This window comes from Arvicanthis niloticus, chromosome 1, assembly GCF_011762505.2.
Source record: "Arvicanthis niloticus isolate mArvNil1 chromosome 1, mArvNil1.pat.X, whole genome shotgun sequence".
NCBI classification, from domain to species: domain Eukaryota; kingdom Metazoa; phylum Chordata; class Mammalia; order Rodentia; family Muridae; genus Arvicanthis; species Arvicanthis niloticus.
The window spans coordinates 10,119,581-10,229,017 of record NC_047658.1 but is presented as its reverse complement, the minus strand read 5'-3'; the positions used below and the strand labels follow the sequence as shown (position 1 = coordinate 10,229,017).

Genomic DNA, 109,437 nt, shown 5'->3' with positions numbered 1-109,437 from the left:
TTTTGAAGTAAATAAAATTGGAAAAGAACACACATAAACCCAAAATATTTTAAAAGATCAATGTAATACATCTAGCTAAACTGAAATGAAGGGAAACCATGGTAACGGATGGTAAAGAGTGAAGAAATGAAGACAGAGATTACATGGACTCTGGGGCATAAGCAAAGGATCATGGCTAGAAATTGTATATATATCAAATAATTAGGGGGCTGGAGAGATGGGTTAGCAATTAAGAGCACTGATACTCTTCCAGAAAACCTGGGTTCAATTCCCAGCACTCCAAGAGCAGCTCACCTCTGTCTGTAACTCCAGTTCTGGGTGACCGGATGACCTCTCATGGACGTACATGTAAGCAAAATACCAATGCACATAAAACAAAACAAAGAAATCATTTTTTAACATTAAGGAATTAGAAAGTTAAAGAGTGGAGTTAAGTTTCTACTGAAGACAAAGGGTCATCCTTCTACAGCCGTGATCCCTTTAGCCAGTGACATTTGAAGAGCTCTGATACCTGGGGTTTGGAGGGGAGCTCCCACTTCTCAGATGAGAAGGAGAGGGGGAAATAGGAGTTCGAAGCTGTGTGAGGGTGGTGGCCTGGGAAGAGAGAGGGGGCTGATATTGCGATGTAAATAAATACATTTTAGGAGAAGTATTCTGATCTTTTGTAAACATCACATTTACAAAATGACACTCTAGATTTTCCCCTTTCCCTTTGGACTCTATTAGCCCATATATGAAAGTATTATCTTCATTTTTTCCTACTCAGGGTTCCTAGTTTGATAATCATTTGGATGAAATTTTCATAATATCAGAAAGTTTCCAGACTATATTGCCTTATTTAATTTTTCTATTTTCCTCTGCACTCATTTTTTTATTTTAATTTTGTGTGTTTGTGCACACACAAGTGCATATGTTTGTGTGTGTGTGTGTGTCTTAAGTGCACAATTTTATAATGGGTCACATTCACAGCTGTCCCTAAATCCAAGTGGTCTTCAGGCCACAGGCTAGACACACCTCCATGGCCACAGAATAAAAGAGAACACTGTCACACCTGTGCATTTCTGAACTAGACTGGGCACCTCAGGAGGTTTTCACATCATCTCCTGATTGAGAAATGGTCCACACCAGCTGATAATATCAGAACTCTTGGGGCATCAGGCAAGAACCTCACAGCAAGAGATCCAGAGGACACAATCTCAATTTCATATAGCTAGAGATGTCATAAACTACATTAAGGAATAAGCTATGTCATCACCTGACGAAGTTCCATGTAAATCTGAGAGATGTCACAAATGCTGTGGAAGGCCAGTGACACACCAAAAATCCTGATGACCTGAATTCAATTCCTGGGACCAACACATGGAAGAAGAGCACTGACTCCTGAAAATTACTCTCACTGATGCTCTGAATAAAGAAATAAATAAAAGTTTTCTTAAAGTAAATAAATATTTGTGGAATGTGTGGGATCATAGTGGCGGAGATGTAGTCATATTTCCTGTGTTAACCTGTGGGTCTTGACCCCTATGGGAGGTTGAATGACCTATTTACAGAGGTCAAATATCAAATATCCAGCCCATTAAATATTTACATGATAATTAATAACAGTAGCAAAATTGTAGTTATGAAGTAGGAAGGAAGATCATCTTATGGTTGGGGTCAGCACAACATGGAGAACTGCATGAGAGGACAGCAGCATCAGTAAGAACTTGAGAACACTGATCTAGATCCTTAACCCAGGATTCAGCATTCTAGAATCACCTTGCATCTGGAACCATCACCGAGGACCTGCTCCCAACTGCAGCTGTCTGCTGAAGTCAGCCAAGTGTTTTGAGTACCCTTGGCGACTGTGACTCCTCCCATCATGCACCACGAAGGGAAAATGATGATCCTCTCAGTAGACTCAAAGGAGGGAAATACAAAAGATGTAATATTTCTCTGTACTCCCAGATTTTTGCACTCCTAAGTCTTTGTAAACTAGAAAATAACCCAATAAAGAGGTCCAAAAGCAAAGCACCAAAAATCTCATGCTGAAAGAAGAGATCATTTAAAATGACAACTTTTCTGTTTGGTGTGCGTGCGTGCATCCCCATGTCTATGTGTGGTGGTCAGACAGCTTAGGAGAGTCAGCTCTTTCCTTCCACCAAGTGAGTCCCCAGGATCAGACTCAGGCTCTCAGGCTTTGTAGCAATTTTTTGGGGGGGGTTCCATAACAATAACAACATTGGACCAGACTGGACAGGAGACAGGGTGATGGAGCAGTTGTGTGACATGCTCAAGGACCGTACTTGTGTTCCACACCCAGCCAGCTGTGCTTTAAAAAAATTTTAAAAACGAAATATATATATATATATATATATATATATATATATATATATATATATAGCAGCTTTGATCAATATAAAGTTGATATAAGCTGGGCGGTGGTGGCGCACGGCTTTAATCCCAGCACTTGGGAGGCAGAGGCAGGTGGATTTCTGAGTTCCAGGCCAGCCTGGTCTACAGAGTGAGTTCCAGGACAGCCAGGGCTACACAGAGAAACCCTGTCTCGAAAAACAAAAACAAACAAAAAAACAAACAACAACAACAACAAATAAAGTTGATATAAAAACTTGACCATCTTCCATATATATATATATATATACACATATATATACTTATATAAGTATATATACACACACATATATATATACATGTATGTATATATATATGTGTGTGTGTGTTTACATTGATCTTCCATGTTCATTTGAAGCTGTCCAGTGGATGGGTGAGACTCAGATAAGATGGAACCCTATATAGTTTTTCCATATATACACCTACAGAAGTTTAATCTACACATTAGGCATAAAATTATTAATAATAATAACTTATCATAAATTAGAGCAACATTAACTATACACATAAAGGTCAATTAATACTAGCAAGTTCCTTATTTCTTGGATTTACCACTTAATTTTTTAAATTTATTACATTTATTTTATTCATCTATAAATTGTGTTTAAGTGAGTGGATCAGAGAACGACTTGCAGGATTAAGTTTTCTCCTTCCACCATGTGGGTCTTAGGAACTGAACTCAGGTCTTCAAGGCTTGACGTCAAGTACAACCAGCTGAGCCTTCTCACTGCTGGCCCCTCCCCCACGTAGTATTTTCAAATATTGCCAAATTTTGACAGTTGGCAGCCTAAGTCAGGAAAAAGAAGAGCCTTGGTAATTAGAGTTAGAATTTGAAATTTTGCCACAAGTGTTGTACATGCCTGTAGTCCTAGCGCTCAGAAGGCTGAGGCAGGAAGAGCCCGAGTTCAAGGCCAGCCTGGACTTCATCGTGGGGCCCGACAGAGACAGCTAGACTGCCTACCCTCATTTATACGCTCCTCTTAAATACTCGATAGTGATGGAACAAATAAAGTAACAACACGCAAAGAGGATGAAAGGATCCATCTTAGCTTCCCATCCATCTCATCAGGAAGATGCTGGAGGGATAGCGTACAGTCAGAAACCTCGGAGATCCCGTATCCGGAATTCATCCGGACCCTTACACCAAGATTCACTGCAATATCCGCTATCGGTAGAATACCAGGAACTGAGAGCTCAAAGCCATACCCAACCCAACATCTATCACATCCTTCTTCCTTTCCCCAAAAGCCCCCGCTGGCCCAATGAGAGGAAGTGACGCATTGGCCAATCACATGGCACCATGGTTTTTTTTTTTTTTTTTTTCTGCCCAGTTCCAGCTGCCTTGTATTAAGGACTAACCTGGAAGCCCCAGGGCGGTGAGTCAGCAAATCTTCGGCTTTTTTTTACCCCTCTCTTGTATGCATTTATTTTTCTTTGTTATTTGAGGAGGATGTATGTGCGCTTCATTTTTCTTCCCCTTTTCCTCCCTCATGCCCTGACACACCAGAACCAGTTTGCATCCTGTGTCATGGGCTGTTTGGACCTACTTTTTAGCAGGGTAGCCAAGACACTTTGCGGTTCTTATATTTAACTATTTAATTTTTTTTTTTTAAAGAAAAACGAAAATTACTACTTAGACTGAATCCTCTAACGGTTGCTGCAGCTGGATCCACAGACAATCCTGCTGACTTTATCCGGCTTTTTCCGACTTCGAAGTAAGTAGAGGGACCACAGAGATTGTGAGCTGGAGATCTCGGAGGAGCGGGTGCTCGTGAGGCCTCCCAGATACAAAGAGAAATTAACGTGTAGGCACCGTCAGGGTTGGATACCTGGGAATGTAAAGGGTAGAGATATAGTTATATATTTATATTCATGTTTGTGAGGCCGAGAATCAGGAGAACCCACAGAGAAACAGGCAGGTATGGACACACCGAGTATTTATTTGTGTCTAAGCCCATCCGTGTGAGTTCACCACCTAGAGCAGAGAGATCTTTAATGTTTCATTTCCGGGGTATAATCCTTTGAAGACTCGACTTTTTTTTTTTTTTTTTTTTTTTCTTGGCTGTTTGGTAAATGCATGGACAAAGACTGTCCTTGCATAACAATAAAAGAGGTCTTTACAGTCGGCTGGAGTGTTGATATGTGACTCCCGGGCTAAACAAATGTATCAGAGTCCTGACCTCGAATACCTCAAAAGGTGACAAGAAGAGATTGATAATAGATTTAATTTAGTCGTTCTAAGGCTAACCCCGTGGCGACCAGAACAAGGGGAGAATAAGATAATCAAGGCAGATATTGGAACTACAAGGGAAAGACAAGAATTTTCAGCAAATCAGGGGCTTCAAAGGGACAGGCCAGGGGTTCCTTGATGGAGAAAGTGTGAAGCTGCCGACCTCCACCTCAAAAAGTGTGAGGCAATACAATTCTTAGAGGTTTTGGTGTGTTACTGGAGTTGGTTTTTTGAGACAGTGTCTCAAGGACTGAGAGCTAGCTGAGAAATCACTGTGTAGCCAAGGATGACCTTGAACTTCTAATGCCCCTTCTTTCTGCTCCCATGTTCTGGTATTACACGTGTGCTTCACCACACCAGATTTTCTGTGTTGCTAGGGATGGACTGCAGGGCTCTGTACATGCTAAGCAAGCATGTTACCAGTAAACCCACAACCCTAGCAGAATTGCTATAGTTTTAAACCACTTAGTTTATTCCATTTTGTAACAGAGACCCCCCCCCCTGCAAATTTATCTGTAATATTTTACCACAAATAACTCAGGGTTTATGTTCTGAAAATAAAAATGCTGTTTTTCAGAACCACAGTATATCAAAGCCAGGAAATTAACAGTAATAGGGTTCTGTTAGCCAACATAAAAAAACTTTAATATTTACCCTGGCGTGATGTCACATGCCCTTGATGCCAGCACCAAAACCAAGGAAAATAATTAATGAATGAAAAACAGAGAGTCAAAGTCAGTAACTTCTTTGAGAGGCCCCAAAAGGTCTAATTAAAAAATATATAAATAAGCAAACAGATAAATAAGAAAGTAGTGATGGTGTCGCAGAATGAACATTATTTCCGCACTCAGGAGGCAGAGGTAGGTTCTGTGAGTTCAAGGCCAGCCAGGTTAACACAGCAAGTTTCAGGACAGCCAGGGCTACACAGAGGAAACAAAACAAACAAACAAACAAACAAACAAACAAAAAACCCCCCAAAACCAAAAGAAAACAAAAGCTAAAGCAACCTGGGAGTGGTAGAACACGCCTTTAGTCCAGTGCTCCCCGCAGGCGGATTTCTGAGTTTGAGGCCAGCCTGGTCTCTACAGAGTGAGTTACTAAACAGTCAGGGCTACACAGAAAAACCCTGTCTCACAAAACCAAAAACAACAATGAAAACTGCTTAATGCTTCTAGTGTATTGTTTTAAAATGATTGGATATGTTTTCACAAGAGTTTTTATATTAAACATTTGTTACACTTCCAGCCTGCAGCCTGTGCCTCAGACAGTTGAGGTTCTGGCACAAATTTGAGAGCACTTGCTCATCCTCCCAACGCCGGACCGATGTGAAAGGGAGGTGTGTGTGTTTGTAAGTGCGTAAATAATTTCTGGAGGGACAAAATAACTTTGTTTTGACCCAACTTACTGATGACGATGTTGGCATCTAAAGTCTTGGGGAAGAATTTGTTTCACTTGGTAAAATTAGCCTTCAACCTTTCCCTTAGGGGTTGAAGGTTTAGTGGAATGCACACTTGCCTAACCCTGGGTTTGCTCAAAGCCCTGGGTTTGATCTCCGAAACTGGAACCAACCTGGGTTGAGAGCTGTGACTGTCCCTGCTTTTATTACCTGCAGGGTATGTGGTGAGGTTTCTGGATGCTAACTAATGAATGCTTCTTATTCATTTGTTATTCTTTTTTCTGTGTTTTGCTTTTTGTTTAGTTGGTTGGTTAGTTAGTTGAGGTTTGGTTTGGTTGATTTTTTTTTTGAGACAAGGTCTCACTTTGTAGCCCTGGCCTGCTTCAAATTCACAGAGATACACCCACCTCTGCCTCCTCTGAGTGCTAAGATTAAAGGCTTGCACCACTTGCTGACTTTTCTATTATTGTTTTTTCGAGACAGGGATTCTCTGTGTAGCCCTGGCTGTCCTGTAACTTACTCTGTAGACCAGGCTGGCCTTGAATTCAGAAATCCGCCTGCCTCCACCCCCCTTCTGAGTGCTGGGATCAAAGGTGTGTGTCACAACCTCCTGGCTTATTTTATTTTTTTAATTAGACCCATTAGGGGTTCTCAAAGAATCTACTGACTTTGAGTGTCTCTGTCTCTATCTGTCTCTCTCTTTTTCTCTCTTTGATTGATTATCATTTTCTTCTGATTTGGGTTCCTCTCTTTGTTGTTTCTCATGTAAAATATATAATTTGCTCAAGAAACTTTAAACTAAATATAGTCCAGTTAGTATATATGCACAGTTGTGGGGTCATTCACTTGAACGCTGGCAACTACCCGGGGTGTCCCCTCCTCATGGAAGAATGGTTTTTCATCTCAGCAGCTATCAAGCCATTAGCTCCTCAGATAGGTGTGAGGCCTTATCACCCGCTCTTCCATCCATGCCAGAATGTTGACTAGCTTGATCTTGTTCAGGCATCCCCAGCCACTGTGAGTTTGTGTGAGCAACAACTGTGCCATGTCCCAGAGACAGCTTTTCACAGTTCTCCTTCCCGTATTCTGGCATTGAAATTCTTTCCCAAAGTCCCCATCAGATTATTTCAGGAAGCAAAGCCTCATCTTTTCTGTTTGCAGCTTCAGTCACAAGGAAGACTGCCTGTAACTTTGCAACTCTGCAAACTGCCAGCCACCTGTTAGAGGAGAGGGGCCTAGGGCTTCCTGGCTTCAATCTGTGATTCTTCGATCTCTGAGTTCAGAGCACACTGAAAATGGAGCACAGCAATTTATTTTTTACAGTGACCATGAGAGAGGAGGGGCTGCTGCAGCTACGGTGGCCTGAGCAGAAGTCTGGTCTGGGTTCTAACAGTTTCCCACTTCCTATAGTGTTTGATCTAGTTGGGTTGTCACTAATGCTAGGAACACAGCCTCACTCCACACTGGCAGCAGCCTGGGGAATTCTTTTCAGACCCCCTGCCCCCACCCCCCACACACCCAGGCAAAACCAGGATTTGTGGCTTCAACAAAGAAATTAATTTCAGAGCAAGCCAGATGTGAGGCCGAGTTGGATTCTTTAAAAAAAAAAAAAAGAAAAAAGAAAAAAGAAAGAAAAGTGCTTCAGAAGAGAGGGAGAGTAGAACGCACAGATAGGAAATGGGCATTCCAAGGGAGACTTGCATTTATTTTCTTGTCAGTGGGAATACGTAGGATCTTAATGGCTCTCAAGTTACACTTCTAAGTTGCTAAGAAATACCCACCCCCCCCACCACACACACACACACCTCTCTCTAACATTGCACAAAGAGTGTGCTTTGTGGTGCTGCAGAGACAGCTCAGTGATTAAGAGTGTTTGCTGCTTCTTCCAGAGAACCCATGTTTGGTTCCCACCTGAGTGGCTTACAGCTGCCTGTAAACTCCAGCTCCAGACCTTCTTCTGGTCTCTGCACACACAAAACATACACGCATAGGTACATGTATACACAGAGAGGATTTAAAAATACTTCTAAAAGAATGTTGTTTTGTAATGTTAAAAATTACAGGCTTTGGGGCCTGGACGAGCACAGCAGGAGGCCTGGGGAGTGGAGGCAGAGCAAGTGAGAGCCATAGCCTTCCCTGGCTTCAGGCCCGTGGCCCCTTTTCGGAGCACCAGTCGCTAGGTCTCTGTGTCAGGGGCACACAGTGGAGAAGGACCAGGTGGTGCCATGGAGCTAGTGCCCTCTGACGGTGTGGAGCAGTAGGCCCAGCTCCTAGCCAATGTCTCAGAGGCCTTCCCCCCCCCCCACCCCCCAGCTCCTTCCCCAGGCTGTTGGCCGGATGCAGGAAGTATATCGTCCTGGCCTTCGACGTCACCATCACCATCACCATCACCATCACCATCACCATCACCATCACCATCACCATCACCGTGCTCTACTTGGCTGTGCACACCCTGGGGCTGTTGGGCAGCGTGCTTGTTTAGCGTCGTCCAGCTGAAGCCACCGTGTTGAGTTTGCATCCTAAGGTCCCACAAGCGATTGGACTGTCGCAGCAGCAGCAGATTTTAGGTCTCACGCCCCTGTTTTGGAGAAAAACATCATTACTCCCTCTGCTCAGTTAAAATCAAATTAGCTCTTGATAAATGAGTGAAGATTTCTTTCCACCTGCAAGGCTGACTTACCTCAGGCTCAGAGCAAAGAGGAGTCGGCCCAGGCAACCTTCTGGGGACCTGGGTAGGGGGAAGATGAGGAAGGAGGAGGAAGGAAAGATAAGAGATGCCCTGATTTGAGCCTTTGTGCCTCTGGCTCCTTGTTTCTGAAGATTAGGGCACCTTAATACCTTCCTCAGGTTTCCATCAATAAATCCCAAGTGTCCCCTCTAGAAAAATAATTTTAAAGGCTTTTTCTCAACACACAAAGTTTAAGGTGGCTTTATGAGGGGTATCTTCTAGGACAGGAAAAAAGTGTGCTAGAGAACTAAGTTATACGTTACTTTAGCCCAGTGATTCTCAACCTTCCTAATGCTGTGACCATTTCATACAGTTCCTCATGTTGTGGTGACCCTCAACCATAAGATTATTTTTTGTTGCTACTTCATAGCTGTAATTTTACTACTATTATGAATCATAATGTAAATATCTGATATGTGACCCCAGTGAAAGAGTCACTCGATCCTTAAGGGGTCACGACCACAGACAGAGAACCTCTGTTTTAGCCAGAAGTAAACACAGCCTTATTCCTTACATATTTTGTTATACTTGGTGGAAATGTCTTCAGGAAGGCATCACCTGGCCCTAAGTGATGACATTTCACTTGGCCTCTTAGATAAGATGTCCTATGAAGAACATAGTGTCAGTGAGCCTTTAGGTCCTTATCAGTGAGGTCTGACTTCTGACTTTCTCATCAGTCAGAACAGGAGACCAGGTCTCTAGAGCATAGCATCCTTCCTCCACAAGCCCCTCTATCCCCATCTCACCACAATTCAGTATCTTCCTATCCTGCCTCAGGCTGTCTGACAGAAATGTTTGCCATCCATGTGCACCTACCTAGAACTCTGGAATTGTCTCCATATTTTTTTGTCCCAGTTTTTTTAGTTTCCCTATAAAAAGAGTCAAGATGTTGGGTAATGTCTCCGCTTGGGCTTCTTCATATAGTAGATTGGTGATCTCATTCAGTTGTTTTCAGATAGATGGATTTCCCAACTTATGCTGAAGTTATATCTCAGTAAACCAAGTGGGGATTGAAAGTATTATAAATTGAATGTCTATGAATACTTTTACTTTTTATTATATTTATTTTAGTTCTGTGTCATATACACACAGAGGTGCACACATGCCTAGGAACAGCTGTAGCACCAGAGGTCTGCTTATAAGAGTTGGTTTTCTCTTTCCACCGTGTACTCACATCTGAATCCTAAGGTCACCCAGGAGTAGGCTATTCATTCATTCATTCATTCATTCATTCATTCAGATGTGATGCCAGAACAGAAGCAGAGCTGCCTGCTTGCTAGGCAAGCATTCTTCCATCTGAGCCACATCCACAATTCCTCGTTCAGTTCCTTAGATAGATGAGGATATTTCATTGTTTTTATTTTCATATTAATGATGAATAATGTATAGCACATTTTCAGGAGTATGAATGCACAGGGGTATGTGGGGACCAGAAGACAACCTACAGTGTCATTCCTTGGGAGCCGGTTCTGTTTATTTGCACGTGGACTGTGTATTGTTTTAGGACCATTTGTTAAAAGATGCTCCTTCATGTTCATTCCTACCACCTATGAATAAGTCTATTTCCTTTAGATTGTAGATGTGCTAGGTTAAGATTTTCATATTTTCTGGAGGATTTCTATTGTTTCTGCATCTAATATCTGGTGAGGGGCCTCCTTTCTTTGTTTTTATCTTAGAGTTAAAATTCTTGGACATCATAATTATGTTAAGCCTTCCTTTGGATAAGTTTTGGCATATCCATTTTCTTGGTGGGGTTTTTTTTTTTTAGTACTGAAGACTAAATCTGGTTCAGTGGAGAAGCTACCCAAGCACTAATCCATACAACAGCTCTCTTTTTATTTTTTATTCTTATATATTTCAAGAATTACATCTTATTTATTGATTGATTATTATAGTTTTAAATTTTTAGTTAATATTATATTATTTATTATGTATTTTGTCTGTGCATCGCATGCATGCCTGGTGCCCAGGGAGGCCAGAGAGGGTTTCAGGTGCCCTTGAACAAGAGTTACAGGTGATTGTGAGGCATCTGATATAAACACTGGTGACTAAACTCAGTCACTGGTTGGCCACTCGCACAAGTTCTACATCACCATTACCCCAGCGCATCTTGCAGACCAGACATACAGTAGGTTGAAGGTTCTGTGGCTACACACCCTGCTTCTTACATGAATGCTGAGGACGGAGCTTATGTCCCTACACTCGTGCAGCACACGCTTTATGACATCTACCATCTCCCCAGCCCTGTGACCCCTCCCCTTTTTTTGCTTTGTGTTTAATAACTCGGCTGCTTGCTTGATTTTCCCACAGATCCTGTCTGTTTCTTCCTCCTGGTACTCATCTCTCTGAAGACAAATCTATCTTCCTTAAGACACAATGGCATCTTTTTTTTCTGAGTTTGGCCTTATGTGGTACTTGGAAGAGCTCAACAAGAAGGAATTCATTAAGTTTAAGGAATTCCTCAGACAGGAGATTTTGCAGTTGAAGCTGAAACAGATTTCTTGGACCGAAGTGAAGAAGGCATCTCGAGAAGACCTTGCCAACTTACTGTTGAAACATTATGAGGAGAAGCAAGCCTGGGATACGACCTTCAGAATCTTCCAGAAGATGAACAGGAAGGATCTCATTGAGAGAGCAGGAAGAGAGATTGCTGGTGAGTCGGTCAAAGCTGGTTTACAGTGATTGAGGATCATGTCATAGTTTTGATAACTGTTCTTCGTGTCCATCTACTCAAGGGCCATCGGGTATCATGGGATATTTTTCTCCTTGAGAAAGGAGCAGCTTTATGCAGACATGTTAGATCTAGTGTGTGTATCAAATGTATGAGGGTAGCATATCTTAACCTAGAAGGTTAAATAACTACAAAGGATATTTTTAATGTTTCCCTTAATCTGAACTGGAGACTTAACTCTAGAGTGGAATGGAAGCACTGAGGATTTAGGGCAAGAGCAAGACAAGACACCTGTAAGAAATCATATTTATGGAATCTAGGAGAATGACTTTGTCTGCTAGGTGCTTGCTATGTAAACTTGACAATCTGACTTTGGATCTCAGCAACCATATAAAAGCAAGGCATAGTAGCAATCTGGTCAGGTAGCTTTGCAAGTTCTGAGCTAGCTGAAAAAAATCTGTTTCAAAAAATGAGGTGGTTGGGGGGGGTGGGGGCTGAAGAGATGGCTCGGCGAACCCCCTGACTGCTCTTCCAGAGGTCCTGAGTTCAAATACCAGCAACAACGTAGTGGCTCACAACCATCTGTAATAAGATCTGATGCCCTCTTATGGGGTGTCTGAAGACAGCTACAGTGTGTGTGTGTGTGTGTGTGTGTGTATACATATATGTATATACTTTGGGCCTGAGTGAGAGGGAATAGAGAAGGGGGAAAAATGAGATGAAGGACCTGGAGAGATAACTCAGTTATTAAGAACACCTGCTCTTATGGAAGACCTAGTCTCTATTTCCAGAACCTACCTGGTGGGTCACAACCATCTGTAACTCCAGGTTCAGGGGATCCAATGCCTTCTTCTATCCTCTGAGGACACTGCACACATCTGGTGCACATGCATGCATGCATGCAGACAAAAGCACCTATTCACCCAAATTAAAAACAAATGAATCTTTTACAAATCAGAGGGCATTTGAACAAGACACCAATGTCAACCTATACCCCTCCCCCACTCACCCTTCCACATACATATCACGTGTGTATTTGAAACAGCTATGTAATATAGTGTGAAACAAGATTTCTCAGTCTTTGTTGTGACTGTGGCTGTTTTGATTTTAACAAGCAAAAACTGATACCCCACCCCCAATCCATGTTTCGTGAACACTGTGATCTTTTTTTTTTTTTTAATTTTTTTTTTTTTAATTTTTTTTGGTTTTTCGAGACAGGGTTTCTCTGTGTAGCCCTGGCTGTCCTGGAACTCACTCTGTAGACCAGGCTGGCCTCGAACTCAGAAATCCGCCTGCCTCTGCCTCCCAAGTGCTGGGATTAAAGGCGTGCGCCACCACTGCCCGGCGAACACTGTGATCTTAAGAGTCACACAATCTTTATCCTGGTATAAGATATTATGGATGCTTTAAGGTTCCATTCATTTCTTTGTCCTTGAGGCTCTATGGTAAGCCTGGATGTAGGTTTTTCCTAAGCCCACTCCTCTTCTTGGGATTCACTAACTATCTTAGATCTGCGGCTGTATAATATTTTTTACTCTTCAGTCTATATTTGCTTTAAGATGGTCTCTGTGCTGTTCTTTCTAGTCCACCTTCTGGGATTCTAGTTGCACAGTTTTAAATCTTTAATTCATGATCAAAATACTTAAGAGCAGTTAGAAACTGTATTATGTATGTATGAGAGTGGTCACCCCATGTGTGTGCCCCCTGTGTGGACAGTGCCCTTGAGGGCCAGAAGAGGACATCAGATATTCTGTCACTGGACCTACAGAAGGTAGATGCTTGGGATTGAACCCAGGTCCTCTTGGTGCTTTGAACTACTTAACCACTTAGCTCTCTTGAATTCCATGTATGCATTTCTTCATACAGTGACTTGTATATATCTCTTTTTGTTTTCAAAAAGTCTGTGCTTTAGTCTGGCTTTTGTCTCAAACTGTCCTTAGCCCCTTCATTCCCTGTCCAGCTATTTCTTTATTATTTTATTTTTACTAACTTTATATCCTGTTCATGCCCCCTCATGGTCACCCCCTCCCACAATCATTCCCCCTACCCCCTTTCCCCTTCTCTGGGTGGGACCCCCCCCCCCATATCCTCCCTATTCTGGCACTTCAAGTCTGTGAGGCTGGGTGTTTCCTCTCCCATTGAGGCCAGACAAGGCAGCCTAGCTAGAAGAACATATCCCACAAACAGGCAACAGATATGTCAATGGCCCTCCACTCCAGTTGTTCAGGACCCACATGAAGGTCATGCTGCATGTCTGCTACATATGAGCAGGGAGGCCTAGGTCCAGCCTGTATGTGCTCTTTGGTTGTTGGTTTAGACTCTTGAGAGCCCCAAGGGTTCAGGTTACTTGACTCTTTTGGTCTTCCCATGGCATTCCTATCCCCTTCGGGACCCACAATCCTTCTTCCTCTTCTCCTGTAAGAATCCCCACGCTCCATCCACTGTTTGGCTGTGGGTGTCTGTATTTGTCTGAGTCAGCTGCTGGGTGGAGCCTCTCAGAGGACATCTCCTGTCTGCAAACATAATATAGTATCATTAATAGTGTCAGGGATTGGTGCTTGCCCATGGAATGGGTCTCAAGTTTGGCCAGTTATTGGTTGGCCATTCCCTCAGTCTCTGCTCCCTCCCCTATGCCTGCATTACCTGCTGTATTAGTTTGGGTTTTACTGCTGTGATCAGAAACCATGACCAAGACAACTCATATAAGGATGACATTTAATTGGGACTGGCTTACAGGTTCAGAGGTTCAGTCCATTATCATCAAGGCAGGAGCATGGCAGCCACCAGGCAGATGTGGGGCTGGAGGAACTGAGAGTTCCATCTCTTGTTCCAAAGGCAGCTAGTAGAAGACTCACTTCCAGGCAGCTAGGACAAGGGTATTAAGGCCCATACCCACAGTAGCACACCTACTCTAACAAGGCTACACCTCCTAATTGTGCCACTCCCTGGGCCAAGCATATACAAACCATCACACCTGTAGACAGAATAAATCTTGGGTTGAAAGTTTTTTGGGTGGGTTAGTGTCTCGATTGCTCCACTGAGGTTCCTCTCTAGATATAGGACATGGCCTCTATCCAGGATCCATATCCCCAATGTAGTGAGTCAGAGCTAAGGTCACTCCCATCGATTATTGGGCACCTCCCTTGTTCCAGGCCATGTCTCATTCTGGAGATGCCCCCCACTTCCTCACCCCCATCAATTACAGATTTCCATTCATTTTCATGGCCATCTGGTCATCTATCCTTCCCCACACCTTGTCGTGATCCCCCATTCCCCTCTCCATCTCCCTTCCCTCCAGGTCCCTCCCTCCACCTGCTTCTTATGACTATTTTATTCCCCCTTCTAAGTGAGATTCAGGCTTCTTTGCTTGGTCCCTTCCTTCTTGGTTAGCTTCTTTGGGTCTGTGGAGTATAACATGGTACCTGTATCTTATGGCTGATACCTACTTTTAAGTGAGTACATACCATGCATGTCCTTTGGGAACTGGGTTATCTCACTCAGGATGGTAGTCTCAAGATCCACCCATTTGCCTGAAAATTTCATGATGTCTTGGTTTTTAATAGCTGAATAGTATTTCATTGTATAGATGGACCACATTTTCTTTATCCATTTTTCAGTTGAGGGGCATCTAGTTTGTTTCTAGTTTCTAGAGGATTGTGAATTCTCTTTCTGTTGCAGAGTTAGGGTCAGCCCATTCCCAGACAAAAAAGAAAGCACTGCACTTAGACATGCTTGAGTCTGAAATAGAGAAAAGGGACAACCCCACTTCAAGTGCCAGCTTCTGAAACAGCACGTGACGGTTTAACAGTATAACATTCCTGACACACACAGAAATGCAACTGTGCTCCAGGGCCAGTGAAAATCTTCTCACATGAACTAGCATTGTTCTGGGCCTATAGCTTACAAACTTCTAAAATCATACATCATAAGAGGGCTGAAGAAATGACTCAGGGACTAGGAGCATATCCCACTCTTACAGAGGACCTGAGTGTCTGTCCACCTGGGGCAGTACCAGGCTGTATGGATGCACCAAGATACCTCTCCAGAGGGTGGGAAAGCCAGAGCTGTTTTGGGGGTCCCAGGCTTGCAACAAGGCCACGGGGTTCTCATACTCTTGGACATACAGGTGCCACTGAGAGTCTCAGAAGAGCAGAGAATGGAGTCAGGCCAGAGGGCTGGGGACAGCATCTAGCCTGGGGCAGGGGACAGGGGCGTAAGGGTTAGCTCCAGCTTATCCCAGCGGGGTGATTGTCCTTAGCTTGGCAGAGGTAGGCTTGGTATCGGTTGTGGCTAGGAGCACAGAGACGCCTTCTACGGGAGAATTAAGTTGTGGCTCTGTAGTCAAATACCTTCTTCATGGCTCCCCATGCTGGATCTTGATGAAAGAGACACACTCCATGGTTCTAAACAGTTTATTGGTCGTTTGTGGTGGAAAATGGATGCATAAGGTGCCATACCCACTTCTCACTGTAGACCTGAGATTAAATACCTTTTGCAGGGAGGAATGTCTGGGAAGGGAAGCTTATTGGTTAAACCCTCAGGGCCTCTTGGTACCTCATTAGTATGGAGAACTCTGTTTTGGGCCTACATGATCATAGGACATGTTTATGTAAGGAGTGTGGCCCCTGTTCCAAGTCAGGAGTTTACCAGGGGTCGGGGAGTCACCTAAGCCTCAGGTGTGTGCCCACCAAGTCTCTGGGTCTTAACCCACTCTGCCTTACCAAGCTTCCTGGCATGGTTTTACTATCCAACACCTGAGTTCAATCCCAGCACCTATGGGGGGCCTGCTCATGAACCACTTGTAAATCCAGCTCAGGGAGGAGGGAGTGGATTTAATACTTCTGACTTCCACAGGAATCCACTAACACACACATAATTAAATATAAATACTTTTAAAGTATATTTAATATATTAATAAAATTAATTAATGTAATTAATTTTAAATAATACATTCTGAGAATTAAAATATCTAGGTCAGACTGTATGTGGGTGAATGTTAAACTTAACTTTGATTATGTTGTGGGTTTTTTTTCCCTTGTGCTCACTGACTCAGGACACTCAAAGTTCTACCAAGCTCATTTGAAGAAGAAGCTGACCCACGATTATGCCAGAAAGTTTAACATCAAAGTTCAACATTGCTTTAAGCAGAAATTTACCCAGGATGACTGTGAGCATTTTGAGAACCTCCTTATATCAAAGGCAACCGGAAAGAAGCCACACACGGTGTTCCTGCAAGGAGTGGCAGGAATTGGCAAGTCACTGATGTTGACAAAGTTAATGCTGGCCTGGTCAGAAGGTGTGGTGTTTCAGAATAAATTCTCCTACATCTTCTACTTCTGCTGTCAAGATGTGAAGAAGTTAAAGAGAGCAAGCCTGGCAGAATTGATCTCCAGAGAGTGGCCCAGCGCCTCAGCTCCCATAGCGGAGATCCTATCCCAACCCGAGAAACTCTTATTTGTCATCGACAGCTTGGAAGTGATGGAATGTGATCTGTCCGAACGGGAATCGGAGCTGTGTGGTAACTGCACAGAGAAGCAGCCAGTGAATGTGCTGCTGAGCAGTTTGCTCAGGAGGAAGATGCTCCCTGAATCCTCTCTCCTCATCTCTGCTACCCCAGAGACTTTTGAGAAAATGGAGGACAGGGTTGAGTGCACCAATGTGAAAATAATAACGGGATTCAATGAGAGCAAAATTAAAATGTATTTCCGCAGCTTGTTCCAAGACAGGAACAGAACCCAGGAGATCTTCAGTCTGGTGAGAGAAAACGCGCGGCTGTTCACTGTATGTCAGGTCCCTGTGCTCTGCTGGATGGCGGCTACTAGTCTAAAGAAAGAGGTAGAGAAGGGAAGAGATCCAGTCTCCATCTGCCGACGTACCACCTCCCTGTATACCACTCACATCTTCAATTTGTTCTTTCCCCAACATGCCCATTCTCCAAGTAAGAAAAGCCAGGACCAGCTACAGGGCTTGTGTTCTCTGGCCGCCGAGGGCGTGTGGACTGACACATTTGTGTTTAGTAAGGAGGCTCTCAGGAGAAATGGGATCATGGACGCTGACATCCCCACACTGCTGGAAATAAGGATCCTTGAAAAGAGAAAGGAATCTGCAAATTCTTACATTTTTCTCCACCCATCTATCCAGGAGGTCTGTGCGGCCATCTTTTATCTGCTCAAGAGCCATGTGGACCACCCTAGCCAGGATGTTAAAAGCATAGAGACACTCATGTTTATGTTTCTAAAGAAAGTCAAAGTACAGTGGAATTTTTTGGGCTGTTTCATCTTCGGCCTTTTACATGAATCGGAACAAAAGAAGCTAGAGGCGGTTTTTGGCCACCAGTTGTCCCAGGAAGTAAAGCATCAGTTGTGTCGGTGCCTGGAAACCATCAGTGACAGTGCAGAGCTCCAAGAACAGATAGATGGCATGAAGTTGTTTTACTGTCTGTTTGAGATGGAAGATGAAGCCTTCTTGGTACAAGCAATGAACTGTGTGGAGCAGATTCACTTTGTGGCTAAGAATTATTCTGACATTGTTGCTGCCGCCTACTGCTTAAAACACTGTTCTACCCTGAAGAAACTATCCTTTTCAACCCAGAATGTCCTGAGTGAAGAACACAGCAATTCGTGAGTCTATTCACTGTCTTTCCTTTCTGTCCCCTTGTCAGAATCTGTCCCTGTGTGTTGGTGATTTATATAGACAGATTCAAAACTCACCCCTATTAACCAATAGCTAGTGCTGGGCCTAGAAACCACATACACACAAACGACAAAAGCAAACACAACAGGGTTTTTTTTTTTTCATGTATGTGTGTGTGCACGTATGCGTATAGTAAACATGTACATATAAAACGATAAAAAAAAGTTGTCACCTGGAGAGTTGAGAGCGCACCACAAGGACAGGAGAGGGAAAGTGATGTAATTCTATTTCAATTAAAATGTTTTAAAACTAAATTTAAAAACAAAGTAGAGCTTGTAAGGGGGAAAACAACAAATTCACCTTTTTGTTATTTCACTTATGTTTCTTGATGACCAGTGGGAGGCCAGGGCCTTCTTCCCCTTGGCCTTCTTTCCTTCGGGCCTCTTGCTGGGCTGAGGAGAGAGAAAAACCTGAATATGTTTCTCAGTGATTAGTTGTGCATATATACGGAGTATCGTAGCAGTGTCATATCAGTTCATATGTCCTGGTTCTTGGGAAGTAGTTCAGTTCACAGAGTATTGCCTGCTATGCTGCACACGTCCTGGATTTGTTCCCCAGTATCATATAAAACTGAGTATAGTAGTGCATGCCTGTAATCCAAATTCTCAGATAGCAGAGCCAGATCAGAAACCCGGGGTTATCATTGCTTATATAGCAAGTGTAGGATAGGCTCAGCCCTTTCTCATCAAACAAGAGAAAGTTCACATGGAACAGGACCTCCACCAGTTCTAGGTGTGGATCTCTTTGGATTCTGGGGAGATGACCCTAGCAAGTGCTGCCTTCAGGGAGCAATTCACTTGAGGCTTACAGGGTATCTCAAAGGAGTGACTGACCCTCCATGAGGATAGGAAGGCTCTGAACTGCTGAGATGAGTAGGCAGGTCCATTGTCAGTCTTGAGTGCCCAAGGCACTCCCATTACCAGCATTGCTGATTTTGTGGCCTTAATAGCATGAGAGGCCTTTTCACCTGCCATGGCCACTGTTGTATATGAAGGCCGAGCAGGTATCTACCACAACATGTACATACCTAAGATTACCAAAGCCTGGGTAATGGGTGACATCCATTTGCCAGATTGCATTGGGGAGTAGGCCTCTAGGGTTAACTCCTGATCTTCCAAGGGGACCCCAATGGCCCAAGAGGTGTGCAGGTTGCACAAGACCTTGTAATATTTACATTGTGACATAGACAATTCAAGCAAGATCTTATGTAAATTTTGAGGAGAAAGGTGAAATTGCTTGTGTAACAATCTGTCTTGTTCTAGCAGTTCCATGTCTACAGCCATAATCAGGGCATCGGTTTTCTCATTTCTTTCTGCTAATATGGCATGCAATTTAGAATGCAATCTTATGTATGAGATGAACCAAGGATGTGCCCTATTCTCAAAAGCCTTCTGGGTAGATTGTATGCAGACATGTATAGGGCTTTGTTGGTCAACTCTATGTCACCACTGTGTTTGTGTGCAGTCTCCTTCTCTCTATATTGTTCCTTAAAGTTCATTGCATTATCTTACCCTGTTGTGGGAGTGGGGAGCATAGGTGAAAGCCCCAGACAAGCCTGGTCCCCAGTGTGTAGGATTCTCAGAATCCTCTGGCTTTTTCCCAATTGATAGTAACTGCATCTCTACCCTCAAGCTATAACACCAGAATCCCACAGACCTTGCCACATGGCTAAGAACTGCAAACATGAAATGACCTTAGCTGGCTACCCTTAATCTGTTTGGGGAGTCAGTTCGCCACATGTGTGTGCTGTGAATGGCTTGGCTTAACTTTTGTAAATGAGTAGAATCCAAAAGTGCTGGCAGGTTTTATTGTTTGTTTATTTTTATTTTATGTGTATGAATGTTTTTGCCTACATGTGTGCATGTATAACATGTGCATACAACACCCGTGGTGGCCAGAAGAATGTGTCAGGTAAACCTGGCATTGGAGTTAGGATGATTGTGAGCCACCATATTGGTGCTAGAAACTGAACTTCTGTGAGAACAACAGATGCTGTTAACCACTGAGACATCTCTCTAGTGCCTTGAATTAACTTTCTAACAATGGAATGTATTTCTTTGTCTTCTCTCACAGGGAAAAGCTACATCTCTGTTGGCATCATATGTGCTCTGTGCTCATAAGCAGTAAGGACATCCAGGTACTCCAGGTGAAAGACACTAATCTCAATGAAACAGCCTTTTTGGTCTTGTATAATCATCTGAAGTATCCCAGCTGCACCCTTAAAGTACTTGTGTAAGTTAGAGGTCAACTTTGATACAGTCATATCACGGAAGTAACAGACTAGCCTTCCCACCATCTCTCAGCTAACTGCACAAATGGAGGCTTATACAGTCTAAAGTAGAATCTGACTGGCTTGGCACCACTAATGTGTATGGCTGACCATTCTTCATTGAAGCCTGTCCCATGAATTGTACAATGATGGAAGCCTATGGTGGGGCTCTGCTTTCTAGATGCCAGTCACTTCCTCATGGGACAGCCAACCTTGTCTCCAAACTTTTCTCAGAATTCCACATGTAAGAGAAAAATTACCTAGTGATTTTTAATTAGTTAGTTGTGTGGTCATTATGAATTAATTAGTTGTGTGGTCATTGTGGGATATATGATCTTGCCAAAGACGAGAGCTCAGTGGAAACTGATGGCTACCTCTCTTTGTTCTACAGGGTAAATAATGTGACCTTCCTGTGTGACAACCACCTGTTCTTTGAGTTGATTCAGAACCAGCGTTTGCAGTACTTGAACCTCAGCCTCACATTCCTCTCCCACAGTGATGTGAAACTGTTGTGTGATGTCTTGAACCAGGCAGGGTGCAACATAGAAAAGCTGATGTAAGTCTGTGTGTTCTCCTAGCTCACTGACTCCCCTCAAAGGAGACATCTTAATCTAGACATCTTAACTTGCTGTGACAAAAATTCCCTGACCTAAGCAATGATAGAGAGGAAAAAAAAGGTTTACTGGATTCAGAATTATAGCTTATAGGCATTGCTGTGGGAAGCCAGGGAAGCAGAAAAACTGGAAGCATTGTGACATCTCATGCACTATCAAGAGCAAAGAGCAATGGATTAATGCATGCATGATAGTGCTCAGCTAACTTTCCTCCACTCCTACAGGCCAGGATCCTGCTTCCTGGGGAATGGTGCCACCCACAGTGGGTGGGACGTACCACCTCAGTTAGCTTCATCAAGAAATCACCCATAAACATGGCCACACGTTATCCCTATCTAGAGGGGCCCTCATTGAGACTCCCTTTTTAGGTGATTTTTGGTTGTGTCACATTGACAGTAGAACCATCACAGGACTACCATTTGTAATTTGTGCACTCATGTCCTATTTTTCTATTGTTCATGTGTAGACTTCCTCACTTTAAGATCTGATCACAGCCAGTCAGTGAGATGGATCAGTTGGTTAAGGCACTTGCTGCCAACCCTACAACCTGAGTTCTGTGCAGAAAGGAAAGAACAAACTTTGACAAGTTGTCCTCTTTTCTCCATATTCTCCACATGCCCCGTTTGCATGCTGTAACACATGTACTTGTGCATGCACACGCATGCAAATGAATAAATATAATTTGTAATCATTTAAAACACTGGGTTGTTATGGGCTATTGTTGCTCTTCTGGAGGACCAGAGATCAATCCTTGGCACCCATATGGTGGTTCACAACCATCTATAACTCTAGTTCCACAGGATCTTATACCTTCTGACATCTGCAGGCACCTCGTAATCAGACACATGCAGGCAAAACACTTATATATGAAATTTAAAAATGGGTAAGTCTAATTTTAAAAAATTGAACTGATTATGGAATGTGAAAGTTAATTTCTACATGGGTATATCCACTTTGGAAACCATTGCTTCTGTTCAGATTTCACAGCTTGTGGCCTACCCTAGAACTCAGAACTCTTATTACTAAGCTTACGTTCTACAGTTACATGACTTCATTTGCTTCCTGAACCATTCACGGCAGGAGTTCATACCTGAAAAGTTGAAATTCTGACTGACTGTAAGCTGGGTGAAAAATCCCGTAGCTATTGATATCTAGATGAATTTTAGGTACTGTTGGTGTCATGAATTTGATTTAAGAGGATGTCCTTTGTAAACATTTATATGTAAACATCACATGTAAAGTTCAAAGCTGGATAGGACTTAAAGGCAAGGAAGTGGTACCTGGTTTGCAGCTAGTGACAGAAAAGAAAGATGGGGATGAATATGGAGGACTACAGTTCTTGACATATGCACTTTTGTCCTATTTTTTCTGCCATGGACCCTGGCATTCTGTATGGTTGTATGATAGCTATGCTTTGGGCTTTGAATGATTGAGTTATATAGCAAGAAAAACTAAAGAAGATTAAGTAGCAAGTAGCACACAGATAGCTAGCAAATTACCAGATCTGATACATCACCAAAGGAGACTAGGATAGGATAGCCCAGTGAGAGAGAAAACTAAAGGTGGCATCATATAGAAGACTGCATACATCTAGCAGAAGTTGACTAGGGACACCTCACTGAAGCAGTCAGAGGGAAATCCTCATCTCCTGTCCTGGGGGAGGAGCAGAGTGTCTGTTTTGTGCCACCAAGTAAAAGAACAAATTACAGCAGATAGATAATGTCTGCAAGTAACATGAACAAGGCATGTGCTTCGGCTCGTCGAGCAGAAATGATTGGGGAGGCCTTGACACAGCCCTGCTGGAGTTCTCCATTGAGAGTTTCAGGCAGACCATTCTCTCCACCTGTGCGTTCCTTCCTTCCTTCTCTTTCCCTCATAATAGCAGCTGTAAACCATTGGGTATAAACAATAGTTACTTTGGTTAGCACTGGTTTACCTTCTAGTCATTCTCAGGAACACTGTTTTTACTCTTGGGCTGTGTGATTGCTTGCCCCTGTCCCTATTGCCAACCCACAGGGGCCAGCCCTTCTCTGGATAAGGAGTCTTACAAGACATTTGCAATAAACATGCTGGAGTCTGGTACAGGAAAGCCCTTCTTATTCTCAGAGTTCAATTTCAGCAAGCTTAAACAGCATACCATAATTTCCTAATACAGCATACATTACATCTGGTAACTCAAGGGCATCACACACACACACACACACACACACACACACACACACACAAATACCCACCAATAAATGAATAAATAAATGTAATTTTGTAATTTTTTAAAACTGGGCTTGAAAGATGGCTCAGAGGTTTAAGAGCACTTGCTGCTCATGAAGAGGACCCAGGTTTAAGTCCTGTACCAGAACTCAAACTGAATGGCTTAGAACCACCTATAACTCTAGTTCTAGGAGATATGACACTTCCGTCTAACCTCTATAGGCACCAGGCACACATGTGATGTACGTATGTACATGTAGGCAAACACTTATATACAGTAAAAATAATCTTTTTTAAAATAAAGAACAATGTCAAAATCTGAGAAGCCCCAAATCTTCACAGGGATAGCAAGGGAAATGTCGTGAAAACAGAAAAGTATGACATTATCTTTTTCCTGCAGGGTAGCAGCCTGTAACCTTTCACCTGATGACTGCAAGGTCTTTGCCTCTGTCCTGATCAGCAGCAAGATGTTGAAGCATCTTAATTTGTCATCCAACGCCTTGGACAAAGGGATATCCTCACTGTACAAGGCTTTGTGCCACCCAGACTGCATTCTGAAGCACTTAGTGTAAGTGGCCTTGGGGGTGGCGTACACTGGGGAGAAATGTAGAAATAGTTTGAACGTGGAGTCTGTTTACTAAAATCTCCCTATTGTGTGTCTGGGGAAATGGCTCAGTGGGTAGGAGTACTTTCTATGCTGATATCGGCAGTAAATGATGTCTGTAATCCCAGAGCTGAGAAACGAAGATGGGTGTGTCCTAGAACTCAAGGATTAGTCTTATTGGTGAGTCCCAGTCTGAAAACAAAGCAGAGAGCAGCTGAGGAAGACACCAGCATCCGCCTCAGCCTCCACACACAAGAGCACACATGTAGCATACACATTGCTGGATTTCCAAGGCAACATCGAGAGATAAGAAGTAGGAAAAAGACTAGCGCTTAATCTCAGAAGACTGGACTATGTATTCTAAAACAGAAGAGGACAGAACATTTCCTGTTGGAAAGAGGTGTCTGTGTGCAGGAAAGCTGTCTGTGAATCTTGATTGGGGTGATGTGAGGGTATTGTTTGCATCCATAAGGGGCTAGTACAGTTATCCAGTCTCTTTCCTTGGGATTAGACTGCAGCCAAAGGGTGTTTGGGGTGGGTTTGCATTCTTACTTTCCTTGAATTGTCATAGCTTTCTGTATATACCTGTTGATGGAAGCAAGATAATCTGTAGGAATCCCATCCATGGACCACAACATTCTCTGACACCACACAGATAACTAGTTATAATATCTTCCAATTGATGCAGTCCTATAGCAGAAGTTTCATAGTGTAAACCTAAGAATCATAAACATGCACAGCAGCCGGGCAGTGGTGGCGCACGCCTTTAATCCCAGCGCTTGGGAGGCAGAAGCAGGCGGATTTCTGAGTTCGAGGCCAGGCTGGTCTACAAAGTGAGTTCCAGGACAGCCAGGGCTACACAGAGAAACCCTGTCTCTAAAAACCAAAAAATAAAAAAAATTAAATGCACACTGGAGAGATGGCTCAGTGGTTAAGGACACACACATTGCTCTTCCAGGGGACCCATTTGTTTCCTAGTACCCGTGTCAGGCAAATTAACGTCCACTAGCTCTAGGCCTGACACACACTCAGGCACATCTGAGTTCTAACCTTGCAAGAGGCTGAGACAGGAGGATTTCAAGGTCAAGGTCAGACTTTAAAACAGCCCATGTATATTAGTCAGGGTTCTCTAGAGTCACAGAACTTATGGGTAGTCTCTATATAGTAAGGGAATTTGTTGATGACTTACAGTCTGTAGTCCAGCTCCCCAACAATGGTCAGCAGCAGCTGTGAATGGAAATCTAAGGATCTAGCAGTCGCTCAGTCCCACAAGGCAAACAGGTGAAGAAGAGAGAAATCTTCCTTCTTCCAGTGTTCTTATGTAGGTCTCCAGCAGAAGGTGTGGCCCAGATGAAAGGTGTGCACCACCACACCTGGATTTGGGACTTGCTTTGTCCCAGATGATCTTGAACTCAGATATCTCCTTGCCTTAGTCTCCTGAGATTCATAGGCACTATGCCTCAAGATCTCCATGCCAAGATCCAGGTCGGAAACTTGTATCTCCCAGCCTCAAGATCAGGATCACAGGTGAGCCTTCCAATTCTGGATTGTAGTTCATTCCAGATAGAGTCAAGTTGACAGCCAGGAATAGCGACTACACCATGTAAAGGAAAAGGTGGAATGAGAGACCCAACTCCACAAAGCTCTTCTCTGACCTCCACATGCACACTGTGGTATGTACTTGCAAGCATCATACACATATATACACAATTGTAATCATTCACATTTTTCTATTGGTTCTGAACTTAACATTTGTAGATTATTTTTCTTGTTACTTCTTAGTCAATGTGGGACAACAGTTAGTTGGAGTTTAAATTACATTGTGTATTATAAGAAGACTGGAGGAGGTTGGAACGAGTATATAGAAGAGTAAGGACACGTTGGACACAGGCTGAACCCCTGTACATACAGCACTTGAGTACCTGCAGAGTCCTGCATCCACAGTGTCGCTGACCCCACATCCATACTCACCCTTGAGTCTGGATGAAATCTTCCTGTCTCAGCCTTTTACAAGGTTAGAACTCAGATGTGCCCTGATACCCATAGATACCAAATTTCAAAAGCTGTTTGACTAGATTAAAGTGCCTGCAACAGACATGTAGATGTGTGTCAGTAACTTGGTTTTGGCATGCAGAATGGGACAGTCAGAGGATAATGCCCATGAACCCCCTGACTTCATCTCATACTCAAGGAGCCTCTCTTGTAATTGTGGATGGAGTAAATGAGTCGTCTAGCAAGGAATAAAATTAAGGACTTTAGAACTCAGGAAGAGAGGCCTGGTGTTTTGAACAGGGCCAAGTGATTGTGATTTTTTTTATGTCATGTATTCCTATATATTTCATATCATAATGGTTAGTGTTAGCTGTCACCCTGGCACAATGGAGAGTCACCTGAGAAGCGAGTCTCAAGTGTCTAATCAGGAGGGCCCATGAGCATGTCAGTGAGGGATTGTGTTCACTATGCTAATTAGTCTGTGAAGACCCAGCCCAGAGTGGGCAGCACCATTACCCTGGGTTTGGGTCCTAGATTATTGAAGAATGGAAAATAAAGCCATGTATGTACACATTCTCTGTCCCCTTGACTTCACACAGCGAGATAGTGCAATCTGGGATAGTGAATTAAATTAGAGCCTCTCTCCTCAAAATTGATTTTTTTGGTAAGGTGTTGGGGTCCACACTAGCCCCACGTTGGGGCGGCCAAAAAAACGTCGCAGCCCAGGCAAAATGTTGAGGCCCGGGCCGACCCACGTTTGGGCGGCCACTGTATCCCGGCCCAAGCTGCCGCTCTGGTCCGAGGGTCGGGGTTCAGCAAGAGCGAGGGTGAGGGCAGACTCGAAGAATGGAGACCAGACAGGGTGTGATTCAATCCCGTTTATTCTTCAGTCTCTCTTCCTCTAAGTGTCTCCTTCTCTGTCTCCTCTGTCTGCTGTGTCTGATTCTGTCTGGAGCCAAGTGTCTTCTACCTAATGTCTGATGTGCCTGATTCTCTGATCTCAGTCTGATTCTCTCTGTCTGCCTCTGCCTTTTATATGTCTCACTTCTAAGCCACGCCTCTAAGTTACACCTTTAATCATGCCCTTAGGTCTTGTCTCTAACTCTGATCTCTATACTTCTAAGTCATACTCTTAGGTCACACACCTTTAATCTCACACACCTTTAATCTCACGCACCTTTAATCTCAAGGTATCTAAACCAAGATTATCGGAGTGTGCTCAGCTGTTGTAGGCTATTGTAATCTAAGTCACATGTCAGGGTATATGGCTTAAGATGGCTGCAAAGCTGATAGCCGCTTTCTGCTAAAAGTCGGCCCCCAACAGTAAGGATATTTTTTATCACAACAGAAATGAAACTAAACCACATACACATTTTTTAATGTACATTTTCATGCTGTTTATTATCCAAGGCAACATTGATATGGTTGCCTATATTACAATAATCACATAACTATAAGAAGTATCATTGAGGCATTGCTAATATAAAGGATTCAGGTTAGATTCAGGTAAGGCCTCCAAAACATTCTCATTGTCAGTGAATTTACTCAGTTTCAATGCTAGATCCAAAGTGAAATCAGAAGAAATGGAGGGAGATGTGTTCCGGTAAGCCAGAAGTTCCTCATCTTGCTTGAATATTTTGTCACTGCTACTTAGAAAGTTGTGGAAATGTTATGTTTCCCCCCTTACATGCCTTTCTTTCCCTCCTACAGGTTGGCCAACTGTTCCCTCAGTGAGCAATGTTGGGACTACCTTTCGGAAGTTCTTAGGCGGAACAAAACCCTGAGCCACCTAGACATCAGCTCCAATGACCTCAAGGATGAAGGACTGAAGGTTCTCTGTGGGGCTCTGACTCTCCCAGACAGTGTCCTGATATCATTAAGGTAGGTTTCTTGGAGCCTAGCCTTGGAGGCCCTGTTTAGGAATCTTTAATGTATGTGCCTGAGGGTATGCAGGATCGGTCATTTACCTCAGGCTCCTGAAGACCTTTTCCATAGGACAGATAGATCTGTGCCTTGGCCTCTGTGTCATGGTTTTGGTATGTGGTAGGAAGCCACTCTGAATATGTACACAAGGAACTGAGAGAAAGAGAGGAACTATAACTTGAGCCGAAGGGATAGTTAAGATGTTTGGATGGGTGCTAGAAGATGAATGGATATTAACAGATGGAAAACTGGAGTCTATATCCTAGATAGAAGGATGTCTCTTCAGGGAGGCAGGGTCATTAGAGGTCATGCTATGGAACACAGTCTAATCTCTCCCATTGGGGAAGAAAAGCATGATGGAGTGGCCTTCTAGTGGCAGCAGTGTTTATATAAATTTTCTTCATTGTGGATCAGGAAGCAGAGTGTGGAGCCAAAATCAGGATCTAGAATATGATCCGTAAGTCCACACCCAGTGGCCCGTGTCTACCTGTTAGACCCCAGTGTTCTAGGGGTCCCACAACTTCCCAAAACAGTGTTTAAACACATGAGCCTGTAGGAGACATTTCATGTCCAAAGAAAGAGTAAGATGAGGAAGAGGGAACCCAGAAATGTGTGTGTGTGAATTAATTAGTATGCATGGAAATTCTACCATGAAAAAAGACAAACGACAGAACTCTTGACTTCAGATTATAAAATCAAGAAGTATTTGAGTGATTTTGCTGTTTTGATCATGCCAAGTGGATTAATATTCCAGTATTAAATGGCTTCTGGTGAGAAATTCAGATGTGAGGGACGTGGGAGAACACTGTCACCTAATCTGTTGTGAAATCTCAGAGTCACATTTATGTCTTCTTTAGAAAGGGGATAAGAAATAAACTGAAAACACGACGTAGAATCTGTTTTTTCCCTCTAACAATGGCTTTCTAAAGCCCACTAAGGTGTCATATAGGATATATATTTAAAAACATTAAAAGTATCTGTGATTCCCCCAGCACTATAAAGAATGGAGAAAAAAGTATTTTAAAAGTGTAAACCGCTTGAGGTCTCTAAAAATACTGAATTTGTATTTAAAAATCTGTTGGGAGAGTGAAAGTCAGTTTCTCCAGTGGAATGACACTGAGTTCTGTCACCTACACCCTAAGGCAGGCCCCATACTCAGGAGTAGTTGGTCAATACAAAATAGACTCCATGTTTTATGGGCTTTTTCTTTTCTTGCCAACCTGAGTGAGAATGAGACTTTACCTTAAAAAAACAAAAAAGAAGAAAGCATATGGTAATTTCAAAAACCCTGCTGAAGTCCAGCCTTAGTCTGAGGAGGGTCCTGAGAAAAGCAGGAGTGGGAACTGTGCTGATTCAGTAATGACCTGTAGTCAGTAGTCTTAGATGCAAGCTGTCAGCTCAGGTACTCTCTCTCTCTTCTCTGAAGATTTTCACCATTCTTTCTTCTCCTTTCTGACCAGAGAGCCTGAACCCAGTCTTTTATTTACTAAAGCTACATCATCATTGATCATTGATCATACATTGATCATTGATCATTGTAATCGTCAAAAATAAGTCTTAAGTTCACATAAATTCTATGAATCCTGGATCAAGAGTCCCAACCCCCTTTTCCTTAGAGCAGAAACTAAACACACAGCAAAAGCACATTTCCTTACAGATTTACACAGCCTGTTCTTCACGGGTAGCTAGGTACGGCACTTGTGGTTCCTAGTACAGCAGAGAGCATTCATTCTTTAGTAACTATTTTCATGTAAAAACAGAAAGATGACAGACTACTAAAATTAAAATAATTTCTTACAAAGTTTTAAATTTATGTAAGTCAAGTGGTTATCTCTCTCTAATATCAAGATGTAGAACTCTTGGCTCTCCCAGTACCCTGTCTACCTGCATGGTGCCATGCTTCCCGCCATGATGATAATGGACTGAACCTCTGACACTGTAAGCCAGCCCCAGTTAAGTGCTTGTCTTTATAAGAGTTGCCTTGGTCATGTGGTCTCTTCACAGCAATGAAACCCTAACTAAGACACTTCTATAACTCTAGTTCTGGGAAACCTGATCACTCTTCTGGCCTTTGTAGGCACCTACTTTCATATGGTAGGCACACACACAAAAACTCATCTTTTTTTTTTTTTTTTTTAAGTAGTATCAGATTCACACCAGAGTTTGAGAAATCAGAAACAGAATGAGCTCCTCAGAAACAAGCCCATCCGCTGGTGTTTGTATAATGCAAGTGGATCTAAGATAGTTCAGGAAAAGAGCTGCTTTCAGCAAGCATTCCCAGTAAGCCAGCATCTGCGGATAGCTAAGTCTGTGACACCATGGCATCTTTCTTCCCTGGATGTGAAGTATTAACTTTGAAAGCTGTACAGTAGCCACCCCACCCCTGCATTATCCATGGTTTGTGTTACCCCTTGTGCCCCATTCCTTTTTCATTTGAGTTCCCCATACTCAATCATTGCTCCAGAGTACTATTTAACACTATTATTTTAACTTTAAAAGATTGTTTTGCTTCACCTAATGTGTGTGTGTGTGTGTTTCTGAGTGTTTGTGTGTGCAAGTACCTGAGGAGGCTGCAAGAGGGCATTGGATCCCCTGGTGCTTATGAGTGGCCTGACGTGAGTTCTGGCAAACAAACCCGGGTCTTCTACAGAGAAGTGTGCTCTGAGCCACCGCTCCAGCCCCCCATTTTAACTTTCATTACAATATATTGCAGTTCATCTTCTATGCCGTTGTTACTATCCTAGTGTGCCTGACTTACTCCATTGTCGTTGTCGATGGACCACTGAGAACATGATGCTTTCTGAATTGCTGAGTGCTGTCTGCAGTTCCACACATCACTGGGCCTTGGGAAATGCTTCCTCTTCAGATCAGGAACTAACCGCTGTATTGTGATTTTTCTCTTACAGTGTGAGAAACTGTCTCATCACCACTAGTGGCTGCCAGGACCTGGCTGAAGTCCTCAGGAGCAATCAGAACCTGAGGAGCCTCCAGGTTTCAAACAATAAGCTAGAAGACGCTGGTGTGAAGCTGCTGTGTGATGCTATAAAACATCCCAACTGCCACTTAGAGAACATTGGGTGGGCGTCACCATGGTCATAGCTGTGTCTTTGAGGGTGGCAAAAAGTGGGTGATGGATGTGCAGAAAAGTACATTAAAACTCCATGGGGTGGGGGGCTGGAGTAATGACTCAGCAGGTCAAAAGCCCTGGCTGCTCCTCCAGAGGACCCAAGTTCAGTTCTCAGCACTCACATGGTACCTCACAACTGTCTGTGACTCCAGTTTCAGGGGACCTGACACCCTCATACAGACATCCATACAGGAAAAATACTAGTGCACATACAATAAAAGTAAATAAATCTTTAAAAACTCCATAGGCCAACATAGCAGTTAGCAGTAGTTGTATTAATCAGCCATTTCAGAACCTCAAGCCTGAAAGCAGTGGGCCTTTACTGCTTGCTGATTGCTAGTCTGTCTAGGTATGAGCTATCTCGACTGGGCATACTTATAAAACTTGATCATCTAGGGGACTTTAATATGGGGCAACCTAACAGTTGGGAATGGAGGCAGGAAAAGGAGATGGTGTGTGGATAGATGAGTAGAAGATGGCTGGGTGGAGAGATGCATGGATCTATGGGTAGATGCCAAGATGGATGAAATGAATGCATGGGTGGGAGGATGATTGATAGTTGCATGCAATGAATAGATGTTTATTACATGGTTGGATGCATATTTGGTTGGGTGAGGCCATCCATGTTTGGATGGATCAATGAATTTGGTGGGTGAATGATTGATAGTTGCAAGTATAGATGTATGCTTGTCTTCACGGATGGAAGCCTGCATAGATAGATAGCTCTTACTTGGATGGGAGCATATATGGAAACTGGATGCACGAGTAGTTGGTTGGATGGATGCAAGGATGGGTGTCCACTGGAGATGACAAGAGTGACTAGACCACTCATTTACTTTACTAGACATCTCATTTACTTATTTGAGTAGACTGATATGGAAGCTGCCATGACAAAAAATAGATTGAGTGGCTCATACAGTAGTGCTTTATTGATAAACACAGTTGCAGAGGCTAGAAGTAAGATGATGCTATCATCAGGGATGGTTCCTTTAGAGGACCAATACAAGGAGTTGTGTTCCAGGCTTTATTCATTGACTTGAAAATGGTTGTCTTCTCCCTAAGTCTTCACAGTTACACAAGATTAGATACCACCCTATTGTCCTCATTTTAATTTAGTTTCCTCTGTAAAGACTGTCTGAAAATCCATACTCATAGGATACTGGAGATTAGAACTTCAACATAGGAATTTTGACAGCCTGTGTTTAGTCCATAGCAGAATGAATCTCAAGAATTCATATCAAAAGAACTCACCAACCCTTGTCCCCCGTTTTTCACTGTATTACCCAGTGTGAGGTCCAGTTTCATTCCAGCTCCAAGGGCTGGGACAGTGGACCATTAGTGGAACAATCAGTTCACCACAGACATGGATACTGAGAATGGGCATTTGTGGTCACATCTGCCAATGGTGTCATAAACACTGAGCTTTTAAGAGCCTGTCTTCAGAGGCTATGGAGTGAGCATAGTCTAAATGACTATGTCACCTCCCACCCACTGGCCTTCTCACCCTGACACAGAACTATTCTTTTTGTTGCAGGTTGGAAGCCTGCGAGCTAACTGGTGCCTGTTGTGCAGACCTTGCTTCTACTTTTACTCACTGTAAGACCCTGTGGGGGATCAACCTGCTGGAGAACGCCTTGGACCGCAGTGGGTTGGTTGTGCTGTTCGAGGCTCTGAAACAGCAAAAGTGTACCCTGCATGTACTTGGGTAAGCTGGCCTCTGTTCTCTGTGGTGGGAAGAGTCCTTAGGGATAAGAAGCGATACTGTGAGATCTGAAATGTGCTGCTAATAATGTGACAATTTAAGATAGAAATAAGAGCTGGTGACATGGCTCAGGCCATAGAGTCCTTGCCACATGAGCATAAGGGACCAGAGTTTGATCTCCAGAAACTACATGGAAAAAGTCTGGCATAGGGTTTGTGTTTATAATCTCAGTAATGGAGAGATAAAGACAAGGAGAATCCTTAATACTCACTGGCCAACCGGTCTAGTCAAATTGTTGAATTCAAGGCCAAATGTGAGGACCCCCACCTGAAAAATCAAGGATGATACCGGAGGTTGGCCTCTGGCCTCTGCCTACTTGTACACACACACACCCAAAATGCAAGTAACTCAATAACAAGCTGGTCACACCAATAATAATCCTGCCAGTGCTACACCAGTGAGTGTATCTCATCATGAAACCCCGTTTCTCACTGAGGGACTGTGGGCAGGTAATTGATATTTGGGGAAGGGACACCATAAAATATTTTTAAAATTCAAATTAAAAATAAATTCAGTGTTCTCTCTCTTGGGGATGCTGTCCAGGAGGGTTAGATTACGTATAAAGCCCTTCTTTGCCCTCTGACGCCTCATTGCCCAAGTACCATGATACTTGGTCCTATTATAAGGATAATGCATAAATATGCTTGTAAATATAACTTTATCCATGCAGGTAGTCCTGACATAAGATTCTTTGGATCTGCAATATGAAAGCATGCCCAGTCATTCACTTTTTTTTCTCCAACACAGTAGTCATTAATTATATGAGATAACAATTTTAACATTTCAACATTTTAATATAATATCATCTTTATGTTAGGTGATTTGAATTTGCCCACCTGGAGCCTAATGTGAGGTGCTCTGAGAACAGTTAAGACAGGCTAAGTGAGCTAGAGGGGTCTGCTTGGAGGTAAAGGTTTATGTTGTGCATGTATCATATAAATATGTGATTCAGAGTGCTTTACATAAGCATAAGATATTTTATAAGTATGAGATACACTATATAATATTATTTTTATAATCACCAGCATTTATTGCTGTGGTTCATTTTTTCCCCCTGTGGTCGTCAAACTTATATAAGCTCAAGGTAATTTTTGTGAAAGTGCGTAAGTTCAGGTGCACATGTATGTATGGATTGTGTACAGAAGTGTAGAGACCAGAGGACAGCCTCTCATCACCGTCCATCATCAGATGCCATTCACTCCAGTTATCTTTGAGATGGGATCTCTCAACTAGAACCTGAGAGTAACAGATTCTGTAGTGCTGGTCAGCCGTGACGTGCTAGGGACCTGTCAGCCTCTGCTTCATTAGTTCTTGGACCACAGTCCACTGTTCCCAGCTTTATTTAGGTGTTGGGAAGTAGCCCCAGGTCCTCATGTAGCTGACACTTCACTGGGAGAACCATCTCCCCTGCTTCTCAAGATCAGGGTCATTTAGGTAGTTATTTAAGCCACTCATTTCTAGGAAAGTGAAACCTTATAGAGGTGTCCAACCTTTTGACATTGCAACGTGGCACATAGAGAGTTCACACTCAAAAACTGTACAGTTTGTTTACCAAAAAGAATTATTATTTTGAGTAAACTTACATTTTTGTGCTAGACCTTTTCATAGCTACCCTCCTCTGCGTGTGGCTCATGGGCCACAGGTTGAATATGCCCTAGAGATGTTGGGTTAAAATGTTTATAACTCTGTCTCCCTGGAAGGAAGACATGGGGCTCACTTCCTTAAGATTTACTCATGCAAATCCCAATCCCCCTGCCCCCTCAAAATGTTGAGTGCCTGCAAGATTTCTTTTTTACTTGGTGTCGCATGGAGGTTGAAAGGTTACCAAGCTGGAGTGGATGTATAACAAAGCAGAAAACGGTAAGTTATCTGTCATTACTGAGCCACCAAGCTCTCCCTGCATCTGATTACAATTCATCCAAGTTTACCTGCAGCCTAGAGCGAGGTATCCATTCCTCTGATTTGATCTACAAAGTCAGAGTTGTTCTTTGACATGAGAAATTCAAAACTATACAGGTGTCAGATAGCATGAAACCAAGTAAGCCTTTTTGTTGTTGTTGTTTTGTTTTTGTTTTGTTTGTTTTTTGGTTTTTCGAGACAGGGTTTCTCTGTGTAGCCCTGGCTGTCCTGGAACTCACTCTGTAGACCAGGCTGGCCTCGAACTCAGAAATCTGCCTGCCTCTGCCTCCCAAGTGCTGGGACCAAGTAAGTTTCTATGATGTCCTTTTACTCCACCATGGAAAGTCTCAGAAAAACATATACTACAATTAATATGTCTTAGGAACATGGTTCATTCCTATAGGACAAACCTACTTAAAACATACAAATACACATAACATGATAGGTTGAATGAAAAAGTCTCCCATAGGCTCAGATGTTTGAATATGTGGTCTGCAGTTAATATGTTATTTCGGTAGGTTTTGGAAGTGTGACCTTGCTTGAGAAAGTATGTCACTGGGACAGCCTCATACCACACCCAGCGAGCTTTCTCTGCTTTGCACTTGTAGTTCAAGATGTGAGGGCTCAGCTTCCTGCTCCTGTAGCCCCTCTTCCCTGCCACCATAGAGAGAGACTTTGATCTCCCTGGAACAGTGGGGGTTTTAGGCAAATAGACCTTACCTTCTGTAAGTTGCCTTAGTCATGGTGTTTTATCACAATAATAGAAAAGTAATTAACATAGAATGAAAACAGAGCAGACAGGTCTCTAATGAAAATGAACATTAATACAGAAATGTTTGTCATGTCAATTCTAAGGATTTCTGATGCTTTGAAAACCAGCTATCCATGTAAGGTAATCTGGACTGTTGCCTGTTAACTCCACTCAGCTATTTCTAAATAAAACATAGAGAACACCCTTATAATAAACTCCAAGTCATGAATTTGCTATAGTCCCTTAACTCACAGGCTGACCTTCTCAAATCAGTTTAAAAAAGTTAAAGAAGGTCTGGGTCTAAGCTTTGTATTCCTAAATGTGTTATACTGGTACAATGCCTATGAGAGTAACAATATTCATCTCACTCTTATATCACTAAGAAGCTCATGCCAATGAAAACCTTAAAATTTGTAAACAAAGTAAATTGGTGCCATTTAAGAATTTATATCTTCATCTTGATATTAATTATACAGATTTCTACTAATAGGTTATGGCTATGCAATAAACCCTAGCTAATCCTCTCTATTCCCACAAAACCACTACTTTTCCCTAGAGAGACAGCCCAACATTTACCACCTTAGTCCCCAAGCCCAGGGAATAGGGGCGCTGACTCATCATTAGCTTCTTCAAGCTGATTATGGGCGTTGAGATATTAGAAGAGGAGTGGGGGGAAGAGCAAATTGACAATCCTCTGATGCTGTGTCTTCACTGCTTCCAGATGGAATTCCCGGACCTCAGAGGTTTGAGCAGGTCTGCCCAGCTTGCTTGTTGAGTAGATACACCAAGGCTGATCATTCTGCAATATACAATTCTCAAAACAAATTTTAGTATCAAGATAGTTTTTTTTAAAAGAGGGCTGACATTTTATTAAGAATGTTGGTTCTACCCGCTTTTCTATTTTTTCCCCTCTTTTATTGGATATAATATTTACATTCAGTATTAATGTTCATTTTCATTAGAGACCTGTCTGCTCCGGACAGCTTCCTATATTGAATTCTGAGAAGAAATTGAGCATCCTTGGAGTTACTGCAGTTGTGGTGAGACAGCCACTAGGCAAGAATTGCCACTTTCCTTCTACAGACAAATTACTGTCCAAAAAAGGACACACTTGCAGAATAGTCGACTGATTATATCTGCCTAGACAGAGTAATCAGCCCTTAATAATTCTGCAGCACTAAGGTCTGTCAGAGGATCCTGGGCCAGAAGGCAGAAGAACAGATGCTCAAACGTTTTGAAGTAGAGCGAGTGTCCAGGTGTTCAGAGGTCTCTATAAATTGGCTAAGTTTTAGAAACTATGATTTGTGCTTCCCACAATTATAGTTAACTCAGTCATTCTGGATTTCTGATGGGGTTGAAAACATATAGCTATTGACCTTAAGAGAAAAGATTTGAGTGGATGGTCGTCAGCTGACATTTATCCTAAAGTCAGGTTCAGAACTAAATGTTTTAGTTAGAATAGATGACAGAGGAGCTGGTTAGTCAACAAAAGGATGGACTGGGTATTAGGACTATCCTGTACCTCACTGGTACAAATTGGCATAATTATGCTCTAATTGTATTTTGAGAGAAAAGTTTCATTTTAACAGGAAGGGTGATGTGTAGGAGGAGCTAAGGTAGGAGGAGTACTGAGAGGAAGAAAAGGAGTAAGAAGAGGAGAAGAAGAAGGAGAGGAGAAGCTAGGTGATGAAAGAGAGAAAGAGGGGGGAGACAGGGAGGCAGATATTCATGTATCTCCACCAGTCAAAGATAGTCGTTATATCTAGGTTGGTCAGTGGGTTACACCTCTGATTGAACAATTCCAAACTTATAAAGCCTATGATTAACATTATTTTAAAAAAATGTATAAATGCAAAAAGGAAAAGGGGGCATGGGATAGGGGTTTCCTAAGGGGGGTGGGTGGGGGGGAAATGGGGATAGGGGATGCCATCTGAAGTGTAAATAAAATATCTAATAAAAAAAAGAATGAAAACAGAGACAGGAACCAGGGAGAAAGAGAGAGAGAGAGAGAGAGAGAGAGAGAGAGAGAGAGAGAGAGAGAGAGAGAGAACGTGTGTGTGTGTGTGTGTGTGTGTGTGGTGTCTGTTTCTGTGACTCTGTGTGTGTGTGTGTGTATGCACATGCATGAGAACAATTATTGTTTGGAGCTTAAAAAAAAATCTTCAAGTTTTTCCAAGTCTTCCATGCAAACCCCTAAGGTTTAGAAGGAGTTGGTACTTGGAAGCAATGGAAGTACCACCATTCTGGATGTTGAAACCAAATTGCAATAAACCTCCATTGGGGTGTAGAGCTCATAGCACAGAGATGGTCAGAGCAGAAGCTGCAGAGAGGATCAGTGAATTAAAGTGCTTGCAGCAGAACTCAGAACCTGAGTTCAGAGCTTCACCGTCCCGTCCACTTAATAAACTTGATTGTGGTCTCATGTGTCTGTGGTCTTAGGGCCAGGGGGAAAGGTGGGGGGACAGGAGGCTCCCTGAAGCTTACTGGCCAGCCAGTCCATGAATGGCAGGTTCAGTGAGAGACCTTGATTCACAAAGATAAGGTAGAAAACAATTGAAGACACCTGACATTGGCCTCTGGCAGGCAGGCAGCCATGCCCATACATACATACATGTATGGGCAGACCAACAAATTAGTTAATTTTTTTATTTCATTTTTTAAAATTTTATGTATGGGTATTTTACCTGCATGTATATTTTGGCTTGGAGGCCAGAAGTTGGTATCAGGTCCCTAGAACTGGAGTTACAGATGGTTGTGAGGTGCAGTCTGGAGAATTGAACCTGGGTCCTCTGCGAGAGCAGCCACTGCTCTTAACTACTCAGCCATCTCTCCAGTCCTCAAGTCAGTTTTTATGGGAAAGTCTGGATGTTTAAACATGTGTCAGAACACCATATCACAGCATGGGTATGTCACCCCATTTAGAGACAACAGCAGGGTCACTGAACTTGGCCTTGGAAAAAAATTATGGAGGGAAACTGAGATGTTAGAAAGCAAAAGGGAAGGTCTGGAGAAGCGGCTCCTTAGTTAAGAGCATTTGCTGTTCTTGCAGAGGATCCAACTTCAGTTCCCAGCATCATCCAACATGGCAGATCACAACTGCTATAACCCGACTTCCAGCAGGTCCAGTGACTCCTGACTCCCACAGGCACCTGCACACACGTGGTGCCCAGAGACTCACACAGGCACATACACATACATAAATAATTTTTTAAAATTAAATATTAAAAGAATGAATGAATTAAAGCTCTTGTTGTTGTTTTTATCTTTCTAGGCTTCGAATTACTGACTTTGATAAGGAAACCCAGGAGTTCCTCATTGCTGAGGAAGAGAACAATCCATACCTGAGCATCCTAAGCAGTGTGTAAGCAGAAGAGAAAACAAGGGTGGACATTCTGGTGCAAGAACCACGGCTATATTCTGACCCCAAACTACCTCAACCTGCCTCCAAAAGAAAGAGAGCAGGATTTGATCCATTGTATACAAAAAAATTACAGGTCACTAACATTCCAATGAGATATAGTTTCTTTACCAGCCACCCCCCAGTCAGATGTGTTTTGCAAGATAGATGTGGCTTTTTGTTTGCATTATAGATTCAAGCAGGCCATTCAAAGACAGTCATGGTAAAACGACTGCCTTAGGGTGACAGTTTTTCCCACACTGGCGTCTTAAGCACCCAGTAAAGTCTTTAAATGTGTCTTTACTCTTAAAGATAAAAGTATCGTTAAATGATTTGGAAATCTCTTAAGATGAGATTTACCTGTTGGTGGATTATTGGACCTATAGTGTAGGTCCAGGCAATAATGTTGCTCTAGAAAGTTCTTGGGGAAATGATAATGGAAACTGTTGCTGTTTTGTGTTTTTTATTAAATAGTAATTTAGGCATGTTTTAAATCTTCTCATTTCCAATGTTAATGCATACATAGTCATACATACGTGTGTGTGTGTGTGTGTGTGTGTGTGTGTGTGTGTGAGAGAGAGAGAGAGAGAGAGAGAGAGAGAGAGAGAGAGAGAGAGAGAGAGAGAGAGATCAGATCCCTTGGAGCTGGAGTTACAGGCAGTTCTGAGCTGTCGGTCACAGGTACTGCAAACTGAACTTACGTCCTGCAAGGGCAGTATGTGAGCTTAACTGCTGGACCATTTCTAACCTCTCGTCTGTTTCTACGTAGAAAGATAATGGCCATGCAGAGCGCTTGAGAAAGGCTGATCTGACTTGATCAGCCTATTAGCAACCTAATTAGGAAATTTTCTCTTCTCTTTCTGGATGAAGGAATTTTAAAAGCACATTTTTCTATTTTATTAGATCTATGAGAATTTTATACCATGTATTTTGATCCTATTCACCTGCCCTCCATCTTAACTCCCTCCTTCTCTTTCCAGCCAACTTTGTGTCATCCCTTGCTCTCCCATCAATTCCAATATGTGCTACCCATACAGTCGTGGATATGTGGTCTTCCACTGGAGTGTGGCCAGGGGCTGCACTTAAAGAACACTGACCCTTTCGTCCCGCAGCTCACAGTTAGGTTAGCTCAGCTAGGGGGAGAGCTTCATGCCCAAGTCCATGGTCTTTATTTGGGCATACCTAGGTCTTGTGCCTGTGAAGAGCACATGTTTACAGAAACTATTCAATCCTCCTACCTATACCTAACCCTACATATAGGGGCAAATACCCTTTTTAATCACACCACATCTTACTCCCCTGTCCCTAAATTCCACAAGCAACAGTTGTTTGGCTAGAACCCCTGCTGGACCCTGTACAAGCTGCTCAGAGAAAACTCCATGCTAACCTGTCATTGGCCCTTGCCTCCGCCTTTCTGGCACCCAATGTAAGAGTGCCCTCCAAGGGGCTCAGGTTCTGACCATGAATGGACATAGTCCCAGCTCCTACCTGGCACGCCATCACTCCTCACCTAAACTCTACAAACCCTCTTGCTTTGGCTGGACGTGAGAGAACCCACCTGAGAGCTGCCACCTAATGAGCCCACCTTTGTCTACTTCCAATCTGGTCTAATCTGACCTATATCTGAATCACTGAGGGAGAGAATAAGCCTGTTAACCCTGCCCTAAGACAAATGGATGATCTTATATCATCATTCATATATACTTAACCAAGTCCTTCAATGACACAAAACATTGAGGTTTTATTTTCCAGTTATGTAGAAGAAACCACATCTTCAAGTTGTCAATATTGATGGGCTGACCCTATAGCTACTTGTACCTATCAGCACAGACAGTGGGGGGAAAAATATAGACAACACGCTTAAATATATATGTGCATATATCTATCCCTGTGTTGCCAGTCTAAACACAAAAGTAAATATGAAATACATATGTACAAATAATACCATTTTCAGTGATGTTTTAAAATGTTTAAGTGGGTTTGGTGAGATGGCTTAGCGGCTAAGTGGTCTTGCTACCAAGATGGATAGCCTCAGCTCCATCTCTTGAATTCTCATGGTGGAAGGAGAAAACTGCCTCCCAAAAGCAGGCCTCTGACCACACATATAAATACACACACAAAGTAAATATTCAAAAATAAGTTCATGTGACCAGGTATGGTGTCACACATCTGTGAATCCAGTGCTTTGGAGAAAGAAGGACACAGCTTAGGAGTTCAACGTTATCTTTGACCACAGAAGGAGTTTATGGCTAGCCTGGACTATATGAGACCCTGTCTCAAGAACATTCCAACATAGAGGAGGGAGGCATGAAATCTTACCTCCAACTAAGGAGCTACTGGCAACGGATACCTCCTGAGAGAGTCCAGTTTCTTTAAAGGTGTGGCCACTAACAGTTAGGTGACCATACTCCCGTGGAAGGCCAAACATCCAAGAGTACAGAGGAACAACAGAAGTTGTACTTAAGGCTATTCAAAAACTGGTTACAGTTTAGTGGCAAAGTGTTGGGTAACCCCATTCCTAGAGAGATGTAAACTAGTTCTGTTCACCCCAGATAGAAACCAATAACAGAACCAAGAATGTACCAACTGAGTCCAACGTGGGTGATGCAGTGACTTTTATTGGGGTTACTCAGAGGAGCAGAAATGATACAAAGTCTGCTACGTCTCAAAACCTATTCATGCATGGGTGAGAACTTACATCACAGAGCTAGGAACCTGGATCACATTGTCCAGCTTACAGGCAGCTCAGCAGGTTGGAGTGTCCTTTCCAGATAGACAGCTAGACACTGTTTCTTCTAGGCAGTTCTGCTGGTGTCTACCTCCAAGCTGATGGCATGGTCTCTGAAGCTTGGGGTTTGGGAGTCAGGGGCTGGACTCTGCATAGTCTTTACAGTTACTCTTCAGTGGGGGCAGGGGACACTGCCTCCTGGAACTATTTTGAGTTACTTTCTGTCTTAAGGACCTGCTACAGGTGGAGTGTTTCAGCTCCCCTACAGAACACTCTTTTGTGTTACTTCCTTGTAAAAATCCTGTCCTAAAAGATCTTCTTGTTGGTGGCTGGAGAAATAGCTCAGCAGTTAAGACCACTGACGACTTTTCCTGAGGTCCTGAGTTCAATTCCCAGCAACAACATGGTGCTTCACAACCATCTGTGACGGGATCCCATAACTTTTTCTGGTATGTCTGAAGACAGCTACAGTGTACTCATACACATAAAATAAATAAAATCTTTAAAAAAAAATCCTCTTGTTTTCAGTTCACTTTCACATCCTGTGTTTTATGGAGTTTCTCTCTAAGGTAGCAGATTTTTTAATCACCCTGATTTTTTAACCTGATGAAGGGTCTCTGGGCAGGTGGAACACTGTAAGCATGGCTCTGGCAGGCCTTGCCCTTCTCCCCAATTCCTTTAACCTCCCTAAAAAATCCTTAGAATTCATTCCTAAAGCAAGCCACTTCCTCCTGAGGCTGACTACCAAGGTCCAGATATCAAAATATAGAATTTCATCAATCAAAAGTCCCCTTTGGCTCACTAATTAACATGCCCAATTAAAATTAGACACCTCATCCTAACATGGGATTTCCCATTTTGCTTCTGTAAAACTCCATTTTCCCACGTGCCATGTTGTCTCCTCTCTACCCAGAGGGAGTCCTTTGTCCTCTTCTGGGACAAATACCCCTCCTCTCTTGTCCTCTATCTCCTGTCTCTGTCCCTGTCTCTAATTCCCTGTTCTCTGTCCCTCTGGGACAGATAAAGCTCCTCTGTGCTGAGAACTTGGTCTTGAGAACTTGGACTGAGAACTGAGCCAATACCGATTCTAATACCAGATATGCAGAATGCAGATGGATGCAGATACTTGATTTTCATATCTATTTTCCAAAGTGGTTAGTTGTTTTATTGTTGTTGTTGGGGTTTTTTGTTGTTTTGTTTTTCTCAAGACAGGGTTTCTCTGTGTAACAGCCCTGACTGTCTTAGAACTTACTTTGTAGACCAGGCTGGCCTATAACTCACAGACATCTTCCTGTTTCTGCCACCCAAGTGCAAGGATCAAAGACATGGGTCAGCATGCCTGGCTAGATTATTTCTAATAGTTGGCGTTCTGCATATCACTGCAGTTTACAGTCCTACAAAGTTCTGATCATGAGTCTTCATAACATAACTACAGATTTAAATAGAGTTAATTCAGTTACAGAAACAACCAAATGTGGCTGGAGAAATGACTCAGCCACTGTGAGAGAGGAAGAGGGTTCAGTTCCCCGCAGCTTCCTCAGGTACCTTGCAACTATGAGTAACTGCAGCTCCATGGATCTGATGATATCTTCTGACTTCGTTACACGTACATGCACAGACACATGTGCATAAATGATACATCTTCAAAGGCAACCAAAGATTGAGTATTAGGGGGTGGAGGAGGATGGAGGGAAGTGGAGGAAAGGGCAGATGTCCTCATGGGAAGTCCACACCAACCCCTCCAGGAAGTAGTGACGTCTCCTCTGACAGTTTCTTCCCACCCACACCCCAAGGCAGAGATGTCAGTAGAAAAGGGGAACAAGGACCAGGGGAAGGCTCAGTGGGTGAGATCACATGGTGGGAAAGCAAGAGGACGCAAGTTCCAATCTCTGGCACTCAAGTAAAAAGTACCATGGCATGGTGCACAGTGCTGGGGAACAGAGACATCCCAGGTGGAGGCACCAGTGTTCAGCACCAAGACCAAGTTCTCAGCACAGAGGAAATCTGTTTGTCCCAGGGTGTCAAAGGGCAGGCGATGAAAGACAGACAGGATAGAGGACACTGGAGAAGAGGAATGAAACAAGGGAGAGGGGGAAGGGATATTTGTCCTGGAGGACAAAGGACTGCTTCTGGATAGAGGGGAGACAGATGAGCCACATAGGCAAATGGCAGTTTATGAAGGTAAAAGGGTTAGGATGGGGTGTTTAATTTTGATTGGGCTTGTTAATTAGGTGAACCAAAGGGCGGCTTTTGATTGCTGGAATAGCTGGACCTTGGTGGTCAGCCTTCATAGGAGCAAGTGGCCAAATGAGGAAATAAACCTTGGGGGCTACCTTTAGGAATGTAATCTAAGGGTTGTTTGTTTGTTTTTCAAGGCAGAGGGGATAAGAGAGAAAGGCAAGGCCAGCCAGAGGCTTGCTAGCCACACTGGGGCTGGCTAGTGTCTCTTCACCAGGACCTCACTGGCCATCTAGCCCTGCAGAAACAGTGAGCCTTGGGTTTGGAGAGAGTTCCTGTCTCAAGGCAATAAAGGATAGGGATAAGAGAAAACTCAACATCTTCCTCTGGTCCCCAAGAGCATGTGTGTGGGTGCTGACACTTGTGTACACATGCACACACACACACACACACACACACACCACACCACATACCACACACCACACAAAGGAATGCAGGGTGCTGTGCTGATGGGAGACACTGAGCTTCACAAAGTCCACAACAGTCCTGGGAGATGATACATGGACAGATAATAACTTCCTGTTATTCTTAATTATTGTTATTATTAATAACTGTTGGGATTCAGACTCAGGACAAACAGCTGAGGTCCATATTTAACATACCAAAGTAGACCTGCCTCCAGGTTCTCCAGCATCCCTCAGCCCCTACCTGTTACAGGGCATGGCTGCCATACCCTGCCCTCTGACCTGAACTTTCCAACCAAGGGGCTGGGCTTCCCCTCCCTGAGAAACTCTTCCCTATATAATGCAGACATTTTGGGCTCCCTTCTTTCTTCCTTCACCCTCCCCCTCTTTATCCCTCTCCCTCACTCCCCTCCTCTATCCTGCCCTCCCTTTCTCTATATTTCCTCTCTTCCTGGATGCAATGTCTAGGCTCTCTCTCTTCCCCCTCCCCTTTCTCCCCCTCCCCATGGCAACTTCCGTGGCCTCATTCCTTGGGATATCCCTTAAACCTGTGTCTCTGCTTTAATTTGGCTTGACTTGGCTCAGTTTTGTCGGCATAGAATAACTCCGAGTCCAGTTAGTGTTGACCATGTGTATTTAGGTGTGCATATGTGTGGAGTCGTTCAGTAGGATATGAATGAACCTACCAACAGTTGCATTTCCGTAAGAAGAAACTGTTCTCCCTCCCTGGCAGCTGTCAGTCATCAAAAGCTCCTCAACTAGGGATAGGGCATTTGGAACCCCACCCCCACCTGTGCTGAATTCTGACTGCCTTGAACTTGTGCCAGTCTCTTACAGGCAACCACAGCTGGCTGCCAGTTTGTTTTGAGGCAGCATCTCCTGGTTTGGGAGCCACCCAGGCTCCCTGGCCAGCTAGCCCCACGGATGGGATAGCCCTATGTCAGCTTTCCTAGCACTTGTATAACAGGCATGGTCCAGGATACCCACAGTTTTTATGTGGGTTCTGGGATCAAACTCAGGTTTGACCCTGCAAGTGCTACCTGTAGTTCCAGTAAGAACTACCAATGAGATATCTTTCTGGCCCCAATATTATTTTGAAATACAGTCTTGCCATGCAGCAAATGCAGGCTGGCTAAAATTCAAAATCTCCCTGCTTTGACCTCCCAAGGGCTGGGATTTCAGACTCATTTCAAATCCAGCCCTCTTTCTTTTTTTCCTTCCTTCCTTCCTTCCTTCCTTCGTTCCTTCGTTCCTTCGTTCCTTCCTTCCTTCCTTCCTTCCAACTATATTTTAAAATAATTTATATTTTATTTTTTTAATTTACTTTTTAAATTTATTTTATTTATTCTGCCATCCCCCTTTCTAACCCACCGTAATCTCCCTTTCAACATGGCAGGCAGGAGGATCTGAAAACCACATGATTTATAAGGTATTTTCCCTTTTACCCTTAGAGTCAATCACTCTGTGAACTTCTTGGGAGCAAAGGCGTCTTTCTCCAAATGACTAGTGCATCTATCCACACCCAGCCAAATGAACTTTATCTATAAATGGTAGATCAGAAAAGGTTAGAAAACGCAACAGCATTATAAAGTATAATCTATTTGCATGTGGTTACACTTTATGTCATCTTACACTTGTTTGTTTGGTGGGGGCACTGCGTGCCTCAGTGTTCATGTACAGGGAGGTCAGAGGACAGGATTTGGGAGTCGAAGTTCTCCCACCGTGTGGGTTTCAGGGATCAAACTCAAATCATCAGGGTTGGTAGCAAGCACCCTCAACTTGCCAGCCCTGTAAAGGACTGTCAAACTCTCCTTTAAATATAATTATATTTTGTGTAAAGACGGAACAAGTGAACAAGAAAGATCACCTTGAGAGTATCTCAAGATGGTTGCAAGGGTAGGTAATGCATCTGGGGTAAATAGAGTTCTCCAAGTAGGTCACTTTGTGCAGCTTGTTCAGGTGCGTAATTGGTTAGGGCCACACCTGTAAGAGCAAACCTTGAAGATAGTTAACCTGGGGTATGAGAAAGCATCTAAATGGTGCTGGTCTAACTGAAAGTCCATATGTAGGAAAATGAAAATAGATCCATATTTGTTACTGTGCACAAAGCTCAAGTCCACATGGATCAAAGACTTCCACATAAAACCAGATACACTGAATCTAATAGAAGAGAAAGTGGGAAAGAGCCTCGAACTCATGGGCACCTGGTGGTGGTGGTAGGGGGTGGGCAATTTCCTAAACAAGATTCCAATGGCCCAGGCTCTAAGATCAAGAGTTGGCAAATGAGACCTCATGAAACTGAAAAGCTTCTGTAAGGCAAAGGACAGAGTCAATAGGACAAATCAGCAACCTATAGATTGGGGAAAATCTTCACTAACCCCTCATCCGATAGAGGGCTAATGTCCAAAATATATAAAGAGCTCAAGACGTTAACCTCCAAAAAAACCAAACCCAATCAAAAAAAGAGTTATAAATCTAAACAGAAAAATCTCAACAGAGGAATCTCAAATGGCCGAGAAGCACTTAAAGAAATGTTCAAAGTCTAGTGATCATGGAAATGTAACTCAAAATGACCCTGAGATTCCACCTTACACCAATCAGAATGGTTAAGATCAAAACCTCAGGTGACAGCACATGTTGGCAAGGATGTAGAGAAAGAGAAACACTCCTCCATTGCTGGTGGGATTGCAACTGGTACAGCCACTCTGGAAATCAATTTGGAGGTTCCTCAGAAAACTGGAAATAGATCTAACTGAAGACCCAGCTATACCATTCTTAGGCATTTACCCAAAAGATGCCCTACCACACCACAGGGGCATGTGCTCCACTACATTCATAGCAACCTTATTTGTGATAACCAGAAGCTGGAACTAACCCAGATGTCCCACAACAGAAGAATGGATACAGAAAACGTGGTTCATTCATTCACACAATAGAATACATTCAGCTGTTAAGAATGAGGACATCATGAATTTTGCAGGCAAATGGGTTAGAACTAGAAAACATCCTGAGTGAGGTAACTCAGATCCAAAAGTACATGCATGGTATGTACTCACTAGTAAGTGGATATTAGCTTAAAAAGTACAGAATACCCAGTGTTGGGAGCCGACTTTTAGCAGAAAGTGGCTAGATTATCTTTGCAGCCATCTGGAACCATATACCCTGATAAGAGATTTGGTTTTCAATAGCCTACAACAGCTGAAGCACACTCTGATATCCCACATATTTTGTGTTGCTGTTTACTGCCCCCAGCTGCAAGGCGCACGTGGTAGCCACGCCTGCAAGGCATGCGGTTCACGTGCTGTCCACATGCTATCCAGGCCATATATGCCTGTAAGGCACACGTGGTATCCAAGCCTGCAAGGCACACAGTGCACGTGCTGTCCACGCTATAGACGCCTGTAAGGCTTATGTCATATCAACACCTGCAAGGCATGTGGTATCCACGCGCCTACAAGGCACGTGGCAAAAGCGTATAAATACCTCAGAATTCCCTTCAATAAAGGAGACTAGAGACTAGAGACTTGAGACTAGAGACTTGAGACTTTATCAGAACCTCTGTCTTGTTTCCATTCTTTGTGTCTCCTGCCCCAAGAGCCCCACTCTCTCTCAACCAGAGCACTTAACCCCAAAGCGTTGAGGCAGAGAAAAGGTTCGCAACACCCAGGATATAATCCACAGACCTCAAGAAGGTTAGCAAGCCAAAGTGAGCAGACTTCACTCTCACTTGGGAGGGAGAAGAAAGTAACCATAGGAAGCAGAGAGAGGGAAGGACTTAGGTGTGAGAGGAGAGGGGGAGAGGAATAGGGGAACATGATCAGATATTGGAGGGGGAACAGGAGAGAAGCCCTGAGAGCCTGCACAATGAATGGAAATATGCAACCTGGGTGGGGGGAGGTAGGGAGGTAGGGAGGTGGGGAAACACCATAGAGTGTACCAGAAATCTGGAAGGTGAGAGACTCTCAGGACTCAAAGGGAGGGACATTCGGTGAAATGTCCAGCAGTGGAGAGAGGGAACTTGTAGAGTTAGCCTCCAATAGAAAGACAGGGCTTCAAGTGGAGGGATGGAGTTGCCATCCCACAGTCAAAAACTCTGACCCAGAATTGTTCCTGACTGAAAGAACTGCAGGGACAAAAATGGAGAAGAGCGTGAGAGGAAGGAGGTTTAGTGACAGGCCCAACTTGGGATCCATCTCAAGAGGAGGCTGCAAGGCCTGACACTACTACTGATGCTATGGTGTGCTTATAGACAGAAGCCTAGCATGGCTTTCCTCTGAGAGACCCAACAAGCATCTGACTGAGACAGAGGCAGGTACTTACACCCAACCAATGGACAGAAGCCAGGGACCCCTGTGGTTGAATTAGGTAAAGGTTGGAAGAAGCTGAGGAAGAGGGTAACCCCATAGGAAGACCAGCAGTCTCAACTAACACAGACCTCTGAACACAGAGGACTGTCTGGCCTGGCCTCAGTGAGAGAAGGCACAGCACCTAATCTTAGAGAGACATAGAGACATAGAGATATACATACATACATACATACATACATACATACATACATACATACACACACACACACATATAATTTTAATTTTTTTAATCTAAAAAATATTAATACAATTTAATTAGGGGGAGGGGCAGGAAGAGAGAATGAGCCTCCCCTGCGCAGCTGCAGGACCACGAGGGGCTGGTTGCCAGTGCCTAGTGCAGCTGTTTCCAGTCTCCGGGGGAAGGGCTACTCAGTACTTGCAGCCAATGGGTATTAAGTACGTGCTGGTCTGAGAGTCCTCAAATGCTATCAGCCGCGTGTGGGGTAGAGGCAGAGTTGGCTCTCTTTTTCCGGTGGTTGCCAGTTTGCAGGAAGTTGGATCTGCACTTAGAGGTGAGTTCCTGGGTAATTTCTGTCTTATTCCCTGCTGGATCTCTTGGTTGCCTTCTCTTCACTAGCTAGGACCTCTTTTTCAGGCCAGTTAATATGCACGACAATGCCACCACCACCACTTTTCCTCCCCACCCTCTTTCTCTTTAGACCAGTGAGAGCTAAGGAACCAGAGATTCTCATGGAAAAAAACAGTTCCCCCAATTTTGTTTTTTAAAAGAGTTGATCTGGAGGGTGTATGTATTTGGGGTCGTTTAGGAAGGTCCCTCGGCCTTCCCAGACTTGGATGTTAGCACTAGACAGGGAGCAGAGAACACAATGATAGAAACCTGGGATGCACCATTGTCTGGGCCACGTTTTGTGGGAGTGCGGATATTGATGAGTTACTTGGGTGGCTCATAAATGACTGTGACTGAGGTCAGTGATGATGCTACATGAGCTGCAAGATTGTGTGTTGCAGTTGCCAAGTGAAGAAAGGGAGACAGGGGTCATTTACCTACAGAAGCAAGTGGCAAATTGCTTCTACCAGTTTGAAAGAGGGTTAGATTTGAAGCTCCGCACTCGTTTTTTTTTTTTTTTTTTTTCTTTCTGTGTGCAGGTCCCGGTATGGTACCTTGTGGAGGTTAAGGGGTGGCATACAGCGTTGCTTCTCCCCTCCCACGATGTGGGGGCTATGGGGATCAAACTTGAGTCCTCAGGCTTGGTGTCAGGTCTCTTTACCCACTAGGCCCTGCAGTTTTCGATGCTTCTATCACATCATTCCGATTCTAATAGCAGGAGCAAGGGCTGTCTGTCTGTTGCCTGCCTTCTCTGTTTCTCCTAACTGGACAGCCTTGTCTAGCCTCAATAGAAGATGCATCTAGTCAGTCTACAACTTGATATGCCAGGGCAGGTTCATATCCATGGGAGACCTCCCCTTCTCAGAGAAAACGTTGGGAACACAGGGCTAGGAGGGACTAGAAGAAGAGAAGGGAGAAGCTCTGAACAAGATGTAAAGTAAATACATAATGAAAAAAACTTATATACTTGGGGATACTTTATCCACAGAAACATGAGGATAAATGGTGGTGGTGGTGGGGTTTCCAGAAATGATAGTGGAAATATAGGTAAAAGGTAAAAGTGCTGGGGGTGGGGAGGGTTGCTTTGTTGTTTGCTTTTTTTTTTTAAGACACTGATTCTCAGAAAACAGTCCTCAGCTGCTAGCAATCACTTCCCCAACCTTCTCCCACCCCCAGATTGGTTTACTAAGTAGCTCTCAGCTGAGTCTGTTCCCGCCTGACTCTTGGCTTTGGGAAGTTGATGCTTCTGTTCCAATATATTAGAGAATTGAGAATGTTCTAAAGTGCTTTAGCCCAAGACATACAGTTTTGGGGCCTGAATGAAGGACCAAATTCTATTAAGTGCTTATGTGAAATTAAATGAGGTGCTGTAAACACCCCCCACCCCCCAAAAAACAAACAAAACCACAGCAAACAGTCTCTTCTCTGGGAGACTTTGTTGGTCATTTCATTCTTCAAAAAGGAAAAAAAAAAAAAAACCCTTGCCGTCCACACTGCTAATGTATTTACCCAAGGGCTTTGTCTCTTGGATCTCCAGTTTCTTCAGCCCTTCAGAGAGTATGTCTAACTCAAGTCCTGTGACTATAGCAACATTTAGACTTCACAGTCAGAATTTAGTCCTTTCACCCAGTGGTTGGGAGATTTGTTTTCCTGTTTAGCTCTTTTGATTTCCATATTTAAAAATTTCTAAAAAATTCTAACCCTTTAAATTGTGATCATCTTTTGTTTTGCTTTTTGTTGGTTTGATTTGGTTTTTATTGGTGTTTTGAGACCGAGGTCTCTAGCCCCACTGGCCTGGAACTTGCTGAGATCCACCAGCCTCTGCCTCCCAGGTGCTGAAATTAAAGGCTTGTGCCACCATACCCAGCTAAATATTTTTTTTTCTTATCACCCTATAGTTAAATTCTTTCTACAGAGAGATGCATAGAAAAAGCTTACTTCTTCCTAGCCTTCCCAGGGGGTTGTTAGGTTTCCCTTTGTCTAGTTCTTGTTTGGTCTCATATGTTTTGCTTTTATATGTGAAACTCAGAACCCACCCTAACCCCCTCCCTGGGTAAGGGGCTTACAGGTGAGAGCTACTACCCTCAGCTGATACTAAGTTCTGATTAGCCAATGCCAGTGTTGGATGGTCAAGGTTATCAGTGCTTTGGAATTGCTCCTTCATGTATAAGCATGGATAAACAGTCTTGGTGAAATGTGTTTATTTCATTCAGTATCATTTACTAAAATGGGTAAGATTACCTTTCGGTGCTTGGCCCATCTATTCCCTCCCCCCTCTATCAGGTGTTTACCATAGCCCAGGGGTGCTCTGCTCACCTGCACGTAGTGTTTAGCTTCTGACACCGGAGGCTCCTCTTTCTGTTAATTGCTGTGTGTTGCAGGTTGCAGAGCCTCTTCAGGGTTGAATGAGCTCAGGTGTCACTAATCAGGTCCTAAATAGTGTTTGCTGTTCAGCAAGGCTGTGTGTCATATTTGCATTTACAAGACTTAAATATTCCCCAGCTCCCTAAGGGAGTGATACTGTTTCCCTTTCCAGGGAAGTAGTGGCTCTTTTTCACAGGGGCCACAGCAGCCTTGTCTAATGCAGCATCAAAAACACTCTCAGCTTGGTATGTCAAAAAAGGATCTTTAATAATGATTTCAGTTCAGTTGGAAGTCACAGAGAGTCATTTAGGGGGCTCAATCCTCTGCGTGTTTTAAGAAGTTGAACTGTTGGTCATTTTTATGGATTAGTTAAAGGTGTGAACATATTTTTCATCCTATGTCTCAAATTGACTAGCTCCAATTCATTTGTTTTAAAAAGTTTGGTTTGGTGTGTGTGTGTGTATGTGTGTGTGTGTGTGGTGTATTAGGGAGGATGTGAAGGATGAGGTGAGGGTGAGAGGGTAGGGGAGTACGGGGGTGTGGTGTGGTGGGTGTGTGTGTAGGCATCTGAGTGACATTGTCCATATGGAGGTCAGAGGACAGCTTTTCCCTCTCCTTCCACCATGTGGTTCATCTGACTTGGTGGCAAGCACATTTACCGGCTGAGCCATCTCGCCAGACCCCTCACTTGTATTCATTCTCCTAACCCCAAGGGAGCTTTAAAGGTCAGTGACCTTTAATTACTTATATTTTTAGAATGAAGGGAGTGAATTGAATTCATGTTGTCTTGTTCATACTATTAGATTGAGATGTTGGGCTGGTGATACAATTCAGAGAGTTTGTCTCCAGCTTGTAATCCCAGCATTCAGCAGGAGGATCAGAAGTTCAAATATAATCTTCGTTCCATACGAAGTTCAAGCCCAGCTTTCGTTACATGAGGTCCCATTGAAAGCAAAAGATTCTGATGCTGTATTTTATCTGAGTTACTTTGGATTTAGATATAGAGAAATTTGTGCATACTCACGTTTTAAACTCTGGCGCAGCAGTTCTCAACCTGTGGGCCTGTGGATTGTGACCCCCTTGGAGGTCAACCCTTCCAAAGGGGTCGCCTTAAGATAGGAAACATAGAGATTTACATTAGGATTCAGAACAGTCGCAAGACTACAGTTATGAAGTAGCAACACAAATATTATGGCTGGGGGTCACCACGACATGAGGAGCTGTATTAAAGGGTCTCGGCATTAGGAAGATTGAAGACCACTGCTTTATTTCATCTGTTGACTTCAACTGGAAAAACCAGCAACTTTTTCTTAATGATTTTCTTCTTTGAACGTTTTACATATGTCTGCTGTGCACTTTGGTCGTATTCACCCCCATGACCTCTCTCTGTGTTCCCTCGAGGATCTGCAGTCTCTCTCCCTTCCAACCTGATATCCTCTCCTTTGAATAACTAGTTTTTTGATTTTTTTTAAGATAGGGCTGTGTGTCTCTGGTTGGTCTGAAACTAGCTGTGTAGTCCAGCTGGCTTCAAACTCTGAGATCCACCTGCCTCTGCCTTCCAAGTGCTGGGATTAAAAGGCATGCACTACCATACCTGGCCTGCAAGACCCTTGACTCCCGCTATTCAAAAGTGACCCCTGCCCCTCAGCTGACCTTGTTTCCCATGATCTGCTCTTCCTAGATGCTGCTGACCCTAGCTGTCTATGTGCAGCATGCACAGGCTCTGATTTAAGTCTCTGGTAGTGTGCACAGTGTGAGGCTTGCTTCTGGCTGGAGTGTTTGCTTAGCATGCGTGAGGCCCTGACCTCCATCTCTAGGGGTTGTGTGTGTACATGTGTGAGGCTCTTGACTTCAATTTCTAGGGCGTGTGTGTGCTTAGCATGCACAAGGCTCTGTGTTCAACTATGTTCATGAGGCCCTGGCTTCAATAGCACTTAAAATTTTTTTTCTTGATGAAATCATAATCCTTTAAAAAAAATTGACTGTTGGTCTTAAAATATCTCCTGTGTCTTCATTTCAGACACTGAGTAGTTCTAAGGCCCCGAGACTTGCTCTTCATACTCACAAACCTAAGTGCATCATCAGTTTTTATTTTTGAGGCAAGGGACAAGTATCATTTTTTGAATAGCAGGAGTCCTTCAAGAGTCTCCTGATGAGCCAGTCATGGTGGTACACATCCTTGGATTGAGAGGCAGAGACAGGCAGCTTTCTTTGAGTTTGAGGCCAGCCTGCTCTACATGGCAAGTCCGAGAGCAGCTAAGATTATATAGTGAGACCCTGTCTCAAAATAGTCTGTGCTGACTCCCAGAAGCCCCCTTGTTGTTGGTCCCTTATATAAACTCACTCTCTGCTCATGATGGCCTCAGGGAGTGGGGCTCTGATTTTTTTTCTTTTTTCTTTTTCTTTAGTAAAGAAAAGAATTTCTATTTTTTAAAAGGAAATAATTTTAAAATTTAAATAAAATTTTTTATTGGATATTTTCATTTCAGACATAATCCCCTTCCCCCACCCCAGGAACCCCCTATACCATCCCCTCTCCTCCTGCTTCTATGAGGATATGCCCTCACCTACCCTCCCACTCCCACCCCTCTACCCACAATTTCCCCAATGCATGATGTCCAGCCTTCACTGGACCAAGGACTTCCTCACTCACTTATGCCTGACACTGTCATCCTCCCCTACATATACAGCTGGAGTCATGGGTCCCTCCCTGTGTGCTCCCAGGCTGGTGGTTTAGACCCTGGGAGCTCTGGTTGATTGGTATTGTTGCTCTCCCAATGGGGCCACCAACCCTTTCAGCTCCTTCAGTCTTATCTCTCACTCCTCCATTGGGAACCCCATGATCAGTTCAATGGTTAGCTGTGAGCATCCACCACTGTATATTTCAGGCTCTGGCAGACCTCTAAAGAGACAGCTATATCAGGCACCTGTCAGCATGCACTTCCTGGCATCCACATCAGTGTCTACCTTTGGTGAATGCACAAGGGATGGATACCCAGGTGAAGCAGTTTCTGGACGGCCCCTCCTTCAGTTTCTGTCCCACACTTTGTCTCCATATTTGTTCCCATTAGTACTTTGTTACTCCTTCTAAGAAGGAGCAAAGCACCCACACTTTGGTCTTCCTTGTTGTTCATAAGCTTCATGTGGTCTGTGAATTGTATCTTGGATATTGTGAGCTTTTAGGCTAATGTCCATTTATCAGTGAGTACATACCATGTGTGTTCTTTTGTGATTGGGTGACCTCACTCGGGATGATATTTTCCAGTTCCATCCATTTACCTAAGAATTTATCGAATTCATTGTTTTTAATAGCTGAGTAATAATCCATTGTGTAAATATACTGCATTTTCTGTATCAGTTTCTCTATAAAGGACATCTGGGTTCTTTCCAGCTTCTGGCTATTATAAATAAGGCTGCTATGAACATAGTGGAGCATATGTCCTTGTTATATGTTGGAGCATCTTCTGGGTATATGCCCAGGAGCTGGGTCCTCAGGTGATGCTATGTTCAATTTTCTGAGGAACTGCCAGACTGATTTCCAGAGTGGTTGTACCAGCTTGCAACCCCACCAACAATGAAGGAGTGTTCCTTTTTCTCCACATCCTCGCCAGCATCTGCTATCACCTGAGTTTTTGGTCTTGGCCATTCTGGCTGGTGTGAGGTGGAATCTCAGGGTTGTTTTGATTTGCATTTCCCTGATGACTAAGAATATTGAACATTTATTTGGGTGCTTTTTGGCCATTCGAGTTTCCTCAGCTGAGAATTCTTTGTTTAGCTCTGAACCCCATTTTTAATAGGGTTATTTGGTTGTCTGGAGTCTAATTTCTTGAGTTCTTTGTATATATTGGATATTAGTCCTCTATCAGATGTAGGATTGGTAATGATCTTTTCCCAATCTGTTGGTTGCTGTTTTGTCCTATTGACAGTGTCCTTTGCCTTACAGAAGCTCTGCAATTTGATCAGGTCCCATTTGTCAATTCTTGATCTTAGAGCATAAGCCATTGGTGTTCTGTTCAGGAAAATTTCCCCTGTGCCTAGGTATTCGAGGGTCTTCCCCAACTTCTCTTCTGTTAGTTTCAGTGTATCTGGTTTTATGTGAAGGTCCTTTATCCACTTGGACTTGAGCTTTGTACTAGGAGATAAGAATGGATTGATTTACATTTTTCTACATGCTGACTTTCCGTTGAACCGGCACCACTTGCTGAAAATGCTATCCTTTTTCCGCTGGACAGTTTTAGCTCCTTTCACAAAGATCAAGTGACCGTAGGTGTGTGGGTTCATTTCTGGATCTTCAATTCTATTCCATTGATCTTCCTGCCTGTCTCTGTAACAATACCATGCCATTTTATCAATATTGCCCTGTAGTACAGTTTGAGGTCCGGGATGGTGATTTCCCCCAGAAGTTCTTTTATTGTTGAGAATAGTTCTCGCTATCCTGAGTTTTTTGTTGTTCTAAATGAATTTGCAAATTGCTTTTTCTATCTCTATGAAGAATTGATTTGGAATTTTGATGGGGATTGCATTGAATCTATAGATTGCTTTTGGCAAGATGGCCATTCTTACTAAATCCTGCCAATCCAGGAGCATGGGAGATCTTTCCATCTTCTGAGATCTTCTTCAATTTCTTTCTTCAGAGACTTGAAGTTCTTGTCATACAGATCTTTCACTTGCTTGGTTAGATTCACACCAAGGTATTTTATATTATTTGTGACTATTGTGAAGGGTGTCATTTCCCTAATTTCTTTCTCAGCCTATTTATCCTTCAAGTAGAGGAAGGCTACTGATTTGAGTTGATTTTATATCCAGCTACTTTACTGAAGTTGTTTATTAGGTTTAGGAGTTCTCTGGTGGAAGTTTTAGGATTACTTAAGTATACTATCATATCATCTGCAAATAGTGAAATTTTGACTTCTTTCTTTCCTGTTTGTATCCTTTGACTTCCTTTTGTTGTCTAATTGCCCTGGCTAGGACTTCCGGTACTATATTGAAATAGGTAGGGTGAGAGTGGGCAGCCTTGTCTAGTCCCTGATCTTAGTGGGATTGCTTCAAGTTTCTCTCCATTGAGTTTGATGTTGGCTACTGGCTTGCTGTATATGGGCCTTGAGTTCCTGATCTTTCCAAGACTTTTAACATGAAGGGATGTTGACTTTTGTCAAATGCTTTCTCAGCATCTAGTGAGATGATCATGTGATTTTTTGCTTTGAGTTTATGTAGTGGATTATGTTGATGGATTCCCGAATATTAAACCATTCCTGCATTCCTGGGATAAAGCCTACTTGGTCATGATGAATGCTTGTTTTGATGTGTTGTTGGATTCGGTTTGCAAGAATTTTATTGAGTATTTTTGCATCGATATTCATAAGGAATATTGGTCTGAAGTTCTTTTTTTGTTGGGTCTTTGTGAGGTTTAGGTATGAACGTAATTGAGTCTTCATAGAATGAATTGGGTAGTGTTTCTTTTTCTATTTTGTGGAACAGTTTATAGAGAATTGGTATTATGTCTTCTTTGAAGGTCTGATAGAACTCTACACTAAAACCATCTGGTCCTGTTTTTTTTTTTTTTTGGTTGGGAGACTTTTAATGACAGTTTCTATTTCTTTCAGGGTTATGGGACTGTTTAGATGGTTTATCTGCTCCTGATTTAAGTTTGATAACTGGTATTTGTCTAGAAAGTTGTCAATTTTATTCAAATTTTCCAGTTTTGTTGAGTATAGACTTTATAGTAGGATCTGATGATTTTTTTTAATTTCCTCAGTTTCTGTTATGTCTCCCTTTTCACTTCTAATTTTATTAATTTGGATACTGTCTCTGTGCCCTCTGGTTAGTCAGACTAAGGGTTTATCAATCTTACTGATTTTCTCAAAGAACCAGCTCCTTGTTTTGTTGATGTTTTGTATAGTTCTTTTTGTTTCTACTTGATTGATTTCAGCCCTGAGTTTATTTCCTGCTGTCTATTCCTCTTGGGTGTATTTGCCTCTTTTTGTTCTAGAGCTTTCAGGTGTGCTGTCAAGTTGTTAGTGTATGCTTCCTTCAGTTTCTTTTTGTAGGTACTTAGAGCTATGAGTTTTCCTCTTAGTGCTGCTTTCATGGAGTCCCACAAGTCTTGGTATGATGTATCCTAATTTTCATTAAATTCTATAAAGTCTTTTAATTTCTTTATTTCTTCCTTGACCAAGTCATCATTGAGTAGAGTGTTGTTCAGTTTCCATGTGTATGTGGGCTTTCCATTGTTTTTGTCATTATTGAAGACCAGCCTTAGTCCGTGGTGATCTGATAGGATGCAAGGGATTATTTCAATCTTTTTGTATCTGTTGAGGCCTGTTTTGTGACCAATTATATGGTCTATTTTGGAGAAAGTACTATGAGGTGCTAAGAAAAAGGTATATTCTTTTAGGATGAAATGTTCTATAGATAATCTGTTAAATCCATTTGGTTCATAACTTCTATTAATTTCATTGTCTCTGTTTAGTTTGTTTCCATAGTCTGTCCATTGCTGAGAGTGGGTGTTGAAATCCCCCACTATTGTGAAATGCAATGTGTGCTTTGAGCTTTAGTAAAGTTTTTTTTTATGTATGTGGGTGCCCTTGCATTTGGATTGTAGATGTTCAGAATTGAGAGTTCATCTTGGTAGATTTTTCCTTTAAGTATGATTTTTCCTTTGATAAGTATGAAGTGTCCTTATCTTTTTTGATTACTTTTGAAAGTCAATTTTATTTGATATTAGAGTGTCTACTCCAGCTTGTTTCTTGGGACCATTTGCTTGGACAATTGTTTTCCAGCCTTTGACTCTGAGGTAGTGTCTGTCTTTTTCACTGAGGTACATTTCCTGTATGCAGCAAAATTCTGGGTCCTGTTTATGTGTCTAGTCTGATAGTCTGTCTTTTTATTCGAGAATTGAGTCCACTGATAAGAGATATTAAGGAAAAATGATTGTTGCTTCCTGTTATTTTTGTTATTAGAGATGGAATTATGTTTGTATAGCTATATTCTTTTGGAGTTGTTGGAAGATTACTTTCTTGCTTTGTCTAGGTTGTAGTTTCCAACCAACTTGTGTTGGAATTTTCCATCAATTATCCTTTGAAGTGCTGGATTTGTGGGAAGATATTTGTGTGAATTTGGTTTTGTCATGGAATATCTTGGTTTCTCCATCTATGGTAATTGAGAGTTTTGCTGGGTACAGTAGTTTGGTCTGGCATTTGGAGGTGTGGGTCTGATTTTCAATTCAGAAGAGAAGATGCAGCCTTGGGCATGGGCTTGGTTAACTGCCCTGTAGAGTTAAGAGTAGTGTCCAATGTTGGTAACGCCTTACACTTTGTCTTGTGACTGCTAAATTGTTCTGCCATCAAGAACATTGAGAAGTCATGAGAGGACATGTAAGACTGTATACCCAGAAATCATACAGAGCTAGAGCTTAATGATGAACCAAATCTGTCCTGTGGAGCTGGCGATGCATACCAGGATTTGCATATGTTTGTAGTCTGCTTGGGAGGAATTTCTGCTCATACCCTTAGCCTGTTTTAAAGTATCTATCTCTTGGAGATTTTAATTTTTTTCTGAGTATGTGTACATGCCATATTGCATGTATAGAGGTCATAACAACTTGTGTGGAGTAGATTTCTGTCCTTCACCCCCTTACATGGGTTCCAGGGATTAAACTCAGATCACCAGGCTTCTATGCTAAGTGCCTTTACCCTCTGAGCCATCTTGCTGGTCCTATTAGAGGTTTCTTATCGACATTTAGCTCATTTATTGGATCCATATTTCAGTTTTTTATTTTATGTATTGCATTATGGAGATGAGAGGACTACTTTCAGGAAGCAGTTCTCTCCTACCATGTAAGTCCCATAGATCAAACATGGGTTGTCAGGTCTAGCAGCAGGCATCATTACCCATGGAACCATCTTGCCAACCTTCAAATTCCTTTTTCTCTCCCCCTCCATCATTCCCTGCCCTTCTCTTTCTCTGTGTGCCTGTGTCTCTGTGTCTGTCTCTGTGTGTCTCTGAGTCTCTGTGTCTGTGTGCCTCTTTCTCTCTCTCTCTCTCTCTCTCCCCCTGTGTGTATGTCCCCCCGTCTCTGTGTGCCTGTCAGTCTGTGTGACACACACACCACATCACATTCCAACTCCTCTCCTTCTCCTCTCAGTCCCTTCCCCTTACCCCACAACCTTCTCCTCCATTTCCCTTCAGAAAAGGACAGGCCTCCCAGGAATATCAACCAAACATAGCATATCAAGTTGCAATAACACTAGGTAACTTCTCTCTTATTAAGGATGAGTTGGAGGAACAGGGTCCCAAAAGCAGCAAAAGAGTCAAAGACAGCCCCCACTCCATTGTTAGGGGTTCCACAGACACCCCAAGCTGAACAACCACAGCATGTATGCAGAGAACCTAGTGCAGAGCAATGTAGACTCCATGGTTGCTGCTTCAGTTTCTGTGAGCCCTGCTTAGTTGGTCCTGTGGGTTATGTTCTCCTGGTGTCCTTGATACCTCTGGCTCCTACAATCCTTTCTCCCCTACTTCTGCAGGATTCCCCAAGCTCTGCCTACTGTTTGGCCATGAATCTCTTCATCTGTTCCTATCAGCCACTGGATGAAACCTGTCTGATGACAATTAGGGTCCTGTTTACAAGTATAGCAGATTATTAAAAATCATTGACTCTTGACTTTTTTTTTTGGCTAGTCATGTTCTATCCTAGGTCTCAGGCCAGCCCTCCAGGCAGTGTCAGGTATGGGCTCCCTCTGCTAGCATGGGTCTCAAGCTGGACCAGTCATTAGTCATTGGGTTGGCCACTCACCCAGTTTCTTCATACCTTTGCCACAGTACATCTTGTAGGCAGGACAAATTGTAGGTTGAAGGTTTTGAGGCTGGGTTGGTGTCCCAATCTCTCCTCTGGAAGGCTTGACCTGGTTATAGGAGATGGCAGTTCAGGCTCTGTATCCCCCATTGCTAGGAGTCTTAGCTAATGTCAATCATGTGGATTTCCCAGGAGTTTCCACTGTACTAAATTCCTACCCCATGCCCATATGCCCCCATAACTCTCCCAGTATTCTCTCCTCCTCGTCCCACTTAACCTAACCCCTCCTGTTCCAGCCTACCCCCATTCTATTTCCCTTCCCAGGGAGATTCATGAGTTCCCCCTTGAGCCCTCCTTGTTACTTAGCTTCTCTGGGTCTGTGGATTGAAGCATGGCTATCCTTACTTTACAGCCAATGTCCACTGATAAGTGAGTACACACCATGTTTGTCTTTCTGAGTCTAGATTACCTCACTCAGAAAAAACCTCATTTTTTTCTAGTTCCATCCATTTGCCTACAAATTTCATATTTTTTTAACAGCTGAATAATAACTCACTATAAATCCCTGGCTGGCCTGGAGTTCTCTATATAGACTAGACTGGACTTGAGTTTACAGAGATCTGGCTGCCTCTGCTGGGATTAAAGTTGTGCATCACCATGCCTGGGATTGACTTACATTTAATGCCAAAACTTTACTAACTTTCCATAATTGGCACCAAGCAAAACCGCTCTACAAACTGTATACTATGTTTTTTAGTAACTACTAGGAACCTTTTTCCTACATATATATATATATATATATATATATATATATTTATACAGATCCAACCATGAGTGTTCAGAAGGCAACACATTGAATCAGAGCCTGTGCTGGGGGTTGTTTGGGGAAGTGAAATATCATTCTGGCTCAAACCTGCAACTGTCTCAGAAGACAGAACACAGTAACCATTTATAAACTTATGGTTAGGTAAACAGTATCCAAGTTATTCACAGATGCTTGCTAGACTATTATGACAAAGCATCAGTATTACACTATGTATTGAAACACACACACTGTGTATGTATATATGACTATACACAGTAATACACACACTGTCTTTATATCAGTGGCTCTTAAGCTTCCCAATGCTGGGACTCTTTAATACTGTTCCTCATATTATGGTGACTCCCCCAGCCATAAAATTAGTTTTGTTGCTACTACATAACTGTAATTTTGCTACTGTTCTGAATTGTAAATTATCTGATATGAAGGATGTCTGCTATGTGACCCCTGTGAAAGGGTTGTTTAACCCCAAAAAGGTTGCAACCCACAGGTTGAGAATTATAGTTTTATATAAAGAGAAAAAATATAATTTTTTAAAATCATGCATTAGATTTTTTGAGACTATGTTTAATGAATGAAAAAAGATTATTGTAAATTAAAATGCAAAAATGAGGACTCATTCACAACATGCCCACCTATTTCCAACTGGATTCAATCTGCAACCCTGTATAAACATGGGGGTAGGGCATGTACCTCTAATCCTCGCACTTAGGACAGAAGCAGAAGGATCAGTAGTTCAAAGTAATCCTTGGCTTCCATCAGGCAAGTCCCAGGTTTAGGAGAGACCCTGTCTGGGGACAAAAGGATAGGTGGTATGTGTCTTGTTACTTTTCTAGTGCTGTAAAGAGATGCTATGAATAAGGCAACTTATAACAGAATTTAATTGGAGACTTGCTTACAGTATAGTCATGATGATCATGGCTGTACACTGGACCAGTACTGGACAGCCATCAAATCCAGCAGCACACTACAGAGACAGAGACTGGGTGTGGTGTGGGCTTTTGAAAGCTCCTCCAACAAGGCCAAATTTCCCAATTCCTCTCAAACTCTGGTCAAGACATTTCAACATAGGAGCTAATGGAGACCATTTTCATTCAAATAACCCACAGTTGGGGGTAGAGAAATGGCTCAGTAGTTAATAGCACCTGATGCTTTTGTAAGAGGATCAGTGTTCCACTCAAAACACCCACGTTCAAGTGGCTCACAGCTACCTATAACTCCAGTTCCACAAAGTCCCAATTCCTCCTCTGGCCTCCAAGGACACCTGTGTGCACACATACACATGTTAAAAAATGTATTTTTTTCAAAGACCAGAGAGGTGTCTACAAAGGAAGGAGACCATGGTTGACACCTGTGCACAAACACACACAAAAAAGTTGAAGACGTCTCTAACTACACAAGAATCAACTGAATAGCTGCTTGTACAGGTCTGAAATTCTGAAGGCATTGAGGTGGACTAATGAAGACGAACCCTTAATGCCTATGGCCCAATACCTCGTTGTGACAGCCACTCAGAAGAACTAGTGTAGAATGCACATGGTAGGTCCAAATGGAAGCATCTTTGCCTCTCTGCTGTACTTTGGAGGCAAAGGCCCTGACATCCTAGACTACATGTGGCATAAACTAAGAGGCTTGCCTTAATCTCTATGTAGTGTGGACATGAGTGTTCTCATTCCACAGCTGGGTTCATTAGACCAACTTAATAACTCTTCCTCTCTGTTGCAGAAAGCACAATGAGTACTCCAGAAAAAACAACTCCGAAAGACGGAGCAGAGCAGGAACTGACATCAGGTTTGCAGGTGGCGGGATGAGGTTGTAAAGATGGGTACAATAAAGCCACATATTTTATAGGTTTTCATCTGAAGAATTAGACCCCTGAATTCTTAGTGTGTGCATGCAGGGTTGGAGTTTGGTTACCAGCATCTACATCAGGTGGCTCAGAGCTAAGTGTAAATCAGGCTCCAAGAAATCCAACACCTCTGTCCTGTGCTGGCATGGGACTCATAATGTACCCAGACATAGACATGTAATTAAAATTTAAAAAGGAGTCTTTGTTTTAATGGTGGATGTTTCCTGAGGAAGGAAACCTAAGTTGATCTCTGACACCCACATCAACACACACACATATATTTAATACTTACTGCATACCACACATAATGTACACAAATAATTCTTCTAACTTGTCAAGACAGAGGTGTGGGGTGGGAATTTTGGGTTTCTCAGCCCTCCTTGATTGCTCTCTCTGCCTGTCCTTAAACAGCTTTCCCTACTGGCTTAAAATGATTCTTTCAGGGCATATGACTTTTTATATTTGCCTGCAAGATTTGGGGGGTGGTGGGTTCTTGGTTCCAATGATTCTATCATGAATTTTAAAATTGCCTTGGCAATTTCTTGGAAGGAAATGATCAGCCAGGCTCCTGATACTGACTGCATTACATTGCATCCGTGTTTGGGCATGTAGCTGTTATTAATAAGGTTGAATCTTGAGGCTTGTCTTGCTCAGTCAAAGAAATTCTTCCTGCACTACAGCCAGAGTTCAATTCCCAGAACCTATCTAAATATGCCAGGTAGGAGGGGTATGTGCCTATAATAACCACCAGCAAAGAGGCAGAGGCAGGAGCATCCCTGGTGCTTGCTGGCCAGTCTAGTCTACCATGGAGAGATGCAGGGTTAGTGAGACTCTCCACTCCCTGGAACCTCCAATCTCTTGAGGGTTAGGTGCATCTTCTCTGACTGAACCCAGACCCAGCAGTCCTCGGCTGTACAGGTGTTGGGGGCCTCACAACAGCTGGTGTATGCTGCCTGGTTGGTGGTCCAGTGTCTAGGAGATCTCAGGGATTCAGGTTAGTTGAGACTGCTGGTCCTCCTACAGGGTCACCCTCCTCCTCAGCTTTTTCTAGTTTTTCCCTAATTCAACCACAGGGGTCAGCAGCTTCTGTCCATTGGTTGGATGTAAATATCTGCATCTGACTCTTTCAGCTGCTTGTTAGGTCTTTCAAGGGCAGTCATGATAGGTCCCACTTTGTGAGCACTCCTTAGTAATAGTGTCAGGCCTTGGGGCCTCCCCGTGAGCTGGATCCCACTTTGGGCCTGTCGCTGGACCTTCTTTTCCTCAGGCTCCTCTCCATTTCCATTCCTGCAGTTCTTTCAGACAGGAACAATTATGGGTCACTTTTGACTGTGGGATGGCAACCCCCTCCCTCACTTGATGCCCTGTCTTCCTGCTGGAGGTGGGTTCTATAAGTTCCCTCTTCCTGTTGTCATGCATTTCATCTAAGGTCCCTCCCTTTGAGTCCTGAGAGTCTCTCACCTCCCAGGTCTCTGGTGCATTCTGGAGGGTTCCCCGCAACCTCCTACCTCCTGAGGCTGCCTGTTTCCATTCTTTCTGCTGGCCCTTAGGGCTTCAGTCCTTTACCTTCACCCAGTACCAGATCAGGTTCCCCTCTCCCCCAAAACCATAGTCCACTTTCCCTCACAGGTCCCTCCCTCCCCACGTGTGATTGCTTTCTTCTCCCTCCCAAGCAGGACTGAGAAGTCCTCATTTGGGCCCTTCAGCTTGTTGACCTTTTTGAGTTCTGTGGGTATATCTTGGGTATTCTGTACATTTTTGACTAATATCCACTTATTAATGAGTACATACCATGCATGTACTTTGGGGTCTGAGTTACCTCACTCAGGATCATATTTTCTAGTTTCATTCATTTGCCTGCAAAATTCATGATGTCCTGGTTCTTAATAGCTGAGTAGTCTTCCATTGTATAAATGAACCACATTTTCTGTATTTATTCTTCTGTCCTGGGACATCTGGCTTGTTTCCAGCTTCTGGCTATCACAAGCAAAGCGACTATGAACATAGTAGAACATATGTCCGTGTAGCCTGGTGGGGCCTCTTTGGGATATATGCTGGGTTCTCGGGTAATACTATGTCCAATTTTCTGAGGAACCTCCAGACTGATTATCAGAATGGTTGTACCAGTTTGCAATCCCACCAACAATGGAGGAGTGTTCTCTTTCTCCACATCCTTGACAATATATGTGCTGTCACCTGAGGTTTTGATCTTAGCCATTCTGATTGGTGGTAGAATCTCAAGGTCATTTTGATTTGCATTTTCCTGATCAATAAGGACTTTGAACATTTCTTTAAGTGCTTCTCAGCCATTCAAGATTTCTGTTGTGAATTCTGTATAACCCATTTTTTGATTGGGTTGTTTGGTTTTCTTTTTCTTTTTTTTTTGGAGGTTAGCTTCTTGAGTTCTTCACATATTTTGGACATTAGTCCTCTGTCAGATGTAGGGTTAGCTTAGATTTTTTTCCCAATCTGTAGGTAGGCAAAACAAACTTAAATAAAAATAAATACATTTTTATAAATTGAGATTGCAACTGGGAAAGACATGAAAAGTCAAACTATGGTCCATATATGTGCACACAAATATGCATATGGACCTGCCCACACACATGTACACAGAAAGTGACTTGACAACCAAACAGAGGACATAGTCCTACAGAAAAGTGACTCAAAATGCTTATACTTTCTCAGGAGCCCCTACCCAATCTCTGATGCAATTTTAAGTGTCTTAATCTTGCAGCTCCATGACTTCATGAGTTCAACAGCTGTATCATGTCCAGAGCACAGCAGTTCAAAGCTCTCCTCCTCCTCTGTTTCCTAAGGGTGAGGGGAGTTGAGACATATGCTATCTCTGCTTTGAACAAAAAGCACCATTATGTTCTGTTCAAAACACCTACATTTAAGTAGGTCACACCTGTGTATAACTCCAGCTCCACAGAGTCCTAAGTCCTCTTCTACCCTCCAAAAGCAACTAAATGCACACATAGACATGCACAAAAATGAAATGTATTAATTTCTTCAAAAATGAGATAGATGCCTACAGAGAAAAGAGACCATACTTGACACCTGTGCACCCATGCAAACACACTCAAAGTTGAAGGAAGCTCAAATTACAAATACTAAGTGAATAGCTGCTTACACAGGTCTGAAATCTGAAGAAATTGGGGATGACTAAGATGAACCCTTAAAGCCTATGGCATTCATTTGGTGCACCTCATTGTGATACCCACGCTAAGCCACTCAGAAGAACTAGAACAGAATGAGCATGTTAGGGTCCAAATGGAAGCATCTTTTTCCTGTCTATCTCTGCTGCTTTACTGAACTTCTGAAGCAAAGACCTTGACATCACAGTCTACATCGACATAAACTGAGCAGAGGCTTACATTAATTCTTTATGTAGTTCAGACAGCCGGGGCAATTAGACTGACTTGTCAACTCTTCCTCTCTGTTGCAGAAAGCTCATCGAGTCCTTCTTAAAAAGACAGTAAAATAACCCTGGATAGCCAAGGATCAGAGGAAGAAGGGACATCAGGTTTGAAGGCAGGGTGGGGTGTAAAGATGAGTACACTTAAAGCCACATGCTGTATTAGTTATCTGAAAAATTAGACCCCGAAGTCTTTTTTTTCTTTTTTTAAAATTTTATATTTTATTTACATTTAAGATGCCATCCACTTTCCACATTTCCCCTACCTAGAACACCCCTGTCCCATGCCCCACCTTTCCTTTTTGCTTTTATACAATTTTTTAAAAAATGTTAATCAAAGGATTTATAAGTTTGGTAATGCTCAATCAGAAGTGTAACCCAATACCCAACCTAGATATAAAAACTATCTTTGACTGGTGGAGACCTGTGAACATGTGCCTCCATGCCCCCCCTCTCTCTTTCTCTCTCATCACCTAGCTTCTCCTCTCCTTCATCTTCTCTCCTTGTTCCATCTCTTCCTCTCAGTACTCCTTCCCACTTAGCTCCTCCTACATATCACTCTTCCTGTTAAAGTAAAACTTTTCTCTCAAAATACAATTAGAGCATACTTATTCCTAATTGTACCAGTGAGGTACAAGATAGTCCTAATACCCAGTCCATCATGGCTTTTTTGGCCTTAGAATGAATGTCAGCTGAAAACCATCTACTCAGATCTCTCTCAAATAGCCAGGATTGGCTATGAGACTATAGGTCTTCAACCCCGTCAGAAATCCAGAATGACTGAGTTAACTGAAGTTATGGGAAGCACTAAACATAACTTCTAAAACTTAGCCAATTTATAGAGACCGCTGAACACCTGGAAAGCCCCTATGCTACCGAACATTGGAGCATCAAATCTTCAGCCTTCTGGCCCAGAGTCATCTGACAGACCTTAGTGATGCAGGATTATTAAGGCCTGATTACTCTGTCTAGGCAGATAAAATCAGTCGACTATTCTGCATGTGTGTCCTTTTCTGGACAGTAATTTGTCTGTAGATGGAAAGAGGCAATTCTTGCCTAGTGGCTGTCACCACGCAACTGGAGTAACTCCAAGGATGCTCAATTTCTTCTTAGAATCCACGACAGGAAGCTGTCAGGAGCAGACAGGTCTCTGATCAATATGAACATTAATATATAAATATTTGTAGCATCAGTTCTATGGACTTCTGATGTTTTGAAAACTATCTATGTAAGGTAACCTGGACTGTTGTCTGTTCACTCCTCTCAGCTATTTCTAAATAAAATATGGAAAACACCCTAACAATAAACTCAAAACCATGAATTTGCTATAGTCCCTTAACTCATAAGGTTAACCGTCCCAAATCAGTTAAAAAAGTAAAAAAAAAAGGGGGGGGGCTGGGTCTAGGCCTTGTATTCCTAAATGTGTTATACAGGCACAATGCCCATGAGAGTATCAATATTCATCTCATTTTTATATTAATAAGAGGCTCGTATCAATGAAAACCTTAAATTTGAAATCAAAGTAGATTTTGTACCATTTAAGAAATTATAACTTCATCTTGATAATAATTATACAGATTTCTACCAATAGGTTATGGCTATGCAATAAGTCCTAGCTAATCCCCCCTGTTCCAACAAAACCACTACTTTTCCTTAGAAAGACAGACCATTATTAACCACCTTAGTCCCCAAGCTCAGGGAATAGGGGCGCTGACTCTTCTTTAACTTCTTCAAGCTGATTAAGGGCGTTGAGATTTTAGAGGGGTGGGGGGGGAAGAGTAAGTTGATAAGCCTCTGATGCTGTGTCTTCACTGAATCCAGATGGAATTCCAGGACATCGGAGGTTTGGGCAGGTCTGCTCAGTATGCTTGATGAGTAGATACACCAAGGCTGTGTATTCTGCAATATACAATTCTCAGAACAAGTTTTAGTATCAAGAAAAAAAAATTTCTCCCCCCCCAGGGGGCTGACATTTTTTTTTAAAGATGTTGGTTCTGACAACTTTTTTGTTTCACTTGCTAAAATTGGTTGTAGTATTTACGTTTCAGATTTTATCCCCTTACCCTACTTCCTCCCACCACCCAGAAACCTCCTATCCCATCCCCCTCCTCATGCTTCTATGAGGCAGTGACTGCACCTATCCCCCCCTCACTATCCCCTCCCCCCCTCACATTCCCCCCCCACTCTGTTCATTTTTTTTATGGGACCAAGAAACTCCTCTCCCACCTATGTCTGACAAGGCCATCCTCCCCTACATATACCTCTGGAGTCTTGGGTCCCTCCCTATGTGTTCCCAGGCTGGTGGTTTAGACCCTGGGGGGGCTCTGGTTGTTTGGTATTGTTTCTTTCCACCTGGGGTCACTAACCCTTTCTGCTCCTTCAGTCCTCTCACTAAGTTCTCCATTGGGAAACCCCTGATCATATCAGAGGTTAACTGTGAGCATCGTCCTGAGTGTTAGTCTTTGGCAGACCTCTAAGGAGACAGCTGTATCATGTTCACATTATGCACTTCCAGCCATCCACAACAGTGTTTAGCTTAGGTGGCTGTACATGGGATGAATACCCAGGTGGAATGGTCTCCTGATGGCCCCTCCTTCAGTTTCTGTTCCATGTTTTGATTCCCTATTTGCTCCCTTGAGCATTTTTGTTACTCGTTCTAAGTAGAACTGAGGCATCCCCTCTTGGTCTTCCTTCTTCATGAGCTTCATGTGGTCTGCGGGTTGAGTCTTCTGCTAATCCAAGCTTTTGGGCTAATGTCCGTGGAGATATGTTTGTGTAGCTACCTTCTTTTACGGTTTTTGGAAGATTACTTTCTTGCTTTTTCTAGGTTGTAGTTTCCCTCCTTGTGTTGGAGTTTTCCACCAATTATTCTTTGAAGTGCTGGATTTGTGTTGAGATACTGTGTAAATTTGGATTTGTCATGGAATATTTTGGTTTCTCCATCAATAATGATTGACAGTTTTGCTGGGTATAGTAGTCTGGGCTGGCATTTGTGTTCTCTTAGGGTCTGTATGATATTGGTCCAGGATCTTCTGGCTTTTATGGTCTCTGGTGAGAAGTCTGGTGTAATTCTTATAGGTCTGCCTTTTATGTTACTTTGCCTTTTTCCCTTACTGCTTTTAGTATTTTTTCTTTGTTTTGTACATTTGATGTTTTGACTATTATGTGGCGGGAAGTATTTCTTTTCTGGTCTAAACTGTTTGGAGTTCTGTAGGCTTCTTGTATATTTATGGACAGCTCTTTCTTTAGGTTAGCAAAGTTTTCCTCTATAATTTTGTTGAGGATAGTTACTGGTCCTTTAAGTTGGGAGTCTTCCCCCTCATCTATACCTATTATCCTTAGGTTTGGCCTTCTCATTGTGTCTTGGATTTCTTGTATATTTTGGGTTAGTAGCTTTTTGTATTTTGCATTGTCTTTGACAGTTGTGTCAATGTTTTCCATGGTATCTTCTGCACATGAGATTCTCTCTTCCATCTCTTGTATTCTGTTGGTGATACTTGTGTCTATGACTCCTGATCTTTTTTTTTTTAGGTTTTCTATCTCCAGGGTATTGTCCCTTTGTGATTTCTTTATTGTTTCTACTTCCATGTTTAGATCCTGCATGGTTTTGTTTAATTCCTTCTCTCGTTTGGTTGCATTTTCTTGCAATTCCTTAAGGGATTTTTGTGTTTCCACTTTAAGGGTTTCTATCTGTCTACCAGTGCTCTCCTTAAGTTCTTTGAGAGTGTTATTTATGTCTTTCTTAAAGCCCTCTATCATCATCATGAGAAGTGATTTTAATTCTGAATCCTGCTTTTCTGGTGTGATGAGGTGTTCAGGGCTTGCTATGATGGGGGAGCTGCATTCTGATAATGCCATGTAACTTTGGTTTTTGTTGCTTACTTTCTTGCTCTTGCCTTTTGCCATCTGGTTAACTCTAGTGCTGCCTGTACTTGCTGTCTCTGACTGAAGCCTGCCTTTCCAGTTATCTAGCTTGTGTCTGATCTTCTAGGGGTCCAGATGTCTCTGTGATCTTTTCCAGCTGCACTGATTACAGTGGTACCTCTAGGATGCCTCAGGATATGGTGCCTCCAAGGTAGCAGTCCAGCTAGGTGTCTGCTGTTCTGGATGCAGTGTCTCCTCTAGAATATCTCAGGATATGTTGTCTGACGCTCTGAGTTCAGTTGTTCCTCTGTGGCTCTGGGTTGTGTGGACCTTCCAGTATGTCTCAGGTGGAATCCGGGGTCCACACAACAGCAGACCTGGCAGAGGTCTGATCCAGGCCTCAGATCTGAGAACTAGTTTCTAAGACACTGTCCAAGTTAGAGGGCCTGGGATCCCTGCTTCCTCTGGGTTCTTGGAGGTTGGGGACAGAGCTGCCACCCAAGATCTGCTCAGTGCTCTGGCCCAGACCGGAAAGAACCAGTGTTCCGGGCCGGGAGTGACTTCCTGGGTCCTTGTAGGTCCCAGTTATTCCCTGTTTAGGTCAGGCCCTGCTGTCTGCTTACCTAAGATACTGCCTGAGTTAGAGCGCCGGGGATCCCTGCTTACTCTGGGTTCTTGGAGGTTGGGGACAGAGCTGCCACCCAAGATCTGCTCAGTGCTCTGACCCATGAAGTCTTATATGTGTGCATGCAGGACTGGAGTTTGGTTACCAGAATCTACATCAGGTGACTCAGAGCTCGGTGTACTAAGAAGTCCAACACCTCTGTCCTCAGCTTCCAGAATGCTCATACATAACCAAAAATAGACATGTAATTAAAAGTTAAAAATAAGTCTATTTTAAAGGTGGGTGTTTCTTGAGGAAGAAAATCTAAGACTGACCTCTGGCAAACACGGCAACATGCACACACATACTTGCTGCTTGTCACATACAACACACATATGTACACAAACAGTTATTCTAAATTGGCAAGAAAGAGGTTTGGGAGGGTAGTTTTGGGTGCCTCAGCCATAGTTGACTTGTGTCTGTCATTATACTGCTATCCCCATTGGCTTAAATTAATTACATTGTTTCTTTCAAGGTATATATGACTATATTTATCTGCAAGATTGGGGGGGCATTCTTAGTTCCATTGGTTATATCATGAATTTTAAAATCACCTTGAGAATATATCTTAAATGGTCAGATAGGCTCCTGATATGAACTGCATGAAATTGCATCTGTGTTTGGGTACATAGCTGTTTTTAATGAGGCAGAACCTTGAGGCTTGTCTTGCTCCAAGAAATGCACTAGGACCAGAATTCCCAGAACCTATCTAAATAAACCAGGTGGGAGAGGTATGTGCCTATAATACCACCACCAAAGAGGCAGAGCTGGGAGGATCCCTGGTACTTGCTGGCCAGCCCACTCAACCATGGTGATGTCCAGGTTTAGTGAGATTCTCCAAAACTAAGATTAAAGACAAGAGATAGCTCAGCAGGTAAGATCACTTGGTAACTCTTCTGGAGGATGCAGGTTCGAGATTAAGCTCCCACTTGTCAACTCATATCTGTAAATCAAGTTCCAGGAGATTGGCCCTCTTGTGGTCTCAGCAAGCACAGCATGTACTGGATACAGAGACATTTATACAGGCAAAACATTCTTTTTTTTTCTTTTTAAAATTAGTTATTTACATTTTAAATGTTATCCCCCTTCTAAGTTTCCCCACCACAAACCCCCTATACTACCCCCTCACCCTACATCTATGAGGGTGTTTCCTGACCTACCCACCCACCCACCCACTCACTCACTCACTCCTGCATTCACCTACACTAGAACATCAAGCCTCCATAGGACCAAGGGCATGTCCTCCCATTGATGTCAGATAAGAGGATACTCTGCTACAAATGAAGATGGAGCAATGGGTCACTCCATGTCTATTCTTTGGTTGGTCATTTAGTCCCTAGGTGCTCTAGGAGGTCTGGTAGTATTGTTCATCCTATGGGTTTTCAAACCCCATCAGCTCCTGCAGTCCTTCTAATTCCCCTATTGGAGTCCCTGTACTCAGTCTGATGAGTGGCTGTAACTGCATCTGTATTAGTGAGGATCTGGCAGAGCCTCTCAGGGGACAGCTATACCAGGCTCCTGTCTGCAAACATCTCTTGGCATCAGCAATACTGTCTGGGTTTGATGTCTATAGATTGGATGGATCCCCAGGTGGGGCAGTCTCTGGATTGTGTTTTCTTCAGTCTCTGCTCCACTCTTTGTCCCTGTATCTCCTTTTGACAGGAGTAACTCTGGTTAATATGTTTGAGATGGGTGGGTGGCCCCTTACCTCAACTGGGTAGCCATGCCTAACCACTGGATATGGTCTCTACAGGTTCTAGATGCCCTTTGTTGGGTATTTCAGCTAATGTTATCCCTAATGTCCTGGGAACTTCTTGCTTCACTGGCATTTGGGACATTCTAGTGGCTACCCCCTGTTCGCAATCTCCCCCCCTCCCACACATCTTTCAACTTCCTGACCCACTACACTTCTCCTTTGCCTCCTCCTACACCTGATCCTGCCCCCTTTCCCTCCCCCTTTTCCACCTTTCTCTCTCTCCCTCCCAGATCCCTTCCTCCCTCCACCTCTCATGATTATTTTGTTTCCCCTTCTTAGTAGAACTGAAGCATCCACATTTTGGTGTTCCTCCTTCTTGAGTTTCATACGGTCTGTGAGTTTTATCATGGGTACTGTGAGCTTTTTGCCTAATAATCCACTTATCAGTGAGCACATACCAACTGTGGTGTTCTTTTTGTTTCTGGAGAACCTCACTCAGGATAATGTCTAGTCCCATCTATTTAACAGATAGACACTACTTTAAAAAATCAGAATGGGAGTGACTGAGAAAGACATGAAAAAGTGAATCTATGGTCCAAATATGTGCACACAAATGTACACATAGACCTTCCCACGCCTATGTATGCAGAGAGCCTTGACAACTCAGTGGAGGACAGACTTCTACAGAAAAGTAACTCCCCATGCTGACACTTCCTCAGGAGTGCCCCCTACCCAATTTATGATGCAATATTAAGTGTCTTGATCTTGCATGGGTAGTCCCCTCTCTATGGCTTCATGAGCACAACAGCTGTGCCATGTGCAGAGGACAGCAGTTCATGGCTCTCCTCCCCATCTTTTGTTCACTAAGGGTGGGTGGAGTTGATACAAATGGTATCTCACCTTTGAACAAAAAGCAAAGTCCTGTTCCATTCAAAACACCCACATTCAAGTGGCTCACAGCTGCCTTTAACTACAGTTCCACAGAATTTCATGTCCTCTTCTGGCCTCCAAGGGAATTTGCATACACACATAGACATATACAAAAAATGAAATGTACTTTTTTCCCAAACCCAAGTAGGTGCCTACAGAGAAAAGTGACAACCATGATTGACACCTGTGCGCACACATGAACACACACACACACACACACACACACACACAAAGTTGAATATGGCTCAAATTACAAGTATCAAGTGAATAGCTGCTTACACAGGTCTGAAATCTGAAGGAATTGAGGATGAATAAATATGAACCCTAATGCCTATGTCACAGCACCTCATTGTGATAGCCACTCAGAAGAAGTAGTGTAGAGTGCACGTTTTGTATCCCATGGAGAACATCTTTGCCTGCCTCTCTCTGCTGCTTTTCTGTACTTGTAAGTCAAAGAACTTGACATCACAGACAACTTGAGGCATAAACTAAGCAGAGGCTTGCCTTAAATTAAACCCCTCTGTAGTTTAGACAGCTGAGGCAATTAGACTGACTTATTAACTCTTCCTCTCTGTTGCAGAAAGCAAAATGACTACTCCAGAAGAAGACAGTTCAGCAATCGTGAAAGACCTTGGATCAGAAGAGAGACAGATATCAGGTTTGCAGGCAGGGTGGGGGTGCAAAGATGGGTAAAATAAAGTCACATGTTTTACAGGTTTTCATCTGAAGATTAGACTCCCGAATTCTTATGTGTGTGCATGCAGGGTTGGAGTTTGGTTACCAGCATCCACACCAGGTGGCTCAGAACAAAGTGTAAATCAGGCTTCAAGAAATCTAACACTTCGGTCCTGTGATGGCATGAGACTCCTAGGTTTCCACATGTAGACATGTAATTAAAATTTAAAAAGGAGTCTTTGTTTTAATGGTGGATGTTTCCTGAGGAATGAAACCTAAAGTTGACCTTTGGCACCCACATCAACATGCACGCACACACATACTTGACAATTATTGCAAATCACACACGTATGTACACAAACAATTCTTCTCAATTGGCCAGATAGAGTTGCTGTGGGTGCTTCAGCCCTAGTTAGCTGGTATCTGAGTCTTTCCTTATACCACTACCTGTACTGTCCTAAATGTTTCTTTCAGAGTTATATTACACCTTATATGTCTTGCATGATTGTGGGGGTTGCTTTCTTGGTTTCATTGATTGTATCATGAATTTTAAAATCACCTTGATAATAATCTTGAGGCTAGTCTTGCTCCAAGAAATGCACTAGGACCAGAATTCCCAGAACCTATCTAAATATGCCAGGTGTGTGTGGGGGGTATGTGCCTATAATACCACCACCAAAGAGGCAGAGCTGGGATGAAACTTGGTACTTTCTGGCCAGCCCAGTCAACCATGGTGATATCCAGCTTTAGTGAGACTCTCCAAAACCAAGATTGAAGACCAGAGAGGTAGCTCAGCAGGTAAGCTCACTTGGCAACTCTTCTGGAGGATGCAGGTTCAGGGTTAAGCTCCCACTTGCCAGCTCATGCCTGTAAATCAATGTCCAGGAGATTTGCCCTCTTGTGGTCTTAGCACACTAGTGCTCTTAAGCAAGCACAACCTGCACTGGATGCAGGGACATTTATACAGGCTAAACATTCTTTTTTCTTTTCTTTCTTCAATTGATTATTTATATACATTTCAAATGTTATCCTCCTCAGTTTCCCCTCCACAAACCCCCTATCCTATCCCCTCCCCAACTTCTGAGGGTGTTTCCTCACCCACCCACCCACTCCTGCATTCACCTACATTAGGGCATCAAGCCTCCATAGGACCAAGAGCTTGTCCTCCCATTGATGACAAAAAAGCTAATACTCTGCTACATATGCAGCTGGAGTCATGGGTCACTCCATGTGTACTCTTTGGTTGGTCATTTAGTCCCTGGGTGCTCTAGGAGGTCTGGTTGGTATTGTTCATCCTTGGGTTTTCAAACCACATCAGCTTTTTCAGTCCTTATCCTAATTCCCCTATTGGAGTCCCTGTGCTCAGTCTGATGGTTGGCTGTGAGTATCTGCATCTGTATTGGTCAGGATCTGGCAGAGCCTCTCAGGGGACAGCTATACCAGGCTCTAGTCTGCAAGCATTCCTTGACATCAAGAATAGTGTCTGAGAGGACACACATGCAGAATAGTCGACTGATTATATCTGCCTAGACAGAGTAATCCGCCCTTAATAATTCTGCATCACTAAGGTCTGTCAGATGACTCTGGGCCAGAAGGCTGAAGATTTGATGCTCCAACGTTTGGTAGTATAGGGGCTTTTCAGGTGTTCAGCGGTCTCTATAAATTGGCTAAGTTTTAGAAGCTACTTTTAGTGCTTCCCATAACTTCAGTTAACTCAGTCATTCTGGATTTCTGATGTGGTTGAAGACCCATAGTCTCATAGCTAATCCTGGCTATTGACTTTGACAGAAAAGATCTGAGTAGATGGTTTTCAGTTGACATTCACTCTAAAGCCAAAAAAAAAAAAAAAAAAAAAAAAAAAAAAAAAAAAAAAAAAGCCAGGATCAAAAGGTAAGTGTTTTAGTTAGAAGAGATGACAGAGGTTCTGGTTAGTCAACAAAATGATGGACTGGGTATTAGGACTATTTTGTACTTCACTGATACAATTAGGAATAAGTATGCTCTAACTGTATTTTGAGAGAAAAGTTTTACTTTAACAGGAAGAGAGATATGTAGGAGGAGCTAAGTGGGAAGGAGTATTGAGAGGAAGAGATGGAGTAAGGAGAGAAGATGAAGGAGAGGAGAAGCTAGGTGGTGAGAGAGAGAAAGAGAGAGGGGGCATGGAGGCACATGTTCACAGGTCTCCACCAGTCAAAGATAGTTTTTATATCTAGGTTGGGTATTGGGTTACGCTTCTGATTGAGCATTACCAAACTTATAAATCCTTTGATTAACATTAAAAAAATTATATAAAAGCAAAAAGGAAAGGGGGGGCATGGGACAGGGGTTTTCTAGGGAGGGGAAATGGGGAAAGGGGAAGGCATCTTAAATGTAAATAAAATATTTTAAAAAAATGAAAAAAATATTGTCTGGGTTTGGTGTCAGCAGATTGGATGCATCCCCATGTTTGGCAGTCTCTTCATGGTGTTTGCTTCAGTCTCTGCTCCACTCTTTGTCCCTGTATCTCCTTTTGACAGGAGTAACTCTGAGTTAATATGTTTGAGATGGGTGGGTGGCCCCTTACCTCAACTGGGTGGCCATGACTAAGCACTGGATATGGTCTCTACAGGTTCTAGATGCCCTTTGTTGGGTATTTCAGCTAATGTTATCCCTAATGGGTCCTAGGAACTTTTTGCTTCACTGGCATCTGGAACAGTCTAGTGGCTACTCCCTGTTTGCAATCTCCCCCCATACATACCTTCCAACTTCCTGACCCTCTATACTTCTTCCCTGCCTACTCCTATACCTGATCCTGCTCACCTTTCCCTCCCTTCTTCTTCCCCTCCTCTCTCCCTCCCAGATTCCTTCCTCCCTCCACCTCTCATGATTATTTTGTTTCCCCTTCTAAGTAGGACTGAAGCATCCACATTTTGGTGTTCCTTCTTCTTGAGTTTCATACGGTCTGTGAGTTTTATCATGGGTACTGTGAGCTTTTTGCCTAATAATCCACTTATCAGTGAGCACATACCAACTGTGGTGTTCTTTTTGTTTCTGGAGAACCTCACTCAGCATAATCTCTAGTCCTATCTATTTAACAGATAAACACTTCTTTAAAAAATCAGAAAGTGACTGAGAAAGACATGAAAAAGTGAATGTATGGTCCAAATATGTGCACACAAATGTACACATAGACCTTCCCACGCCTATGTATTCAAAGAGCCTTGACAACTCAGTGGAGGACAAACTTCTACAGAAAAGTAACTCCAAATCCTGTCACTTCCTCAGGAGTACCCCCTACCCAATTTCTGATGCAATATTAAGTGTCATGATCTTGCATAGGTAGCCCCTTCTGTATGGCTTCATGAGCACAACAGCTGTGCCATGTGCAGAGGACAGCAGTTCATGGCTCTCCTCCCCATCTTTTGTTCACTAAGGGTGGGTGGAGTTGATACAAATGGTATCTCACTTTGAACAAAAAGCAAAGTCCTGTTCCATTCAAAACACCCACATTCAAGTGGCTCACAGCTGCCTTTAACTACAGTTCCACAGAATTTCATGTCCTCTTCTGGCCTCCAAGGGAATTTGCATACACACATAGACATATAAAAATGATATGTATGTTTTTTCAAACCCAAGTAGTTGCCTACAGAGGAAAGTGACAACCATGATTGACACCTGTGCACACACATGAACACACACACACACACACACACACACACACACAAAATTGAAGATGGCTCAAATTACAAGTATCAAGTGAATAGCTGCTTACACAGGTCTGAAATCTGAAGGAATTGAGGATGAATAAATATGAACCCTAATGCCTATGTCACAGCACCTCATTGTGATAGCCACTCAGAAGAAGTAGTGTAGAATGCACGTGTTGTATCCCATGGAGGACATCTTTGCCTGCCTCTCTCTGCTGCTTTTCTGTACTTGTAAGTCAAAGAACTTGACATCACAGACAACTTGAGGCATAAACTAAGCAGAGGCTTGCCTTAAATTAAACCCCTCTGTAGTTTAGACAGCTGAGGCAATTAGACTGACTTATTAACTCTTCCTCTCTGTTGCAGAAAGCAAAATGACTACTCCAGAAGAAGACAGTTCAGCAATCGTGAAAGACCTTGGATCAGAAGAGAGACAGATATCAGGTTTGCAGGCAGGGTGGGGGTGCAAAGATGGGTAAAATAAAGCCACATGTTTTACAGGTTTCCATCTGAAGATTAGACTCCCGAATTCTTATGTGTGTGCATGAAGGGTTGGAGTTTGGTTATCAGCATCCACACCAGGTGGCTCAGAACAAAGTGTAAATCAGGCTCCAAGAAATCTAACACTTCGGTCCTGTGCTGGCATGAGACTCCTAGGTTTCCACATGTAGACATGTAATTAAAATTTAAAAAGGAGTCTTTGTTTTAATGGTGGATATTTCCTGAAGAATGAAACCTAAAGTTGACCTCTGGCACCCAGATCAACATGCACGCACACACATACTTGACAATTATTGCAAATCACACACATATGTACACAAACAATTCTTCTCAATTGGCCAGATAGAGTTGCTATGGGTGCTTCAGCCCTAGTTAGCTAGTATCAGTCCTTTCCTTAATACCACTACCTGTACTGACTTAAATGTTTACACTTGTGGTGTAAGCAAACACAGCCTGCACTGGATACAGGGACATCTATACAGACTAAACATTCTTTTTTCTTTTCTTTTTTCAATTGGTTATTTTATTAATATACATTTCAAATGTTATCCTCCTCCTCAGTTTCCCCTCCACAAACCCCCTATCCTATCCCCTCCCCAACTTCTATGAGGGTATTTCTTCACCCACCCAACCACTCCTGCATTCACCTACACTAGGGCATCAAGCCTCCATAGGACCAAGAGCCTGTCCTCCTATTGATGACAAAAAGGCCAATACTCTGCTACATATGCAGCTGGAGCCATGGGTCACTCCATGTGTACTCTATGGTTCGTCATTTAGTCCCTGGGTGCTCTAGGAGGTCTGGTTGGTATTGTTCATCCTTGGGTTTTCAAACCCCATCAGCTCCTTCAGTCCTTCCCCTATTGTGGTCCCTGTGCTCAGTCTGATGGTTGGCTGTGAGTATCTGCATCTGTATTGGTCAGGTTCTGATAGAACCTCTCAGGGGACAGCTATACCAGGCTCTAGTGTGCAAGTATTTCTTGGCATCAGGAATAGTGTCTGGGTTTGGTGTCAGCAGATTGGATGCATCCCCAGGTTTGGCAGTCTCTTGATGGTGTTTCCTTCAGTCTCTGCTCCACTCTTTGTCCCTGTATTTTCTTTTGACAGGAGTAACTCTGGGTTAATATGTTTGAGATGGGTGGGTGTCCCCTTACCTCAACTGGGTGGTCATGCCTAACTACTGGATATGGTCTCTACAGGTTCTAGATCCCCCCCCTTTTTTTGGGGGGGTATTTCAGCTAATGGTATCTTCAATGGGTCCTGGGAACTTTTTGCTTCACTGGCATCTGGAACAGTCTAGTGGCTACCCCCTGTTTGCTATCACTCCCCACCCCCTCAATACACACCTTTTAACTTCCTGACCCTCTATACTTCTTCCCTGCCTACTCCTATACCTGATGCTGCTCACCTTTCCCTCCCTTCTTCTTCCCCTCCTCTCTCCCTCCCAGATTCCTTCCTCCCTCCACCTCTCATGATTATTTTGTTTCCCCTTCTAAGTAGAACTGAAGCATCCACATTTTGGTGTTCCTTCTTCTTGAATTTCATACGGTCTGTGAGTTTTATCATGGGTACTGTGAGCTTTTTGCCTAATAATCCACTTATCAGTGAGCATATACCAACTGTGGTGTTCTTTTTGTTTCTGGAGAAATTCACTCAGGATAATGTCTAGTCCCATCTATTTAACAGATAGACACTTCTTTAAAAAATCAGAATGGGAGTGACTGAAAAAGACATGAAAAAGTGAATCTATGGTCCAAATATGTGCACACAAATGTACACATAGACCTTCCCACTCCTATGTATTCAAAGAGCCTTGACAACTCAGTGGAGGACAAACTTCTACAGAAAAGTAACTCCACATGCTGACACTTCCTCAGGAGTGCCCCCTACCCAATTTCTGATGCAATTTTAAGTGTCTTGATCTTGCATAGGTAGCCCCTTCTGTATGGCTTCATGAGCACAACAGCTGTGCCATGTGCAGAGGACAGCAGTTCACGGCTCTCCTCCCCATCTTTTGTTCACTAAGGGTGGGTAGAGTTGATACAAATGGTGTCTCACCTTTGAACAAAAAGCAAAGTCCTGTTCCATTCAAAACACCCACATTCAAGTGGCTCACAGCTGCCTTTAACTACAGTTCCACAGAGTTTCATGTCCTCTTCTGGCCTCCAAGGGAATTTGCATACACACATAGACATATAAAAATGATATGTATTTTTTTTCAAACCCTAAGTAGGTGCCTACAGAGGAAAGTGACAACCATGATTGACACCTGTGCACACACATGAACACACACACACAAAGTTGAAGATGGCTCAAATTACAAGTATCAAGTGAATAGCTGCTTACACAGGTCTGAAATCTGAAGGAATTGAGGATGAATAAATATGAACCCTAATGCCTATGTCACAGCACCTCATTGTGATAGCCACTCAGAAGAAGTAGTGTAGAATGCACATGTTGTATCCCATGGAGGACATCTTTGCCTGCCTCTCTCTGCTGCTTTTCTGTACTTGTAAGTCAAAGAACTTGACATCACAGACAACTTGAGGCATAAACTAAGCAGAGGCTTGCCTTAAACCCCTCTGTAGTTTAGACAGCTGAGGCAATTAGACTGTCTTATTAACTCTTCCTCTCTGTTGCAGAAAGCAAAATGACTACTCCAGAAGAAGACAGTTCAGCAATCGTGAAAGACCTTGGATCAGAAGAGAGACAAATATCAGGTTTGCAGGCAGGGTGGGGGTGCAAAGATGGGTAAAATAAAGCCACATGTTTTACAGGTTTTCATCTGAAGATTAGACTCCCGAATTCTTATGTGTGTGCATGAAGGGTTGGAGTTTGGTTATCAGCATCCACACCAGGTGGCTCAGAACAAAGTGTAAATCAGGCTCCAAGAAATCTAACATTTCGGTCCTGTGATGGCATGAGACTCCTAGGTTTCCACATGTAGACATGTAATTAAAATTTAAAAAGGAGTCTTTGTTTTAATGGTGGATGTTTCCTGAGGAATGAAACCTAAAGTTGACCTCTGGCACCCAGATCAACATGCACGCACACACATACTTGACAATTATTGCAAATCACACATATGTACACAAACAATTCTTCTCAATTGGCCAGATAGAGTTGCTGTGGGTGCTTCAACCCTAGTTAGCTGGTATCTGTTCTTTCCTTATACCACTACCTGTACTGGCTTAAATGTTTACACTTGTGGTGTAAGGAAGCACAGTCTGCACTGGATACAGGGACATCTATACAGGCTAAATATTCTTTTTTCTTTTTTGTTTTTAATTGGTTATTTATATACATTTCAATGTATCCTCCTTCTCAGTTTCCCCTCCACAAACCCCCTATCCTATCCCCTCCCCAACTTCTATGAGGGTATTTCTTCACCCACCCACCCAACCACTCCTGCATTCACCTACACTAGGGCATCAAGCCTCCATAGGATCAAAGCCTGTCCTCCCATTGATGACAAAAAAGCCAATACTCTGCTACATATGCAGCTGGAGCCGTGGGTCACTCCATGTGTACTCTTTGGTTGGTCGTTTAGTCCCTGGGTGCTCTAGGAGGTCTGGTTGGTATTGTTCATCCTTGGGTTTTTAAACCCCATCAGCTCCTTCAGTCCTTCCCCTAATTCCCCTATTGTGGTCCCTGTGCTCAGTCTGATGGTTGGCTGTGAGTATCTGCATCTGTATTGGTCAGGTTCTGACAGAACCTCTCAGGGGACAGCTATACCAGGCTCCTGTCTGCATGCATTTCCTGGCATCAGCCATAGGGTCTGGGCTGGGGGTCAGCAGATGGGATGAACCCACATGTGGGGCAGTCTCTTGATGGTGATTCCTTCAGTCTCTGCTCCACTCTTTGTCCCTGTATTTTCTTTTGACAGGAGTAACACTGGGTTAATATGTTTGAGATGGGTGGGTGTCCCTTTCCCTCAACTGGGTGGTCATGCCTAACTACTAGATATGGTCTCTACAGGTTCTAGATCCCCCCTTTTTTGGGTATTTCAGCTAATGGTATCCCCAATGGGTCCTGGAATCTTGCTTCACTGGCATCTGGGACATTCTATTGGCTACCCCAGTTAGCCATCCCTGGATACACACATTTCAACTTCCTGACCCTCTATTCTTGTCCCCTGCCTCATCCTACACCTGATCCTGCTCCCTTTCCCTCCTCTTCTTCTCCCCCTCCACCTGATCCTGTCCCCCCTTTCCCTTCTTCTACCCCACCTCTCTCCCTCCTAGATACCCTTCTCCCTCTACCTCCCAGGATTATTTTGTTTCCAATTCTGAGTAGGACTGAAACATCATATTTTGGTGTTCATTCTCTTGAGCTTCATATGGTCTGCGAGTTTTATCATGGGTACTGTGAGCTTTTTGCCTAATAATCCACTTATCAGTGAGCGCATACCATCTGTGTTGTTTTTTGTATCTGGAGGACCTCACTCAGGATGATAGTTTCTAGTCCCATCCATTTAACAGATAAACACGTTTTTGAAAAATAAGAATGGGAGTGATAAAGACATGAAAAAGTGAATGTATGGTCCAAATATGTGCACACAAATGTACACATAGACCTGCCCATGTATGCAGAGAGCCTTGACAACTCAGTGGAGGACAGACTTCTACAGAAAAGTAACTCCAAATGCTGTCACTTCCTCAGGAGCGCCCCCTACCCAATTTCTGATGCAATTTTAAGTGTCTTGATCTTGCATAGGTAGCCCCTTCTGTATGGCTTCATGAGCACAACAGCTGTGCCATGTGCAGAGGACAGCAGTTCACGGCTCTCCTCCCCATCTTTTGTTCACTAAAGGTGGGTAGAGTTGATACAAATGGAGTCTCACCTTTGAACAAAAAGCAAAGTCCTGTTCCATTCAAAACACCCACATTCAAGTGGCTCACAGCTGCCTTTAACTACAGTTCCACAGAGTTTCATGTCCTCTTCTGGCCTCCAAGGGAATTTGCATACACACATAGACATATAAAAAATAAGTTTTTCCAAACCCTAATAGGTGCCTACAGAGGAAAGTGACAACCATGATTGACACCTGTGCACACACATGAACACACACCCACAAAGTTGAATATGGCTCAAATTACAAGTATTAAGTGAATAGCTGCTTATACAGGTCTGAAATCTGAAGGAATTGAGGATGAATAAATATGAACCCTAATGCCTATGTCACAGCACCTCATTGTGATAGCCACTCAGAAGAAGTAGTGTAGAATGCACATGTTGTATCCCATGGAGAACATCTTTGTCTGCATCTCTCTGCTTTTCTGTTCTTCTGAAGCAAAGAGCTTGACATCACAGACAACTTGAGGCATAAACTAAGCAGAGGCTTGCCTTAAACTCCTTTGTAGTTTATACAGCTGAGGCAGTCAGACTGACTTATTAACTCTTCCTCTCTGTTGTAGAAAGCACAATGAGTACTCCAGAGAAAGACAGTACAGCAATCGTGAAAGACCTTGGATCAGAAGAGAGACAGATGTCAGGTTTGAAGGAGGGGTGGGGTGTAAGGATGTGTATAATAAAGCCACATGTTATATAGGTTTGTATCTCAGAAAGTAGACCCCTGAGTTCTTATGTGTTTGCATGCTCGATTGGAGTTTGGTTACCAGCATCCACATCAGGTGGCTCAGAGCTAAGTGCAAACCAGGCTCCAAGAAATTCAACACCTCTGTCTTGTTCTGGCATGAGACTCATAGGTTTCCACCCATAGACTTGTAATTAAAAGTTTAAAAGGGTCTTTGTTTTAATGGTGGATGTTTCCTGAGGAATGAAACCTAAAGTTGACCTCTGGCACCCACATCAAAATGCACACACATACTTGAAAATTATTGCAAATCACACACATAAGTACACAGTTATTTTCAATTGGCCAGATAGAGTTGCTGTGGGTGCTTCAGCCTTAGTTAGCTGGTATCTGTCCTTTCCTTATACCACTACCTGTACTGACTTAAATGTTTCTTTCTGAGGTATATGACTCTTTAAATATCTCTGCTTGATTTGGGGTGGTGCACATTCTTGATTTTATTGATTGTATTATGAATTTTAAAATCACCTTGAAGATATCTTGGAGGGAAATGGTTATCTAGGCTCCTGATATGGACTGCATTAAATTGCATTTGTGTTTGTGTATATAGCTGTTTTTAGTAAGGCTGAATCTTGAGGCTTGTCTTGCTCAGTAAAGAAATTCTTCCTTCACTAAACCTGAGTTCACTTCCCAGGACCTATGTTAACATGCCAGGTGGGAGGGATATTTGCCTATAATACCACCACCAAAAAGGCCAAGCCAGTAGGATTCCTGGTCCTTTCTCTTCAGCCTATTCCACCATGGTGAGATCCAGAGTTATTTAGACTATCCAAAACTATGTTTGGAGACCAGATAGATGGCTCAGCAGGTAAGATCACTTGGCCACTCCTCTGGAGGATGTAGGTTCAGTTTTCAGCACCCATATGCCAGCTTATATCTGTCAGTCTAGTTCCAGGGAATCCAGCCTTCTTGTGGTCTCAGCAGGGCCAGCCTGCACAGGGTACAGGGACATGCTTACTGGCAATGCATTCTTAAATAAAGATAAATACATCTTTCAAATTGAGAGTCATTGGGAGAGACATGAAAAGTCAACCTGTGGTCCATACATGTGCATACAAATGTGCACAATAACCTGCCCTCATGCGTGTGCCCACAGAGAGCCCTGACAACCATGCAGAGGGACATGCTCCTACAGAAAAGTGACTCTAAATGCTGATACTTCTCAGGAGCCTCTGTCAAATCTGTAATGCAATTTTAAGTGTCTTGATCTTGCACATGTGGCTGCAGCCTCAAGACTATATGTGCACAACATCTGTTATGTCTAGAAGACAGCAGTTCACAGCTCTCCTCCGCATCTTCTGTTCCCCAAGGGTGGGGTGAGTTCATATACATGGTGTCTCTGTTATGAACAGAAAGCAAAATCATATTGTTTGAGTTTTTTTCTCCCTTTTCCAGAAGACTTACTAGCTGAGGAAGAAGATGTTATGACAAAGGCAGGTAAACAAGGTGACTAAATTTTTATTTGTGGTCAATCTTATTTGTGTCAGACTGGATGAAAGCAACATATGGCAGTCATAGGACTGTAGGGTCCTGGCTTCACTAGTGTCTTTGCCTGAAGCTTCCCTGTGAGTCCTGGGATGAACATCAGAGACAGAGCCATGTGGCCCAGTGAAGTTTCTGTTGGGTCAGTTTATAAAAGTTTCAAATAACCTATAAATCCAGCAAACTGAGAGCAGAAGCTCTAGTCAAGGTTATTTGACTAGTTCTAAACACAGCTGAGAGTAGTTAACCACACCGATCAAATTTAGAAATGTTATTAGGTTTCAAATTAGCATACAATGTGAATTCGGGTCCTTTTCTTTAGTGGTTGTATCATCATAGATTACATACAAGAAGTTTCCCTTTAATATTTCCACACAACTATCTTCACCTCTTCTTTGATGTATGGTCAGCCAATGTGTTTGATTGGGTTGCTTACATGAGCCTGGCAGAAAGCTTATTTACAGAAGCATGGGCACCTTACCAGTGGATACACCACTGAAGAAAGTCTCATTTCCCCAGCAACCATTAACTGCTGATAGGTCCTCAGGCAGAGGCAGGTCCTCATGTATTCCAGACTGGCCTCAAACTCTTTGTGTAGTTGAGGGTGGTCTTGAACACTTAATCCTTCTGAGTGATAGAATTGCAGGTGTGTGTGTAAACACATCCTTTTTATATGGTGCTATGGATTTAACACCAAGGCAAGTGACTCTATCCACTGATCCACCTCCCCAGACCCACTGTGTCATTGCTCATGCAGTTTCTTCTAATCTGTCATCCTCTCCTACTTCCAGCCTCTGCCCTCTACCTTATAGTCCACCTTCTGTTCTCTTGGCATGTGTATTGTCACCTCCTTTCCTTCTCTCCTCTACTACTTAAGATCTCTTTTTCCTTTCTCCAAGGTCTCTTTCTACTGTGTGTGTGTGTGTGTGTGTGTGTGTGTGTGTAAACAAAATCTAGAAGAAAACATGCAGTATTTGTCTGAGTCTGGCATATCTTACCTATCAGCAATTTCCAGTTTTGTGAATTTTACTGAATAAATAGAATTCCACTAATAAAGGCAGATGGTAGTGGCTCACGCCCTCAATGCCGGCACTCAGGAGGCTGAGGCAGGTTGATCTCTGAGTTTGAGGCCAGCCTGGTCTACAGAGCAACTTTCAGGACAGCCAAAGCTACACAGAGGAAAAACACTCAGAAAAAAATCCATTGTAAATATCACTATTTTTTCATTCCTTGTGTTGCCTTGTAATATTCCATTGTTAATCCCAGCACTTAAAAGGCAAAGGGAAGTGGATCTTTGTAAGTCCTAGGCCAGTCAAGTCTACATAGTGAAAAATAAGTAAATATATTCCATTGTGGAGCTGGAGAGATGGCACAATGGTTAGAGCACTTGCTGCTCTTGCAGAGGTCTGGGGTGCAATTCACAGCACTCGTATGGCAGCTTGCAACCATCTGTAACTCCAGTTCCCAGCAATTTGAGGCTACCTCTGACCTTTTCAGACACCAGGCATGCATATGACATATATATATGTATATGTATATATGTATATATATGTGTGTGTACATACATATGTGGAAAACACTCCTACACATAAACATTTTTAATCTAAAAAAACGCCCTAATGCATTGCATGAGCAAGCTGCAGTCTCTCAGTTCTCCCACTGGTGGGATTTTCTTTTGCTCTTCTTTGCTAGTGGTTAATCTGGCTGTGAGCATATGATGTTCACTGAGGCAATAATTAAAAGCCGTGATGGGACTTGGATGAGATACTTACAGTGTATGCTTAGTAGAACTGAGGATCTGACCAGCTCAGACAAGAGAGTCCAAGTTGCATCCAACTTTACTTCAAGGGCTTGCTGGGAGGCAATGCTGGGAGTCATGACTCTAGACCTGTAGGTCACGACCCCTTTGGAGGTCAAACAACCCTTTCACAGGGGTCACAGATCAGATACCCTAAGTATCAGATTTTTATATTGTGACCTATAACGGTAGCAAAAGTATAGTTATGAAGTAGCAATAACTGGCTGGGGCTCACCCAACGTGAGGTACTGTACTAGAGGGTCACACACAGCATTGGAAAGGTTGAAAACCACTACTCTAAAGTGCAGGCAGGGCCTGTACCACCGGAAAACACATTTTGATCCTGCATGAATTATACCATCATTATTCAGCCCATATTGAAAAACTGATATTTTACAGTGCCCTCTAAATTAGAATTCATGCTTTTTTTTGAGGAGTAAGGCTTCAAGACAGGGTTTCTGTTCTGGAACCAGCACTATAGACCAGGCTGGCCTCAAACTCGGAGATCCATTTGCCTCTGCCTCCTGAGTGCTAGGATTAAAGTTGTGCACCACCTTTGCCTGATTTGAATCCATACTATTAAATATAAATATTGATGACATTTTGAGCCTCTCACTATGGACCAGGCACTGTGGTGGTGCACATAGTATAATTGCCACATCACCTGTTCAATAAGTACTTTTTTAAGGAATTAATATCTGTCATCCTCATGGTTTCTATATTGCTATGACAAAATACCATGACCAAAAAGTAAGTTGGGGAGGAAAGGATTTATCTGACAGTATGAAGTATGGGTGTAATAATTAAGTCTGTAGGTGGATGGGGGGAAGCCAGGAAGTCTTAGGTCCAACTGCAGGCTGTCATCTGACTCTGCAAGCAAACCTAAATCTGTTAGCATAGCTAATGTTCAATATAAAAACAAATGTATTGGTCTAGTTCAGCAACTAGAGATTAAGATCTAGGTGAAGAGCTTGTCATGCATGAGGGCCTGAGTTTAGGACCCCAGAATAACATAAGTCGGGTATGATGGCAATGTGCTTATAGTCACAGCAATGGCTTGTAATCACAGATGTGATGGAAAGGCAAATTTCTACAGCTCACTGGCCAAAGATACCCCAGTCTACTTGGATCTCGTGAGAAATACATAGCTCAGAAGAAGCTAGACTGAACTATGGATGTATCTGAGTTGGTCGAGTGTCTTCTAACATGCATAAAGCCATGGGGTTCAGTCCTCAGTGCAACATAAAACTAAGCATGGCAGTGCATACATGTAATCTCAGGAGTTGGGGCATAGGAAGATCAGAAGTTCAAAGTCATTGTTATCTACATAGCAAAGTTGAAGTCAGCTTGAGTTATGAGACTCTTCTCTCAAAACAGGTAATGAAGTAGCAAGAACATTGTATATAGCTATCTGACTTAAAACCAAGGAGAGAGTATGTGTTAACACATATTTGTACGTGTTCAGTACAACATATTTTGATTTATTATAGATATAATAGTGGTCAATTAAAGGCAATTGGCATATTAATCACCTTAAACTTCCATCATTTCTTTAAATCCATTCAGATTTCCTCCCATCTATTTTGAGATATTTTAAGCCATTGTTAATTATACTCATGGTGCAGATATACATGTTAGTTTTTTTAAAAATAAGACTCGGTTCACATTTTGTTTTTCTTCTGTCCTCTTATCTGACTTTATATCATGGAGGTAACCTACAAGACTACAAGGCCCACGTGATAGCTAAATTCGACACAAGTGTGGCTCTACAGTATGACAGCCCAGAGATGAAAGTATTGTCTGATGCTTTTAAACCAGACCAGAAAACCTTCAGGCCTCATACCATTATCCTACATGGAAGACCAGGAGTTGGGAAGTCAGCTTTGGCCAGAAGTATTGTTCTGGGCTGGGCACAGGGTAAACTCTACCAAGACATGTCCTATGTTGTCATCTTCTCTGTTGGAGAAATAAAGTGGACAGAGAAGAGCAGTTTGGCACAGATGATTGCCAAGGAGTGGCCAGACTCCTGGGCTCCAGTGACAAAGATCATGTCCCAACCAGAAAGACTCTTGTTTGTCATAGATGGTTTCGATGATATGGACGCTGTCCTCCAAGATGAAGATGATATGACACTCTCCAGAGACTGGAAGGATGAACAGCCCATATACATACTGATATACAGTCTCCTGAGGAAGGCCCTCCTACCCGAGTCCTTTCTCATCATTACCACCAGAAACACAGGCTTAGAAAAGCTCAAGTCAGTGGTGGTGTCCCCCCTCTATATACTGGTTGAAGGACTGTCTACATCAAGGAGATCGCAGCTGATCCTCGAGAACATCTCTGATGACTACCAGAGAATGCAAGTCTTCCATTCTGTGATAGAAAATCACCAGCTATTTAACCAATGCCAGGCCCCCTCCATGTGCTTACTGATCTGTGAAGCTCTACAGCTACAGAAGAAGCTGGGAAAGGAATGCACCTTACCCTGCCAGACTCTCACCGGTTTGTATGCCACCTTGTTGTTCCACCGGCTCACCTTGAGAGAGCCTTCCTGGGGCACTCTCAGTCAGGAAGAACAGATTACTCTAGTGGGTTTGTGCAGGATGGCTGCTGAGGGAGTGTGGACTATGAAGTCAGTGTTCTATGATGATGACCTGAAGAACTACAGCCTAAAGGAGTCTGAGATCTCTGCCCTCTTTCACACGAAGATTCTTCTCCAGGTTGGCCACAGAAGTGAGAAGAGTTCTATTTTCTTTCACCGCAGCCTGCAAGATTTCTTTGCTGCCTTATATTATGTTTTAGAAGAGCTGGGGGAATGGAATCAGTATTTTTCCTTTATTAAAAACCAACAGAGCATCATGGAGGTGAAGAGAACCAACAACATTCCCCTCGGGATGAAGCGTTTCTTATTTGGTCTCATGAACAAAGATATCTTGAAGACTCTGGAGGTTCTGTTTGGATGTCCCATAAACCTGACTATTAAGCAGAAGCTCCAACACTGGGTCTCTCTGATAGGTCAGCAGGTCAATGACACCAACCCAATGGACACCCTAGATGCCTTCTACTATCTCTTTGAGTCTCAGGATGAAGAGTTTGTTCATGTAGCTCTCAACAGCTTCCAAGAAGTGTGGCTTCTGATTAACCAGAAGATGGACTTGACAGTATCTTCCTACTGTCTCCAGCAATGTCAGAACTTGAAGGCAATCCGGGTGGATATCAGAGCTCTCATCTCGGAGGATAATACACTCGAGCTATGCCCTCTTGTTGATCTCCAGAAGTGAGTATTGGATGATTATCATTCAAAGCCAGTTAGTAATTTTTGTATGTTACTATGCTTAAATGTGACTTTGGAAATATTTGGAGCACTAGATGGCACTTAAGGATGATTCGCTTACTAAGGAGACCTGAACTGAGTCTGGTTTGTCATCATCTAATGGAAAAGCCCTTTTAAAACCTAGGACCATGCTGGGGATATAGCTCAGATGGTAGATACATCTGAGTATCTACCAGTAGAGTGGTTGCCTGGCATGAGTGAAGCCTGGGGTTTAATCCTAGCACTACATAGACTTGGTACATACCTACAAGCCCAGAACTCCAGGTGGCAGAGGTGTCAAGCTAGGTTCTACCACTAAGCCTATTAGAAAAACCAAATAAAAAAATACAGAAAAAGGAGATTCATTCAATGAGGTCACATTGGAAAGAGGGACAGAGATCGAAGGTCAATAGGTCTATCTTGACTCCCTTCCCCATAGCCTAACTTTTGGATCCTGAAGTGAAGTCAAAATAGAAGTTCAAGGGCATGCATGTCTTAAGTAGTTCTGAGCAAAGTGCATGAACCCTGCCCACCATTGACATACCATTTGGCCTCCAGTCTCTCCAGCAAGGTGGTCTGCTCTGTGTGGAATTGATTTCTAGGAGATAAGTTTCCCTCTGGCTGGCACCAGGGTCCAGCCTTTCCCTTCTTTCTGAGGGAGATTACTGGAGATTGGCAGCAGCTTTGCAGTCCATTGTTTCCAAAATCTGATAGCCAGAATGCTGGACAGATTAACAGACAAAAGTATCTAGGCAGGAGAAGGGGCTCAGTGATTATGAGCATGCCCTGCTGTTCCAGAGGGCCAGAGTTTGGTTCTTACACCACCTAGACCTCCATGTCCAGGAGCTCCAGTGCCCTCTTCTGGCCGTCACAGGCACCTGCGTTTTTTGTGCACATAGTCACAGGCACATGATATGCAATACACATAAATAAAAATTAAATATATTTTTATAGTATACCTTCTCTGTAAGCTGGTTACAGAGAAAGGATCAGATGTTCAAGTTTTAAGACCATTTAGCAGATTTTAAGTATATATGTAACACAATATCATCATTATGTATTAAACCACAATAAGCAGATCTAAGTTTGTTCCTTTTTTGATTGTGATTTTTGTAGTCTTTGACCAACTTCCCTTTCCCCGCCTCCCAGTCTCTGGTGACTCCACCATTCCACTATCCATTTCTGAAGAATTTTGTTTAAAAAAAAAACAAGGTTTCATTTAGTGTGTGTGTGTGTGCACATCTGTCTGTCTTCTGTGTGTGAGCATATCATGACACACATGGAGGTCAGAGAACAACTAGCAATAATAGATCTTTCCACCACAGAGGTCTCTGGGTTTGATCTCAGGTACTCAGACCTCGCAGCAAAGTTTCACCTCACATAGACAATATCCTCATTGAAGCTGTCAAGGAGTCATGTTTTCAATTATTCACTTCCACATTTATTCTAGCATCCTCCAAGATCACTTGCCGCTGAGGGAGGGCAAGAAGTCAGAGCTGAAGTCTTGTGTCAGGGATCCTGTAACCTTCCTCTGGCCACTACTAGGAATCAGCCACACGTCTCTTAATCATATACTTGGCTTTTACTGCACTGCTTTTGTTCAGTAGTTGCCATAACTAACAAGAAGTGGTAATCTCTAATCCAAGATGGAGATGGAATGATTGTATCATCTCCAGAGTAAAAATAAAATTCAAGCTTAAGAGATGGCTCAGTATTTAAGAGGCACTTACTGTCCTTCCAGAGGACCTGGATTTGATTCCTAGCATCACTTTGGGTGGCTCATAGTTGCCTATAACTCCTGCTCCAGAGAAATCTGACACCCTCCTCTGGGCTCCATGAGCGTACACACACACACACACACACACACACACACACACACAGAGAGAGAGAGAGAGAGAGAGAGAGAGAGAGAGACAGACAGACAGACAGACAGACAGACAGACAGACACACATGAAGATGGCACACATGTACACACACAGTTACACAATTTTAAAAATACAATCTTTTTCAGTGGCATACAACACAGCCATACCGTTTCACCATTACAGTGAGCTAGAATTTAAGACAGCAGATAGCTGGGAGGACTGAGGGCTCCTCTAATTGTTCTAGCATACCCCCAGGGAATATTGAAATATCAAAGGCAGCGGACTGTAGGATTGGTCCTGTAGAGCATGCACCAGGTAGCCTCCTCGGAGCTGACTTTATTTCTTCAGCTTTCCTGTGTTCCCTTACAGTCTAGTCTCCCTCCTGTGTCTGGTCTTGCCATGGCAGTCATGTTCAGATCTACCTGTTCAATCCTATTTTCTCCCACTTTCCCCCCTCACTGACACAGGAAACTACACAAGCCCCTCAAAGAGTGTTGGAAAAACTTCTCCTCTGTGCTCAGCACCCACCCAAACTTGAAGGAGCTGGACTTAGGCAACAGCATCTTGAACAAATGGGCCATGGAGATACTGTGCCTTAAGCTGGGAAATTCATCCTGCAGTATACAGAAGCTGATGTAAGTGCCACCCAGCCTGGGGCAGGCTTTCTTGTGGTTCTCCTGTGAACCCTGAGGAGAGATGTATTCTGAGAGGATAGATGCTGTAAAAGATCTCTAGCATGAACCAAGTCGCAGAAGCATGGGATTGGAGCTGACCAAAAGACCTGATAAAACGAGGTACATAAGTTTGAGGCAGGCTTAATGACTGCGGAATTTGAAGTCTACGTAGGAATTGGTTAGTAAGGGAGAAGATGAGAGGATGACTTTGGGGCCATAGAGTGACATGAGGTAAGTCGAGGTATATGATTCATGTCATTCTTTGATCACATTTTAATAACTCTAAAACTGTACAAATGTGAGAACAGCTAACAGTCAAAGGCAATAAGGGCAACTAAGAGCAGTCAGTCTGAAAAGAAGCTGATGTAATTCCCTTCAGCACAGCATAGGCTCGGAAACGAGCCGTGTGCAAAGAGCTACAGCTTTGAGAGCTAGCAAGATGGGTAAAACAGAAGAGTGTTATTGATTCAATGTGATTAATTATTAAATGAACAATTTAATGAGTATTATCTCTCTCTCTCTCTCTCTCTCTCTCTCTCTCTCTCTCTCTCTCTCCCTCCCTCCCTCCCTCCCTCCCTCCCTCTCCCCCCTCTCTCTCCCTCTCTCTCTCTCCCCCCCTCTCTCCCTCTCTCTCTCTCTCCCTCCCTCCCTCCCTCCCTCCCTCCCACCTCCACTTCTGCAGGTTTAAGAATGCAGAGATAGAGTCTGGCCTGCAATATCTCTGGAAGCTTGTTAGTAATCCGAACATAAAGTCCCTCAATCTAGGGAGCACTCCCATGACGGATGATGACATGAAGTTAGCCTGTGATGCGCTGAGACATCCAAGGTGCTCCCTGGAGACTCTGAGGTGAATGTATGAATTTGTACTTTAAAATTTGGAATAATTTCCAGGAAGTTGGCAAAACTACAGCAACTTGTGTGTGGTAAACCCTCTGGGGATTGCATATCAGATATCCTGCAGATTGGATACTTACATTATGATTCATTGATAACAGTAGAAAATTTACAGTTATGAAGTGGCAACAGAATAACTTTATGGTTTCTGAACACCACAACATGAGGGACTGTATTTAAAGGTCACAGCATTAGGAAGCTTGAGAACCACCACTCTAGGGGGTTGGATAGAGATGGAGAAGTTTTGGAGGTGGGGGCAGTAGTGATTGGCAATGCTATAGTAGGAGTTGGAGACAGGACTAAGGAATGGGCTACATGCCAGAAAACTGAGCATTTCAAACAGATTTTAAAATGTAAATATTGCATCGATGTTTATAAAAATCCAGGGATTTGTAAACATTAAAAACAGGACCAGTGTGGTGGCCTGGGGGATACAGGAGTTTGCCACCAAGCCTGATGACCTGAGTTTAATTCCCAGACCCCATAAGGTAGAGGGGGGTGGGAAATCCCAAAAGTTGTCCTTTGACAACATGTCCATTATGTCACATGTGTGTGCCCACATACACATTAAGAAATATAAAAATGGTGCCAGGCAGTGGTGGTGCACGCCTTTAATCCCAGCACTTGGGAGGCAGAGGCAGGTGGATTTATGAGTTCGAGGCCAGCCTGGTCTACACAGTGAGTTTCAGGACAGCCAGGGTTACACAGAGAAACCCTGTATCGAAGAAAAAAAATATATGAATCATTAAAAACAAGTATATACTTATAACCTAACAATGTCTGGGCTGAGTCATAGGAATGGCAAGTTTGAAGCCAACCTGCTTTTGTTTAGCAAGATCCTGTCTTCAGAAAAGGTGGTGGGGGCTGGTAAGGTGAAAGAAAGTAGGAAGCTGAACTGGTAAAGGGCTCATAGATCATACAAGACGTGCAGGGTTCAGTCCCCACAGGTGCACAAGCCCAAGCACAGTGCTCAAACCTGTAATCCCAGTGCTCCAGTGGTAGAAGCAGGAGGAGTGGATCAGCCTTAGCTTTTTAGCAATTTAGAGGCTAACCTGGGCTAACACAAGGCCTTGTCTCAAAAAGGAGGTCACGGGTAACCTCAGGCATTTTTTTTTTTTGTAATGGTTATATAACTATGGTGAACTTTCTCAGTGAGAACTAACACAGGCCCTCTTGTGAAGAGTTTTCCATCAAGGCATGCTAAGGAGTTGACACTTTTTGGGGGTTTTAAATTAGATTTAATTTTGTGTGCACATGTAGCATGTGTGTGGTCAGAGAACAACTCAGGAGCAATGCATTCTTTCTTGTACTGTATGGGTCCTGGTATCACACTCAGGTTTTTGGTATAGGTGGTGAGCACATTTATCCATTGAGAACATGAAAGCCCCATGGTTTTTTGTTTCCATTTAGCAAATATAGATGGCATATTGCATCTATGGGGGTGTGGTGTGCTAGGTGACAGTGTTGACAGGCTACTGTGAGGAAGAGAGAAAGAAGAGAAACTGAGCGGCCTCCTCAGTTCCTAAGGAGGTAAGTGGAGCCGGGCAGTGTTGGTGCACGCCTTTAATCCCAGAACTTGGGAGGCAGAGGCAGGAGGATTTCTGAGTTTCAGGCCAGCCTGGTCAAAGAGTGAGTTTCAGGACAGCCCGGGCAACACAGAGAAACCCTGCCTCAGAAAAAACAAACAAACAAACCAGGAGCTAAGTGGAGAGAGGGTTATCCAAGAGGGACAAGAAAATAATCTTGTGATGCCCCTCTCTAGGTTGGATTCCTGTGAGTTAACCCTTGCTGGTTATGAGATGATCTCCACACTCCTTCTTTCAACCACCAGCCTAAAGTGTCTCAGCCTGGCTAGAAATAAGGTGGGAGAAAATAGTATGATATACCTCGGGGACGCCTTGAGGAGCTCAGAGTGTTCACTGAAGAAGCTGATGTGAGTCTCCCTTCTCACTCTATGACTCTGTTGCATGTGAGATGCCCCAGAGATGGGTGGGACTGGTGAATGTCCTGGTGTTGGGGCATACGAGAAACCCCATTCATTCAATCATGGCAACCCTTCTGTTGAAAGGGAGTCAAGTGGGTGTCAGCCAAAGATCTCTGTCCTAACAAAGCTCTTTTAGAGTGTGAAACCTATATGAGCCAAGTGGGTTATTTCACACTTGACCCCACAGTTATAGTTACCCATTCATTCAGTGACCTATGACTTCCTTCTTAGTTGGCTAAGCCCAAAGCGGAGCATGTACATTGGTGACACAGGTATATAGTTATAATACCCAATAGGGTATAGTTGTATATGACAAGCACCCAGGAGGTTACAACAAAAGCATCATATCAAGTCTGAAGTCAGCCTGGGATACACTGAAAACGTGTCTTATCCCTGTCTATCTCCCTGTCTCTCTGTCTCTCATGTCTGTCTCTCTGTCTCTCCCTGTCTGTCTCTGTATCTGTCTGTATCTCTGTCTGTATCTCTCTGTCTGTTTCTGTGTGTTTTCGTCTCTCTGTCTCTGTGTCACTTTTATCAATGTTCCCGTGTCTGTTCTTGTCTCTCTGTCTCTGTCTACCTATGTGTCTGTCTCAGTCTGTGTGTCTGTCTGTTTGTGTGTCTTTCAATTTCTCTGCATCTCTTCTCTCTCTCTCTCTCTCTCTCTCTCTCTCTCTCTCTCTCTCTCTCTCTCTCTCTCACACACACACACACACACACACCAAGAAAAAGTGCTGGGGAGGTTCCTCTGTGGTGAAGAACACCTTCTACAAGCATGAGGACTAGAGTTCAGATCACCAGAGCCCCTGTAAATGCTGGATGGGCTTGGTGGGTTGCATCCATCACTATGGAGGCAGACAGGATCTCCAGAGCAATCTGGCTTGTCAGACTGGACCAAGTGATGAGCTTTGAGTTCAATTAGAGACCCTGCCTCAATAAAAAGACAGACATTGATCAAGGAAGATACCCACTGTCAACCTTGGGCCTCAAGCATGCATGTAGAGACATCTTACCTGCATGTTCATGTGCAGTCACAGACACACAAATATACATACATGCACACACTATACATGCCAAAAAGAGGAGGAGGGTCCTAATAGGATCATCTGAATGCCAGATAACTCTGACCTGGAAAGACAAAGGAGATAACAGAAGAGACAAGTCTAAGATTGTTGTTTTATACACATACTTCTACATGGACAGGTGGGGCAGTTGTTACTCATCCACTTGTCCTGTGTATAGAGAGGAGAGTGAAGAGGTAGCAATTGTAGAAACCACCATTTAAATTGAAATGAGATTTACCAGCTCTCATCAGTGCCTGCCTCCTTTCCTTCTCGAAACATATCTATGGGGTGGCCACCGTCTTTAGTCTCACTGGTAAGCAAGGAGGCAGTTTTAGGCTAAGTCACTCATTCATGGATGAACTATTATCAATGGGCAAAACAGAAAATCTGATCCACAGTCACTTCTCAGAGCTGTGTGCTGGCACCTGCCACAGCTCTAGCTCATTAAAGTCACTGAAAACAAGTAGTACAAATCGCCCTTTAGAGGCCAGATGTAAAGCTGGAAAGATGGCTCTGACTTAACACTTGTGGCTGTATTTTGTTGAAGGCACCCATATTAGCTGGCTCACAACCACCTGTAACTCCAGCTTCAAGGGGCACCAGCGCCTTCCTCTGGCCTCTGTGGGCACTGCACCTGCATAAACATTCACACATAAATAGAAATCTTAAAGGCCAGAAAAAGAAGAAATGACAATAATGACAACCTGGCTGCTGGACATTGGTCCAATCCAGCTGGTTTCTTTATTTGCCAGAAGAGATCCGCCATTGTTGATACTGAATAACAAGCACACACAGCAGGCCATCCTAAGAATTCCAGGTTTGTTGGGGTGGTTAGTTTGGCCACAGCCCTATGAGAAAGGGTCTTTAATGCTTTTGCTATGAGAAAGGGTCTTTAATGCTTTTGTTTTCTAGTCTGGAAGCTTTCCATTGAATGGCAAAGAATGAGGTAATCAAATAGATTTCACATTGTCAAATATGTCAATTATGTCAAAATATGTAATCAAATAGTTTACATAGTCAATGTATTGTCACACATAGAGGAGTTCCCTCCCACAGATTCATAGTGACTTTCAGTGAGAGGGACAGAAACAAAGGAAAGAAATCATAGGCCTGAGATGACTCAGCAGGTAAATATGCCTGCTTCTGAGGGAAAGTTTAAATGAATATTTTTGTATGTGTGTATACCGAGATCTACTCTATTTTATGGGTGTCTGTATATGAGTGCAGTACCTGGGGAGGACAGAAGAGAGTATCAGATCCCAAGGAGCTGGAGTTACAGGTTGTGAGCGTGAACCATTCAGTATAGGCTCTGGGGACTGAACTCAAGCCCTTTGGAAGAACAGCAAGTCCCTTAACCATTGAACCATCCGTCCAGACCCCATACATGCACATTCTGTATGTTCAACAAAACACACACAGATATTCTCTTTTCTTCACCTATATGCCCACCCAGTATCTCCTTTTATTCTCTAGAAACATTTCTATTTTCCTGATGCTTATACATACACAATTGTATGTATCTACAAAAAATCATGGACTGGCTGGTAGGATCAGCACCAGGCCTTGGCGATCTCAGCCTAGTTCTCAAACCCACACGGTGAAAAGTGACTCACTTCAGTTCTCTACATGCACATGTGCTTGTGTGTGTGCATACACATGCACTCACACTGTGCCCCCATTCATGCAGATAATAAATATAAGGCTGGAGAGTTGGCTCAGCAGGTATGAATACTTGTTGCTCTTCCAGAGTTCCAAATACCCACATCGGGCATCTCACAATCGCCTGTGACTCCAGCTCCATGGAATCTCATGTTCCCTTCTGGCCTTTTTGGACATCCACATAACATGCACCTAGACACAGACACACATAAATAAACATTTTTTTTCAAAATGAAAAATTTTAAGTCTAGGAACCACAAATGAAACCAGCTTGAGTCACTTCATATGCTTGTCTCTTGTTGTCTCCATTTCTCTACAAACAGCAACTTCATTCTCGTGATGGCTGGAAAAATATTCCAGTAACCACACACATATTTTCCACATCAATTCTTCTGTTGCTGGACACTCTGGGTGGTTCTATAGTTTAGCTGTTGTGAGTAGTGCTGTAATAAATGTTGGAATGCCAGTGCGGAGGAGGGAAACTTGAGAATGGACCTCACTGTGTCTGTTGGGGGTGGGGCTCTCCTTGTAGACTGGACGGCTGTGACCTCCCACCTGAAAGCTGCCACGTTCTGGCCTCAGCCCTTTTCAGCAACCAGAGCTTGACTCACCTGTGCCTATCAAACAACAACCTGGGGACTAAAGAAGTACAACAGCTGTGTCAGGTTATGAAGACTCCAGAATGTGCTCTCCAGCGGCTGATGTGAGTCTGGTTCCTTTCTGTGGGAGGCTGTCACAGCTCTCAGCCTAATAGGGCAGAGTGATGCTATCTGTGCGGTACAAACAGCTTCCTCCAGTGTGTTTGATACTTTTCTATTGCAGTGGTGCAACACCCTGACCCTGACAAAAAGGAACTTGAAGAAAAGGGTTTGTTTTAGCTTGTGGTTCCAGAGAGAGAGAGAGAAAGAGAGAGAGAAAGAGAGAGAGAAAGAGAGAGAGAAAGAGAGAGAGAAAGAGAGAGAGAGAGAGAGAGATTGATTGAGAGAGAGAGAGAGAGAGAGAGAGAGAGAGATTGATTGAGAGAGAGAGAGAGAGAGAGAGAGAGAGAGAGAGAGAGAGAGAGAGATTGATTGAGATTCTACCTCCTGGGGGGTGCGAGGGGGGAAGGAAGGCTTGGCAACAACCAGGAAAAACAAACCAGTGGAGCAGGAAGCCTCTGAGCACAATTTTAACACATGGAGGAAGCAGAAAGAACAGGGAGTGAGAGGAAGCTGGAACCCCCACAGCCCACCCCCAGTCGCATGCTTCCTCCAGTCAGGCTCCACCTCCTAATGGTTCCACAATCTCCCTAGAGGGAACCACCAACTGGGAACCAATTGTTCAAACACATGAGCCTTGGAGATGTTTCATAATCATCACTCCCAGTATGTTTAGGGCTCCGGTTCTTTGACCCTCAATTAGTATGAACCATTTTGTTATTGCTACTTGTATATATGTTTGGAAAATAATTCTAGGCTTTTATTATTTATTATCTAGGCATGATTATCTATACATGAGGATATGAGTAGGAATGCCACAGCACTCACATGTAGATGGGGGTGAGGCAGAAAACTTGGAGGAATTGCTTCCCTCCTTCCACCATGTCTGTCCCAGGGATCAAACTCAAATCGTTAGGCTTGGTTGCAAGCCCCTTTACCCACTATGCCATGTTACCAGCCCTCAAGATTCCTTCCAAGTGCAACCTTTGTTTTTTAGTCTGCTTGTGTATTTATGGGGAGAGATGGTTAAGAGGATGTATACATGTCTGGGTACAGATGTGTGTGCATGTGTACATGGAGGTTGAAGGTTGCTGTTGTCTTCAGTCATTCTGTCTAGAGTCTGGCTTGAACGCAGCTTGCTAATTGCTAGCTAGCTCAGTGGATCTATCTCTGCCTCAGAACCACTGAGGTTATAGGAGGGTCACTAAGTCTGACCTATATGTCTATGGATTCCTAGGATGTGAACTCAGGTCCTCATGTAAACAACTTTACCCAGTGATCTCAAGTTTGATGATGTTTTTTTTTTTTTTTTAAAAAATACAAGATGGTGTACTTGTAAACCACCTGCACACACTTCCCTCCACACTCTGTGTCTTCTAATAACATGGTGAAGTATATATGAAATGTAGACTTCATATTGTTACTGAATGTGGAACTAAAATATCTGTTGTACATGTTCATTTCGGGCACAGCATGTTTTTAATGTTTGGTGCAGATACTGTTGAAGGTACAGGTGTAGTGCCGGTGCCTGTGGCAGCGTCTGTGCTGAGTCCTGTCCCTGTCCGTCTTCGTGCTTTGCTCTGTCCTTGGAAATCCTTTCTCTGTTTTCTTGGAGTGGAAAAGTGTTCCTTCAAATATAGTCGAGCTATATTCCCTAAGCATCCTCAACTGACCAATCCGAAGCTGTCACTCCTGGTGACACAGGGTTTTTTTTCTTCCTGGGGTCTTTGATTGTACTTTCATCAGTCACCCAACCCTCAGACTTTGTGTTTTTCCATGGAGCAATGCTTTCCTGTTGATCCAGGGCTACTGTGGCTTGTGGCTGACAAGCATGGTCTAGCACATCACGGGGGCATCCCAGCCTCCTGGTGCTTTGCGATAGTGAATGTCACTTTCTAGTCAGGGTGTGTGTGTGTGTCGGGGAGGGGGTAAACATTCACGTGTGAGTCACCCATCCGTGTGAGTACAGACATGTGCATGCCACACTGAGGACACCCTTGCCTGTTGAGTTTCACCTTTCATCTTCTTGAGCCAGGGTTCTCTGTTAGCCACTGCATATGCTGGACTAGCCAAATCAGCACGATCTTCAAGGGAGAGACTCTGCCTCATTGTAATCAGGTGGTGGAGATCTGTCGAGGAAGACACCAGCAGCCAACCTTCTAGATTCTAGGCATTCCCTTCTGCCATTAGTGGTGCAAAGATTGCAGATGGGTGCTGGACTCTAGGGATCCAGACACAGGTCCTTACAATTGTCTAACAAGCACTCTACCCACTGAAACATCTCTCCAGCCCTAGATTTCTGAGAGTAGGATCTTATGTAGCCTCTTGATCTCATGTAATGAACAACTCTCAGTGACTCCCACACACATTTACACATGGACATGTACCTATGAAAAGATTTCTTTAGGATGCTGCAGTTGACTTGGGGCTAAAACCACAGATACATGGTGTTGGAGGCTCCTAGGAACACCACTCATGCAGACCATAGAGGGAAGACATTCTCCTTGGCTGCTGTGTGACAGTAGTCCCATGTAAATGTTTTAAAAACTAAGTTATCTTCAACCATAAATCTTATGTCTGACAAAGAATGAGATTCTTGGTAACTCATATTAATGCAACCTGCTTATTCTGGTTGGGGGTGTGGGGTGCTGCTTCTTGTTTGGTCCCTTTGAACAATTCATCCATCAATAACTTCTTGTGAATAAAATGTATGATATGAGGCAGCTGGTAAAGGAACTCACAGCCAAGCTTGATTCCTGAGTTCAATCCCCAGGACCCATGTAACGGTTGTAAGGAGAGAGCCAGGTCTTACAAGTTGTCCTGTGGTGCACCCTCGATGATGCTCACACCGTCATTTGAAATTCTGGATGATGTGTTCCCATGTCCTCATAAACCAGGAAGTCTGTTAAAGAATATAAGTTTAGCTGCATTGGGGTGGCACTTACTTGTAATGACAATATTCAGGACATGGAGGTAGGAATTCTAGGTCATCCTCATCAACAAAATGAGTTCCCAGCCAGCTTAGCCTATCGAAGATCCTGCCTCAAAAATATAAAAATAGGGGGCTGGCAAGATGGCTCAGCAGGTAAAGGTGCTTGCTGCCAAGCTTGACAGTCTGAATTTGATTCCTGTGACCTGCATGGTGGATGGAGAGAACCAACTTGAACCAATTATTAGTCTCTGACCTCCCTTCATGCACCATAGCATAAGTGCAGTACACAGTAAAAGGTAATTTAATTATTTTTCATCCTATTAAAATACAGGAGGGGTAGAGGGTCAGAGGGCATGTACACACATGTGCCTGTGCCTGCACAGCATGCACATGGGTAGTAAAGAAGGGAGGAGTCAGTTACTTTCTTCCACCATGTAGTTCCCAGAGAATGAACTCAGGCTGACATTCTCAGGCTTGACAGCAAGTACTCTTCTATGCTAAGCCATTTTACCAGCCTGGTCAGAGTTTGAGACTCTTCCAGTATGACCTAATACTAGTAACTATCCCAGTAAGTACCAACTTCTTTAATTATCCCTCCCACACTTAAGGCTAATGGCAATGAGCAATATAAAGAGGGTCCCCATCCTACAGAAGGGTAAATTGAGGCCAAAGGAAGTCTCTTATCCAAGGCCATGGGAAGGAACAGTGGTGATCTATCTCTTCCATTTGTCTCCACAGACTGAATCACTGCAACATTGTAGATGCTGCTGCCTACGGTTTCCTGGCATTGATACTTTCAAGCTACAGAAAGCTGACACACCTGAGCCTGTCCATGAACCCTGTAGGGGATAACGCAATGAAGCTATTGTGTGAAGCTCTAAAGGAGCCAGCGTGTTACCTTCAGGAACTGGAGTGAGTGACGCGTGGGGCGAAGGGTCGTCTCTGCTGCCCGGGTTTCTAGGAAACAAGAGGTGGATGAGGAGATGTGAGAATCAAAAACTCAAGGTCAAGTGCTCATCTTCCTGGGAATCACACTAGCAAAAGTGTGGAGCTAAGTCCACAGAGTTGAGGGAAGGAAGGAATTGCTATGAACAGGAACCCCAAGGCGAGATTATGAGTTGTTGGTCATCCTTGATCCCTAAAATTTGTTCATGTCTTCAGAGATGATAGTGTGGAACTAAGATCCTTGTGTATACACTCTATCACTGAGCCACGCCCCCAGCCCCTCACAGGGGATTCTAGGCAGGGGCTCTACCCTCAACCCTAGGGTTTAGGGCCCAAATCTAAATGTAAAGTGGATTTATATTTCATACATGCTTTAAACTTAGAATGTAAAGGTGGTTTCACACAAAGCTTTAAGTGCAGATTCGTTATAGCTGTGAGCTGTCAATGAGGTCGGATGTGAGACTTTTCCCTTGTGGACATCAGTGTGATGCTAAATTTCATGTTCAGAGATGTCTGGGTTTCAGATGCACAGACTCATTGAGAATCTTTGAATTATCAAACTCAAGTAAGCAGCCTTTATTGCAACAGTGTTCACATAGAGGCCAGAGGATAATTTGCAGGAAATGTCTCTCCCTTCAACGGTATGTGGGTCCAGGGTATCAAACTAGAATCAGCAGTACTGGTGGCAAGTACCTCTATCCACTGAGCCATTTCACTGACCCCAAAACATTCTTTTAGGAGGAAATAAAGGCAGATGTTCTGAGTGTTTCTGCATGTTACCCCCACTGTGGTTGTTCCCCACTGGAGGTGTGCATCTCTGTCTCTTGCAGACTAGTGGACTGCCAGCTCACGGAGAACTGCTGCGAAGACATAGCCTGCATGATCCCAATAGCCAAGCACTTACAGAGCTTGGATCTTGGAAACAACGCCCTGGGTGACAAAGGAGTCATAGCCCTGTGCGAGGGACTAAAGCAAAATACTGGCTCACTGAGGAGACTTGGGTAACTTCTTGGGGTCACCTCTTTGAGGGAAAAAGTTCAGTGGAGGTGGGAGGACCTGAATGTGAAACTAGGGTGCTGCTGTCATGTTAATGACTTCATAAAGTCAGACAGTATTTACCTTGGAGTCATGGGTCTGGGTGTCCTGGATCTACCAGTGGAAAGCCTTCAGATAGATGCTCACTGAACTTCCCCCTCGATGCTAGCCATGGTGCTAGGTGCTGGAAATACAGAAACTCATGACTTGATGGTCCAGCACATTGAATTGAGCAGGAAGGATGAATACAGAGCAACCAGGAACAGCGATAGTTCTTAAGACTTTAGTCAGCATGTAATCCACCTGGGAACCTGTTAGACCAGAGTCCTACCAAGGACAATAGCTCACACTTGTAATTCCAACACACAAGAGGATGAAGTAGGATCACCTTGGGTCTGATGCAAGTCTGGGCTACATTGCGAGTTCTGTGAGATCTAATGCATGTGTGTGTGTGCGTGCACACACACACTCCCACACATACAACACACAGAAATAAAACTTACTTAACTAGAATATGGGCCAGTGAGATGGCAGCAGGAAAAGGCATCCAATAATGTGAATCCCATCACTAGGATACAGATGATTGAAGGAGAGAATAAAGTATAGTAAGTTCTCATCTGACCCCACACACATGCATGTATACATATACAGAACAAATAAAGGTAACTTTTGAAGTATCGGATCCCTCTGATATACCATTAGCAGCTGATTCCCCGCCCTTTAAGGTGGAGTCTCTCCATGCAGCCCAAGCTTATGATCCTGTGTCTCAGCCTCTTGCGTGTAAGGATTATGGGAGTGTGCTGCCATGCCCAGCTCCAGCTCCATGGTGGCTTGATCTTTTCATTTAAAGTTTACTGCATAAACGTGCATCTCTGCATCTGTGCCTGAATCTCTAAATGCACCACACGCATGCTTGTACCCACAGAGGCCAGGAGAAAGCATCAGATCTCTTGGAGCCACAGTTATGTGTGACTGTAAACCACCTGATGTGGATGCTGCGAATCACACCAAGTCCTGTGCAAGAGCAGCAAATGCTCTTAACCACTGAGAAATTTCTCCAGTGCCTCTTGTTAATGATATTCTCTGGCATGCTGCTCTATATTTTTATTGCACACGTTCATCCTACGTAGTTTTGGGTTTCACAAGGACACTTTCTTACAAATATATAATGTACTTTGATCAAGTTCCTCTCTCTCTGTTTCTCTCTCTCTCTCTCTCCCTCTCTCTCTCTCTCTCTCTCTCTCACACACACACACACACACACACACACTGTCTCACACCCCTCCCCCTCCCACCCCATTAGTTTGCTTTCATTCCCCTAGAATCAGCTTCACATCTACTTTGGTGGCATATATTTATGTATCTGCGTACATCACATCTACATCTGACTTTATGTATCTACTTATAATTTGGGCTCCACGAACAAGAGAAAACAATGCGATATTTGCCTTTCCACATCTGACTGACTTCACTTACTATACTAACCTCCAGTTTTATCCATTTTCCTAAAACCCTAACCCTGTAAAGTTTCCAGCTTCATCTCATATATTATAGTCTGACTAAGCTCTGACCACCTAGGCATGGTAATCTCTTATGAGTGCCCCCGATGAGAGCAGTATCCATGCAACTTTGTAGGTACCATGAGCCTGTCCAGACTTCTTCCTTGCAGATCCCCACTCTTTGTAGTCTTTGATGCAGTATCACTTATTAATCAGCAAGTATTTCTGTAATTCTTGTCATGTTCCCTATTTCAGTATAGCTGGACTCTTTCACAAAGACACTTTGAGGTACCCAGTGGCAATCAGAGCCAGAACCAGAACTTAGAAATGAGCATGTTCAGGCTCTCCCCAAGAGCCGTTAAACCAAGGTCTGCATGGAGACCCTTTCTCCTTTTTAAAGCATTAGGTTGAACTCTTACGGGCCAGCTGAGTGGAGGGTCTGTCATTGATGGGTTCCTTCTCGGTCTTCCGGTAGGTTGGGGGCCTGTGAGTTGACTTCCAAATGCTGTGAGGTATTGTCATTGGTCATCGCTAGCAACTCGAGACTGAAGAGCCTAAACCTGGTAATGAATGACTTCAGTACAGCAGGGATGTTGAAGCTGTGCTGTGCATTCCAATGCCCTGCCACCAGCCTGTCGGTAATTGGGTAAGTTCCGAATTGTCTCCTGAGACATAAAACCTGACTCTCTGACAAGTTGATTGGAGAGGAAAAGCAATTGAAAGTAGTTGAGACCATGGCTTGGAAACTAGCTTTATCTAGTGTAGTGGCTCTCCATCTTCCTAGTGCTGGGGCCCTTAGTACATTTCCTCGTGCTGTGGTGACCCCCTCCAACTGTAAAAATATTTTTGTTGCTACTTCATAACTGTAATTTTGCTACTATTATGATATGTGACCCCCAAGGATAGGCTCTGGATCCACAGGTTGATAACCACTGACAGAAAGTTCCAGAAGAACCAAGGTTACACACTGAGACCCTGTCTCAAAAAAAATATTTATACATTTGTTTTCAAGAAAGGGAGTTTGACACACACTCCTACATGAATAAGACACAGGACTTTAAGTGAAGTCAGTCCCAAAGACAAATATCGTGTGACTGTTCGTATGAGATTCCTAGACAGTAGACTCATCAAGACAGAAAGGCTGGAGGTTGCTAAAGGATACAACAATGAAGGTTAGAGGCTTAACTCCGGGGAAGAGCCCTTTCTTAGCATTTGTATAGTTCTGGGTTCCATCCATAGCACTGCCAAAATAATTTAAAAAGGAAATTTATTTAGAGTTGACATTTAGCATCTCCAGGCTAAACTAAGCTCCAGTTTGGGATGATGGGGAGAGTACTGAAGATGGATGGCTGCAGTGGTTGCACTACACGTGTGTAATGCCACTTACACATCCAGCAATGGTTATGATGGTTCATTCTGCCACATGTTGTGACTCCCACCTACAACTGTAGTCCTTGTGAAGCTTGAGACAAGAGGGTGGCCACAAATCTGCGGCTGTCTTTGACTACATAGCGAGTTCTAGACAGCATAGGCCTCAGACTCCATCTCAATCAAAAATAGACAAGTTTGTCATGCGTGTTAAATATTGAACATAGCCACCGATGAGTCACTGTGTTCTGATAACTAGTGTCCCCACTCATTATTAAATAGACTGGTGGGTCAAAATGGGGCTGGAAAAATGGCTAGATACTTGAAAGTATTTGCTGCTCTTGCAAGGGACTGAGTTCAGTTCTCAGAACACACCTGGTAGCTCACAAAAACCTATATCCCAAGTTTTGGTGTTCTAATGCCCTCTCCTGGCCGCTGTGGGCACTGTAAGTGCATAGTAGACATAGGTGTGTAGATACATACACATACATTTTAAAATACTAACATTTATGTGCACATGTAGAGTCAGAACAACTTGCAAAAGTCAGTTTGCTCTTTCCATCATGTTGATTCTGGGGATAAAACTCAGGTTGTCAGGCTTGGCAACCAAGTGTTTTTATCCACTGAGCCATCTCACATGACCACATACACTTACAACTCAAAAAGGCAATTTGGCTGAAGTGCTGAGCATGGTGGTGCCTGCCTATAATCCTGGCTCTAAGGAAGCAGAGGCAGGAGGATTGCTGCAAATTTGAGGCCAGGCATACCTAGTACATTCTGGGCTAGGCAGCCCTGTATAACAAGACTCTGTCTCCAAAAATGAAATAAAAAAAGAATTTGGCTGAAGATTGGGCTGGCAACCCAGGTGAGACTGCTGGTGAAATGACTCTGAGTAAGTTCTCCAGTAATAGCCATGATTTATCCAAAGTGCAATTTTTAGCACATGGATATAAGTGTGAAAGGCCCAGGAGTGACTTACAGGGATGGAGTGTTTTTGAAGACAGGCAGGAGGGAATAGGAAGTTGGGAATTCTGGCTGAGTGAGGTCAGCAATCTTTACATAAATATGTTACAAAAGGTACATGCTACAAACAAGTCCAAAAGGCAGAGAGTTGTTTAAAAGAGCCATGATGCCCCAACATGTCTCTATTTTTTAATTAGTTTAGTAACCCACTGCCTCCAACTGAAGTTCAGAGGCACATGGGTGTGGTGTCATCCACTGGAGTATGAGCAACTTACCAAGTCCCCAAAGAAATGAAAGTGATTCTCCCTCTTCCATTAGGGATGGGGCCTTAGAAGCCCCTCCCCCAACCCATTTAATCTACAGGGGGTAGAGGGTTGTACTACTCTCATTGAGAGTTCTCAAAAAGGGTTGTAGTCCCCTGATCTGGTTTCCAGGACATAACTAGGTCCTATGCATGACATCCCTTTCTTCCCAGCCTCTGGAAGCAGCAGTACTATGCCGAGGTGAGAAAACAGCTGGAGGAAGTGCAGTCTATCAAGCCCCACGTGGTGATTGATGGTGACTGGTATTCTATTGATGAAGATGATCGTAACTGGTGGAAAAACTGAAGACACGACTCCCCTCTCCTTCACGTCCTAGGACTTCAGTATCTCTGAAATGTTTGTCTTGCCTCAGAGGATATATCAAGAATGAAATAAACACAGAGCATTTAGAAAAGCATCAGGTAGTCATATCCATCATTGGAGGTATGGTGTAAGGACAGAGATGAGATGAGGGTGGCCTGGTTGGTAAAGGATTATGGTACAAGCATGAGGGTCTGAGTTCGATGCACACAACCCATGTAAAAAGCCAGGAGATGGGGGCATATGCTTGTAATCCCAGTCCTGGGAGATGGAGAAAGAAAATATTCCCACAAAATCAGCTGAAGGGAAAAACAAGTTGCTTCTGCCCATCTTACAGGTAAGGATTTCAGGGCATGGGGTGTCTGATCATTCCCATAGAGTAGGTGGTAGAGTCATCATTCAAAGCCAGGAAATCTACTCCAGATGCCACTGTCAGGCCTGGAGCACCAGGAACGCATTCAGCCACTTCTGTGTGCCTTGGAGAGCTTTCTTTTTGTAGCCTCATAATGCAAAGAACATTTCTGAAGCCCGAGAATGTTCTAGGCTCGTTCCTTGTGAGAGCATGCAAGTTTCCATGTGTAGAGGCACACACCAAGTTCCAGAACAGCAGAGCCTACATGAGACCTTGTTTCAAAAAGAAGAAAGCCTTAAAGTCAGGTGACTGGCCTGACTCCCCTACCAACTCTTCTGATGAGAATGAAAAGCATATTTCTGGGAGCAGAGGCAAGATATCTCAGTGAGTATGGGCACTTGTCACTGAGACTGACAGCCTGACTTTGATCCCTAAGACATGAGGGAAAGAACTGAGTCCCCAAGTTAT

The 109,437-nt window shown here is 43.3% G+C and overlaps 2 protein-coding genes and 1 long non-coding RNA gene across 7 annotated transcripts; 2 read left to right on the top strand and 1 right to left on the bottom strand.

The window, feature by feature from the left end:
• Positions 1 to 11,121: 11,121 nt before the first annotated feature.
• Positions 11,122 to 38,623, top strand: LOC117715584 (NACHT, LRR and PYD domains-containing protein 4C). 3 transcript variants are annotated; one of them, XM_034512467.2, is made up of 9 exons: positions 11,122 to 11,398; positions 16,470 to 18,036; positions 20,183 to 20,341; positions 20,770 to 20,934; positions 23,601 to 23,768; positions 27,507 to 27,677; positions 30,626 to 30,796; positions 32,381 to 32,551; positions 38,530 to 38,623. In XM_034512467.2, exons 1-9 carry the CDS (start codon positions 11,122 to 11,124, stop codon positions 38,621 to 38,623), a joined length of 2,943 nt encoding a protein of 980 aa, XP_034368358.1. The 3 variants fall into 3 exon arrangements, with proteins under 3 accessions (XP_034368358.1, XP_076790617.1, XP_034368367.1); XM_076934502.1 differs by lacking the exons at positions 23,601 to 23,768; positions 30,626 to 30,796; XM_034512476.1 differs by lacking the exons at positions 23,601 to 23,768; positions 27,507 to 27,677; positions 30,626 to 30,796; positions 32,381 to 32,551; positions 38,530 to 38,623 and adding an exon at positions 18,693 to 18,701 and having other exon boundaries at positions 16,431 to 18,036; positions 20,770 to 20,938.
• On the bottom strand, positions 17,123 to 19,228 carry LOC143442397 (uncharacterized). The gene is made up of 3 exons (XR_013110568.1): positions 19,137 to 19,228; positions 18,410 to 18,501; positions 17,123 to 17,239 (listed from the first exon to the last, which is right to left on the bottom strand). It is a non-coding gene; the product is annotated as an uncharacterized LOC143442397 (long non-coding RNA).
• A 10,206-nt stretch (positions 38,624 to 48,829) lies between the features above and the next one.
• Positions 48,830 to 108,693, top strand: LOC117693507 (NACHT, LRR and PYD domains-containing protein 5-like). Of its 3 annotated transcripts, none has more exons than XM_076932081.1 (16): positions 48,846 to 48,904; positions 62,667 to 62,732; positions 73,946 to 74,023; positions 78,093 to 78,170; positions 80,870 to 80,947; positions 83,645 to 83,722; positions 85,222 to 85,269; positions 88,814 to 90,380; positions 92,750 to 92,917; positions 93,639 to 93,803; positions 95,613 to 95,783; positions 99,087 to 99,257; positions 102,923 to 103,096; positions 103,960 to 104,130; positions 106,139 to 106,309; positions 108,470 to 108,693. In XM_076932081.1, exons 2-16 carry the CDS (start codon positions 62,675 to 62,677, stop codon positions 108,600 to 108,602), a joined length of 3,309 nt encoding a protein of 1,102 aa, XP_076788196.1. In that variant the 5' UTR covers positions 48,846 to 48,904; positions 62,667 to 62,674; the 3' UTR covers positions 108,603 to 108,693. The 3 variants fall into 3 exon arrangements, with proteins under 3 accessions (XP_076788201.1, XP_076788196.1, XP_076788195.1); XM_076932080.1 differs by having other exon boundaries at positions 85,219 to 85,269; XM_076932086.1 differs by lacking the exon at positions 62,667 to 62,732 and having other exon boundaries at positions 48,830 to 48,904; positions 85,219 to 85,269.
• The last annotated feature ends 744 nt before the right edge of the window (positions 108,694 to 109,437 follow it).

Excerpts from the sequence above, each read along its gene's own strand:
- LOC117715584 (XM_034512467.2), top strand. The coding sequence starts at position 11,122 with ATGGCATCTTTTTTTTCTGAGTTTGGCCTTATGTGGTACTTGGAAGAG. Across the intron at positions 23,769-27,506 it reads TGCATTCTGAAGCACTTAGT|GTTGGCCAACTGTTCCCTCA; the intron begins GTAAGTGGCCTT and ends TCCCTCCTACAG. Across the intron at positions 30,797-32,380 it reads TGCCACTTAGAGAACATTGG|GTTGGAAGCCTGCGAGCTAA; the intron begins GTGGGCGTCACC and ends TTTTTGTTGCAG.
- LOC117693507 (XM_076932080.1), top strand. The coding sequence starts at position 62,675 with ATGAGTACTCCAGAAAAAACAACTCCGAAAGACGGAGCAGAGCAGGAA. Across the intron at positions 99,258-102,922 it reads TGTGCTCTCCAGCGGCTGAT|ACTGAATCACTGCAACATTG; the intron begins GTGAGTCTGGTT and ends TTGTCTCCACAG. Across the intron at positions 106,310-108,469 it reads ACCAGCCTGTCGGTAATTGG|CCTCTGGAAGCAGCAGTACT; the intron begins GTAAGTTCCGAA and ends CTTTCTTCCCAG.